The sequence below is a fragment of the Coregonus lavaretus genome (genome assembly GCF_964263955.1).
Source record: "Coregonus lavaretus genome assembly, chromosome: 32".
Classification (NCBI taxonomy): Eukaryota; Metazoa; Chordata; class Actinopteri; order Salmoniformes; family Salmonidae; genus Coregonus; species Coregonus lavaretus.
In genome coordinates this window covers 14670507-14782265 of record NC_140019.1, presented here as the reverse complement: position 1 = coordinate 14782265, position 111759 = coordinate 14670507, and the positions used below count along the sequence as shown (strand labels likewise).

At 43.3% G+C, this 111759-nt stretch overlaps 7 protein-coding genes across 15 annotated transcripts; 3 read left to right on the top strand and 4 right to left on the bottom strand.

The window, feature by feature from the left end:
* Nucleotides 1-7456: 7456 nt before the first annotated feature.
* Nucleotides 7457-22555, top strand: LOC311107960 (cationic amino acid transporter 3-like). 2 transcript variants are annotated; one of them, XR_014610461.1, is made up of 14 exons: nucleotides 7457-7583; nucleotides 15939-16363; nucleotides 16809-16970; nucleotides 17189-17360; nucleotides 17640-17758; nucleotides 17848-18070; nucleotides 18415-18554; nucleotides 18675-18777; nucleotides 18858-19093; nucleotides 19342-19508; nucleotides 19767-19875; nucleotides 20046-20247; nucleotides 21266-21378; nucleotides 21612-22555. XR_014610461.1 is itself a non-coding variant. In XM_084150587.1 (12 exons), exons 2-12 carry the CDS (start codon nucleotides 15997-15999, stop codon nucleotides 20156-20158), a joined length of 1911 nt encoding a protein of 636 aa, XP_084006713.1. In that variant the 5' UTR covers nucleotides 7492-7583; nucleotides 15939-15996; the 3' UTR covers nucleotides 20159-20255. The 2 variants fall into 2 exon arrangements, 1 of the variants encoding a protein (XP_084006713.1); XM_084150587.1 differs by lacking the exons at nucleotides 21266-21378; nucleotides 21612-22555 and having other exon boundaries at nucleotides 7492-7583; nucleotides 20046-20255.
* A 202-nt stretch (nucleotides 22556-22757) lies between these two features.
* Nucleotides 22758-31439, top strand: LOC311107864 (ubiquitin-like protein 3). Its single transcript, XM_084150434.1, has 5 exons — nucleotides 22758-23692; nucleotides 26702-26810; nucleotides 28785-28871; nucleotides 29298-29375; nucleotides 29592-31439. The coding sequence occupies exons 1-5, from the start codon at nucleotides 23666-23668 to the stop codon at nucleotides 29642-29644; spliced, it is 354 nt and encodes a 117-aa protein (XP_084006560.1). The 5' UTR covers nucleotides 22758-23665; the 3' UTR covers nucleotides 29645-31439.
* Nucleotides 31440-64330: 32891 nt separating this feature from the next.
* LOC311107892 (serine protease 23-like) lies at nucleotides 64331-69648 on the top strand. Of its 4 annotated transcripts, none has more exons than XM_084150482.1 (3): nucleotides 64331-64677; nucleotides 64870-64960; nucleotides 67679-69648. In XM_084150482.1, the coding sequence occupies exon 3, from the start codon at nucleotides 67690-67692 to the stop codon at nucleotides 68833-68835; it is 1146 nt and encodes a 381-aa protein (XP_084006608.1). In that variant the 5' UTR covers nucleotides 64331-64677; nucleotides 64870-64960; nucleotides 67679-67689; the 3' UTR covers nucleotides 68836-69648. The 4 variants fall into 4 exon arrangements, with proteins under 4 accessions (XP_084006608.1, XP_084006607.1, XP_084006606.1 ...); XM_084150481.1 differs by having other exon boundaries at nucleotides 64870-65168; XM_084150480.1 differs by lacking the exon at nucleotides 64870-64960 and having other exon boundaries at nucleotides 64332-64677.
* Nucleotides 69649-70293: 645 nt separating this feature from the next.
* On the bottom strand, nucleotides 70294-75926 carry LOC311107893 (cofilin-2-like). Its single transcript, XM_084150484.1, has 4 exons — nucleotides 75819-75926; nucleotides 71663-71973; nucleotides 71436-71512; nucleotides 70294-71244 (listed from the first exon to the last, which is right to left on the bottom strand). Exons 1-4 carry the CDS (start codon nucleotides 75819-75821, stop codon nucleotides 71132-71134), a joined length of 504 nt encoding a protein of 167 aa, XP_084006610.1. The 5' UTR covers nucleotides 75822-75926; the 3' UTR covers nucleotides 70294-71131.
* A 1023-nt stretch (nucleotides 75927-76949) lies between these two features.
* LOC311107803 (atlastin-3-like) lies at nucleotides 76950-88022 on the bottom strand. The gene is made up of 14 exons (XM_084150355.1): nucleotides 87932-88022; nucleotides 86462-86671; nucleotides 86148-86285; nucleotides 85897-86001; nucleotides 85739-85789; nucleotides 85046-85102; nucleotides 84769-84861; nucleotides 84504-84642; nucleotides 84279-84406; nucleotides 84134-84190; nucleotides 79638-79709; nucleotides 79330-79521; nucleotides 78912-79151; nucleotides 76950-78682 (listed from the first exon to the last, which is right to left on the bottom strand). Exons 2-14 carry the CDS (start codon nucleotides 86663-86665, stop codon nucleotides 78623-78625), a joined length of 1536 nt encoding a protein of 511 aa, XP_084006481.1. The 5' UTR covers nucleotides 86666-86671; nucleotides 87932-88022; the 3' UTR covers nucleotides 76950-78622.
* Nucleotides 88023-89167: 1145 nt separating this feature from the next.
* On the bottom strand, nucleotides 89168-104349 carry LOC311107718 (forkhead box protein N2-like; the record flags this gene model as incomplete). The annotated part of the gene is made up of 5 exons (XM_084150234.1): nucleotides 89168-89460; nucleotides 102929-102984; nucleotides 103214-103335; nucleotides 103444-103907; nucleotides 104328-104349. 5 exons carry the CDS (start codon nucleotides 104347-104349, stop codon nucleotides 89168-89170), a joined length of 957 nt encoding a protein of 318 aa, XP_084006360.1.
* A 910-nt stretch (nucleotides 104350-105259) lies between these two features.
* LOC311107634 (protein YIF1A-like) lies at nucleotides 105260-111136 on the bottom strand. 5 transcript variants are annotated; one of them, XM_084150164.1, is made up of 9 exons: nucleotides 111087-111136; nucleotides 110715-110754; nucleotides 109574-109818; nucleotides 107451-107555; nucleotides 106927-107005; nucleotides 106751-106808; nucleotides 106406-106561; nucleotides 106183-106276; nucleotides 105260-106026 (listed from the first exon to the last, which is right to left on the bottom strand). In XM_084150164.1, exons 2-9 carry the CDS (start codon nucleotides 110743-110745, stop codon nucleotides 105868-105870), a joined length of 927 nt encoding a protein of 308 aa, XP_084006290.1. In that variant the 5' UTR covers nucleotides 110746-110754; nucleotides 111087-111136; the 3' UTR covers nucleotides 105260-105867. The 5 variants fall into 5 exon arrangements, with proteins under 5 accessions (XP_084006290.1, XP_084006289.1, XP_084006288.1 ...); XM_084150163.1 differs by having other exon boundaries at nucleotides 111093-111134; XM_084150162.1 differs by having other exon boundaries at nucleotides 109574-109843; nucleotides 111087-111131.
* Nucleotides 111137-111759: the final 623 nt, after the last annotated feature.

The following is a 111759-nucleotide window of genomic DNA, read 5'->3' as shown; positions in this document are numbered from 1 at the left end:
TGAGCCACCGTAGGAACAACATAGCCAGAAACACTTCCTTAAAATAGCCTGAATTAATCTAAAGTTAGTCAAGAAATCTTTCTTTCATTTCAGGTCTTAGTCACGCAATTTTACATCTAGCTAAGATGTCTGGTGCACTATTTCTTAAGTGAAATGTGCATGAAAACTAGTTGTCTCTCATTAAGGACGACAAACACTTTATGTTCCCAGTCTTACTAGAAGTAGAACTTATGACCAATCACCAATGAAGGGGTGTAGTCTTCCGCTACCGAACTCGACTTGCCTCAAGAAAAAATGTGCACCAACAAAGACCAAAACGAACAAAATTGTCAGAATATATGCCCGAACTGTTTAGACTGGGAAGCATATGGTAAGCTTAATGCTGCATTCACGTGCTAGTCTAAACTAGGACATTTATACACACTTGCCACGTTCAACGAATCAGCAAGTCGGAAATTTCCGAGTTCCCACTAGCATGTGAATGTGACATGGTCCAATAACTACCTGCTAACAGCATGTGTACCGTGTCCCAAGCTACATCCATAATCGTTCAGATTGGAGAATCACCGTTTGCGTCGCAGAGCAGTGACCAGAGCATCACAATTGTGATGTATTATGGGTAAATTGGGACTGACTGATCTATAAATAATATTGAGTAGTTATTTATGATGCAGGGTGATTTGTAGATCAGTCAGTTTCGACTCGTTTTTAAAGTCTGCTACAATGTTGAAGCGCCCATTAAATCCAGTGTTTTTAGAGGCTACCTCCCCGAATCAAAACAAAACATGGGTTCCATGTTGTATTCTCACTTTTTGCACGCGCACCGGTCTGTGTTTCACACCTGTTTGTCTAGCTAATCAGCCTTGCAATGAGGGCACCATGCTGCCCCAGAGGGGAAGTAGAGGAAACGTGCGTGCAAATGCTAGAACAAAACATTGCCATCCATATTAGATTTTGATTTGGGGAGGGGGTAGCATCTAAAAACTGGATTTAATAGTTGCTTGTTCTCTGCTCAGCGACACAAACGGCGATTATCCAATCGGAACCTTGTACTGATTATGGTTGTAGCTTCGGATGTGGTGGGACACATGCTGCTAGCAGGTACAGGCATTGGACCATGACTTATCTTGCTCGCTGTCGCTATGGAATGCCCTTTGACTAAGTCTTATTAATGAAATAATTAATCAGAGGTCTAATATAGGCCGTCATTGTAAATAAGAATTTGTTCTTAACTGACTTGCCTAGTTAAATGTTAAATAAAATATTAATAAAATTGGGCTAGAAAAGAGACATACCTGGTGTAATAGCATTCAAGTAATATTCCTAAATATTTTTCTCAAGGAATTTTATGAATCTATCTACTACAATGTAGTAGATAAAAAAAGACAGACAATTGTGGTGGAAATTCAACACCAGGGACACCTGAAGTCAATCTTAAATTAATTACTCTTTGTCAGCTAGCTGGAGAGGTTCCAACAAACTTAATGCACCTTAGTGAATGTCTGTCAGGAGCTCCGCTGGGGCAGTCTCAGCAGTTTGTTATATATACGGCTATACACAGACAAGTTATATTTGCATGATTTAGCATATATTAATTCATCATTAACGGTGGCTCGCACGTGACTGACCAATACCTCACGAGGCTCTCTCTCTCTCCAAGTTGAGACCTTGAAACTGAGATACCTTGGTTGTTCCCATAGCAATATTCTGGGCGTACTGCCAAGTTGAGGATCAGTGATAGTGAGGATTCCTCTGTACACGATCAGTCAGTCACCTGAATTTGATCTAGGGCACATGTAACTCCATACCCCGGAAAAAACACACCAAAGAACCTGGAGGCAGGTGCCTGAGTGTAAGTGATGTCAGCCAGAGACCTCTTATCTCTTCTCATTCCAGGAGGTTTGTAGTTTCTAAACAGAGCCTTCAGACTCTTATCATAGTTTGGAACAGTTCTCATAGCTGTCACCACAAACCCAACAGTACAACTACCTCCCCAGTTCAGCGGAAGGCTATAGTAAGCCATTTTTTCCACACAACCAATAGGTGCCATTTGGGGCTCCTCAAAGGGATAAGAACATTATAGACTGAATTACCAGAAGTAACATTACCAGGTTCCCCAGTGTCGGCATTGTTAACAATTAACTTACAGGTATTGGACTCGTTGTAATACATTGTACGATTACATTCTAGTTCACCCAAATGATTACTTCATTCTCCTCTAATACACCAAGGGGCTGTCACTCCTGCTACTGAGATGGGTGGGAGTAAAGTATTATCTGGCCTAGCAAATGACGGTGGGCCTATGTGGTTGTATAATGCAGAAAACGTCATGAGGTCAGGGTTACGTGGCATCTCTACTAGAAATGGTAAGTCCATTTGTAAAGTCAGATTTACCCCTATGGGAACTCCCACAAGTGGTAAACCTGCTACTACCTTAACTGGCCCCAACCCACACACCCAACACTCTTATTGTCCAGATGTAAGATTAGCAACCATTTCTGCTCTCCTCCTCCAATGATAATCTACTTCTGGGCCACTACTCTGGGCCTGCGTTGGCCCCTTTGGCTCGGGACTTATCTCACCCTCTGTCAGGTTTCCAACAAGAGGACAACCTACTGTTCTTATTAGCACTCCTGTGCTAATGCAGAGGAGGGCCACACTGCACCACCGGAACTGGCGAGGCCCCATCTTCTCCTGGATCAGGAACTTGTCTGAATTGCGACACGTGGATCCAGGTATCTCTTTCAGCAACCTTCACCGCAGTGGGGGTGGTCAGAAGAACTTGGTACGGCCCTCTCCAACGGGGGTCCTTCCAGCTCTTTCTCCTGAAATCTTTGACCACCACGAAATCACCTGGGTTCAAACAGTGCTCAGCTCCACCTGCCAAGTTCGGCAAAGATGCCTTCACTCGAGGAAAGAGAGTCTTGAGAACACTGTTAAGGGTGACACAATACTCAACCATGTCTTCCTCCATTCCTTGCAGGGACAACCTATTCTGGGCGAAAGATGTGTTCGTCATTCGCATAGGATGGCCAGTGACTGTATGGGATCTTCCTCTCATACTCATCAGTGCCAATGGAAACCCATGTCAGGCTTGTTTCACCAATCAATTTGACTAATTGGTTCGCCCTCTCTATCCCAAGCCAAATCAAACATTTCTTGCAGAAATGTTCTGCAAACACAGTAAAACCTACACATTGGCAAGGACAATGGGGCATGGCTGGTCTGCTCCACTCATCCAGCCATACACCTGAGGCATCTTTACGACAGCACCCAGCCCACTTGTGTCTCTCTGACTCATCAGCCGTTGCCTGCAAAGCAACAACGTCATCAACAGAGAAAGGGCTGGTGGGAGCTGGAACTGCTGCCATCTGCAGGAGAGGGGAAACAGAAGAGGAAGCAGCCAATTTAGCTGCATGGTCAGCTTTAGCGTTCCCCAGAGAAATGTTGTCATTAGAGGAAGAATGTGCTTGACACTTGATTATAGAAACAAAGGAGGGTAGCTGGACAGCCTGTAAGAGAGACAAAACAAGGTTACTGTGTGCAATCTGTTTTCCAGACAAGGTCAAAAACCCTCTATTCTTCCACAATGTTCCAAAATCATGCACAACACCGAACGCATATCTGCTATCAGTGTAAATGTTAACAGAGCTGTCCTTTTCCAAAATACAAGCTCTAGTCAAGTCAAAAAGTTATGCCGCCTGGGCTGATAAGTGGGAAGGGAGTCGAGCACTCTCCACAGTTTCCAAAACAGTCACAACAGCATAACCAACTAATTGATCCCCTTTTTCATTTCTCTGGGCAGACCCATCTACAAAAAAACTCAGTCTGGATTGTCTAACGGGGTGTCTCAATTCCAATCTAGGGCTACAGTCAATTTCAATAGTCACGTCACAGTCATGATCTTCACCGGCATCTGTTGTAGGGAGAAGAGTTGAGGGGTTAACATCGTGTCAGATTAACATGAGACATCGTCAACAGAATGTTCTGATAATCTAGCAGTCTCGCAGCCGTTCTTGCCTGTGTAATAATTGCGTGCACAGCATGGGGCACATGGATGGTTAGGGGAGACATAGCCACAATATCAGAACATGCCAAAACAGCTTCAGTAGCAGCCGCTACCGATCTCAAACAGGAAACCATTCCCCTGATCACACTATCGATTTGTTTAGAATAATAACCAACAGGTCTATATCCCACCCCATGATACTGTGTCAAAACTGCTGACATAAACCCACTCGCCTCCGAAACAAAGAGATGGAAGGGTTTATTATGGTCTGGCAAACCCAAGCAAGGGGTAGACATTAATGTTTGTTTCAATTTTACCAATGCCATCTCTGCGTCCAGACCACAACTTCACTCGCATCCATCTTTCTACCATAGTTCAACCGCTGCAGGATTGTATTTATCTCTGCATAGTCTTTCAACCATGGTCAGTAACCAGCCACACCCAACAAAGACATAATGTGCTGCTTGGTAAAAGGTTTAGGAAAAGCCTTAATTGCCTCTAATCTGTTTTTGGAGAGGGCGCGACCCTCAGAAGTAATGTCATGACCCAAATATTTAACGGAGCTCCGGCATAATTGCATTTTACTCTGGGAAACTTTATGACCATTTTCTGCCAAAAAAATCAACAATGGCCTAGTGTCCTGGTGACATATCTCCTCTGATTGTGAGCAAACCAACAAATTGTCAACATACTGAACCAAAGAACTCCCACAGTTGTAGCAACTCCAGTCTCGCCCTCCGTCAGCTCCAGCAGGGGCCCCTCGGCCTCTACCTCTTTGGTTTCCACGGTTGCCACCATTTTCTCTATGTCCTCTTCCTCCTCCATAGTACATCAGCTGTGCCTTCTTCAGTGTCTTTCCGTCCTTAGTTTCATTTTCCTTCAACTGTCTTTCCGCATGGGTTATATATGGCTTTACATCAGACAGTGGTTTCGTTTCCCATGCAATACAAGTTGTAGTTACAGCTGTCTTCAGATCTTGTCTCAGGCCTGTCACCACAGCATGGCACAATAGGCTGCTGAATGAGTCTGTCAGGCATTAACATTTTAGTCATTTAGCAGACGCTCTTATCCAGAGCGACTTACAGTTAGTGAGTGCATACATTTTTCATACTGCCCCCCCCCGTGGGAATCGAACCCACAACCCTGGCGTTGCAAGCGCCATGCTCTACCTACTGAGCTACAGGAGGCCATCAGGCCTGAGTGTTGGAGGAAGACTGTCCATTATTTCCATGAAGTCACTACATTTTTCATCAGTTCTCTGTTTGGTGGAATGGATTTTCTGCCAGTCTGTGCATTTGGGGAAAGCAGCCTTTATAGCGGTAAAAACTGCATCCAGCTTGTCACCACGATCAGCGACTGGTACATCGCGGTCCCACATGTTTATAGTCCTACCATTTACATTTCAAGCAGCGGCAGTCTTCAATTTCTCTGGTGATGGGGTTGTACATGGAGATGATTGCTTTTCCCTCTTCCTCAAACCTCACAGCATCCTTTGCTGGATCAACGACATCGTCCACTATTGCTTTTATTTCGTCAATATCCCACGGTTTCTCCATTTCCAACATCCCACCTCCATTGGGGTTGGGGTAGCATATTATTGAGAACATTCCCTCAAGCTTCTTTTGGGGGTTTTCTTTTTATCCTTATCTTTTCTGCTTTGTCCTTCGTTGCTGTCCTCGCTGCTGCTCCTTTTATCTTTGTCTTGGCTTCTTCCTTCTTCACTGACGTCATTCTTCCTGCTTGCACTCCTTAATTTGCCTCTTGTTTCTCTACTTTCTTCTTTTCTCTTACATTTCTCCAGTTATTTTCTGAGCTCTTCTAGCTCCTCTTCTTCACTCTCCCTCTCCTCTGTTCCTCTCTGCTCGTTCGCTCTGGTCCTTGTTTTTGTTGTTAGCTTTCAGCTCCTAATCCCACGGCACCTCCACCTGGCACAGGCCCAACCCCAACTGGGTTAGGAGGGGAAACCATCTCAGTCTGCTGGTGGAGGATTCGGCAGTGGCGGATACAACTAGTGGTACCCTTACATACTAGTGGTACCCTTCTTCTACATCTTTATGTTCAATTTTATTGGTTTTATAATTGTTCTTTTATTTTTATTCAAATTCATTGAAGTTGACTTACTGAAATTCAGTAGATATGTCCCTCCAGCTCACAGTAAAAGTCTGGTCTGGGCGGATCCACGTCGTCTTTGTTCAGATGGGAATTTCCCTTGCACGCCTTCACATGGAATGCGCCACCGGTGTTCCCTCGCAGACCTTCACTGGGATGCTCCACAGGTAGAATCACTGATCCTGTTTGTGATGCCAGATTGTGGTGGAAATTCAACACCAGGGACACCTGAAGTCAATCTTAAATGAATTACTCTATTTGTCAGCTAGCTGGAGAGGTTCCAACAAACTTAATGCACCTTAGTGAATGTCTGTATACTGCTATACACAGACAAGTTATATTTGCATGATTTAGCGTAATGAATTCATCATTGCCGGTGGCTCGCACGTGTGACTGACCAATACCTCATGATGCTCTCTCTCTCTCCAAGTTGAGACCTTGTAACTGAGATACCTTGGTTGTTCCCATAGCAATATTCAAGGCGTACTGCCAAGTTGAGGATCAGTGATCGTGAAGATTCCTCCGTACATGATCAGGCAGTCACCTGCATGAACCCATCTACAAGAAGTAGCATTGATTTTGATACACAAACATAACATTTCCCTTACACATCCCTTTTGTTAAAGGTACATTCAAGTAATGTTCACCATGTTTTTTTAACAGAATCTACTGCAAATTATTTTCATTTATACAACGGGTGGGTCTAATCCTGAATGCTGATTGGTTAAAACTGCATTCCAGCCGGTGTCTATTCCACAAGTTACTACCAGCTACTACCAGCTAAATCTATGATGTTAAAATGCCTATTTACTCTGTTCCATCTGCGAATCCACTGTCTCATCAGCCCAGCCAGGCAATTTATAAACCTTATCTCCACTATAAAAAGCATCTAGACATTATCTCACATTTCTTCTAGACAAACATTTAGTTTTCAACAGCGAAGATTTGTATAAACCTTGCTGTCTGTCTCTCCGACATTTGCAACATTGTTTCAATATTCAATTCGATCTCCAGCTGTCCAATAGTAATGAAGGTGTCAGGATGAGACAGACAGGTAGGCAGCTTTTCTCAGCCAGTTGGAATCATGAATCTGCATAATTTTATGGATATATACAAATAACTATCAATAGAAAACAGGTCAAACGAAACGAAGTGCAGCTAGTTTGCAGTCTTTCCAGCTTCAGTTTGAAGTGATTGTGTTAGCTGTGTTGTTGTCTAGCTCCTCTGAACAACACAAGTTTCCTGACGAGAGAGCACATTTTCAATGACAGGCTCATTACACTAGCCAATCAAAACGCATGGGTTGTACCGTTTACATTAGCGTGTGTTGTATACTGTGGTTGTATGAAGTTTGTAGACAGACAGTCGCACTTTTTTCGGACTGTAAAGACAGAAGTTCAATTGGAAGACCGATAGTTTTAATCTGGCTGATCGCAATTTATTTTTGGGCCCATCAATTCCTCAGGTATGTAGCTAGCTAATGTTTGTTATACCAAATACATCGAATGTAGATTGTATTTGCTAGTGATGTGTTCCAAGAGTCTGAACCAAAGCGACTGCTCATCGATAGGAATGAATGAATTAACTCTGAAAGTCATTCAAGGTATGGAGATTTAGTGTGAATAACAACACCTGAATCGAATGTGGCAGTACTAGTTGGGCATTTTCGCGATGCCCAGCATGAATTAACGAGATTCTTTGTAGCTATCTAGCTTAGTCTGCAGACATGCTGGAGTGTTTGGATCTAGCTAGCTTTTCAGACAATTCAGCTGTCGGTTCTTTGGTTTTAGAAAATCTCCCTCAACCATAGGGTTTGACTGCTAACGTTATCTAGTTAGGTATTTTGGCTGGCACGTGAATGGACCGTCTAATTTATCTTGCTGTAAATCAGGTAACTACCTTACCAACCTCGCCAAACCAAACGTAAACGAGCCTAGTAATGTAAACCTTGAGTGTGTTTTATGTAGCTAACGTTAGATTAATAACTAAATTCGTGTCGAACATTCCTTCTCTATTTGATCCATAGTTATCAAGGTACTCTTGTAATCAGGTTGGTGTTTATTTTTGTTACTTGTCGAACACGGACTGTTGTGTGCAATGTGAGGTGCAAGCCTGCAGTTCACTTTCAAATGTATTAATAATCTTAGCTGGCTAGCTAATAATACAACCAGGTCTCAGAGCATATCGTATTATTCTGTATGTAAATGCGAGACACTCATTTAATATGGTATGGTATGTATTCATTTGCTAACTAACGTTAGCTAGGCTAGCGGTTAAAGTTACGGTTAGGTTAAATGGTTAGCTAAAAGGGTTAGGTAAGTACACTGAACAAAAATATAAGCGCAACATGTAAAGTGTTGGTTTCATGAGCTGAAATAAAAAAATCCCTGAAATTGTGCACAAATTTTTTACATGCCTGTTAGTGAACATTTCTCCTTTGCCAAGATAATCCATCTACCTGAAAGGTGTGGCATATCAAGAAGCTCATTAAACAGCATGGTCATTACACAAATGCACCTTGTGCGGGGGACAATAAAAGGCCACTCTAAAATGTGCAGTTTTGTCTCACAACACAATGTCACAGATGTCTCAAGTTTTGAGAGAGCGTGCAATTGGCATGCTTACTGCAGGAATGTCCACCAGAGCTGTTGCCAGTGAATTGAATGTTCATTTCTCTACCATAAGCTGCCCCCAACATCGTTTTAGAGAATTTGGCAGTACGTCCAACCGGCCTCACAACCGCAGACCACGTGTAACTACGCCAGCCCAGGACCTCCACATCCACCTTCTTCACCTGGGGGGTATTACTGTCTGTAATAAAGCCCTTTTGTGGGAAAAAAATCATTCTGATTGGCTGTGCCTGGCTCCCCAGTGGGTGGGCCTATGCCCTCCAAGGCCCACCCGTGGCTGCACCCCTGCCCAGTCATGTGAAATCCGTAGATTAGGGCCTAAATAATTAATTTCAATTGACTTATTTCCTTATATGAACTGTAACTCAGTAAAAACGTAGAAATTGTTTATATTGTTGTTCAGTATAGTTGCAAAGTAGCTAAACATTTGTAAGTAGTTGCAAAGTTTCAAAAATGCTAAAGTTGTCCGTGATGAGATTTGAACACGCAACCTTTGGGTTGCTAGACGTTCGCGTTATATATAGCCCCCCCATCCACCCCGACCAACCACCCTTCATCCCGGATTTACATTTACTATGTTAAGTCTAGTCTGAAACCAGTCAGAATAATGTCACTACCTACAATATATTCAATAAAATATAGTGTATATCCCATTGCTGCTTAATCTGCTAAGTGAGTACTGACACTTTCTATTGTGGAAGGCTTGGGTGTTGTTAGTGGTGTTGCATAACTATGTTCAAGTACCTGCTGAGGCTTGTCTTTTCCAGGTGTCAGAAATTTCTGTAGTTTTTTTTTTCAGCCAAGAAACCTAACCACCAATCAAACTACCACACCTACCTTTTTTCAGGGTTCCAAGGACAGTTTGAGTGTTCAGTAATTTACAGTAACTGGAAAGACTAGTGTGAAAGAACCCTCCCTCCCTCCCTCCCTCCCTCCCTCCCTCCCGTATAGCATGGGCACTCCAGCACTTCTTTCAGCATTTTGTGCGAATTGCATTGTTGTGTGGACACAGGGGTGTGGTAATAGGTAGAGGGCTTTATGTAGCAAGAGGTGGTTGATGTGCTGATTCTCTGTTGTCATCTATGCCCATAATTAGATTGCCCTTTGAAGACAGGGATCTGATGAATAGCAAATGCTGTGTGTGCATCATCTGGCATCATTTCAGAGAAGCCAAAGCGAAGTAACCATGGAAACACCACAAATTGAGCATTATGCCCTGTCTGTCTCATTCCTTAGCAAAAGTTGGCAGTGATTCATTCCATTGTCAAATGATATGATGGTTCTTCTGAATGTGGCCTGTTCACTTGAATTGTTGAAATTTAATCATGAACCTTTTATTTTAGCTGTGCACTCACTTGTTTGATGGAGGCCACATTGTTTCCCCTTCCAAAAAATAACAAAGAGTGGAAGTAGAACCGTTGTTTTTCTTGATATTTAAAACTTCTGAGCATGGAACAGCTTGTTCTAGTTGTAGTCATGTTTGGCAAGACAACAGTATTGCGTTGTTGAATTCGGAAATGTCCTGGCGCCCAGGTCAGATTTCCTGTGTTATATGTTCTGCTTTACAATGGTTCTTCTATGTTTACAGTCAGGGTCTAAAATTGGCAGGTGAGGTCTACTATTTCACCTGCAACGTTGGCGGGTGGTTAGGGCTCCACAGTGCGAGCATTTCACTAGCAGTTGTGAATACAAATAGTAAAGTATGATCACATTAATAGTTAAATGCTGTAGTAGCTGTTTTCAAAGTATTTCTGCCGTTTTGTTTCATAGCTGGTAAATTAATCGCACAAAGTCAAAGAACTACGAATCCTATAGTATAGTCTATCCCACCTTGCGCTGCTGTGCGCAGGTGAAGAGCTGAGTGAAATATTCATTTTAGAAGTGCTGAGCACAGGCATAAAAGTCTAATTTATTTGAAACGAAAGTCTACTGAAGTGAGACTTTGTCCCTATGTTTCTTGGCTATTTACATTGTTTTGTTCACAAGCTATGTTGTTTTTCAATGTTTGAGTTCCAACTGCTAGGGAAAAGAAGACAACACGTCTACTAGTCGGATTTATTCTCACAAACATGACTTGAGTCGCTTTACCACTGTAACAAAGATTTGTATAACTAAACCAGGATAGACCGAAGCCTGTCCTTTTTAAATGGGAACAAATGAGTCAATGTGGGTAGAACAAGCAATGAGGTGGGCAGAGCCAAGCACGAGCTAGCGAGATCCTATTAGCGCGTTCTAGCATATATTTGCATATTTTGGTTAGGGAACGCCTACTCTGAAGAGTGCGTGTGCAATAACTAAATTTGACTTTGCACTCCTAAACAACAAACATTTTTGAAACTTTGGCAAAGGGTAAAGTCTACAAAACGTTGTCCACTCTGTTCGTAACATATTTTAGTTTTGGGAACAGAAAACTGTATTGAGATCAAATGTTTCATCGATGACAAAATTAGCAGAATGTGGGCCAAAATCCATCTCGTTCCATCTTCTCCCACTGCCGGCCACAGGGCTTTCCACTCACTACCATCTTTGGTAGCCAATCGGATGCTTCACATTTGTACATCCAGTGAAATATCTGTCTCATTGTTCTATCTGTGACTGTAACCTCCTGCCGTTAAAGGGGCAGGTGAAAATTTGTCTCATCTGTGATTCTCACAAAAAATTATATTAAATTAAACAATATACCACATTTATTTCTAACTAGTAATACATTTATTGTTTTAGAAACATTACAAAGCATGCTCATTTGTTTTATTACACAGTGGCAGGTGGACCAAAAAGTTAACTTTTTAGGCCCTCTTTACAGTTCTATTCTTAATGCTTCTTATAAATGACCAGAACATGCCATTACTTCATTTCCCACATCATATTGCAAATACTTTGTGGTGCAGTTTAGGCCACACATTTCACCATGGTCATGCTAGGCTACACAAACATAATCATGACTAATTATTTGTTCACCTCTAAGAAGGTTAGCAGGCTTATGTAACACTGTTGATTATCCTCTTAATGGAGGAGAAAGGCCAACTGTGCTTGATATAGTTGTTATTCCAGAGGCTGGATTTTCTCAACTTTGCCTGGCTAGAATGTCAGCCTACTGAGCCTAGTAGAGGAAAACATGCAGCCAGGTAGACTGTATCTTTATCATCCTAAAGTCAACAATATGTTACTGGTCAAATGGTTAGGAAATGGTAAGTGCCGTGGGTGTAGTAACTGGTGACTGAGATGCCTATTTGTTGAACTCAAAGCCTATATGAGGGCTATTCAACATATTCTTACGGGGGACAGATGTAAAAAAATAAAAATAAAATAAAAACATGTGAGTCGAGGTGCAACCAAAACAATTTATCAACATTGAAAGGAAAAGGTGAAACGCTCACTCACCATTATTTTTGTTTTATTTAAACAATTATTAATAGCTTCTGTAGCTCAGCTGGTAGAGCACGGTGCTTGTAACGCCAGGGTAGTGGGTTCGATCCCCGGGACCACCCATACACAAAAATTTATGCACGCATGACTGTAAGTCGCTTTGGATAAAAGCGTCTGCTAAATGGCATATTATTATTGTTATTATATTATTAATTAGGTCATTTTAAAATCTTAACTAAGCATCTCAATAAATAAGACAGATATGTCAAATCAGGTATTGCCAAATTCCAGGCTGAAGGAAGTATGCTTTGAATTCATTTTTCTCAGTCATTAGGTGTTTTTTGTCATCCCCTTTTAACGAGTCCTTGTGAGCATCAGAGAGGGAAATGGAAGGCATGTACGTGTTCCTGAGAGTTGTAGCTTTAAGGAATGGGGTCATAGCTTAAACCGTTCAAACGCTAGAGACAAATTCGTATGAAGAAAAAAGAATTAACATGCCACATAGGCACTAGAAACCACACTATAGACAACCACCTTAGTGCTTGTCATTTTGGCACTGAATGTCAGATTTGGGCAGGGATTTTTTCCCCGGATCTTTTATTAATGTTCAGAATTGATCAAAGGTCCAGTATAAATGAATAAACGGGCCGGATCTGGCCTGCGGGCTGCCAGTTGAATATCCCTGGCCTATAGTGTGTACACTACAGATTGAGAACAAGGACCACAGGGGTATGAGATCTGGGTGTAGGCAATGTAGTCGCCTGTGTCCCTTGTAGACGTTGTCTCCTGTCAGCCAAACAGAGTTGACATGGACGCTCTCTCCCTCCTGATGAGGTGTGTTGCCCAGACATGGCCTGATTAAACTTGCATGGCATCTCCGGTGTGTGTGCCAGGATCAACCCTTCGACCTGGACCCATTGCCAGACAGGAGAGCTTTATTAGGTCCATCCATGGCGCCCACACAGTGGGCTTGGACAGCAATTATTTCCTGTTGCTTTTTTGGACACAGTTGGAAAGGGCGATTTCTAGTTTTCTTACCCAGCTTTGTATTGGGATCATCTGTCTGTTGCTTAAAAATGTAATCGGTCTGGTGTGTCAAGTTAGAGGCCGTTCATCAGGTTTTTCCATTCTCCTCTCTGTCCCATGCTTTCTTTGCCAACTACGCTGCCATTCCTTCTATTCCCCCCTTTCTCCCTGTTCTCTTTTCATTTATTTTCTTCAGTCTCCTATTTTAGTTTTTCTGGCTGCAAATGAATGGGGTTCTTGACTCCCTCCCTTAGCCAGTCTTTCAGATTCACTACGGTCTCTGCCAAGGTCAGGGTACTGGTCAGCGCTATGCACTACTGCAGGGCTTTCTTTCCTCGGGAGGCTACCAGCCAATGGTCGGGGCCTAAATGGCTGCCTGCCATTATTCACTATTCAGCCAGACTGCCTTTTAGTAGCAGGTAATTTCCATGTAAAAGGACCCACGAGCACCAACATGTGAAGTTCATAGGAGCATGTCAAATGAAAGCTAAGAGTCTATATTTTTGAGAAATTAAGGCATGTATACATTTTTCAACCATTTTCCATCCTAAAAATATGGAATATGCAAACGCTTTGATTTCTTGTCAAACAGATGGAAAAGGGGTCTTAGAAAACATCTACCAGAAAAAGTCTTAAAAGGTATTAGAAATACACCAAAACACAATGTTGAAGTAAAGACCCCTGCCAACTAATATCAACACTTTTATATTTAGTTTAGGAAAACAAAAAACCAGCCTTCTGTAAGTTCAAGAAATCTTGTCTTGTGCCTTGAAATTCCGTTACCAAAAACCCACATCATTAGACATGCTCCGGAACTTTGGCGACTACTAAGTCTTTTTTAAACCTTCCGCTTTAGGCTGGATTTGTCGGTGTATTTCATACATGCATAATCTATGAGCAGAATTACCTAAATTAGCCACAAAATCCCTAGTTTGAAATCAACTTGTTTTCTGGAAGTTCAGCCCCTCGCCATTTCAGCAAAGACTAGCAAGATGCACACACAATGACGTGGTGCACGTATCTTCACATATGTGACGTAGTAAGAATTTTCAGGGACCACTTTTGGCTCGTGAGCGCAACTTTCAGAACTACTATACAAAACAGGAGAATCTTTTTAAAATATATTTTCTAATTTCTCTCCCTCATGAGGAGGAAGGATAATGAATGTTCACAGAAGTAACAAGTAATGGTAGACATATCAATTAGTTTGTGTTTTACTGATATCAGGTTGTGAAACATAGACAAATATGATTTGCTTCAGATTTGGTCCGGACCAACCAAATGTGGTCTTGTTTGGTAGTGGAGCTCGTTAAAATAATAGCCAGTGTGTAGAATAATACCCAAATATGCAAAGGAGGATATTGCATATTTCTACCTTTGTGTACCACTTTAGGATACATCACCATGAAGATAATGACATTCATATCCATAATTATGTATTTCTATGTAGTACAGATCTGTGACCCATGATGAAATTCCGTTACCGCAATTCTGTTACCGGGTGTAAGTCCACTTCACTTACTGTAGTTCCAAAATAAGCCAAATAGATTTTTTCAGAGCCAAGGTGCCATGTCATACCTGACACCCCATTCTTTTGGCAGACATCTTTGAATCTTAATTCAGAGCAGATATTTAATAACGTTCTTGGAAAACGTGTTCACAAAAAACTGAGGGAGATTTTACCGACATGTTGTTACCAAACCTTGCATCTGCACAGTTCTTCCAGTAAATGTGTTTCTGTAAACTGTTCGGTGTAAATTGTTAAAAGTAGTCATTGTGTATAGAGTTGTATGGTTTGTTTAACTTTGAAATCAATGGTTTTTGTTTGACATACATTTTAAGTGAAAAATGTGAGTCTCAGCGCAATTCTGTTAACGTGGAATTGCCCAGCACTGTTAACCTAGTGTCAGTGTGAGATCGGCAGAGAGATTTGGGATTGACGAAGGATGCATATCGCTGTGATGTTGCACTTGTCCTTGGGCCAACCTGCACTCTGTGTCCCCTTGTGTGATTAGTTCTATGTGAATGAATGAGTGTGTGTGTGTGTACCAGAGACCTTGACTTGCGTTGCCACATCTTGCCCTGATGTTGAGATTGCAGAGAAGAACTGCATAGTTGGTGGTGATGTTGTGCTTACTTCAACCGATGGCGGGCACAACACAAACCTCAGATTATGTAAAATATGGTCTAACCTACAACATTTGAAAAAAAATCTGCCTTTACGTGTTTTTAGATCATTGACATTAAAGGTAAAACATTTTAATAATTTATATTTAATAAAACAAGTTTCTTCAAGAAATTACAAAAGTTTGACAACCCAGTTAAGCTTTTTAATGATATCAAACTCAACTGTTTATCTTATCCAGTGATGAAGACATGGATGTCTTATGGTAGGGCGGGGTATGCGAAATTGGTCAACTTTGAGCACATCTATCTCCTAAATGTTTTGTCATTCATGTCCACAAAGTCACTTTTTGACCACTTCTACCATGGGCAAATATGTATACAAAGTTTTGTTCAAATCGAAAGGGGTGCGGTCAAAAATGACTGAAATCAAACAGAACGACCCTTCAGAGAATAATGATAGTGTGGCATCTACTCTACATGGAATGACACATTATTTCGTGTGAAGAGGCAAATTGCTTTGTTTTTCTAACTGACATTTCACTCCCCATTTGATTATATCATATCTCGCTTCTGAGAAAGTAGTTGATTACAAAATAATGATTGTTGTGTCTGGGCTTGTCCCTCCAAACCACTCCCGCTCTCATTTGACAGTAGATTCTCCTCTTCCTCAGTTGGCTGTAAGAAGATCCATAATCTCCTCCTCTTGACTTGGTGACCTACTGTCCTATAATGGCTGAGAAGCTAGCGTCCTTCGGTAAGATGCTGCTCCGGCGACGGGCGCTGGACTGTAACCAGGAAGAGAGCCACTTTGCCCGCTGCCTGACCACGCTGGACCTTATTGCCCTGGGGGTGGGCGCCACTCTGGGGGCTGGCGTCTATGTGCTGGCTGGAGAGGTGGCCAGGGAGAAGGCCGGCCCAGCCATCGTGCTCTGCTTCCTCATCGCAGCGCTCTCCTCCGTCCTTGCTGGTCTGTGTTATGCTGAGTTTGGTGCCCGTGTGCCCAAGACTGGTTCAGCCTACATATACAGCTATGTGACTGTGGGGGAAATCTGGGCCTTCGTCACTGGCTGGAACCTCATCCTCTCCTATGTCATAGGTGAGTCAGAAGTGGGTTAGTAAAAATGAAGGATTTGAAATTAAGAAGCAAAGTGATTCAAAAATGGGCAGGAAATGTTTAATCTATTTTTGTGTAAAATTGCAAGAAACACGTTTAAAGGTAAAAGCAGGATATGAGGTGCAAGGATAACATAAATGTATGTGACTGCACACAACTCCAAGCTGCTTAAACAGCAGTGATATTTTCTGCTATACCTAGCCAGTCACTTGAGATAATCAGCAATTCTGAGTAGCTTAATAATTAGACTGAATGAATAAGATTCTGACGAGGACGTGAGCTGAAGAGGTTTTACAGGCAGATCAAGTGCCTGGTCCTTCAGAAGGATTGCCTTGTGACAGAAGGGCCCTTGAAAGTATGACTCCAACCTCTCTCATTGTAAGTCTCTTCCTCTCTCTCTCTTTCTCTTCTTCTCCCTCTCTTTCAGGCACAGCCAGTGTTGCTCGGGCCTGGAGCTCCACCTTTGACAACCTGGTTGAACAGAAGATCTCAGACTTCTTCAGAGCCTCCATGTCCATCAAGGTCCCTGGGAAGATTCTTGCTGAATACCCAGACCTCTTTGCCTTCATCCTGATCTTGCTGCTCAGTGGTAAGGCTCTCATCTCATTAACATAACTCTGAACACATTTGAAAACATTATACACACCCTCAGCGAAACTACAGCTACTAAAGAGGGTTCTCTATGGCTGCCTCTTCATTGCTGCCCTAGAGCATGGGCAGAGTGCCCATTCAGTGCAGCATTGTGATTGGCGGTGCTTGGTCGCTGCCCACGTCTGTGGCTCTGACACTTTGCTAACACCCACACAGGCCTGCTGGCGTTTGGCGTGAGCGAGTCGGCCCTGGTGAACAAGATCTTCACGGGGGTCAACCTGGTGGTGCTGGGCTTCGTCATCATCTCAGGCCTGGTGAAGGGAGACTGTGCCAACTGGAGCCTTACTGTGGAGGACTTCGTCAACACAACCAACATCACTGATCCAGAGTGAGTCACCAACAGACAGATGGGCTGGGGAGCTCAGAAGGAATACTTTATAAGGCAGCAATGGTGTTTTATGTTTTAAAATAAGCCCTATGCAGTAATTGAGAGGGTACGAAAGTCTGTTTGCAACAATAGATCAAAGCTTTTACAGACATCAGCCATCAGAGGTACCAGTTCTCTTCTTGAAGACTAAATATGAAACGATTACTCTTTCTCTTGGGCATTTTTCGGTATTTTGCAGGCTACTGCAAAACCAGTCCCCTGCTCTCTTTCTTTCTCCAGGATCATTAAAGAGAAGTTTGGCACCGGGGGTTTTGCTCCATTCGGCTTCAGTGGAGTCCTGTCTGGGGCAGCAACCTGCTTCTACGCCTTTGTGGGGTTCGACTGCATCGCAACAACAAGTAGGCCATTTTCTCTTCTCTTGACACCAGTGTATGTTTTCTGTGGTTGACGACTGTCAAATTTAAACCATCTCTATCTATCTTCACAGGCGAAGAGGCCAAGAACCCTATGCGTTCCATCCCCATCGGTATCGTGGCCTCTCTGCTCATCTGTTTCTTCGCATACTTCGGGGTGTCTGCGGCCCTCACCCTCATGATGCCCTATTACCTGCTAAACAGAGAGAGCCCGCTGCCAGAGGCCTTCAGCTATGTGCACTGGGACCCTGCCCGCTACATCGTGGCTGTGGGCTCCCTCTGTGCCCTGTCCACCAGGTGACTGGCACAGACAGTTTCCCATAGAGACTTCTCATGGCCTTGTGTGCACGTCTAGCAAACGTAGAAAGGCACCCAGATGGCAGGATATTTTTTTGTTTGATATTTATTTTTGGGTCTGAACAGATGTTTCATTTCATGTACGATTCTTTCAGTTCCTTTTTTGTTGTTTGTTGTTATTTGCCTGCAACCAATTATGATGTGGAATATATGAACCAAACTTTTTTGTTTCTTGTGTTAAATGTTGATGGCCAGTCAGTGTTTGTGGACTGTCCAGAGACATGGCTGACCTCTGTGTGACGGTGATGCCTGTGTCTGAGTCCCTCTCTCTTTTCTCTGTCTAGTTTACTGGGCTCAATGTTCCCCATGCCCCGTGTAATCTATGCAATGGCTGAGGACGGCCTGCTCTTCCGCTTCCTGTCAAAGATGAACATCAAAACCAAGACCCCCCTGTTAGCCACCATCGTGTCGGGTATTGTAGCAGGTAAGCATAGCCCTTGCTTAACTCAGTATCTCCTTCGTGCACCAACGCTTAGTTTTCTGTCAACTGTTTAGCAGCTACTCTATGCTGCTTAGAATTGAAATGGATTCTTTCTCTCTGCAGCCCTGATGGCGTTCCTGTTTGATCTGGCAGCCCTGGTGGACCTGATGTCGATAGGAACTCTCCTGGCATATACACTAGTGGCTGCGTGTGTGCTTATCCTCAGGTTAGGGCAGAGGATATTGGCTAAAAAGAGTCATGTTTTCAGTCAACGTAGGGTTGACTGTTTATGTGTATTTTTCTCAGGTACCAGCCGGGCACCCTGGGCGTCAGCGGTGCTAGTGAGAAGCTGGTGGAGCTGGTGGGTCTGCAGAGGGCAACCATGGCAGACGGGGACAGTGGGGATGAGTTTGGCCAGGAGGGTGAGGGGGAGACCAGGCCCCTCAGGGAGAGGTTCACCCTCAAGATGCTGCTGGTGCCCAGCTGTGACGTCCCCACCAAGACCTCCGGATTCATAGTGTACATCACTTCCGCTGTCATTTGTGAGTCTCCCTCTTTTGTCAGGGTGAAGTGTTGATGGTGTTTAAAGCTGCTTTGGGTTTACCAGAATAGCTACACATATTTAAGTGAGCCTTTCTTGATACGTTTGGCATACTGGTTACAAATGGAAGCAGCTGTCTGATAATACAAATGAGAGAATGCATTGAAATGATTTATTACCAAGAACTGTAAAGTACACTTAAGATTCCACTATACATGCTAAAGTTCACAATCTCTCTTTTCTCTGTAGCTGTGGTGTTCACGTTGCTGTGCGTAGTGCTGGCTGTGTGGGGGGCAGAGGTGGTGAGTGGCCACCCCGTGTGGGCCACCATATGTGCGATACTGGCCTTCCTCTCTTTCCTGTGTGTGGCCATCATCTGGAGACAGCCCCCGAGCAGACAGGCACTCACCTTTAAGGTATGATGGGAGTTGTCAATCACATGACTCATTTCATGTTTGTTGTTTCATTCATCCTGAGAAACCATTTCCTATTTACTGTAGGTTTCCGTATTCTCCTAGAAACCACTGTCTGTCTGTATTTGTTTCATTGAATCATCAGCTCTTAGCTTAAAAAAATGAAATAAACATTGTTGTACTTGTTAGACTTGATTATGTCCAGTGTGTGCTAATTGTGGTTCATGTAGAAAATAAACAAACTTTTTTGAATCCCCTCAGGTACCCCTACTCCCAGTGCTGCCATTGGTCAGTATCTTTGTCAACATTTACCTCATGATGCAGCTGGATGGGCCAACGTGGTGTCGCTTTGCAGTGTGGATGGCTATTGGTTAGTGAGATCCCCACCCCCTATTATTGCTTTGCCTCTTGGTCTTGTGTCGATCTGTATTTTTACTCAACTTTGTGTTACGCAAGTACAGTGTGTCAGTGAGGTTCACCTTTGACCTGCTGTAGTTTATCACTGTTTAAATCAGTTTTTCTTCCTTCTCTTTCTCCTAGGTTTTCTCATCTACTTTGGTTATGGGATTAAGAACAGTTCAGAGGCCACACCCAACCGCGGTAAATTTGAGCCAGTCCTCCGATCAGAGTCCCATCTATCTGGCAGAGGATGACAGTGAGGTGGAAGGGATGACACCTTAGAGGAGAATAGTGGTGGAATAGATGGTGTACGCCCCAACGGCATACCATGCAAGACGAACAGGTGCACATTCTCATCGCGTTCATTTTCAACTGTCTGGGCATTGTGCTACATCCGACTGTCTTAACTTCTCCTCTCTGTTATTCGGTCATTCCTATAATGTAGAGAGGACCTCGCATGCTAAATAGATTTTGGATGTATGTGCACTGAGATATACACTGATTGTACAAAACACTAAGAACACCTGCGCTTTCCATGACATAGACTGACCAGGTGAAAGCTATGGTCTCTTATTGATGTCACTTGTTAAATCCACTTCAATCAGTGTAGATGAAGGGGAGGAGACGGGTTAAAGAAGGATTTTTAAGACTTGAGACAATTGAGACATGGATTGTGTATGTGTGCCATTCAGAGGGTGAATGGGCAAGACAGAAGATTTAAGTGCCTTTGAACAGGTTATGGTAGTAGGTGCCAGGCACACAGGATTGTGTCAAGAACTGCGACACTGCTTCACGCTCAACAGGTTCCTGTGTGTATCAAGAATGATCCACCACCCATAGGACATCCAGCCAACTTGACACAACTGTGGGTAGCATTGGAGTCAACATGGGCCAGCATCCCTGTGGAATGTTTTCGACACCTTGTAGAGTCCATGCCCCGACTAATTGAGGCTGTTCTGAGGGCAAAAGGGAGGGAGGGAGGGAGGGAGGGGTGCATGCGACTCAATATTAGGAAGGTGTTCTTAACGTTTTGTACACTCAATGTATACTCTATCAAAATGAACTTGACAAATTTCTGCAATCTAAATGTTTTAAGGTTTATTTTTAATTTTTTTATATGTCATTTAGGTGGTACAAATGGCAAGGAAACAGAGTTCCTCCATTTTAATGTGTTATTCTAGTGCCTGGTTGTTTCTACCTGAATTCAGCCATTTTCCAAAAATGGTGTTTGATCTCTACTGTCTTTGCCCTGTGAGTTACTGCTGGGTACAGTAAGCACATCGACAGGGTATGTAGTGTCGTGTGTCCTCCTGTCCATGTAGGTCAATTACTATGGTATTATTTGTGTTCTTTGGGGACAGGCAATACCAAGGAGAGGGTCAAACCACAGCAGAACTCACTGTCTGCACTATAGAGAGACGCTTGACAATGAAATTTAATTTAGTAAAACTTGACGGTCCTTACCCAAAAGCAGGTAATATTTCTAATTTTTGAAGCATTTAGCAATTTGAATAGATAATTTACAATAATTAATTGAATGTTGTTTTCATATTTATACAGATACATAGATATGAATGTTATATTTGTTAATTATTGTAAGAGCTGCCCAAATAATTATTCAATTTAAAGTTATGCTATTAAAGGTAGAGATTATGTGACGAGAGAAATAACTTATTTTTGTACCATGATGATTGACAAACTCTATAGGAAGGTACACTGAAGAAAAATGCTGATATTCCTTGGAGGCCAAAACTGATACTACTGAAAGACAGAGAAAGGATTACAATACATTAGCCTAGTATGAAAAGTCTTATAGGTTTCGTACCTGTTTTAAGGTCTTAATCTCGTGGTACATGTTACTTACATGATTGATTCCATGTATAATTTTGTACATAACTGTTTGTATATAATTGTCCTAATTGTGTCATTGAAAGATGGGCCTGGGTTTTAATCTCTTAAGTCTACTGAGTGTCTAACTGAATGTAGTAATAACATGAACTGAAAAGCCCACCAGCCTCAGTCCAATTATGTTTCTAGAAACTTTGCTGTGGTGGTGTTCAAATCAACTTGTTACTGTTTTTGCTGTTTAACTATGTGCCTCAAAATTAATTTGCTCACTTCAAGGGTATGTAACTGTTATTTGTATTATATGCCTGTTTACGAGATGTAGAAATGGTCATATCACAGATAGATTATCAATTACAGTTGAGGTCCCTTCATATTAAGATCAAGACTGGCCAGTCTTGTGGAAAAATGGTCTAGAAAGCACACTACAAATAGCTGTGAGTAAAAGTCTACAATGTGGGGAAATTTTTTGTTTGCAGTTCTTTAACCATTTTAATGGTTCCAGAGGGCTCAAAGCTTGTTACAGCATCATGTTGCAAAGCAAAGCCTTGCACAGTATGTAAGTGTCTCCATACAAGGTTTTGTGAAGTGAGTTACAATACTAGGATGTTTACAAACAACCTTGAGGTCATCAGAACAGTATTTGAGAAAATAACAATTATGTTGTACTAACTGTTTCATGTCCATTTGTACTCTTACTGATGAGAACATGTACTGTTATACTATGTTTTATATCTGTAAATGTGTCAAGTGAAATTACTGTATATAGATCAATGTTTTTTTTTAAAGTAAATTTGAATAATCCTAAATGAAAACTGATTTCTGTCTTGTGTGACTTGTATTGAATGTTATTTTTTCCAGGCTTTCATTACAAGGTGGCTTGAAACAAATGTCAAATTATCCCAATTTATGTTGATTGCCTCGGTGTCCAACTTTCATCACTTGTTCAATCAAAATGGAATCTTATGGCAAGACTGCAACTCCCAGAAGTACTTTGTTTCCTATGTTGACAAACAGCTGATTTCCGGTGTCTTTAAATGTCCTGCCATTATTCTTCGACAAGCAGCAGCTAGGTTCGATGTTATTTGACGCAAAGAAACACTCAAACATGGGATACGTTTAACCATTGGGATGCTTGAATATTTAAGTATTTGTTTTATACCGGTAAGGTCTTTAGAGATTTGAGTTTTTTGTTGTTGTAAGATTAACGGTAGAGATATCGCGGGTTGTCTTTTCTGTGTTCCCACAGTTCCTATTTTCTGCCGCAGTCAGATATTTTCACCTTAGTTAGCCAGATAGTTAGATTTTAGCCAGGTAGCTACATAAGTTACCTTCCTTGTAAATTACCACAACACCCGAAGTAACGTTAGCTAGTTATCTCCTTGCTGGCTAACCATGCTACTAGTTACAAGCTAGCGTTAGTTATATTGTCAGGCAGTACGGATTTCAGTTGATCTGTCGTTGAGGTTAAAGCAACGAGTTTATAGCCATCTGTTGTGTTTGTGTAGTTGTTGATAGCTAAGTAACGTTATTAGTGTTGGCAAGCTACTGAAGCTAGCTAGCTAACTAGCTAATGTGTAGCCAAATGCTATCTAGCTAAATAGCTTCCAACTGTCTGACAGTGTATGATTGCTAGGCAGTGGTTGATTGGTCAAATAAGCTTGACACCTTGCTACCTAGCCACCGTCGTTCGCAGATATCACATCAACAGGCGAATCTTGTAACCAATTTATGTTTCACGTTGGTCAGAGCGCTTGAGTTGGTGCCAGGCTGTGGAAATCAGAGAAGGGAGGGGGTGGGTGAGAGAGTAGTGAAACGCACACAGTGTTCTTTGTGCCAGGGGTTTGGCCCAGTCTCCTCCAGCAAAGCGCAACACTAACTGCCCAGTCGGCTCTGTTCAGAGCTGCTTCAGAGCCATGACAACTCAAAGGGATGTCGATATGGTGAGTATTCATTGCAACCCAACACAATCCTTAGTTACTGCATAAGATCCAATGCTGTGCGTGTCTAATATTGACATGGTTACAGTGCATGTGATGTTTTCCATGTCAGAATGTATTTGGAGGCTAGTTTAGGATCAGGGATTAATCAAACAAAATAGCTGCTGTTTCTGTAATCACCATCTGTCAAACTACATTTTGAGATTGCCCCACATTTTTTGTAGAGGTGAGCCTTAAAGGCCCAGTGCAGTCAAACGTGATTTTCCTCTGTTTTATAAACATTTCCACACTGAGGTTGGAATAATACTGTGAAAATTATAATGCACTTTTAGTGTAATAGCTGTTTTTCAGACTGCCTGAAATGTCAGCATGTTTCGGTGGGAGGGAGTTTTGGCCTTCCATGGTGACGTCACCATGCAGTAAATTAGTTAATAGACCAATCGAGTTCCAAACCTCTCTGCCGATAACAGCTAATTTTCAGTTTTCCCCCCTCCACTCAAAACATTCCCAGACAGTTCTAGCGAATTTCTTGCTTGAGAAATTGTCCTTTGCTAAGAAGCTATTTTAGTTTATTTGACAATTTTTTTACATTCAAAACAATCACAGCAAGCTCCTTAATTGTTACCCAGAAATGATTTGATATTGAGATATAAATGGCTGCATTGGACCTTTTAACTGATTTGTTTCCGATCCCCAAATCACAGCTCTACCCCCTTGGATATTGTTAATCTCCAAACAAACCCATATGACCGGTGTTAAGACCATTTACATTTACGTCATTTAGCAGACGCTCTTATCCAGAGCGACTTACAAATTGGTGCATTCACCTTATAGCCAGTGGGATAACCACTTTACAATTTTTTTATTTTTTTGTCCATGGCACTGTTGTGTTAAGGCAGGAATGGAGAGGAGATTGTATCTAGGAACTGAGGAGAATCAGTCAAATTGAAATCACAATCTCAAATCAATGCAAAAGCTAGTAGGCTACTCTGGACTACCTGTGCTATTGTACTGATGCCAGCTTGTGGTGTTTTGGAGTCTGTCTACTTTTGTGTATTTGGTAGAATCCCTCATTGTCACATTTCTGTTCTCAATGCACACATGTTGCTGACCTTTTATCTTACTTCAAATCTGAGTTTTTGAAGTGCATGTTTGTTTGTCTCTTGATTGGCTAGTCTTAACAGGATATCCTTGATGGATAACAAAACAAAAACAAAAAATTCTCACTAAGGGCGACTGGGCAGATTCTAGTTTTGTTTGGTTGCGGATAAAAGGGATGGGGGGGGGGGGGTAAAGCTTGTTAATGATGATATGGGTATGTAACCACACACGGAGAGGTTATGCAGTTCTTAGGGGGGAGGGAATGGGACTTCCTCTGCTTAGGGGGGTTGGCGTGTTTGTAAACGGATCAGTGTAGGACAATCCAGACATCACACCTGGTGGCACACACTTGGTTCTGGCTTCCCTGATTACCAACGAAGAAAGTTTAGGGTTAAATGAACACATTTTAATATCTGTTAATGGAACTTTGATATTGGTCTCCAAACTATAATAGTGTTGGTAGGCCTAATGGTTGGAACGCCATGATTTCCCAGCCATTTGTTGGATTCTGGTGGAATACCAATATCTACTTTGGTGAATTATTTATTTACGTGAGGCAGTGGTTGTGTGTGTGCAGCGTGTTACAATCTGTCAGCTGATGGCGAGGTGGAGACCGTGTGGCTTCCGGCCATAATGATGCTTCCGAGCTTTTTTCCCTACCAGAGGTTCTGACCTGGGGCTGCTGCCACCACAGGAGGGAAGGCTTTGAGCCTGGGTCTCCTCCTGTGCAGGAGCTGCTGTGTATGCTTAAGACTACTTACTGGTAGCGGATGTTTTATGAGTGTAGAATTGATGAGTTGGTAATAGATGCCATTTACATAGCCTACATGGAGCATCTGACAGGAAACCTCAGGGTTGCACTACCTCATTCTACTTAATGTGCAATTGTTATTTTTCATATTGCCCTATAGGATTTCAATTTTCATGTGACTTATATGTACAATGATTTCTCAGAAATAATCAGTTGGTGGTTTTATTCATCATTTGATTCATTATTCTCGGTGGCATTTGGGATTTGACTCAATTCAGTGGACCAACTGCCTTACCTTGTTCATTTGTCCTCCCCTTTCTCAGTTTGGTTTTCAATGAGAGCGTTTATTCCCAGCCAAACTTTGCACACAGCATGTGGATGATGTAATCGTTAAACCAAGGAGCGATTTGAAATCCAAGAATTAAAAAAAATGCAATTACCCAAGTCTCCTAAAAAGTAAACCACTACCTTCCTTTTGGATTCTGTAAATGACTAATAAAGATGAAATGGTCTCTGTTTGTTTTAGGAGCCTTTTTAAGGCTTTAGGGAAACATGTCATAAGGTTCTAGTACGATTAGGGTAATATCATGTCAAACACATTTTCACCCAAAAATTTTTTCGATGGGTTCATTTAGTGGACTGGGTGGGTACATACACCACTACCCCCCAGGGTTACGCATTGGCAATATAAATGTGATAATGTGGCCCAGGGCTGTCTGGGACACCTGGGGTTATCACATTAGGCTGACAGCCCGGAGAGAGGAGCTGCTCCCTGCCTCAAGCCACTGAAGGCCCACTGTTCTCCCCCCTCCACACCATCACCCCCCAGCTCCACCCTTATCTATGCCTTGTCCTACTATAGGGGCTCACTACACAACGAGCTCAGTCCTCTCTGAAGGAAGCAGCCCAGTGAAAGGGGCTGAGATCTGCACCAGAGAAATCTAATTAGATAGGAATGCCAATTTCGGTGCAGGCTTCCGAAGGTCATCTCATGTCATTCGAGGTGAGAGAAAACGGAAGGATTCCATGTGATTAGGCTAAGCTACATGCTTCTCATTGCTCGATGGGGCGGAAATGTAGACTTTATTATACTGGAATTTTGTGGGATTTCTGTGGAGCATGTGTAGGATTAATAAGATGTTTTGTTTGGGCCATTCCAGGTGAACCTGCGTCTTATCCTGGTCAGTGGGAAGACACAAGACTTCATCTTCTCCCCCAACGACTCGGCCATGGACATCGCCAAGCACGTCTTTGATAACTGGCCCTTGGGTGAGTTTTTGTGCATGTTGGGAGGTGGACCAGGAAACAACCACGTCACTGTCTTGTTTTACAGTGGGGGAAAAAAGTATTTAGTCAGCCACCAATTGTGCAAGTTCTCCCACTTAAAAAGATGAGAGGCTTGTAATTTTCATCATAGGTACACGTCAACTATGACAGACAAAATGAGAGAAAAAAATCCAGAAAATCACATTGTAGGATTTTTAATGAATTTATTTGCAAATGATGGTGGAAAATAAGTATTTGGTCAATAACAAAAGTTTCTCAATACTTTGTTATATACCCTTTGTTGGCAATGACACAGGTCAAACGTTTTATGTAAGTCTTCACAAGGTTTTCACACACTTGCTGGTATTTTGGCCCATTCCTCCATGCAGATCTCCTCTAGAGCAGTGATGTTTTGGGGCTGTCACTGGGCAACACGGACTTTCAACTCCCTCCAAAGATTTTCTATGGGGTTGAGATCTGGAGACTGGCTAGGCCACTCCAGGACCTTGAAATGCTTCTTACGAAGCCACTCCTTTGTTGCCCGGGTGGTGTGTTTGGGATCATTGTCATGCTGAAAGACCCAGCCACGTTTAATCTTCAATGCCCTTGCTGATGGAAGGAGGTTTTCACTCAAAATCTCACGATACATGGCCCCATTCATTCTTTCCTTTACACGGATCAGTCATCCTGGTCCCTTTGCAGAAAAACAGCCCCAAAGCATGATGTTTCCACCCCCATGCTTCACAGTAGGTATGGTGTTCTTTGGATGCAACTCAGCATTCTTTGTCCTCCAAACACGACGAGTTGAGTGTTTACCAAAAAGTTCTATTTTGGTTTCATCTGACCATATGACATTCTCCCAATCCTCTTCTGGATCATCCAAATGCGCTCTAGCAAACTTCAGACGGGCCTGGACATGTACTGGCTTAAGCAGGGGGACACGTCTGGCACTGCAGGATTTGAGTCCCTGGCGGCGTAGTGTGTTACTGATGGTAGGCTTTGTTACTTTGGTCCCAGCTCTCTGCAGGTCATTCACTAGGTCCCCCCGTGTGGTTCTGGGATTTTTGCTCACCGTTCTTGTGATCATTTTGACCCCACGGGGTGAGATCTTGCGTGGAGCCCCAGATCGAGGGAGATTATCAGTGGTCTTGTATGTCTTCCATTTCCTAATAATTGCTCCCACAGTTGATTTCTTCAAACCAAGCTGCTTACCTATTGCAGATTCAGTCTTCCCAGCCTGGTGCAGGTCTACAATTTTGTTTCTGGTGTCCTTTGACAGCTCTTTGGTCTTGTCCATAGTGGAGTTTGGAGTGTGACTGTTTGAGGTTGTGGACAGGTGTATTTTTATACTGATAACAAGTTCAAACAGGTGCCATTAATACAGGTAACGAGTGGAGGACAGAGGAGCCTCTTAAAGAAGAAGTTACAGGTCTGTGAGAGCCAGAAATCTTGCTTGTTTGTAGGTGACCAAATACTTATTTTCCACCATAATTTGCAAATAAATTCATTAAAAATCCTACAATGTGATTTTCTGGAGAGAAAAAAATCTCAATTTGTCTGTCATAGTTGATGTGTACCTATGATGAAAATTAAGTGGGAGAACTTAAACAATTGGTGGCTGACTAAATACTTTTTTCCCCCACTGTATATTGAGTTGTATTGCAGAATTAATCAGGTCACTTCAACTTTCTGAATTATTCTTTCTGTGTCTGATTTAGAAACTATAATGGGCATACTTCTGTTTCTTGTCATGAAGACCACTTTGAAGTCCTTTACTGTTATTCTAGGAACAGCTGTGTTGGACAATGCCTTGTGTCATAACACTTTATTCCATCTTCAAACCCCTGATGATGGCAGTAATGTTTGTGTGGGTTCAACCACTGCAGGAAGTGTCTGTCTGAATGTCTGGCGCTAGTGATAGACCTTTCCCCCTGTGCTTCTGAGTGTTGCTGTAATGTTGTCTCATTGCTCCATCAGGATGGGAGGAGGAGCAGGTGAGCAGCGCCAGCATCCTACGCCTCATCTTCCAGGGACGGTTCCTGCATGGCAACGTCACCCTGGGAGGTACTGGATGGACCCTCTTATACAATCACACACCACCATTCTACATGTCTGAAATTCACTAGTGAATACTGTGATTGAATGACCTGTATCCTTTGAAATTCAGTTTGTTTTTTGAAAAAGCTAGAGTCGATGTCTGTGCCCCCGCGGACATCAAATTAGCATAATAAAAACATCCAACTGTTTTAAGTAAGATATATTTGGTATTTTGCATGGGCTGTGTCTCAATCCATCAATGGTGGCCTTAGACTCTAGAGGGTTACCCGTGCCACAGTTAAGGACATTCACTCTAATTAATGAATCTTCAAATATGGAGAATGGGCATTCTGAACATGTTTAGTAATACCGTAATTAAAGGAGGATTATCTTGTGATTATATATTCTGCATATTAATTGTTCATTGTGTCTCTGTCCTTTTTGTTTTCTAAGCTTTAAAGCTGCCCCCTGGCCGAACAACTGTCATGCACTTGGTTGCCAGAGAGACCCTGCCAGAGCCTAACTCCCATGGTGAGAACCTCTCTCTGCCTGTTTCTGTCTCCTCTCATCTCAAGGAGGTCAACCCATCCCATCACCTAGCTGTCAGGGACAATGTTGAGCTGTAATTGCTACAGCTTTAGGCCTTATTGTCCCTTTAAACCGGAAAGTCTTATGATATTTGCTCTCAAGTTGTCGCATTGCAGTTGTCTCACCTCAAGTTTCTTTCTGTTGTCCTGGTCTTTGTAGGTCAGCGTAACAGGGAGAAGACCACGGAGAGCAACTGCTGTCTGCTCTTGTAAAGACAACAACAATCATCCCCTTCCTTAACCCCCCCCCCCCCCCCCCACACACACACACTCACCCCTGCTCGGCTTCTGTCTGCCCGTCAACCATGGATTTGGGGATATCACAGGAGGATGGGTCAGAGCTGTCAGCTGGCTATCTGTCACACGTGTTTGTGGCACTCTGGCCCAATCGGTGGCTTTGGAATTTTTCTTTTTCTTATGTTTCGTGCCAATTTATTCAAATCACATTTTTCACCCTTTTGCCAGATTCTGCCTTTTTCTTCTGTGTTGTAAAACCATGTTAAGAATTTGTACATATAATCTCCGTGGTTACCCCGGATGAGCTAGCTGGGTGACCATACAGGTTTTGAAGACCTCACACAGAAACACTGGCAAACTATGACTTCGGAACATTGACCCATACTGTGGCATTGGTTGCTTGCATTGACTCGGCAGACAGTTTCCTCCAAGTATCTTTCTGCTAATGAAATGGAGGTTCCCACGGGTCTTGTAGAATGGTGTTAAAACCTCTCATTGCACTTAACTGGGTTGTTTATTTGAAAGTGTCTTGGAGGTTTTTTTGTATGGTCTTAATCTTCCCATCTAACAGAGGAAGACAGAATAGTATCCTACTGTTAGAGAAACTGCCATCCTCCTCACCCGATGTAGACTGTGTACAGTAGTTGCCTCCCACTAGCAGGGAGTGTGTAGTCTGCCATAGGACCAGTGGAGTGGTGTGTATCTCTGTGACATGGGCCACACTTGTGTTTGTTCCTGGACTTGGACCAACACATAGGAAGAGTTTAAGTTGTAAAGGGTCAGCTGTGTCACCACCTAAGTGTGTGTGTGTGGCATTGTCATGTGTTTGATCACCTCGACGATGAAGGATGAACTGGTCTAGCTAGAAGATGAATCTAAGCTAACTCCCACATGTCCTCCCCTTGGTTGTGAAGCCTTGCTTTTTACATTTTCTTTTTAAAACTGAGTTAAAAGTATTGAAGGATTGCTTCTGAGTGACCATTGTCATTCTGTATGGCTTACACCTCTGATCAACATGACCTTTTAGACTACACCCCGTCCCATGGGGAAGCCCCCTCGCCACTCCCCGTCCGACCTGAGTGAGGAATAAGGGAATCAACACCAGGAGTCAGTCAACAGAGCAGTGTCTGTAGTCGGAGGGCTTCATGGCCACCTACAGGACATTAGGGCTAGAGGCGTGGGAGGGAGCAAGTCCTTGGAGAGCGTTCCCCTCTGGAAAATATGAGGAAATTATGACTGTGGTATTTTACCTCCTTTTTTTGGATGCTGTCTGTTTTTGTTTGCCTTTTGATTGTGGAATTATTCAGTAATATCATTAATATTGCAATTGGAAAATGTAAATTTTTATCTTATCTTGTATTGGTATTGTTTGTCCAGTTTCTATTGTCTGACTCCTGTTAATTGAATACTTTTTGTCCCAGGGGTTAGTATATGTGTGTGTCTGGGAATGCGTATTAATTTTACATGACTGTTGAATGTGTGAGTGGATGGGTTGGGGAAATGGCTGAGTGTATTGAGACAGTATGTGTATTTGAGTAATGGGGGTGTGTTTGTGAATACCTAAGTACTGTGTGAGAGAGAACTGGAGGTTAGTGATGCAGGTGGTGGAGTAGGAGGACAGATTGGTCTTGGGTGGCTGTGGTTTCCATGGAAACAGTGGATCCTTCCTTTGAGTGAGTGTCCTTTGGTTAGTGTTTTGTCAACAAATGTCACTGCTATGAAATGTAGCTCAATATGAATAAATGTAAAAAAAAAAAAAAAAAATTACTAATGAAATGTGGTCTGCTTAAAGCTTGTATTATACATTAATAAAACATCTTTAAATAAGAAATGTTCTTTTAAGTTTTAAAAAGCATGAAACACCTTGCTTGGACTATGCATTACACGTTTGGGATATGCCTTGAAGCAATCTTTATTGTTCAATGTAGAGGTCGTGACTCGTGATATAGCAGAAGGAAATCTGTTCATTGTCATTAGTAGAGCATATGGATTGCCGCTAGGTGGCAGTGTTGTGTAGATCCTCCATACTGTGTACTCATCCTAGTCCCGGGGCTTGGGCCCAGGGTTATCACTTTTCAACACCTGGTTGAGTTCCATACAGATAAGATGAATTCCATGTTTGGGATCCTCTTAAGGTCAAAATGCAACATTTCATGTTGGCTGTTTTATATAACATTTTCCTCTGACTGTAATAATGGTTGGCTGATGTCTATTATTCAGAGGTTCTTCGCAATGAATTTAGTTAAATGGTAGACTGATCAATATTACTTTCCAATATCACATAAATTACCTTACCAATGGATAAGAACGAGTGTAATATTTATGGATTACCATATGTGGACTTGGATAACTAAAATGTAGTAATCGGTCACTAGATTGGCTATTTTAATACATTCTGATACCGATCATTTATGTAGCTTCTGGTGCTGGAAATAAGTTTGGGCATCTTGGATTCTGTCTGAGACTTAGACCCCATATAAAATGCTATGCATGTTGTAATGATTCAGTCATAACAGTTGGTCGAGCTCCTATTCAATATTATTCTCTCCAAAAACCTAGTTATGACGTATAGCTGGGAGAGCTCCAGGTTTCCAGTTGACATTGGCAATAAAAGTTAGGAAAAGTGCCTTCAAGTTCCCGGATTTATTCTAAAACCTACCCCTGTTCTTAATCTTTTAAATCAAACTATGTGTCCTTCCATGCATCTGCTCATCGTCTGTCAGTTTCTAGCTCTCTGTCTGGCAATGGATGAAGTAACAACACAGGAGAGAGATGGTCATAACAGAGGGGTCTCTGAGGTGATAACCAGCAACTCTGACCTGGACCCAGGGAAGCAGCATCTGTTGAAAGCATCACTGCTCTAAACACAGATACCACTGTTTCAAGATGAATTACTTTGCGGTCTTGCATGAGATGGCACGTGCGGTCAGTCTGTCCAGGGTTGGCGACCAAGGGAAACAGAACCACACATGGTTCAGCTGGGCCGTCTCTGGGTGCAGTGTGCTATGCTGCTGTGGTGATGGCATGGGGTGGAGTCCAACTGCCGTACCCAGCTTCCTCTGGCCTTGGCTGGGGACTCTCCTCTACAGGAATGCCGTGATCTGGGAGAGGGGCTGCATGTGACGTAGCGCAGCGGAGGCCTGTCTTTGTAGTGATTTCTGAAGCTCTGGGAGACCCGTCTCTCTGTTTCCATCTGCCTTGGGCTCTATCTACAGTGGCCTGTGAAAGTATTCACCCCCCTTGGCATTTTTCCTATTTTGTTGCCTTACAACCTGGAATTAAAATGGATTTTTGGGGGTTTGTATCATTTGATTTACACAACATGCATACCACTTTGAAGATGCTAAATATGTTTTTATTTTGAAACGAACAAGAAATAAGACAAAAAAACTTGAGCGTGTATAACTATTCACCCCCCCCCCCCCCTCCCCAAAGTCAATACTTTGTAGAGCCACCTTTTGCAGCAATTACAGCTGCAAGTCAATTGGGGTATGTCTCTATAAGCTTGGCACATCTAGCCACTGGGATTTTTGACCATTCTTCAAGGCAAAACTGCTCCAGCTCCTTCAAGTTGGATGGGTTCCACTGGTGTACAGCAATCTTTAAGTCATACCACAGATTCTCAATTGGATTGAGGTCTGGGGTTTGACTAGGCCATTCCAAGACATTTAAATGTTTCCCCTTAAACCACTCGAGTGTTGCTTTAGCAGTATGCTTAGGGTCATTGTCCTGCTGGAAGGTGCCATCCATCATTCCTTCAATTCTGACCAGTTTCCCAGTGAAAAACATCCCCACAGCATGATGCTGCCACTGCCATGCTGGGGATGGTGTTCTCGAGGTGTTGGGTTTGCACCAGACATACCGTTTTCCTTGATGGCCAAGAAGCTAAATTTTAGTCTCATCTGACTGAGTACCTTCTTCCATATGTTTGGCGAACACCAAATGTGTTCGCTTATTTTTTCTTTAAGCTATGGCTTAAAGCCCAGCTCTGTGGAGTGTACGGCTTAAAGTGGTCCTATGGACAGATACTCCAATCTCCGCTGTGGAGCTTTGCAGCTCCTTACATTTACATTTTACATTTTAGTCATTTAGCAGACGCTCTTATCCAGAGCGACTTACAGGAGCAATAAGGGTTAAGTGCCTTGCTCAAGGGCACATTAACGTCATTTAGCAGACGCTCTTAACCAGAGCGACTCGCAAATTGGTGCGTTCACCCTATAGCCAGTGGGATAACCACTTTACAATTTGGGGGGGGGGTTAGAGGGAACACTTTATCCTATCCCAGGTATTCCTTAAAGAGGTGGGGTTTCAAATGTCTCCGGAAGGTGGTGAGTGACTCCGCTGTCCTGGCGTCGTGAGGGAGCTTGTTCCACCATTGGGGTGCCAGAGCAGCGAACAGTTTTGACTGGGCTGAGCGGGAGCTATGCTTCCGCAGAGGAAGGGGAGCCAGCAGGCCAGAGGTGGATGAACGCAGTGCCCTCGTTTGGGTGTAGGGACTGATCAGAGCCTGAAGGTACAGAGGTGCCGTTCCCCTCACTGCTCCATAGGCAAGCACCATGGTCTTGTAGCGGATGCGAGCTTCAACTGGAAGCCAGTGGAGTGTGCGGAGGAGGGGGGTGACGTGAGAGAACTTGGGAAGGTTGAACACCAGACGGGCTGCGGCATTCTGGATGAGTTGTAGGGGTTTAATGGCACAGGCAGGGAGGCCAGCCAACAGCGAGTTGCAGTAGTCCAGACGGGAGATGACAAGTGCCTGGATTAGGACCTGTGCCGCTTCCTGTGTAAGGCAGGGTCGTACTCTCCGAATGTTGTAGAGCATGAACCTGCAGGAGCGGGTCACCGCCTTGATGTTGGCGGAGAACGACAGGGTGTTGTCCAGGGTCACGCCTAGGCTCTTCGCACTCTGGGAGGAGGACACAGCGGAGTTGTCAACCGTGATGGCGAGATCATGGAACGGGCAGTCCTTCCCCGGGAGGAAGAGCAGCTCCGTCTTGCCAGGGTTCAGCTTGAGGTGGTGATCCGTCATCCATACTGATATGTCTGCCAGACATGCAGAGATGCGATTCGCCACCTGGTTATCAGAAGGGGGAAAGGAGAAGATTAGTTGTGTATCGTCAGCGTAGCAATGATAGGAAAGGCCATGTGAGGATATGACAGAGCCAAGTGACTTGGTGTATAGGGAGAAAAGGAGAGGGCCTAGAACTGAGCCCTGGGGGACACCAGTGGTGAGAGCACGTGGTGCGGAGACAGCTTCTCGCCACGCCACTTGGTAGGAGCGACCGGTCAGGTAGGACGCAATCCAGGAGTGAGCCGCGCCGGAGATGCCCAGCTCGGAGAGGGTGGAGAGGAGGATCTGATGGTTCACAGTATCAAAGGCAGCAGACAGGTCTAGAAGGACAAGAGCAGAGGAGAGAGAGTTAGCTTTAGCAGTGCGGAGAGTCTCCGTGACACAGAGAAGAGCAGTCTCAGTTGAATGACCAGTCCTGAAACCTGATTGGTTTGGATCAAGAAGGTCATTCTGAGAGAGATAGCAAGAGAGTTGGCTAAAGACGGCACGCTCAATAGTTTTGGAAAGAAAAGAAAGAAGGGATACTGGTCTGTAGTTGTTGACATCAGTGGGGTCGAGTGTTGGTTTTTTGAGAAGGGGAGCAACTCTCGCTCTCTTGAAGACGGAAGGGACATGGCCAGCGGTCAAGGATGAGTTGATCAGCGAGGTGAGGTAGGGGAGAAGGTCACCGGAGATGGTCTGGAGAAGGGAGGAGGGGATGGGGTCAAGCGGGCAGGTTGTTGGGCGGCCTGCAGTCACAAGTCGCAGGATTTTATCTGGAGAGAGAGGGGAGAAAGAAGTCAAAGCATAGGGTAGGGCAGTGTGAGCAGGACCAGCAGTGTCATTAGACTTAACAAACGAGGATCGGATGTCGTCAACCTTCTTTTCAAAGTGGAGAAGTACAGATCAGGGTTGTCTTTGGTCTCTTTGTTGCCTCTCTGATTAATGCCCTCCTTGCCTGGTCCGTGAGTTTTGGTGGGCGGCCCTCTCTTGGCAGGTTTGTTGTGGTGCCATATTCTTTACATTTTTTAATAATGGATTTAATTGTGCTCCGTGGGATGTTAAACGTTTCAAATATTTTTTTATAACCCAACCCTGATCTGTACTTCTCCACAACTTTGTCCCTGACCTGTTTGGAGAGCTCCTTGGTCTTCATGGTGCCGCTTGCTTGGTGGTGCCCCTTGCTTAGTGGTGTTGCAGACTCTGGGGCCTTTCAGAACAGGCGTATATATACACTGAGATCATGTGACAGATCATGTGACACTTATATTGCACACAGGTGCAGTGTTGCCAATTTAGCGACGTTGTCGCTATATTTAACGAGTTTTCAGACCCCTCTAGCGACACATTTTCAAAAAAGCGACTAGCGACAAATCTAGCGACTTTTTCTGGTGTTATTGGAGACTTTTGGAGACTCTGACGTGAAAGCACGTATCGTTCTTACTCTTCTCGACGAGCAGCGGTTGCTGCCGCGGGCCCCACCCCCGTCCCAAAGCACTCACAGGCGGCCCAGTCCTCGCGCAGCAGTCCCTCCCAGCTGCAGTCAGAGCAGGAGATGTTTTTACTCACTTTTTGTCTCTCCCACAACGTTATTCCTCTCTCCTACAGCGTCCATCACAATTACATGCGCATGGCCAATTATGCAAATTAGGTGATGACGTCATCTAGCGACTTTTAGGACAGCCAATAGCTACTTTCCTTACTGAGGAGTTGGCAACACTGCACAGGTGGACTTTATTTAACTAATTATGTGACTTCTGAAGGTAATTGGTTGCACCAGATCTTATTTAGGGGCTTCATAGCAAAGGGGGTGAATACATATGCACGCACCACTTTTCCGTTATTAATTTTTTATAATTTTTTGAAACAAGTGATTTTTTTCATTTCACTTAACCAATTTGGACTATTTTGTGTATATCCATTACATGAAATCCAAATAAAAATCTATTTAAATTATAGGTTGTAAAAAAAACAAAATAGGAAAAACGCCAAGGGGGATGAATACTTTTGCAAGGCACTTTATTTGCTCACACTCCCTCCTCCTGCATCCCCCCTTTCTCGCTCTCTCAGAGGCCCTCTGCAGGCCCTCTGGGTAATAGGTGTGTGAACATCATAAAAGTATTAGATGTCTGAGGCTCTGCATCTGCAGTGGGTTGTGACTAGGGTTGCACCGCTACCGGTAATTTACCAAAGTTACCGGAATCTTCGGTATTAATATATAGTATTAGTTTGTTATATCTGTGTCCATATTGTCCACGAGTTTCTAGTAGATAGACCATATGGTTCAAAAGAATATAGCCTAATTAAGAAAAAAGCATTTAATCAACAATGGCCTTATTTTCAATTAACTCTGCGACTCTTCCAACAATTGACTTTTTTCACAACTGACAACAGTTTGGCACCAAAACATCGACAACAAATACGTACTAACATAGTCAAATAAATACGTGTAAAAAAATATATAAAAAGGATATGTCATGCTGAAACCCCTCATATTAAACACCAATGGTATTCACTAAGCTGATGGTTTATATATAGGATAATGTTTTACAGCTTTGTCATTCAATTATTTATTTTTTCAAATCATCTTATTGAATTATTTCATATTTTACCTGTGATAAGGCTACACAGAGGGCCAGAGATAATTACAGACACCATTAATAATCTGAAGTACCCAAAATGACCACTAGATGTCTTGTGATAGATTACATAAAATCCTTGAAAGATACCAAAATTCTCGTACTTTACTGGTAAACTTTGAACATTTCCAGTAATATATCCTTCCCTTTGCAACCCTAGTTGTGACTTAGAGTATATATATTTTTTAATTCCTCTGTTTTTTAAGCATACCAGAATCCCTTTCCCCCTTCCTGCTTCTGGCTAGTGCAGATACATCTTGCCTTGTCAGTCCCACTTATATTAAAACCAGCTGTGAGTGCACACAAACACACACACACACAGTTGAGCACATAGAGGCTACTGATACCACAGACTCTGAGCTTGTCATTCTAAATCAGTCAGCCTTTCTGTATAGCCTGGTTAGACCATAGTGTGGGGGAAAACCAGACGGGATGCGTGAGAATGTTGTTTCGGTGTGTGTCGCTGTCTGTCTGTGTGAAAGTGTGTACGTACACTTGTGCCTATTTTTTATGGTGTGTGCATTCCTTCATCTCAGTTTTTTTCTATGCACCAGAACCCCTACTCATGGTGGAGTCATAAGAGTTCAGTAGGCCAGTATGAAAATACACACACACATGCTCGCATGGCTTAAACTAACACAGCAGGGTGGGAATGAGTGTTCACACACTGGCTGAAGCAGTCTTTTCACTCTCTCCTCTCCCGTCTCCAGTCATCCCCTCTCCTCCTAATTGGAAAAATGACACTGGTTCATGTGACTCCATTCGTTCCACATGAACGGACCCACACTAAGAAGTCAAGGACGGGACGTGGACTTTGCCTTGGCGTGTGGAGAGGGAAGGGGGTTTCAATCGACATTGTCCTACTGTTTTCACAGCCAAGAAGTAGCGGCACCAATGTAGAACTGTGGAGGGAGCCACCCAGTCAACCACCGGGAAGCATTTCGCTACATCCATTTTTTATTTGGCCGTGTATTTGACCAGATGGTCCCTTGTCCCTTCATAACATGCCACTGTAAAAGTGGGCAGGCCAAGGCAGGGGGGCTTCGCAACAATATAAGCTCTGTACTTCACAGAGCAGGGGCGACCGGGTGGAAATGACAGAAGTGGAGAAAAAAGGCGTAAGAAAGAGGGAGTAGTCAAAGGAGAACAGATACTGAGGATGGGAGCCCTGCCTGAGGCATCCTGAGATTTAAGCTGTTGTCCCACAGGTTGGTAGGCCGATTAATCAACCATAATTATAAACTGGGTGGTTCGAGCCCTGAATGCTGATAGGCTGACAGCCGTGGTATGTCAGACCGTATACCACGAGTATGACAAAACATTAATTTTTACTGCTCTAACTACGTTGGTGACCAGTTTATAGTAGCAAAAAGTCACCTTGGGGGTTTGTGGTATATGGCCAATATACCACGGCTAAGGGCTGTATCCAGGCACTACGCGTTGCGTCGTGCTTAAGAACAGCCATTAGCAAATGTATATTGGCCATATACCACACCCCCTCGGGCCTTATTGCTTAAATATAAACCATTATGCACGGTTGCCTCCTTGCGGTCTCTTCTGTCTCAATCTCATGGTCGCTCATGCTCAGTCTATCCCCTCATTGGCCTCCCTCTTACTCTGTCCTCCTGCCTCAGACACACTCTCAGACCCAACAACATACATTTAGATCATCTCAGATCACATCTATGCCTATGTACTGTACTGGTAAACATGCTTTTAAATGAAATTCCTTTACTCTGCCTTTAGGGATTTTCTTCTTAGTTTGGAACCCCAACCATCTTAATAAGACTAGATTGACATCCATCCCATTGAGAGGAAGCCCCACCACACACATACACTCACACAAAATACACACTGCATAGGAAAGTATAAATGAAGAGAAGGAACGTAAAATAGAGGAGAGGTTAAAAGGACAGCAATATGTCATGGCCAGGATAAGAGCCAATTCAAGCCTCTTTGGATGAATAGATCTGCTGAGGATAATAAGTTAGCGCTGGTGTTAGAGGAAGTTTGACTTTTAGCAGTGGTATTAGTGATCATATTAGATTTAATAGTAATCTCTGCCAAGGCAGAGTCCTCTATGGGCTCTCCATCTCACTAGGGGCTGCAGATCATAATACAAATAGCTCACAGAGATGCGTGAACATAGGGCCAGTTGATGTTTTTCTACAGTAGCATTTTCCCATAGATTTGTTTGGATTATTTGGCTTGGCTCTGTGTGTGCTCATTGTTAGAGCAGGGCGAGTGGTCACTTTATGGGACTGGTTTCTATCCAAACTCTTACTCTGGCTTTCCTTGAAATGAAATTAGAAAAAATAAGCTAGGAAGAAAAACATACTAAAGATATTATACAAAGAAAAGCTGGGCCAAAACTTGATAACTGCATGCCCTTCAGAATGGTTCAGAATCAGCTTCTTCTCAGCCATCAAACAGGTCATGTAAAGTGATGAAATTATGTTGTCTTTGTGTTTGATTACACTTTAGCCATGCACGTTGAGTTATTTTGGTTAATCAAAACAGTTTATCCATTTTAATAAACCACCTATAGTAATTCTATCTGATTGTCTGTTCTGTGCCACCAAACAGACATGATCTTTAAATATAGTGACAAGTATACAGATTCAATATAGATATCCTGACAGCGGTTGTCATTGGTTTACATATGATGAATCATATTTCTCTCAGGCTTTGATCAGATGACACGCGTTACATCTCTGGTCTGCAGTCATGAATATGTATCTTTAATGGCTTCCATTTGGTTCATGTTTGCATTTTCTCATCTCTCTGTTTTACTTCCATGATGGTGATGATGATTTATGAATGGGTGGCTCTGGTTTCTGCATCTCCTTAGTGGCTCAGACAGTCGACACCCGAGGCACCAGAAAGATGATTATTAGTAAGGAGTTGTTTCTTTGAAGTTTAGTGTCTGTGTCGTGTCTAATTGTGTTTTGGATCACTGGACCAGAAGGGGAAGTGGAGGAGAGGTGACCTAATCTGGACATGTGCCCATTCCTTTAACACAACTTCTCATCCACTGACCTACACAGTGGTGCCGTGAGACCCGACTGGACCATAGACTTATATGAAACTGGAATCAAACCGCCTGGCCAACGTGCTCTGTGACATCATTCCAACCAACTAATCCCAGTTGCGTGAATATTTGAGAGCGTTTCCAATTGAAAATGTGAGCCTGTGCTGTGTGTGTGAGAAAGTACGTAATTAAATGCATGTCTTTATATGTTTATACGTGTTTCCACAGTATCTGCAAACATTGTTGCTGTATTCCATTGATTGCCTTTATTGGGCTTCTTGTTGATGTATACTCACATGAAAAATACTACAGTTTACTATATAATACTAGAGTACTTGCTATAGAATTATATAGTAAAATGTAGTATACTATACTACACACTGTAGTATCCCTTGATCATGTGTAGTACTTACTATAGAATGTTGTAGAATACTATAGTAAATACTATAGTAAATAGAACAGTATTCACTGTAGTGTTTGTGCTGAATAAAGTCTGCAAAAACACTACAGTGAATACTATAGCATTTATACCATAGTATACTATAGTATTTTTTCATGTGGGTGTTGCTCATTAAGCATAACAGCACATTGCAGTGCATTACAGTTTCCCCCCCCTACAAGCTGCAGTAGGTGGTGAGAGATCATAAGAGGTTGACTGTCAGCTGGGGGTATGATCCGGAGGACTGCCCATTGCCCAACCCTGCCATTCTACACTACATTATCCCCCCTAATGGGCTCTCTTGGTAGGATTCCCAATGGTGATGGGGATTTAAATACCTGGCCCCTCGCCTACCACAGCTCCGCAAAGATACAGCTGTGCTGCATGGTCTGCTGTAGGCAACTACGATGAGAGTACCGGTGAGCCAAACTCCACCTGTTCGTTTTATATGGGATTCCCATCCAACATACAGTGTATGGGGATCGACTAGAGTCCAGTGATGAACCCTTATGGATCCACATTGGATTGGTCTGGACCGGATCAGTCCGGTTCCATAAGACCAGCAATGCCAGCAGGTTGGGTGTGGTCTGACTTTGAAGTGACTGAACGTATTGATTGCATAGGGTTAACACAGAGTGAAGACATGGGCCGGCCTTACCTTGGCCTAGCTGAATCTGACACCTCAGCACCTCCATCAGAGGATATTAGATGAGGGAGTGTAGGGAGCCAGAGGGTTAAAGGACAAAGTTAGATGTTACTTAAAGCCACCCGCATTCACTAAAGTCCTGTGATGCATTGTTGGATGTCCTCTGCAGTTTCCCGGTGTTACAAGAAAAGGGAAAAAAACACCACTTGGGGGGAAAAGAAAGAAAGTGAAAGGGTAGAGGATGGAAAGCATCCCAAAAGAGAACAGAGTGAGAAAAAGAGAGAGTATGCTGCATCTCATTGCTGAGTAAAGGGAGAAGACAGTGTGTAGGGTCCCTGAGGGTTTAGTCTTTATTCTTCATCTGTGTGCTATGCAGATTCCCTGTGCCTGGGTCTGGGTCAAAGAAGAATGATTTAGGGACTTGGGTCTCCATGGCTCAGCATGAGGCCCATCTGTCTGTCACATGAAGTCTGAGCGACTCATGAATAGAAACATCAACAACAAAGAGCCATCTGAAGTGAATTCAGCCGTCCCTCTTTCCAGCACCACCACATAACCCTCCCTCTTGCTTGTTGCTTGTCCCGTGTACTGTTTACTCCAGAGCATTTGTTATTCCATTTGATGCTGTCTCTCTCCAACCAGTCTCTCCGTTTACATCTGTCTACTCTGTTTTATTTACGATATCAACAGATGGATTTGATTAAGTATTTATGTTAGAGTACTTCAATTTGAACTATATTATATTCTGTGAAGCCGTAGCTATTCATCTCCATGTGAACTAGCAGTGATTGTTCATACCTCTGGTCTCTGTCGGTCTGTCTGCGGGTTCTGTCCTGCTGGGCCTCAGAGACTGGGAAGCCAGCAGTGGCAGCGGGTGCAGGGAAGCAGGATCCAGTCGTGCTGAGGGCAGCAACAAATATAGGTCACGTTGACTCTATTGTTCTGCAGAGCTGTAGAGCCTATTATTTATTGTCAGCAGTTTTATATAGTGTTTCATTTTTTCCCAGGTCTCAGTTTATGGAGCCTGAGAGAGAGGGGGATGACTCGGATCCATGACCGTTTTTTGTGTGCTCTAAGAGTGTTTGTTGTGGGTGAGAGGGCATCTGTGAATCCTTCGGGAGTAAAACTCGGAGTAAAACATTGTCTGAGACATGGTGGAGCTGGTGAACCAACGCTCTTTACAGCAGACAGTCACTCAACATGCTGCCAAGACTCGGGCACATACACTACATGACAAAAAGTGTGTGGATACCTGCTCGTCGAACATCTCATTCCGAAATCATGGGCATTAATATAGAGTTGGTCCCCCCTTTGCTGCTATAACAGCCTCCACTCTTCTGGGAAGGCTTTCCACCAGATGTTGGGACATTGCTGCGGGGACTTGCTTCCATTCAGCCACAAGAGCATTAGTGAGGTTGGGCACTGATGTTGGGCGATTAGGCCTGGCTCATAGTCGGCGTTCCAATTCATCCCAAAGGTGTTCGATGGGGTTGAGGTCAAGGCTTTATGCAGGCCAGTCAAGTTCTTTCACACCGATCTCGACAAACCATTTTTGTATGGACCTCGCTTTGTGCACAGGGGCATTGTAGCCTTCCCCAAACTGTTGGCACAAAGTTGGAAGCACAGAATCGTCTAGAATGTCATTGTATGCTGTAGCGTTAAGATTTCCCTTCACTGGAACTAAGGGGCCTAGCCCGAGCCATGGAAAACAGCCCCAGACCAGTATTCCTCCTCCACCAAACTTTACAGTTGGCACTACGCATTGGGACAGGAAGTGTGCTCCTGTTATCCACCAAATCCAGATGAGTTCGTTGGACTGCCAGATGGTGAAGCATGATTCATCACTCCAGAGAACGTGTTTCCACTGCTCCAGAGTCCAATGGCGGCGAGTTTTACACCACTCCAGCCGACACTTGGCATTGCGCATGGTTATCTTAGGCTTGTGTTCGGCTGCTTGGCCATGGAAACCCATTTCATGAAGCTCCTGACGAACAGTTCTTGTGCTTACGTGGATTCCAGAGGACTGACGATTTTAACGTGCTACGCGCTTCAGCACTCGTCGGTCCCGTTCAGTGAGCTTGTGTGGCCTACCACTTCGCGGTTCAGCTGTTGTTGCTCCTAGACGTTTCCACTTCACAATAACAGCACTTACAGTTGCCCGGGGCAGCTCTAGCAGGGCAGAATTTTGACGAACTGACTTGTTGGAAAGGTGGCATCCTATGACGGTGCCACGTTGAGCTCCTCAGTAGGTCATTCTACTGCCAATGTTTGTCTATGGAGATTGCATGGCGGTGTGCTCAATTTTATACACGGGTGTGGCTGACATAGCCGAATCCACTAATTTGAATGTGTGTCCATATACTTTTCTATATACAGTGCATTCGGAAAGTATTCAGACCTCTTGACTTATTCCACATTTTGTTATGTTACAGCCTTATTCTAAAATGGATTAAATTATTCTACACACAATACCCCATAAATATACACACAATACCCCATAATGACAAAGCGAAAACAGGTTTTTAGAAATTGTTGCGAATGTATATATATATACAGTGGGGGAAAAAAGTATTTAGTCAGCCACCAATTGTGCAAGTTCTCCCACTTAAAAAGATGAGAGAGGCCTGTAATTTTCATCATGGGTACACGTCAACTATAACAGACAAATTGAGAAAAAAATATCCAGAAATCACATTGTAGGATTTTTAATGAATTTATTTGCAAATTATGGTGGAAAATAAGTATTTGGTCAATAACAAAAGTTTCTCAATACTTTGTTATATACCCTTTGTTGGCAATGACACAGGTCAAACGTTTTCTTTAAGTCTTCACAAGGTTTTCATACACTGTTGCTGGTATTTTGGCCCATTCCTCCATGCAGATCTCCTGTAGAGCAGTGATGTTTTGGGGCTGTTGCTGGGCAACACAGACTTTCAACTCCCTCCAAAGATTTTCTATGGGGTTGAGATCTGGAGACTGGCTAGGCCACTCCAGGACCTTGAAATGCGTCTTACGAAGCCACTCCTTTGTTGCCCGGGCGGTGTGTTTGGGATCATTGTCATGCTGAAAGACCCAGCCACGTTTCATCTTCAATGCCCTTGCTGATGGAAGGAGGTTTTCACTCAAAATCTCACGATACATGGCCCCATTCATTCTTTCCTTTACACGGATCAGTCGTCCTGGTCCCTTTGCAGAAAAACAGCCCCAAAGCATGATGTTTCCACCCCCATGCTTCACAGTAGGTATGGTGTTCTTTGGATGCAACTCAGCATTCTTTGTCCTCCAAACACGACGAGTTGAGTTTTTACCAAAAAGTTATATTTTGGTTTCATCTGACCATATGACATTCTCCCAATCCTCTTCTGGATCATCCAAATGCACTCTAGCAAACTTCAGACGGGCCTGGACATGTACTGGCTTAAGCAGGGGGACACGTCTGGCACTGCAGGATTTGAGTCCCTGGTGGCGTAGTGTGTTACTGATGGTAGGCTTTGTTACTTTGGTCCCAGCTCTCTGCAGGTCATTCACTAGGTCCCCCCATGTGGTTCTGGGATTTTTGCTCACCGTTCTTGTGATCATTTTGACCCCACAGGGTGAGATCTTGCGTGGAGCCCCAGATCGAGGGAGATTATCAGTGGTCTTGTATGTCTTCCAATTCCTAATAATTGCTCCCACAGTTGATTTCTTCAAACCAAGCCGCTTACCTATTGCAGATTCAGTCTTCCCAGCCTGGTGCAGGTCTACAATTTTGTTTCTGGTGTCCTTTGACAGCTCTTTGGTCTTGGCCATAGTGGAGTTTGGAGTGTGACTGTTTGAGGTTGTGGACAGGTGTCTTTTATACTGATAACAAGTTCAAACAGGTGCCATTAATACAGGTAACGAGTGGAGGACAGAGGAGCCTCTTAAAGAAGAAGTTACAGGTCTGTGAGAGCCAGAAATCTTGCTTGTTTGTAGGTGACCAAATACTTATTTTCCACCATAATTTGCTAATAAATTCATTAAAAATCCTACAATGGGATTTTCTGGATTTTTTTTTCTTCAATTTGTCTGTCATAGTTGACGTGTACCTATGATGAAAATTACAGGCCTCTCTCATCTTTTTAAGTGGGAGAACTTGCACAATTGGTGGCTGACTAAATACTTTTTTTCCCCACTGTATATATATATTTATACCGTATTCAGACCTTTTGCTATGAGACTCTCAATTGAGCTCAGGTGCATCCTGTTTCCATTGATCATCCTTGAGATGTTTCTACAACTTGATTGGAGTTCACCTGTGGTAAATTCAATTGATTGGACATGATTTGGAAAGGCACACACCTGTCTGTATAAGGTCCCACAGTTGACAGTGCATGTCAGACCAAAACCCAAGCCATGAGGTCGAAGGAATTGTCTGTAGAGCTCCGAGACAGGAATGTGTCGAGGCACAGATCTGTGGAAGGGTACCAAAACATTTCTGCAACATTGAAGGTCCCCAAGAACACAGTTGCCTCCATCATTCTTAAATGTAATAGGTTTGGAACCACCAAGACTCTTCCTAGAGCTGGCCGCCCGGCCAAACTGAGCAATCGGGGGAGAAGGGCCTTGGTCAGAGAGGTGACCAAGAAACCGATGGTCACTCTGTCAGAGGTCTATAGTTCCTCTGTGGAGATGGGAGAACCTTCCAGAAGGACAACCATCTCTGCAGCACTCCACCAATCAGGCCTTTATGGTAGCGTGGCCAGACGGAAGCCACTCCTCAGTAAAACTCCCCAAATACAGGTGTGCCAACCTTGTAGCGTCATACCAAAGAAGACTTGAGGCTGTAATCGCTGCCAAAGGTGCTTCAACAAAGTACTGAGTAAAGGGTCTGAATACTTATGAAATGTGATATTTCATGTTTTTTTTAAATACATTTGCTAAAATTTCTAAAAACCTGTTTTTGCTTTGTCAATATGGGGTATTGTGTGTAGATTGATGAGGGGGAAAAACAATTTAATCAATTTTAGAATAAGGCTGTAACGTAACAAAATGTGGAAAAAGTCAAGGGGTCTGAATACTTTCCGAAGGCACTGTATAGTGTAACTCACTAACACCTCATGCCTACATGTGCTCAGCATAGGAAATTAGAAATGATGCACATTCGCATGGGAGCTGGGTGAAAAGAAAAGCTAGCGAAAATATACTCACAAAAGAAAGCAGACATTCACTTTATTTTCTAGAAGGGCTAAGCACCCTTTTAGCAATGATGGTCAACGGTTCTCAAGGAAAGTTAAAGAAGTGATTTAGGTCAGCCTGAAACTGAATTGATTATTGTGGGTTGCTTACAGGAACTGTTGCATATTGTATGGCAGCTGGTTCTGATTTGGCCTCTGGCTGCAGGTTAAGCAGACTGGGTCCTGGAGGAGGTCTGTGTCTGCAGACCTCTGTCATGCTGCCTGAGACCCTGCAGGCCAATGTGATTCAACACCCCCTTATACACATGATTTATCCTCTCCATCTGTCCCTAAGGTGCCGGACGGACCCACTCTGTTTCACAAATGCGATTAAAACTCACAAATGCCTCGCTATTAACATTGCGTGAGTGAGAGAGGGTGAGAGCGAGCGATAAAGAGAGAGAATGTATGCTTAAATTGGCACGTCTGTTAGTGTGGATAATCCAAGTGAGTTCCCATCCAAGTGTCAGTGAGCCCAGATCTCTGTTGAATAAGAGCATATTTGATGTGGAAGAGCCAAGTGAATGGAGGGGTGAATGGAGGTTGAACTTCAACACAGAGACACAGCTGCAGCCCAGCCCGTCTGTCTTGGTCCTTGGCCTGGCCTTGGGCATGCAGCTCTGTCAGCCAGTCCTTCTCATACAGTGGGGGGAAAAAGTATTTAGTCAGCCACCAATTGTGCAAGTTCTCCCACTTAAAAAGATGAGAGAGGCCTGTAATTTTCATCATAGGTACACGTCAACTATGACAGACAAAATGAGAAAAAGAAATCCAGAAAATCACATTGTAGGATTTTTTATGAATTTATTTGCAAATTATGGTGGAAAATAAGTATTTGGTCAATAACAAAAGTTTCTCAATACTTTGTTATATACCCTTTGTTGGCAATGCCACAGGTCAAACATTTTCTGTAAGTCTTCACAAGGTTTTCACACACTGTTGCTGGTATTTTGGCCCATTCCTCCATGCAGATCTCCTCTAGAGCAGTGATGTTTTGGGGCTGTCGTTGGGCAACACGGACTTTCAACTCCCTCCAAAGATTTTCTATGGGGTTGAGATCTGGAGACTGGCTAGGCCACTCCAGGACCTTGAAATGCTTCTTACGAAGCCACTCCTTTGTTGCCCGGGCGGTGTGTTTGGGATCATTGTCATGCTGAAAGACCCAGCCACGTTTCATCTTCAATGCCCTTGCTGATGGAAGGAGGTTTTCACTCAAAATCTCACGATACATGGCCCCATTCATTCTTTCCTTTACACGGATCAGTCGTCCTGGTCCCTTTGCAGAAAAACAGCCCCAAAGCATGATGTTTCCACCCCCATGCTTCACAGTAGGTATGGTGTTCTTTGGATGCAACTCAGCATTCTTTGTCCTCCAAACACGACGAGTTGAGTTTTTACCAAAACGTTATATTTTGGTTTCATCTGACCATATGACATTCTCCCAATCCTCTTCTGGATCATCCAAATGCACTCTAGCAAACTTCAGACGGGCCTGGACGTGTACTGGCTTAAGCAGGGGGACACGTCTGGCACTGCAGGATTTGAGTCCCTGGCGGCGTAGTGTGTTACTGATGGTAGGCTTTGTTACTTTGGTCCCTGCTCTCTGCAGGTCATTCACTAGGTCCCCCCGTGTGGTTCTGGGATTTTTGCTCACCGTTCTTGTGATCATTTTGACCCCACAGGGTGAGATCTTGCGTGGAGCCCCAGATCGAGGGAGATTATCAGTGTTCTTGTATGTCTTCCGTTTCCTAACAGTTGCTCCCACAGTTGATTTCTTCAAACCAAGCTGCTTACCTATTGCAGATTCAGTCTTCCCAGCCTGGTGCAGGTCTACAATTTTGTTTCTGGTGTCCTTTGACAGCTCTTTGGTCTTGGCCATAGTGGAGTTTGGAGTGTGACTGTTTGAGGTTGTGGACAGGTGTCTTTTATACTGATAACAAGTTCAAACAGGTGCCATTAATACAGGTAACGAGTGGAGGACAGAGGAGCCTCTTAAAGAAGAAGTTACAAGTCTGTGAGAGCCAGAAATCTTGCTTGTTTGTAGGTGACCAAATACTTATTTTCCACCATAATTTGCAAATAAATTCATTAAAAATCTTACAATGTGATTTTCTGGATTTTGTTTTCTCAATTTGTCTGTCATAGTTGACGTGTACCTATGATGAAAATTACAGGCCTCTCTCATCTTTTTAAGTGGGAGAACTTGCACAATTGGTGGCTGACTAAATACTTTTTTTCCCCACTGATGTAATAATCACAGACGAGTGTCACCGCTCGGAACGTCTGCTCGCCGTCTGCAGCCCTGCCAGCAGTCTGTGCAGCTTCACATAGCCTACACTAAAGCAGGAAGAAAGATTAGATGGGACACATTTATTGTAAACACTGTGCTTGTGTTACTGTTTTGGAGACAACATTACCCATATCTATGTTTAGAAAGATGGAAGTTTTACTCCACAGAACCCCTGTTTTCAAAATGTAATGGTTTGTTGGTCATTAATGGTTGATTGATTTCTTATAATAATAATATGCCATTTAGCAGACGCTTTTATCCAAAGCGACTTACAGTCATGCGTGCATACATTTTTACATATGGGTGGTCCCGGGGATCAAACCCACTACCCTGGCGTTACAAGCGCCATGCTCTACCAATTGAGCTACAGAGGACCACATTTCTTGCCAGGTAAAGCACTCTGACTCAATGTTGAGAAAGTGACAGAAAGGTAGAGGTGGACGTGGCTGTCTGTAAAGTTGACGATGTCAGATACAGTGCCTTCAGAAAGAATTCATACCTCTTGACTTAATCCATATTTTGTTGTGTTACAGCCTGAATTCAAAATGGATGTAATATTTATTTTTCTCTCCCATCTACACACAATACCCCATAATGACAAAGTGAAAACATGTTTTTAGAAAGGTTTGTAAATGTTTTGAAAATGAAATACAGAAATATCTAATTTACATAAGTATTCACACCCCTGAGTCAATACATGTTTGAATTACCTTAGGCAGCGATTACAGCTGTGAATTGTTCTGGGTAAGTCTCTAAGAGCTTTGCACACATGGATTGTACAATATTTGCACATTATTCTTTTTAAAATTCTTCAAGCTCTTTCAAGTTGTTTGTTGATCATTGATAGACAGCCATTTCAAGTCTTGCCATAGATTTTCAAGCCGATTTAAGTCAAAACTGTGACTAGGCCACTCAGGAACATTCGATGTCATCTTGGTAAGCAACTCCAGTGTAGATTTGGCCTTGGGTTTTAGGTTATTGTCCTGCTGAAAGATGAATTTGTCACCCAGTATCTGTTGGAAAGCAGACTGAACCAGGTTTTCCTCTAGGAAAACCTGGTTCAGCTGGTTTAGCTCTATTCTGTTTCTTTTTATCCCCCCCAAAGAAATATTCAACTCCCTAGTCCTTGCCGATGACAGGCATACCCATAACACGATGCAGCCACCACCATGCTTGAAAATATGAAGAGTGGTACTCAGTGATATTTTGTGTCAGATGTGCCCCAAACATAACGCTCTGTATTCAGGACATAAAGTTCCTTTCTTATCCCAATTTTTTTGCAGTTTTACTTTAGTGCCTTATTGCAAACAGGATGCATGTTTTGGAATATTTTTATTCAGTACAGGCTTCCTTCTTTTCACTCTGTCATTTAGGTTAGTATTGTGGTGTAACTACAATGTTGTTGATCCAGCCTCAGGTTTCTCCTATCACAGCCATTAAACTCTGTAACTGTTTAAAAGTCACCATTGGCCTCATGGTGAAATCCCTGAGGGGTTTCTTTCCTCTCCGGCAATTGAGTTAGGAAGGATGCTTGTATCTTTGTAGTGACTTGGTGTATTGATAAACCATCCAAAGTGTAATTAATAACTTCACCATGCTCAAAGGGATGTTCAGTGTCTGCTTTTTTATTTTTTGCGAGGCATTGGAAAACCTCCCTGGTCTTTGTGGTTGAATCTGTGTTCGAAATTCACTGCTCGACTGAGATATAGATAATTGTATGTGTGGGGTACAGAGATGAGGTAGTCATTCAAAAATCATGTTAAACACTATTATTGCACACAGAGTGAGTCCATGCAACTTAATATGTGACTTGTTAAGCAAATTTGTGCTCCTGAACTTATTTAGGCTTGCCATAACAAAGGGGTTGAATACTTATTGACTCAAGACATTTCAGCTTTACATTTTTTTATTAATTTGTACACATTTCTAAAAACATAATTCCACTTTGACATTATAGGGTATTGTGTGTAGGCCAGTGACACACAATCTCAATTTAATCAATTTTCAATTCAGGATGTAACACAACAAAATGTGGAAAAAGTCAAGGGTGTGAATAATTTCTGAAGGCTCTGAATGGTCACATCCAGTACACTGTCTAACTCCTCTCCCTTTCTCTTTTCTCTCTCTCATCTGCTCCCTCTCTACTTTCTTCTTCTCTCCTTGTTGGGACTATTTGAAAGGCAGCAGCCTCCGGATGTGAAGGTAAATGGGACAGCTGAAGTTGGAGAATAAGCTGTCACTTTTAAGTGTATAGAGACCCGAAAACACACACTGCACTTGTTTCATAGTTGCACAGATTGATGTATGGCATGTGTTGCTGGTACAAATTCGCTATCACTAACCCCAATAGCCTTTTGAAAATGATTGCCTTTTGATTTTTTTAAGCTTCTCCCAAATAGATTCCTGCTGTCAGAGACGAGGCTGATGTATTTCTCAGTTTTCATAGGCACTGTATGTGGTGTTTTTCATCTTATTATAAACAGACAGGCTTTAGCAAAGCTTTCGTGACGGCGCTGATCCCCTTGGGAGGTTTGTCAGTTGGCTATTGATACCACCGGGTAAGTTTGCAATTAAACAGTTGTTGTTGCAGTGTTTTGTCACAGGGATGATTACGTTTTAGTCATTTAGCAGACGTTCTTATCCAGAGCGACTTACAGGAGCAATTAGGGTTATGTGCCTTGCTCAAGGGCACATCGACAGATTTTTCACCTAGGCGGCTCGGGGATTAGAACCAGCGCCCTTTCAGTTACTGGCACAACGCTCTTAACCACTAAGCTACCTGCTGCTACCTGATGTGTGGCTGATTGAGATATTTGGAACCGTAAATATCCGAGCCACCTCCGGTCAGCTGTATTTATAGGCCACAATCAGCTATGGATTAAATCTGGTCAAAACAATAGCTTCAATAAAGTAATGGATCAGAGATGAGGCCTGCTGGAATCCCATTAGGCCTGCTGTTGCCTCATCTCCCTCCAGGGAACAAAAACACAGGTCAGGCCCACGGCGGAACAGCTCCGCTGAAATTAGTTCCATGGCTTTCTCTGCCACACGGTGTGGCTTAGATCAGAGGCCTGTTTCTGACACTGGGAGTGAGGAAGTGCTTTGTTTCCGTCCAATACGTGGTGTTTAAAGGATTAAGCGGCGGCTTTGGAGAAGCTCGCCTTTCTTTGAGGTCTCTGATTGCTTTAAAGCCCCATCCGTCTACAGATCCATTGTTTTAGGGCCCGGGGACCAGAACAGGCCACCTTGTCCTTCCCAAGTCAAGAGGAAAGAAACTTAATAAAAAAGTCTGCTTGCCAAAACCTCAGTGAATTCCTGATGAGGGAAAGAATGCAGCAGGAAAAGAAGCCACATTCCCGTTCTTTCTATTTTTTCCCTTACTCCTTCCCATTTTTGATAAACACGAATACTTCCCTGTGCCCTACCTCCCTCCTCTTCTTCACTCAGCTCCTCATTCACTTGCACAGTTCTGGCAGAGACGAGGAGAACCATGAAATCCCTCATGTCCAGATCTCTGGCAGAGAGAGATGTTGAAAAAGAAGTAATTACACTTGCATTTGAGATCTCAGTAATATTTCATCCACTGATAGTTTGTTTATACATTGTTGGAACGTTTAATCTGTTTTACTGACCTGTGTCTTTCTGAGTGTAACAGGGTAAGTAGGATAGGGTGTGTGAGGGCTTGTGCAGAGTGATTGACTGAAACTGGGCCTGTATATTTATTTTTATTCCCCAGCCTATTGGTTTAGAGTGTTGCAGAGGAAATGTCTTGTTACGGAGCTTCAGAGATGTTAAGCAGACTGCTGTTTGTTTTTCCTCGTGATTAATGTCAATTGATTAACTCTGGTTGGGGGCTGTGGAGCAGAGATGGTTAGATCTACAGCTGCAGATAGGACTGAATGATCTGGCAGCAATCGTCTTATCTCTGTTTGTCAGATCTGGGTTTGGAGTGTCTCCATTGAGCAGAGAGAGAGAGAGAGAGAGATGCACTTCCTAACCTCCTGCCAAATGTATGACCATATTAGAGACACATATTTCCCTCAGATTACAGCGATCCACAAAGAATTCGAAAACAAACCCAATTTTGATAAACTCCCTTATCTACTGGGTGAAAAACCACAGTGTGCCATCACAGCTGCAAGATTTGTGACCTGTTGCCACAAGAAAAGGGCAACCAGTGAAGAACAAACACCATTGTAAATACAACCCATATTTATGTTTATTTATTTTCCCATTTGTACTTTAACTATTTGCACATTGTTACAACACTGTATATATACATAATATGACATTTGAAATGTCTTTATTCTTTTGAAACTTCTGAGTGTAATGTTTACTGTTAATATTTATTGTTTATTTCACTTTTGTTTACTATCTACTTCCCTTGCTTTGGCAATGTTAACACACGTTTCCCATGCCAATAAAGCCCTTAAATTGAAATTGAAATTGAATTGAGAGAGAGAGAGAGAGAGAGAGAGAGAGAGAGAGAGAGAGAGTAATATTTACTGTTCACTTTTGATTATTTATTTCACTTTTGATTATCCATTTCACTTGCTTTGGAAATGTAAACATATGTTTCCCATGCCAATAAAGCCCCTCGAATTGAATTGCGAGAGAGAGAGCTAGAGAGAGAAAGAGGGGGTTTCTGCGCTGTCCTTCTATCTAGTCTTATGTTGATTAAATCACTTAATAGTTTGGCAGCTCCACTGCATGTATTTCTTCCTAGTCTTCCCTCACTGTATTGTGGAACTAATTGGGAGTGAGAGGTAAGTTGAAGTACACACACACATTTCGCCTCTCACCCCACATGAGTTCCAGTGTGTGGTCAATAGATTATCTGCCTGTCATCGAGACTGCTCAGTTACCTGGCAACCTCCATTGTTCCAGTGGGAGTGCCTCCAGACAGAGGAGAGCGGAGGGGGGCTGATAACATTCCAGGACATTCCATTAAGGACTCAGGTGCCACCCTCTGCCAGGCTCATAGCTCTGTAGTGTGTGTGTGCTGAAAAACAAGTGTGCTGGTGCGCTGTGCTCTCTGAGCCTTGAAGGTAAAAACCACACAACCACATCCATTGAGGCCTGTCTGCCTGAACTTCTTAGTCATAGGGACATGTGCAGGTTTGAGGATGAAGACAAGGGAGCTAAGCTTCTAAAAAACACTCTCTGCAATATACAGTGCCTTCCACATTTTGTTGTTTTACAGCCTGAATTCAAATGGATTCAATTGAGATTTTGTGTCACTGGCCTACACACAATACCCCATAATGTCAAAGTGGATTTATGTTTTTAGAAATGTGTACAAATTAATAAAAAATGAAACGCTGAAATGTCTTGAGTCAATAAGTATTCAACCACTTTGTTATTGTCACGATCGTTATTAGACACGGACCAAGGCGCAGCTTGATATGCGTACATACTTTATTTTAAGTACACAACACGAACGAAAACAACAAAACAAACGATACGTGAAGTCCTGGGTTGAACACAAACCTTCCGGAACAAGATCCCTAAGTATGGTTCCCAATCAGAGACAATGAGCCACAGCTGCCTCTGATTGGGAACCACCCCGGCCAACATAGAAATACACTAACTAGAACATGAACATAGAAAACACAACACAGACACTACACACCCTGGCTCAACTTTTAAGAGTCCCCAGAGCCAGGGCGTGACAGTACCCCCCCCCCCCCCAAAGGCGCGGACTGCGACCGCGCCAACCAAACTCAAGAGGGTAGGGGCTGGCTGGGCGTGACCACCACTCTCTCGCTACCCCCCCCCCCCCCCCCCCCGTAGCGCCCCTGGTCTGGTCTGGCCCTGCTGACCGGAGCTGGACTGGACACCGGTGGAGCGGATTGCTCAGGCTCCGGTGTGGAGCAGCTGACCGGTGCCTGGAACAGGCACGGGCTGTGCCGGACTGACGACGCGCACCACTGGCTTGGTGCGGGGAGCAGGAACGGGCCGGACCGGGCTGACGACGCGCACCCCTGGCTTGGTGCGGGGAGCAGGAACAGGCCGGACCGGGCTGACGCGCACCACTGGCTTGGTGCGGGGAGCAGGAACAGGCCGGACCGGGCTGACGACGCGCACCACTGGCTTGGTGCGGGGAGCAGGAACAGGCCGGACTGGGCTGGCGACGCGCACCACTGGCTTGGTGCGGGGAGCAGGAACAGGCCGGACCGGGCTGGCGACGCGCACCACTGGCTTGGTGCGGGGAGCAGGAACAGGCCGGACCGGGCTGGCGACGCGCACCACTGGCTTGGTGCGGGGAGCAGGAACAGGCCGGACCGGGCTGGCGACGCGCACCACTGGCTTGGTGCGGGGAGCAGGAACAGGCCGGACCGGGCTGGCGACGCGCCCCACAGGCTTGGTGCGGGGAGCAGGAACAGGCCGGACCGGGCTGGCGACGCGCACCACTGGCTTGGTGCGGGGAGCAGGAACGGGCCGGGCCGGACTGGGAACACGCACCACTAACTTAGTGCGGGGAGCAGGAACGGGTTGGGCCGTACTGGGAACACGCACCACTAACTTAGTGCGGGGAGCAGGAACGGGCCGGGCCGGACTGGGAACACGCACCACTAACTTAGTGCGGGGAGCAGGAACGGGCCGGGCCGGACTGGGAACACGCACCACTGGCTTAGTGCGAGGAGCAGGAACGGGTCGGGCCATACTGGGAACACGCACCACTAACTCAGTGCGGGGAGCAGGAACGGGTTGGGCCGTACTGGGAACACGCACCACTAACTTAGTGCGGGGAGCAGGAACGGGCCGGACCGGACTGGTGACACACACCACTTGCTTGGTGCGAGGAGCGGGACTGGGTTTCCTCATAAACCTCCGCTCCCTCTTCTGCCTACTCAGTTCCTCTCGCCGTGCCTCTACACTCTCCTTCTCCCTTATCGCCTCCAGTAGCTCCTCCCTCTGACCAATTAACTCCTTCTCCCTCATGACCAATAGCCCCCGTAACCTGGTGGCCTCCTCTCCTATTTTGCAGATACGCCCTGTCGCTGCCTCCTGCTGCCTAGCCTGAGTACGAGGAGTTGGCTCTGCTCTACCTCTAGGCTCCGCAAACCTCCCTTCCAGCCCCCCAAACCTGGTGGCCTCCTCTCCTAATCCGCCGATACGTCCTGTAGCTGCCTCCAGCATCCCCGTCGTCCATGCCGTGTGCCCCCCCAAAAAAATGTTTTGGGGTTGCCTCTCGCCTGTCCGACGACGGCACTGTTGGCGCCGTACCTCCTCTCTCGCCAGGGCCTTAACTTTTGCCCATGGCCCTCTGCCCGCGAACATGTCCTCCCAAGACCACCATTCGCCCACCTGGGACATCGCCAACTTCTCCAGTTCCTTACCCAGCGTTTGCTCCTGAACACGCTGCTTGGTCCTGTTTTGGTGGGATCTTCTGTCACGATCGTTATTAGACACGGACCAAGGCGCAGCGTGATATGCATACATACTTTATTTTAAGTACACAACACGAACGAAAACAACAAAACAAACGATACGTGAAGTCCTGGGTTGAACACAAACCTTCCGGAACAAGATCCCACAATGAACTGTGCAAAACAGGCTGCCTAAGTATGGTTCCCAATCAGAGACAACGAGCCACAGCTGCCTCTGATTGGGAACCACCCCGGCCAACATAGAAATACATGAACTAGAACATGAACATAGAAAACACAACACAGACACTACACACCCTGGCTCAACTTTTAAGAGTCCCCAGAGCCAGGCCGTGACAGTTATGGCAAGCCTAAATAAGTTCAAGAGTAAACATTTGCTTAACAAGTCACATAATAAGTTGCATGGACTCACTCTGTGTGCAATAATAGTGTTTTTGAATGACTACCTCATTTCTGTACCCCACACATAAAATTACCACAAAGACCAGGGAGGTTTTCCAATGCCTCGCCAAGAAGGGCACCTATTGGTAAAAATAAAAAAGCAGACATTGAATATCCCTTTGAGCATGGTGATGTTATTAATTACACTTTGGATGGTGTATCAATACATTTACATTTACATTTACGTCATTTAGCAGACGCTCTTATCCAGAGCGACTTACAAATTGGTGCATTCACCTTATACACACATGCCTCCTTTTTGCAATAAGGCACTAAAGTAAAACTGCAAAACATGTGGCAAAGAAATTAACTTTAAGTCCAAAATCCTAGAGGAAAACCTGGTTCAGTCTGCTTTCCAACAGACACTGGGAGACAAATTCATCTTTCAGCAGGACAATAACCTAAAACCCAAGGCCAAATCTACACTGGAGTTGCTTACCAAGACAACATCGAATGTTCCTGAGTGGCCAGGTAACAGTTTTGAATTAAATCGGCTTGAAAATCTATGGCAAGACTTGAAAATGGCTGTCTAGCAATGATCAACAACCAACTTGAAAGAGCTTGAAGAATTTTTAAAAGAATAATGTGCAAATATTGTACAATCCAGGTATGCAAAGCTCTTAGAGACGTACCCAGAAAGACTCACAGCTGTAATCGCTGCCAATGGTGATTCTAACATGTATTGACTCAGGGGAGTGAATGCTTATGTAACTCCTGAGTGGCGCAGTGGTCTAAGGCACTGCATCGCAGTGTTTACTGTGCCACTAGAGATCCTGGTTCGAATCCAGGCTCTGTCGCAGCCGGCCGCGACCGGGACACTCATGGGCGGCGCACAATTGGCCCAGCGTCGTCTAGGGTAGGGGAGGGAATGGCCGGCAGGGATGTAGCTCAGTTGATAGAGCATGGCGTTTGCAACGCCAGGGTTGTGGGTTTGATTCCCACGGGGGGCCAGTATAAAAAAAACATGTAATCACTAACTGTAAGTCGCTCTGGATAAGAGCGTCTGCTAAATGACTAAAATGTAAATTAGGTATTTTTGTATTTCATTTTCACTAAATTTGCTAAAATGTCTAAAAACACATTTTCACTTTAAATTCTTGTTATTTCTAAATAGTTGTATGATGGCAATATCCATAAATAATTACTTTTATTAAATAGAGGAAAGGGAAATCTTTATTTCAAGACTACGTGTGAGTTCCTAGGTCAAGCCATGTGGGAACTAACATCTTAATTAGCATGGGGAGGGGGGGGGGGGTCACATTGATGTTGGGGTTGCTTGTCATTGTAACAATGTACCCAGTAAGCTAAATGACATCGAAAAGACTCCTAGCACTGTGTTGTGCTCTACTGTACTGTACTGTACTGAACTATACTATATTATATTTTACTGTATCCTACTGTGCTCTACTGTACTGTAATGTACTCTACTGTATCGTTCTGTAATCTACTGTACCATTCTGTACTCTACTGTATCGTTCTGTAATCTACTGTACTGTACCGTTCTGTACTCTACTGTACCATTCTGTACTCTACTGTACCGTTTTGTGCTCTACTGTACTCTGCTGTGCTCTACTGTGCTGTACTGTGTTGTCCAAACGTGTAAAACATAGACGTCTATGATTGGTTCAGATGTGGTCTGGTCCGGACCTGAATCACGCGACGCCGACTGAGAGTCAACAACATTCACACAAACACACACATGCACACACACACACCTGTTCCTGTTTGAAAAAGCATTTCTTATTTTCAACAAAAAATGTAGTTCACCTAAATGTTTACAGCTTTACTTTTTTCACCGTATCAAAATATTACATTTTCATCCAAATATCAGATGGTTACTGTTGTTGGTTTTTATGAACCATTGATATGATGATTTGAATGGAGTAAGAACTACAATGTCAAAGCAAATATTCAACTATGTTTAATTTATTATTTTATTTGTGTATTTATACTAGATATAAATGCTTTTTATTATGTTAGATAGCAATACTGTTCAATAAATAAAGGCTTTACTTTTTTTCAAATAAAGGATTTACTTTTTCTAAAACATTGTAAATTGTTTAAATTGTTTTTGAAAAACAAATGACAAACATCATGACAACCAGCCCCCCATACTGTGTGACAAAAAACCCTGGGATGTGTTTAATAACTGTGTTTAATAGCTGTGTTTAATAGCTGTGTTTAATGGCTTATAACTCCATGTTGGAATAAGATATGAGGGCAAAAATTATCCCTATTTCAACCCAATATTTCTCCTAATATTGAAAATATTATTGTACAATATTTAATATATTAGTAAAAAGTGTGACAACCAACACGGTCTACTCTACATGTTGTGATTCAATAACGACTTGTTTTATGATTTTCCAATATGCAGCATGACACATTGGGCAGAGCAGATAGGATAGAAAGGTTAGCACAGGAAATAGAGCTGTCTACTTAGTCATGATACAGAGGTTTCAAGTGCCTGCAGACGACCAACATATCTGAAACTACATCTGCATGTCTCCTTGTGCTATTGAGCTACAGTAGCAGTTCATGTATAAAAGGCACTTCTGGATTATCTTTGGTATCACTCAGCAACTCGTTAAACTCACGTTGAAATAGCACTCCACCATGAACAATCTGGTATTTGTTCATTATCCTTGCTTCCCTGTTGTCCTCCATGGTGGGATTCTAGACATGCCAACTGTGCTTGAACCTCTGTTTGCTGAATGCTTTGGCAGGATTCCTTGAAGACATACCCCAGAATGATGTCTGTCATTATGAATTCAGATCATTCAAACAAAGGAGGAATTGTACTATTCAAAATTGGATGGCATGGCTTCCTAGGGAGTGACAGTCGCTATACAGAAAGATTCAAAGACAAGTTGATGTTTTTATACATTTTCCATCTATAACTGCAGCTCATGCCTAAAGCCAGTTTTTAGGAAGAAAAACTATTATGTCACTGAGCAATGCGAGACTGTTGTAGTTTGTTCTTTATCACGGCACTACTGTGACAGGAAAAATACATGTTTATATGGGGAAAGTGCTGTGTTATGCACACAGCTGCTAGCGCTGTGGAATGCAGCACCTTTTATTGCCAAGCCATGAAAGATGTCATAGTTTGGCTTAGCTTCATTTAGTTTTATTGGCGTCAAAGCTGCAGATTTTAACATAATGGAATAGAAGTTGTATAAAAAATCACCTCACTCAAAGTAATTAAGCACCATAGCCCTCCCCTCATCTTTTGAAATGTTGAATGGGAGACCCATAAACAAAAGATCTTTGTACTTTCCTCCTAATACAAATTCAAGATCTCATCTAGTGACCCTTTGAGACAAATTGATAACAATCTTCCATCTGGTGTTATATGAAAAACAGTGGAAAACTAGATAGATTCTATCCATTTAGACGTCCTGCTGGTTATGGTTTGACCTGACCGGGTTGACCCATATACTTTTTTTATTTATATTTATTTATAGGGGACAATGCACATTAATCAACATAAATATTACAATAATGCAACATCCATGTAAATGTGCCTGGTTAGCCAAAAGCTAATTTGCACCCATAGTCCCAGGGCAGGTAAGTGCAATTACACAGCCACAATACAAATACTCACTAAAACAATACAAAATACAAATACATTACATCCAATAATATATAATTCTAACAACAACAACAACACTATTATCAACTGTCGTCTTACATATGAGGAACCACAGATAACTCATATGTACAGGTTTGGATAGATTTAAGCCAGTTTTTCAATTTCAATTTAAAAGTACAATGATCAGTGCAGTTTACTTAGGTTGACCTCACTGGATTAGACCACCAGATCACCCTCTAGTTTCCATGGTTGCAGCCCAAACACAAAGATTAGGCTTGTTAGGGCTAGAGATTGGTGTGGAGTGACAGGATACAGTTTTAGGACAGTTTCTAAGTCTAATAAACTCTCGCCTCCCACACCCTTCACCATGCCTGAGCTGGTTAAGGACTCATCTCCTATCCTTAAAATTGATTCTAGCTTGCATTCTCTATTGCTGTTTTGCTAACTGTGTTTTCCCATTACTTCCTGCTCGCTCTGCTTGTGCTGCCAAACGGAGGATGACCTCATGTAGAGGGGGAAGTGGGGCTGGAGACGTACCCTCTAGGTCCTGCAGGAGGACTGGGAACCAGCGGGAGGAGAGGTACAGGACCAGTGGAGGCTGATGAGGGGAGGACGGCTCATCATAATGGGTGGAACAGAGCAAATGGAATGGCATCAAACACATAGAAACCATGTGTTTGATACCACTCCATTTATTCCACTCCAGCCATTACCGCGAGCCCATCCTCCCCAATGAAGGTGCCACCAACCTCCTGTGAGGGAGAGACAAGGAGAAAGGCACAGAAAGAGAGTGGGGAGAAAGGGAGAGAGGGATCAAGTGATTTATTCGAGGCTGTACATTAAAGCGTCACATGAGAGGTTAATTGTATGATGTGGAAAAGACATAGGCCTACATCAAAACGAATGAGAATCCACATAAAAGTTTAGAAAACTAATTTCATTGTGGACTTTATGATAATGGATGAAACGAAGACCGAGGGAGTGAGGTAGAATTTTACAAGGGCAGAGAAACTGAGAAACGAAGAGAGAGTACAACTATATAGACAGATGGGGAGGACTTTGACAAGAAAAGGACGGGGGGGGAGTAATACATATAACTGAATGATAAAAGACAACCATAAAATACTGGAGTGCTGGAGAGTGAGCGCAGAAAGGGGACATTGCTTGTGATCACAGCTTACCACTCTAAAATAATTACACACTGGAGCCTCTGAATTCCAAGGAATACATTGAGAATTGTGAATGACAGCGGGCTCAGGCAGCCATTGTTATGAAAGGTTCATTCTACTGTTGTGAGGCCCAGATCACTGGCTTGAATCTGAAGCCAATTATCGGATTAAAGAGTACAGAGAAACCCCTGTGATCTTCTTAATAATCCCTGTTTGCTTGGAGAACTGTCGTGGGGCCGGGCTGAGCGATTACACAAGCTCTGATCCCCTGGGCCTACCACGGTGGCACTACATGGGCAAAGAGAGAGAGTGTGTGTGTGTGTGTGTTTGTTTGTCCTGCTGCGCACTGACCATGCCAGAGGTAGCTAATAACCTACCTATGACAGACATGATGTATAGATTTACAATGCTCTTTGTATGAGAGCTCTAGCGTTACCATAAAAGGCTCTTGTGATACTGTAATCTCTGTCAAATCTTATAGAACTCACCTCTGTTTGCCCATAAGGAAAAGCGTATAGGGTATGAGCAGGGTGTGTGTACAATATGGATGTGCAGGCTTTGTCTTGTGCCTACCACGGCAGACCATTTCCATGGAAATGTGAGGTATGCCTACTCACACATACCCAGCGTGAACTCACTCATCTGGAATCTTTACTGTTTCCTCCCGGCTGAATCCGCTTTGCCTCAAACTCTGACTGCCATAAGTAATAAAACATATTAGCAAACCCTAAACAAACACTAAACAGTCAAGTTAGGCAAACACCAACGTAATCGCTTGTTAGCGATGACTTATAACATAATAGTAAATGCTTTCTAAAATATAATTCACATTTCTCCTCTATCCCAGTTTAGGGGAAGAGAGAGGAGCCACAAGGCCACTGACCCCCAGGACCTGTGTGTGGAGACAGGGTTCTTTAAAGGGAGATGTTTTCAACATTTTACAGGACCAAAACGTTTTTACAAAGCGCCCTCCTCTGCGTGAGTGTCTCTCTCCTGGGTGAGGCGTGAATCCCAGGTCGGGGCAGGAACAACCGCTCCACTGTACTCCTGGTGGGAGTCAGTCCGGAGACCGGATTCCTGCAGAATTCCTGACCAGGAGCCTGTTTTTACAGCATCTCATTAGGGCCTCCTAATTACACACGCTGAAAGAGAGGTGGAACCTGAGGAAAGTGGGAAAATAGACAATGCTCAGAAAAATCCCAAATCTCATTGGAATATGATTAATGGTTCAAATTGGCCTGTTGATGCTCAATGTTGTATAAAATGTATGACTGTAGAGACAATCCCAGAGAGGCAGGCATGTGTGAGAGGGAAAACTGGCCTGAAGAACAAAAAAAAGGAGACGAGGGAAACAGAGGAATCTTATTAGTTTTGATGCCAAACACACACAGAGGAAATCTCTCTCTCCCTTGCTCTCTCCTGCTGTGACACAGTTCATGTTTGCCCAAAGTCAGAGTGATACCATCAGTGGAGACAGCTTGGCTGCAGCCTGACACATTTACACCTACAGGACTGTTTCTACCAACAAGATATAAGACCCCTTCATCATCATTCCCAGTTTAATGTGGCTTCTATTACCAAGCAAACTCCTGTAATTGACCATAACTTTGGCCTCAATGCCCTGTTATCTCAACATATCCCTGGAGCTCTAGGACAGAAGATGGATGCATCAGAAAAACCATATATATCACCAACACAGACTGCTGGTCGCTTGTTAATGTGAAAAACTCATGAATCTATCATCTCATATTCCATCTCCTTGAGGCGTAAGCCAAGCTGTGATGAGCCATGCCAAAATAGTTCAAGGATGGGTGATAAGAGGCCAAAGTGTAAACCTTTGCTAGGTATGTGTGACATTCACAGTGAGGACGCATACAGACCCACTTGGGGACAACAGCAGACACATTGTTTTGAGAGAGCTCGAGTTGTGTCCTTGCTGGTAGATTCCACAGCTTTCCAGAAAGTGTCTGTGAGTGTCTCTGTTTCAGTGCCAGTGGAGGGGCACTGGGAGAATGATCTGGGACGTGGGTTTAAACAATCCACACGTCCACATAGGGCCTAAGGATACCCCCCCAAAAGATAAAGTCAGGAGGTAAATCTGACTGGGATGTGGGCAGGGAATGGATGAACACCGCCATCACTACCACAACATGTCCCAACATCTCTGGAATTCCTCTGCCTGCCTGTGGGCTATAACCACTCCACTAATAAGGATAAATATGTCTCCGTTCAGGTGAGTTTCATCTAATCATATGATGGAAAACGGTGCAGATGGAGAAGTTGGATGGCAGCCATTGCAACCCATACCTTAATTACTGTGTTTTGTTGAGTTAGGGATAATCCATGTGGACTACTGGAAACTGCTTGCATTAGATATACAATAGCCTACATTGTAGCCTGCTTAGTAAGTCCATGGCTGTTGCTTTTTTTAGAACCGTATCAGGAACTAAGAATTTTAAGAGCCTTTTGCAATTTGTATTTTTCAACATCTCTTTGGCTCTAAATGGCAGGTGGCATTTGATATAGCCTCAGGCTATTCACGTTTGATTCACTCCCAATCCCAGTGCCAAGGTCTACTCCTGACAGGAGAAAAAAGTTAACAGTTTCACTTGGACACAAGGATCTTGACCTGAGAGCATCAGAATGTTTCGTATGTGCTCTGCCAGTACCCATCTTCACTCTCACCATCCTAAACGCAGATTTGTCCAGCTGAGACATGTTACGATTTTTGTGTACAGCAGGGGCGCTAGGACCGTGAGGGAGAGCGTCTCTAAACGTATTTATTTCAGTAACATTTTCAGAAAGTTATTTGTAAGCGCCTTTGAGCGGAACAGCGGTTGAAGCTACTCACACGGACGGACAGTGACATTGAGTAGGAATGAATACAACCCTATAGTTGACTCTCATCAATAAACTTTGCTTGGACCGAATTGATTTCGACACGTTATCAAAGTGGCGCCTTGCTCTCTGCGGGACTGTGAAGAGAGAGAGAGATAACGTTACCTGTTACCTGTCACACTGAAGCGATGGGAGAAATCTGGAGAATTGAGATGCCCGGTAGTTTTGAAGGGGGCGAAAACGTGAATTGGATTTAAACACAGATTCTAACTGTTTAACAAAAAGGTACAGTATGACATTTATTGTCAATCTAAGTAGCCTAATACTTTTTTTATCATTATTTTGAATATAGTTATAACTGGTTTGTTACCAGGAGGCTACATTGTAACATCACTTTTTTGTCCTGGGAAATCTGTAATGTTGTTTTCCACTACTGTAATTGTTAAACATTAACTTTTGCCCCCTCCCCTCCCTCAGCCCAGCCCCACTGCATTTTTCAGTATGTTCAGTATACTGCCTCCCAGCACTATTCTGCAGTATTGGTGAATCGCAATAGTGACAGGGCAAGGTAAACATCATCTGTTGTCTTTGGGGTCTAACAACAACCCAAGGAGTGGACACGGGACAATACTACATTCACTCATGAATGACAAAAGACCCAGTGAGGGGGTTTTCAGGACAAAGCTCTGGCCCTGGGAAGCAGGTTGTTCTCAGAATTCCAGAGCCTTCACTCAAGGGTCAAAGATGAGATGAAGAATGCCGATGACAGCATTCAGGTGTACAGAGATCCATTATTCAAATGTTTATGTGCCTTAGTAGCTTATATAGGTGCATTGGTGCTTGTTAGCCTCTTAGGATCGCTCAGAGGGCTATTTGTATTTGTATTTATAATGGATCCCCATTAGCTGCTGCCACTCTTCCTGGGGTTCAGCAGGCAGTTATACAATTTTAAAAGCATTACAATACATTCACAACAGATTTCACAACACATTAAGTGTGTGCCCTCAGGCCACTACTCTACTACCACATATCTATAACACAAAATCCATGTGTACGTGTGTGTATAGTGCGTATGTTATCATGTGTGTGTATGCATGTGTCTGTGCCTGTGTTTGTACCTCTTCACAGTCCCCGCTGTTCCATAAGGTAAATCTAATTTTACTGCTTGCATGAGTTACTTGATGTGGAATAGAGTTCAGTGTAGTCATGGCTCTATGTAGTTCTAGTATAGTACCCTCTCAGAGGGCTATAATCATCAGCTTTGCTTGTCAGAAATGGGATCTATGTAGAAATGGGGAAGATTGTTTCATTCAAATTGCCATGCCAAAGGAAATTCACTGGAATTGAAGTGCATTTGAAATGACTCTGATGCAAGGTGTTGACAGAGTTAGTGGAGGTCCAGTGCCTTAGAGAGGATTCAAAAAGGCTTTAAGGCTGTTTGGCTCTATAATGTGTTAGAGCTGGAGGATCTTTTTAATGTGGGGATCAGTTTACTGTTGTGTACTTTGGGACTTACAGTGGAGGGTCAACCAAACCAAACTCACCCCTCCGCAGACTATTGGAAAATGGAATAAAGATTCACCATGATATTTCTTGACATATATTATTCATTATTTTGGGTCCCTCATCAAATGCTTGCTGATTATAGGTTAGTGTGGTTAGATGTGTGATTATTTTTGATACTCTATCTGTTTTCCCCAATTAAAGCTAATCTGTCTCAGACCTTGGAAACTATCAATGTTACAGTCTATACAGACTTTAATAGCCTTAGAATTGGACAATCGTGTTAAGTCCTCTCTGACATTGTGTTTGTAATAATGTCCTTGCAAATTGAAAGGAACCCAATAAAAGATGGCTAAATGTAGATGTTTAATGTGGAGGGGATCAGAGACCAGGGTGTGGTGACTGTTGTTTTTAACAGCATAGCAGTGTAGGTCAGAGTAACCCCTAAAATGGAGTCCCTAGGCTACATCTATTCAAGACATGAGCACCTTTGAGTAACTGTATCTTCTTTGTCTATGATGATAGACTAGGATGATACAGTTGTGTGGCGGGAATCGCCTGTTTTCGCCCTCGCCCTTCCCCTGCCTCGCTTTGTGTAGAAATGCCTGTCCGTACACCAATGCCTCTTGTTCCACTTTAAACTCCATGTATACCTGGCGCTAACATGGGTCATGTGTCCTGATCTTGTCTTGATCTTGTCCGTTTACACTTATAAGATATGATCAAAATCAGTTCATAATGCGTTTTTTAATCGTTTACGCCTATCTGAAAATGTGTGCACAATAAGAATGTGGACATTATCTGGACACAGGATGCATGTTAGCACCAGGTATAAACAGGTCTTTAGACACCTGCTCTCTTCTACGCCACTAGAGCCTGAGTCCATAGTTTTCAGACCTATCGAGTTCCCCCTGGACCCTGAGCCTGCCTAGCACACTCATACATAGGAAGGTAGTTAATGTTTGACAGCAGACACCACCTTGCCCCAGAGCCTTATCATAAATATAATTTGAGAAGCCCTTTTCTTTCTGCAGAGCAAACTGGAATACACGTCCCGTCCCCTTCAGTCTGACCTATCCTCCCACACATACACAACACAGTAGCCAAGATTCAAAACTTTATGATACAAGTTCATTTGCAGAAAAATAGGCTGTGTAACCATACGCAGTGTCATATTTTCCACAACGACTGATATCCAATGTGTGCCCCAACACCTACTTTCCTTCTGTACTCTTGTCTTGTGTACATAACCAGATGGCTTTCTCCTGGGGCTTGTATAGCAAACCTCTCTTTGAGCACTAAGACCACCAGCAGAACTGACATTTTAATGCTTGTCAGACCCTTGTAGCGTGGTTTAAAATGACAGGAACAAGAGCTGCATTGTAACCTCTTCAAAGAAATGAAAATTCAGACCTGCATTGCAACATGAGCCTGCGTTAGCTGATCCCGCGTGTATGGGCTCTGAGCTAGGGGATTTGGAATCCACGTGTCAGACTGAGAGTGGACTGATTTTATGGGGGATTATGGGTTGTGAGTGTTTGTGAATGATTTACTTCAATCGGGTAGACAAGCCAGAAAAGCCAGTGTTCTCCACAACGTTGTGTTTCATCAGTGATTATCTGTTTTTAAGCGTCATTAATCAAACAAGGTTTCTGCAAAGTCCATGAAGTTCCTAGTTCATCTATACCCTTCCATTCCTCAAGGATAAGTAGATTCCTTTTTTTTGTCTTTTGTGTATTGTTGTGGAATGTACTTTAAATGTTTTATGTGTTTTTCATTTCAGTGTTTTGCTCAATGACCATGTCTCCACATCCAAACTCTGGCCTGGCTCATCTCTCCATCTTAGCCCTGCTCCTCCCCTTCACTCTATCATCCCGAGCTCCCCCTCACCACCTCCCCTCACTGGTGCCCCATGCACCCCTGCCCCTCTCCCGCTCTCGCTTCAGTTCCCAGACTCAACTGGACTTCACCACTCACTGCAATGCCAGCTGCTACAAGGGAGAGCAAGAGAGCAGGCGAGAGCACTTGACTGAGCAGCTGGCCTTCGAGACGCTCTACGCAGACGGTTCTCGTACCCTCACCACTGTGGATGTGGAGGATGATTATGAGGGCACCATCAGTCCTGCCATTCAACCTCCACCAACGAGAGGACGTAGAGTTACAAGTAGGCACAGGCGTCAGAAACGACAGATCTACGGGGCTGATGGGCGCTTCAACATCCGCGGTGACCACTTTCTGTTGGACTACCCATTCTCCACAGCTGTGAGGATCTCCACCGGCTGCACCGGGGTCCTAGTATCTCTACGCCATGTCCTGACCGCCGCCCACTGTGTGCATGATGGGAAGGATTACGTCAAGGGAGCCCGTAAGCTGAGGGTAGGTTTCCTGACTCCTCCGTACATCAACGGCACCAAGCCCAGCCAGACCCCCACCAAGAAGCCCCTGGTGCGCTGGGTCCGGGTCAAACGCACCCGTGTCCCCAAGGGCTGGATCCAGGGCCCCCAGGAGGTCAGCATGGACTTTGACTACGCCCTCCTGGAGCTGCGCTGGCCTCACCGCCGGCCCTTCATGCGTCTGTCTGTGGCTCCCTCCTCTGACGACCTGGCAGGGAAACGCATCCACTTCTCTGGGTTTGACAGTGACAGGCCTGGGGAGCTGGTCTACCGCTTCTGTCCTGTAGAGGACGAGTCTAACGACCTGATCTACCAGCACTGTGATGCCCGGCCGGGGGCCAGCGGCTCGGGGGTGTACGGCCGCGTGTGGGACACGACTCTGGAACGCTGGGAGAGGAAAGTCATCGGCATCTTCTCTGGACACCAGTGGCTGGAGATTGATGGGGAGAACCGCGACTACAATGTGGCTGTGAGATTCACCCCGCTGAAGTTTGCCCAGATCTGTTACTGGGTGCATGGGAACCGAGTGGACTGTAGTCAGGACTGAGAGAAAGGGAGGGGAGGGGGGGGGGGGCTAAAAGGAGGCTATGAAGCCCATGACTGATAACTAATTAAAGTAAGCACAAAATCCCTTAAAGGAGATGTGGAGAGAAAATGACTCCCCAACTCATTCTATAAAGGGTAAGCGTGAAACTGGATTTAATCTTAATAAAGATAAAAAAATCTACAATACCATCGAAGAAAACAGGACTGCTAAACCTTCACGCGCTGTAACAGGTTTTCCTCAGAGGTGTCAACCACTGTGACTAGGAGCCTTGCTGTTTTATAACTATGGTAGGAGCCATTAACTTTCTACTATGGAAGAGTATTGAACAGCTTTAGCCAATGGAGCAAGTACTGGACTTATTTTCTTTAGATATACTCACCCATTGTTCTCTATAATACTGTGGCTGCATGCTTTTCAACATTTAGGATCAAATGTGTGGGTGTGGAGTTGATTTTACAAAGAGATGTGGGGAGGAGACGGTTTATTTGTTTAGGTAATGTCACTTAAGGATGTGAATGATTTGAGTACAGGAACTTCTCATTCTGGGTTAGAAAGACATACTCATTCCCAATGATCCACAGAGGCATACCTAGCCACACTGACAAGATACAGAGCCTCAATACACCAAACATGTCAAAAAGGGTCAAAGGTATCGATGGTGAAAAAAATGAAAGTCCAATTCTGAAAACCTAAGGGAGTGTCTTACTCTGAAAGCTTGCAGCATAAACAACTTGCGTTCAAGCTGGTTAGGGGAGAAAATGTTGGTGATATTTTTTTATGCCTATTTTAATAAATGAAGAGATTTATCATAAATGCTTGTGTCAGTTATGGAAAGCAACAGCTATTCAAATAATGAGTTGCTACTTGCTACTGTAAAATTGAATCCACTTTTCAGAAGAGTTAGAGTTCCCTCTTGTGGTCAGTATATAAATATATTTAGGTTACATGATGCCAGTGGTCATTTTTAAAACCACTAATTAAATTTGGTTGTTTCAATTTGACAATTTCTGACAAAGAACGAAATTCAAACAAGCGGATGTTAAGATATGCATGGCACAGAATACTAAGAAGAAAAGAGTTCACCAATTACAAATATAAGAAGCATCACTAACTGCCCTGTGTAAGCAGGTTCCTGGACCAAACAATCAATCATTTTCAATAGATCAACTTAAGTGACAATTTATTCAGATATTACCCAGACACTTGTGACATTCAATGGCTGCATTTACACAGGCAGCCCATTCCGATCTTTTGACCAATTATTGGCAAAATATCTGATCTCATTGGTCAAAAGATCAGAATTGGGCTGCCTGTGTAAACGCAGCCAATAGGACGTCAACATTTTAGCCTAAAACACTCAGACATCCACATCCTCCATTTGGACAGGCTAAATTATCAACCTTATTGGCTTCTCATTCCTCAATAACACAAGCTAGACGAAAAAGGCGCAGTACAAAGTTCGTTTAGTGCCTTTTTATTAGAGATAAGGAGACGATACAAACGTCCACCATTCAATACCAGTCTAAATTCTGAACACAGGCTGTTCAAATACATCGGCCCCGTCTTACCTTCACACTTCTAAACCCACCGGATCCTGTTGTATAAGGAATGTGTTAAATTATTACATCAATGCAATGTTTATTTTAAACTCAGAACTGGAAAAAATACATAACTGGAATCACTTAAGTTTTGTAATTTGCATGTTCAACCCTCCCAAAAAAATGCTACCGTGCTCCCCCGGAGAAGGTTGATGCATCTCGTGCAATCGATAAAGAGTAAATTGCCTTGTACTACACCTAGTCTCAACTACACACACTTAGAAAACTTAACTAGAAGTTTGGCCAAAAGGTAGTTGTATAATTAAGAACAGTATCTTGCAGGAGTCAACAGTTGGAATTGTAACAGTTGTTGCCCTGTCCTTTTCTCTGCGATCATCATTCTAGTGGAATCCAGAAAGAACAAAACCCTGTCGTCAAACATTTACATTTTATGTATTTAGTCTTCATAATCATCGTCCTTCATCATCATTTTTTTATTTTTTTTTTTAGCTTTTTCTTAGTGTGCGTTTTGTTCATGTTCATTATGTCGTGTGAACTGGAATGACAGGCTGCATTTGTGGAATTTGAAAACTGTCACTGTCTCACCCCCACCCCCTCCTCCTCCCCTCACACAATACCCCTCCCCCCAACAGTCCCACAAATGATCCTGGTCCTGCTTTGCCCCTCCTCCCAACCATATTGGAATGAACAGCCAACCCCCTCAGATGTCTGGCTTCAGTTGAAGCCTGGGGCTAAATTTATAGAGGGCTTCCTTCCAGGGTGACTACTGATGAGCCTCCGAGCTTGTCGGCAAGGGTGCGCCGGTCCTTGATGTCTTCCAAACCGTTCACTTGCCACTCGTGCTTGATACCTGAAATAACAGAGGGAAAATTTAGCTTCACATAGGACACAAAGCATATTAACCCCAAAAAAAAAAAAAAAAATGTATAATGCATTTCAATTACACAGAGCTATACCATTGAGCAAGGAGATGCCATTTAATTTGAAGAGAACCCACAGAGCCCAAAAGGTCTCTTCCATCTGCAACTGTCAGTGCCTCACCTGTGAATTTCTTCTTGATGGCATCCTTTGAGCTGGCGTAGATCATCTTGCTCTTCAAGGGAGCACCATCTGGGGCCCTATGAGGGAGGGGTAATGGTTTAACCATTGTCCCGAGTATAGAAGCCAAGTGATTGAACAGTCAAGTGACACCATACCAGAAAATGTAGGATGATGCCCCCCTCAGCCTACCCCCCCAGTCTAGCCGAGCCCCCCCCCTCTTTCCTCACCAGAAGATGAAGACCAGGTCCTCTTTCTTGGTCTCCTTGGTCTCGTAGGTGGCATCGTAGAGGGCGTAGCGGCAGTCGTCTGGGGGCAGCATCTTGACGAAGTGCAGGTAGGGGTCCTGGACCGTGACGCCCACATCTCCTGTCAGGATCTCTTGGCCCTCCTCCAGGATGATGTGCTTCTTGTCCTCGCTCAGGCAGAACAGCACCGCCTTCTTCCTCTTCTTCTTCTCATCCTCGTTCGCCTGCGCCTTACGCACCTTCATCTCGTTGAAGACTGTGATAACGTCATCTGTCACGGTCACCCCGGAAGCCTGCGCAGAGAGGGACAGAGAGAGGTCAGTGAGATTACAGTCATATGCATCTGAGGGATGAGGGAGAAAAAAAGATTAACCATGGTCTCCAGCAACCCAGGCTTCATGAACCATTCAACCAAATTCAAATCAATACCGACTGATCACAAAACTAAAACTCTAGCGCCATTTCTCACAGGGGGTGGTTTGTTTATGCAGCAAGAGAGGCTATCCAGTCCTAATGGCCAGCAGAGGAGAGTGACAGGACAGAAAACACTGACATGGAAGAAATTGGAGGGCCTGAGACGACCTGGGACTTATCACACTGCAGGAACGCACCCTTCAAGGACAGCTGATAAAGGCAATCGATAGGGATGTAGCTGCACAATGACTAGCAGTTATGAACAAACGCCCATTAGTCCTATGGGTGGGGGCACCATAAGCCAGACCGCAATCCTATGGTTTCTATGACCTCTACCCACATGATCAGTGAAGCTGATGGACTATACGAGTCCCCATCCATGGCATTGACCAGAAAAATAATGATGTACAGCATGGCATGCATGACTCAGCAGGAGTGGCATTTAGAAAAAGGCAGAGGGTTTAACCCTTTTTCCAAACTTGGACACAATCTGGAGTGAGAACCCACACTAACATCCCTGATGAGTAAGGGGTAGCTGTGAGGGGGACGGATGAATTATTGACCTTCGTAAATAACATAACATGCCAAAGATGCATTGATTGATTGCTACTGCCTGATAAGGGCCAGTAACAGGTGTCTCTGAAGTGTCTGAAAAGGGCAGATAAAACCAAGTTACACAAGTAGGAGGGTTTTTCCTCCTACTATAACTGTAAACGTGTACAGTATGTGAGATCGCCAGCCATGCCATGTAAGTAACTGCTTTAAAATAGCCATGGGAGTGAAGGTGGGGACAGGAATTAAGCCTTAGAATGTGTGGGTCGGTCACAGACAATGGATCCTCTGTGGGAAATAAAAACAGGCCACATCCTTGAGTCACAACAGCCCTATAAACCTCAACCAGGTCTTCTGATTTCCATTAGGACATTTTACCCAACAGGCATCATATCAACCCATGCAGGAGCCGGCCAGAGGATGTTACCAAGTGTCAAAACACCCCTCCGTCTGGCAGGGTTTGGCCAATCCTTTCATCAACCTTCTGCTAAATCAGGTAGACTAGACACTCTTTTCACCAAGTAAAGCCACATCCATACAACAGAGGAGGCCTTCATTAAAAATGCACTCCTGGCCTGAGAGTGGCTTCATACCTTCCAGAGCCCTGCCACTGTAGTGACCCACTGAGGTAATTTGTGTGTGAAGGGTGTGGGCGTGTTTGCTCTGGGCGTGAGGATGGCCAGGGCCTGTGAGAGACCACACTGGGCTCAGGACCTAATCATCTAGTGGTGAGCCTGGAGAGTTTAGATACAAACATCTGGATTAGTGACGTCCAGAACATGAGGGAGGGAAAATACTTTACCAAAGTATTAAAAGTGCTGCCGGGGAAGGGTTCCATTTCCAGGGCAATCATTTATTCTAGGAAGAGCAAGGCCCTCCTACCGAGGGTGAAGAGCCCAGAGTGATTGCAAACAGCAGCCAACTGCCATGCAGCTCCACTTAATCCTGCAGATCTTCCAAAACAATGAGCACTCCTGTTACTATTCTGAGAGCTCTTCAGACAATGCATGTTTCTTCACACTGCAGCAAGCCACACCACAGACTAAAGCGCTGACTGGGGATACCTGTGTGAAAAGAAAAATACCCAGAAGCCTGTGAAGATTATACCCTTTTAGTCCCTCCATGCAGAAAGCATATTCTTCTCGGAGCAACAGAGATCCCTTTCTTCCTGCCATAAAATACCACAGAATGTTGCCAAAAGTCAAGGTTCAAATAACAGCACATGATAAGACAGCCATGTCAGGTTCATGACTGTAAACCTAAAAAGGTTGTTCTCCAGACTAACCATCAGTTAGTGAGTTGGTGAAAAAGGACATCAATACTTTTTATTCAAATTCACCTGAAATTTAGTGTAATAAATAAAAATTCCTTCACCAAGTAGCTGTAATCAACAATAAATGATTTCACCCAATCATTTTGGTTAGCTATTCCAGCATCTGTCCAACTGCACCCATAATAGGGCACTAAAGACTACTGTGGGCCCCTCCGGATACATAGCTGGTCCTTTTCACAACAGAACCAGCACTTCCTTCAGCCAAGCCCTTGCACCCAGCCAGCTCACTACTCGGCAGGAACAGAGACCAATCGTGTCCAACACAGTGACTATTCATTCATCATATACAATAGAACCAAAGCATTGATGTCATGTAGTAATACATTATTCATATTATCAAGAATGGTACATAAAAGGCCTCACAAATGAACAGCAAGTGGGAAAATAGGATCTCTAATCTTCGAGTAAATTGAATGTAATCGAGATTCCCCCCCTCCCCGATCGGTCATAGATACACCAAATTAAGAACATAATGTGGAAAGCATGACAATAGAAACCAGAATTTGCTCTTTTGGACAAAAATGTTGATAATTCGGCAGGTTTATTCATGGTTAAGCCTAGGTACATTGAGTGAGACCTAGGTGTGAGCCACACATGAACAACATTTATGACGAATTGTTTCTTGAGTATGCTACAGTAGATTTGGTCGTTCGCAAGCATCTCGTGAACTTCGTTCCGAGGCACCACTTGCCAAAAGTTGATACTTAGAAACCAGGAAGAACGTCGCGGGAAACGCTTGTTAACGACAAAAGGACCACTTGCAAAAAGCTAGTGATAGCACGCGGAATAACGGTTCCACCCCCGACAATTTTTCGACCTTCGCCTGACTTTGTTATACTCATCACTAAATAAAACTACTGCGGACAGACATTTAATACCTAGTTGGCTACTGTTTACAGTAGAGAAAACGTTCAAAAATGCTCTTTGCACCAAAAACCAGGGTGGGGCCATGAACGCAGTGGTCTCACATGTGCACTATATAAGGCAAAACGATGTCGACAAAATACCAGACCGTTAACGCGATTATTTTCACATGTTGCAAACATAAGTGCTATCTATAATTAAAGCTAACTTTAGTCAATTGCCATGGCACCTGCGCACGTTAGTTTGCTAGTTAATAAAAACCAAGGGGCTCGTGCGACTGGCGGAGACAAAGGAGGTGGAAATCAAATTAGCTAGTTAGCTTGCTAAATGGCTAGTTAGCTATGTGCAGGCACAGTAAGTGTATTCCCATAGCCATGTGAAATTAGCCGTTAGTACCGGCAAATACAAAGCCAGATAGTGATAGATAGCTGGCAAATTCAAGGGGGATGAGTAGTACTGGGCAGTAGCTAGCTAATTTCACTTGATAGCGTATTAATTCGGCGATAAGAGTGACTGCTACTTGCGACTCGGTGCTTACAGTGCTAGACTGGGCATTAGGCCTTAGTGACGGGGAGATTGTGTGATGGAGGAAATGGCGCCAGTTGTTTTTGGGTCGTTTTCCTTCCATCCAAACACGTCCTATGCTAGGCGATTATAACGTCATGAGGAGACGAGCAAACATCTGTATAATACAAGCTTTTGTGAGTTAGGGACAGTCACCTGAATGAGTCAAAACATTTTGTTACCATCCAAGATTTAATATTCAACTAGGAAACGTTCCAGAACACAGCATAGCAGTCACAGCTGACCCGAGACAATCTGATGCTGTCGGTTTCATCTCAAAATGAACTCGCTGTTCACTAGCTAAAATACATTGCATCAACAAAGACAAAACACACTCTAATGACACGTGTATACATATATTCCCCCCCCCCAATGATATGCCACATAGCTAGTTGTTAAATGTAAACGTACCATGGCTGTCTGAATTGGTCGGCGTCTGGTTAGAAATTGAATGAGCTGTGATGCAGTGTCGATCTCGCACACATTTGATACACCACGTGGACGCGCTTAGCTGCGCGTGCTTGATGGTGGGGTGAGAAGCGCGAGCATCTCCAGGAAAGAGTGGTCATGAGCTTTAACATAGTGGTATTAGAAGTTCTAAACTTTTGACAAAAGTTTATTGTTTATTCAAATAAAACATAACATGTGAACAAATAAACAACATTGATATAAGATAGAAGGCTACTTTCATTTTTTAATAAAATTAGAATTTCACGGATGCGAGGATGAGTATCCATCCCTTCATTCTCAAAAGATGCTGCAGTGCTGTTGCTTGTATGCCTTAGGCCGGCCACTGACATTCACTTAAAAAAACTGTTGGGGAAAACACGCGCCCTACATCAAAGTGATTCTGTGTGTACAATATAGGACTACGGACACTTACACTATTCAGATACGAGAATAATTATTTATCATAGTGTAGGATCCATAATATCTCAGTATTCGGTCTCACTTGCGCTTTCTCGCCTCACCACACCCCCTCTACAAGGTTTGTTGAACTCACTTCCAAATATGGAAGCGAATGGTGGCGGCGGCAGTGCACGCGCCTCGGTTCAACAAGGCAGCCCGCGACGCCGATCACCATATAAGGAAACAAGGACATGATTTTCACTATAGCAAATTTCACTACGCAGTACGCACTGGTAGAAGCAGCATTGTGGAGCATAGAAAGGAGTGACAGCAAGAGGGGGAAAGTAGGCGGGACAAAGAAGACAAACTAAAAAGAGGGAACGGCTCTGCCACTGGAGTATGAATGGATAATAACCCCTTTTCATTCATTTACAACTAAGCAGTGTACAACACAAAAACCTGTCCATTGGCACGCCCACGGCGCGCACCCAATGAATTAATTCAATAACCCTGTTTGATGCCAACTAACAGTAATGGGTGATTGATTCATCATCATTAACATTAGAAGAGTGCAATAAGATTGCCATCTTCATAATATCAATAATGTCATCAATCTTCTGTTGGCCTATATCCATTCAATACTGACCCTCTCAGTAAAAGGAACACCAGAATCAATGAATGAAAAACGTTTTTGGCATGACATAGGTATATATATATATATCCAATTTATAGTCAAGAACTGAACCAAGCTTACAGGTCTTTTGCATTTTATTTGGCTTAAGCAATACTTATTCTTAAAAATGTAAATAAAAACATAGTTACCAAGGCCACAAAACAATATTGCAAAAGATTTTCGAAAGCAATGAGCACATGAATTTCATGCATCTACTGTAATGTATATTTGTATTTGTTGAATGAGTTTAAATGTAACAGTACAGAGGAGGGAGAGTGCAATAGTACATTCGGAAAACACCTCCAATAGTTTGCCTCAAGAATGGAATGGAACATATACATGGAATGTGCAAAAAGAATGTCAGAGACAATGGAACTTTTAGAACTATGTATATTTATCTGGATTCTGAGGACAAGGTCTCTTGCCTTTCATTGTAACCCTATGCTTATGGGTAATTCTTTGGCTGACAGGTGACCAAGCGCCTCACATTACCCATCACTTGTTTACACACAAACCAGTAAACCTAATCCAGATAAGAAAACAGTTCTCAAATTCAAATGATCACAATCTAATTTCAAGTGATCCTCTGTATTGCGAAATCTTACATATAACATCTTTGGAGCATACATTCATCAAGCAAGTGCCACTAAACTAACGTTTCTCAACCAACCATTCAATTTCAGAAGTAACTTAGACATTTTTGGTCAAGTTACAAGCAGTCAACAAATTACATGGGAGAACAGTGGTGTCTCTAACGTGGGCTTGTAAAAACATAAAATAAGAGACATTATAGTAAGATTCCAAGCCTGGAATCAAAAATGAAGCGAAAACAGAACAACAACAAGGAATCCCTGACATGGATAAGGTGAAGCAAATAAGGAGCATGCTGCAAAACTGGGAATGGGATGGAATGTGCACAAGGCCACAGAGCGGTATAAAGAGACCGGCATAAAGTCAAGAAGATCTGGCTACATGTATACCCCATTACAGCACAGCATAGTTAAATTGCATCAGGAGGATACACTAAGTCTTACATGACTTAAAAGCCTCCTCGCAAGCCTCCTAGTAATAAGCATTGGTCACAAAGGATACATAGATTATGATGCATTGAAATCCATGGCATGTCCAATAATAATGCATTACTTGGGTCTAAGGTTTCTAAGTAAACATCACTGGGTTGTCTTTACGGACAAGGAGGAGTGTGCAAATGGCAGTGTCAGTCAGTGTTAAAAACAGGTCCTGAGGATTAAACATCCCCATGGGTATGAGATAATGCACCTTGCCCCAGATACTCTGTAAGACTATGATCTCATCTTTATGTAGATAGAGTGATGTAGTGTAAAATTGTGCGATTGAAAAGGCCCCGTGTAGCTCAGTTGGTAGAGCACGGTGCTTGCAACGCCAGGGTTGTGGGTTCGTTTCCCACGGGGGGGGGGGGGGGGGGGCAGTATGAAAATGTATGCACTCACTAACTGTAAGTCGCTCTGGATAAGAACGTCTGCTAAATGACTAAAATGTAACAAAAAATAATAATAATAAAGATGCTGGTGAATGTGCATCGTGTTGACCTCCCACTGCCGTTGTAATCATGTGTTGGTGTTGGAGTGCTATATGTTGGTTCCATGTGATAGCATTGTAAGGCTTTAGTGCTGGGATGTGTGCATGTTGTATTGCAATGAGATAAAGAGGCCATCTAGCTGGATTTCTTCATCTTAGCCACTGCTGGCCTTGACTTATTCAACACCACAGTGGCCTGAAAGAAAAGAAGGACATGATTAAATTGCATTGAATGAAAACTTTAAATAAGGGTACTTGAATTACTTCTAATGAGGGACATTTTGATTCTTACCAAAAGTTTACAAACAATAACTATGCTTAGCTATTTTTTTTTTTAACAGTCCAACTGCATACTCTGTGCGCCAAATGTAAATGGGCCTTGTCTTATGTCCCACCCACACCTACAATTCAAAAGCTGTTCTCACCTGCTGCAGTATGACGCCTGCCGTCTGGTCGATGGCTCCCCCCAGCCCCCGGTATTTTCCCGAATAGCGTATGAAGGCCCAGGTGAGCATGGCGACCATGGCCAGGCCCAAGACACAGTCACATGCAAAAGCAATGGTAGCCAGGCCGATGAAGAGCAACAGCCCTGACAGTACGTACAGGAAGCACACAAGGACAAACAGCACTGCAGGCGTCCGGAATGCAGTGAAGACATTCTTTGACTTTCAAAGAGAAATAAAAATAATATTAATCATAATGTTTATCTGTAAACTTAAACTTCAATAATTCTACCTTATATGTATCCACAGTAAATTTAAAATGGAAAATAAAATGTTTTTACTGACAAAAATTGATCTGGTGCCAAGTGATACCACTAGGTTGTGAGTCAGTCTCTCTCACCTCATTGTGCTTTCTGAAAGACTGCCACAGCTCTACCAACTCAGCCTCCAGCTGGTCTTGGTAGCGGTCACAGAACTCCTGCCCTCCCATCTTTTTGGTGGAGGAGAAGACATGGAGGGACTCCCGGAGGAAGAAGTGGTGCTTCTCCTCCAGAGAGGCAGGAGCCACATAGGGAAGGTCTCCCCCGCAGACCTTCAGGACAATAGAGAGATTAATACAGAATGCAAGGCCTTAAGGGTTAAGAGACATTTTTATTTCAGATATTTAAAAAATGCACGTAGCTCTCTTTGCCAAGAACACAACCCCACCTTCTCCATGTTCTTGTAATACTGGTCTTTGGCTGCTGCCACGGCTGCCAGGTTGTTGGCCTCTGCTGTGGCCTTGTGAGAGAAATGCAATGTACATTTAGTGGCAGTGGACTAATAACATTCAACAAAAACTCCAGACTTATGAACATGCTCAAATCTCCAAAAAGAACATTTGCCTGTTGAAGAGCAATACAGTAGAGCAGGGGTGTCAAACTCATTTTAGCTCAGGGGCCACATGGAGGAAAATCTATTCCCAAGTGGGCCGGACTGGAAAAATCATGGTATATATAACTTAAAAACAACAACTTCAGATTGTTTTCTTTGTTTTAATACGATCAACATACAACATAAAGCTGGAGCCTGAGGACAGTGTGTCCAAAATAGTACAAGCACAACATCACTATTAATCATAAAACACGTCAAGTTTATTTGAAAATTCTAAACAAAAATAACACAAACACACAATGCCTCAGTGATTAACAGAACTGTTTCACAGATCACAGAACTATATCAGGGTGTCATTTCTCAGGCAGAAATGTAGATAAAAATAATGAAATCCTGTTCCCCAAACAAGTGCAAGAACCACAGAGTCAAGAATAGGTTAAATATACAAATAAAATAAAATCAATTAAAAACAATAGCACATCAACATAAAAACATATAAACATAAAGCTGGAGCCTGAGGACAGTGTCCAAAAGCACAACATCACTATTAATCATAAAACACCTCAAGTTATTTGAAAGTTCTGAGGACAAAGAACACACAAACACACAATGCCTCAGTGATTCACAGAAGTATATCACAGATCACAGAACTATATCAGGGTGTCATTTCTCAGGCAGAAATGTAGATAAAAATAATGAAATCCTGTTCCCCAAACAAGTGCAAGAACCACAGAGTCAAGAATAGGTTAAATATACAAATAAAATTAAATCAATTAAAAACAATAGCACATCAACATAAAAACATATAAACATAAATCTGAAAGCGTTGCTCAAACTCCCGTAACAGTCCCGTTATTTTATCTTTGAACCGCTTCATGTCTGCCACATGTTGGGTCGCGCACACATTTTTCAGACAGGGGAAGTGAGCTGCATCACCACCGGCAAGTTGCGTCTCCCACAATGACAGCTTCAACTTGAAAGAACGTATGCTGTCATAATACTGCGTGACAACTTTGTTGCGCCCTTGCAGCTGTTTGTTCAAGTTATTCAGGTGTAACATCCACCATAAATGCAAGGTCCTGCATCCATTCTGCGGAATGAAATTCTAACACTGGTTTGCCCTTTTCTTCCATGAACTGTTCAATTTCTTCTCGTAAATCAAAGAAACGCCTCAGCACAGCACCTCGGCTTAACCATCTTACCTCAGTGTGGTATGGCAGGCCATAGATGTGGTCTTTCTCTCTGAGAAGGCTGTCAAACTGACGGTGATTCAGGCTTCTGGATCGGATGAAATTAACAGTTTGGATGACCACCTTCATGACGTTATCCATCTTTAATGACTTGCAACACAAAGCCTCCTGGTGCAAAATACAGTGAAAAGTCAAAAAATCACATCCTCCATTTGCAGATTGCACTTTCTCTCTGAACTTTGTCACAACGCCTGCTTTTTTCCCGATCATTGAGGGCGCATCTGTAGCCAGGCTGACAGCGCGGGACCAGTCCACTCCAACCCTGTCCAGCGCGCCGACGAGTGCGGTAAAAATATCAGCTGCTGTCGTTGTATGTCATCGGCACCAACTCCACGAACTCCTCGGTGACGGTCAATGTGTCATCAACTCCGCGGATGAAAATGGCCAGTTGTGCAACATCTGTAATGTCCGTGCTTTCATCAATTGCAACCGAAAACGCAATAAATGACTTTACTTTTTGCTTCAACTGGCTGTCCAAATCCACTGAAAGATCGGAAATCCTGTCTGCAACTGTGTTTCTTGTCAGGCTGATATTTGCAAAAGCCTGCCGCTTTTCAGGGCACACAATCTCCGCTGCCTTCATCATGCATGTTTTTACAAATTCACCCTCACTAAATGGTTTTGAAGCCACTGCGATTTCATTAGCAATGAGGTAGCTAGCTTTCACTGCAGCGTCACTGATGTCTCGGCTGTGAGTAAACACAGACTGCTGTTTCTTCAGACCCGCCAACAGTTCATTCACCTTCTCTCTTCTCCGCTGTCCTTGAAAGTTGTCATATTTGTCGGCATGAAGACTCACATAGTGGCGACGAAGGTTATATTCTTTCAGCACTGCAACATGCTCTGAACACACCAAACATACAGCTTTCCCATTCAATTCCGTGAATAAATAGGATGACCATTTTTCTTGGAACACTCTGCACTCTGCGTCCACTTTTCTCTTTTTTGACAGAGACATATTGGGGCAATGAGGGTGCCAAAGCACATAATGTTAAAAGTAGAAGCCGTAATAAATATCGCGGGCAAAACAAAGTAGCTCATTGGCTGCACGTGCTTGACCTACTTGCTCTGCCCCGGTATAAACAGTTTGCTTGCTTAACACAATTGCTATTGCGCCATCCAGTGGACGCAATTGGAACAGCAGTTAATTTAATAGAAAAATTGCAGCGCATTTTTATACTTTACAACGTTTTTTTATTTTTTATTTTATTTTAAATCATCTCGCGGGCCGGATTAAACCCGTTTGCGGGCCTGATCCGGCCCGCGGGCCGGACGTTTGATACCCCTGCAGTAGAGCATTACACTACCGGTCAAACATTTTAGAACACCTACTCAAGGGGTTCTCTTTATTTTTACTATTTTCTACATTGTAGAATAATAGTGAAGACATCAAAACTATGAAATAACATATGGAATCATGTAGTAACATAAAAAAGTATTAAACAAATCAAAATATATTTTATATTTGAGATTCTTCAAATAGCCACCCTTTGCCTTGATGACAGCTTTGCACACGCTTGGCATTCTCTCAACCAGCTTCATGAGGTAGTCACTTGGAATGCATTTCAATTAACAGGTGTGCCTTCTTAAAAGTTAATTTGTGGAATTTATTTCCTTCTTAATGCGTTTGAGCCAATCAGTTGTGTTGTGACAAGGTATACAGAAGATAGCCCTATTTGGTAAAAGACCAAGTCCATATTATGGCAAGAACAGCTCAAATAAGCAAAGAGAAACGACAGTCCATCATTACTTTAAGACATGAAGGTCAGTCAATATGGAACATTTCAAGAACTTAGAACGTTTCTTCAAGTGCAGTCGCAAAAACCATCAAGTGCTATTATGAAACTGGCTCTCATGAGGACCGCCACAGGAATGGAAGACCCAGAGTTACCTCTGCTGCAGAGGATAAGTTCATTAGAGTTACCAGCCTCAGAAATTGCAGCCCAAATAAATGCTTCACAGAGTTCAAGTAACAGACACATATCAACAGCAACTGTTCAGAAGAGACTGTGTGAATCAGGCCTTCATTGTCGAATTGCTGCCAAGAAACCACTACTAAAGGACACCAATAAGAAGAAGACACTTGCTTGGGCCAAGAAACACGCGCAATGGACATTAGACCGGTGGAAATGTGTCCTTTGGTATGGAGTCCAAATTGTGGATATTTTTGGTTCCAACCACTGTGTCTTTGTGAGACGCGGTGTGGGTGAATCTCCGCATGTGTATTTTCCACCGTAAAGCATTGAGGAGGAGGTGTTATGGTGTGGGGGTGCTTTGCTGGTGACACTGTCTGTGATTTATTTAGAATTCAAGGCACACTTAATTCTGCAGCAATACGCCATCCCATCTGGTTTGGGCTTTGTGGGACTATCATTTGTTTTTCAACAGGACAGTGACCCAACACACCTCTAGGCTGTGTAAGGGCTATTTTACTAAGAAGGAGAGTGATGGAGTGCTGCATCAGAAGACCTGGCCTCCACAATCTCCCGACCTCAACCAAATTGAGATGGTTTGGGATGAGTCGGACCGCAGAGTGAAGGCCCCGTGTAGCTCAGTTGGTAGAGCATGGCGCTTGCCAAACGCCAGGGTTGTGGGTTCGATTCCCACAGGGGGCCAGTATGATTTTTTTTTTTATGCACTCACTAACTGTAAGTCGCTCTGGATAAGAGCATCTGCTAAATGACTAAAAATGTAAAAAATGTGTGCATGAAAAGCAGCCAACAAGTGCTCAGCATATGTGGGAACTCCTTCAAGACTGTTGGAATAGCATTCCAGGTGAAGCTGGTTGAGAGAATGCCAAGAGTGTGCAAAGCTGTCATCAAGGCAAAGGGTGGCTATTTGAAGAATCTCAAATATATAATATATTTTGATTTGTTTAACACTATTTTGGGTTACTACATGATTCCATGTGTGTTATTTGATAGTTTTGATGTCTTCACTATTATTCTACAATGTAGAAAATAGTAAAAATAAAGAAAAACCCTTGAATGAGTAGGTGTTCTAAAACTTTTGACTGGTAGTGTACATTACAGCTCTCAAAGAGGTGTAAAGCTGAAATCTAAGTGATAAATGGGTGCGTACCAGCAGCATGGACTTTGGGTGTGGCAGGTCTTCACCCTGGTAGATCTTGATGTACGCCTGAAATCAAACATTACACTGTCAAACACAACATAATGATACAAACCCGGCAGTCAGGAACTTCAGAGGGCTAAACACACAGTCTCACCTTGAAGAACTCCAGCAGGCCCCTGCAGGTGACTTTGTTGCCATTGATCTCTTTCTCAGCCAGGCTGTCCGGATGCAGTAGTGTGGGGATGAGATTGCGTAGCTCCTCTTTAAACTCTGGAGCCACATCTGACACACAGGTTTGAAACAGATTAAGTTCATTCCTCAGACACTCAGTTGGTTATCATTAGATGGATTAACAAGATGGACAAGGGGGCAGCCATACCACTAAGCTGGCCCTTGAAAGCGGGGCTGGTGGCCACCTTCAACCCAGGATGTGGTAGCAGGAAACAGTTGATGGAGGTGAAGCAGGAATGAATGTGTTCTCTCACTGTCTGTAGTTCCTCATGCTGGGTCTCCTTCACCTGCACAACATCACAATTACTGGTTACTATCACCAATGACCACTTTAACCTGGCAAAATGTACTCTCTCATCTTACACAGTGCAGCACCAACAACATCAAATTGTACCCTAAAAAGGGTCTAGTACCTGTAGACGTTTATCAAGGAACTCACTGCCTCCCTTCAGACCATATTTATATTCATAGGGAAAGCTCCAGTCCCTGATTAGGAACATCAGAGACTGAGAAAATGGGAGAATGGAGAGACCAAGATATATTAAAAGCAAGGCACATATAATAAAGCACTTTTAGTTAGCAAATATTATACCCTAAGCAGCGAGCAAGGTCAAAAGGCACTTAAAGATGATTGGTCTAGATTCTAAATGACCAATTGCTTTGTATTTATAAGACTTTTGGTTCTCATACCTGAAATGGCTTCAGGAAGATTTCATCCATGGCGAGGCGTCCATACTCTGTGAACAGCTGGAAGAAGACATTACATTAAGGATGTCATTCATTATGCAGAGGAAATCACATAAAAAAATGACAAAATGTACTTAAGGTACTGCAATTACTATTTCAAATACTGTAAATAATTTGCACTTCGGGTATGTTTTGAAATTCCCTGACTTTAAATGAGCACATTGATATCCAAAATCCCTGGCTGGTTTTTAAATTCCCTGATATTTCCATGCCCTTCGGGAGCCATGCTCTCAGGTTGTGGAACAGGTAGAACATGTTGCTAGTCTGTCTGACACCAGACCACGTGGCACAATGCGAGCTGTGTACACACTGTTGGTCTGAATACCCTGTTTTTAAACTCTCATTGAGTCCAATGTTTACAGTAGTTTTAGAGCTCAGTTTTGAGCAATCAAGCTGATTGAGTCCTCTTGCTGTTTGGATTTGAAAAACGAATAGTTGCAATGCAAGGGGGTGGTGCTGGAGGGCTGTGTGTGGTGTTTCAGTGAGAGAGACACAGAGAACCAACCACTGTAAAAGCACAGCCCCTTTCATTATCGGAACATGGTGCCGACAACATTACAGAGCCTCCCGAGACTCGACTCAACAAGAGTCTGTCGTTTCAGCCAGGCAAACATGTTACTGCTGAGGAAAACGGACCTGCAGCTGCTGCAGATCATCTTCCTGAATGTTCTGTGAAAGGTTGTAGATCTGCAAGAGAGACACAAACAATCACAACCATATTACACAAACATTTTAAAAAAAGTCAGATTAATGACATCAATTATAACAAATGACATGAGTGCATAGCAGACCACCTGTATTGAGCTGGTCATGGTACTGAGGGCAAAGATTGTGGCACAATCCTTTACGGTGGACTGGTTGTCAAATGCGCCCTGGGTGTCCATCAATAATACTGCCACCTACAGAGGGCAGAAATCAATCAAATGCATAATACCAACACAAACATTACAATTTGCACACTTTTGCGTTCCAGTGCCCATATAACTTTTTTGCACAATGGCACAATTATTCCAAGGAGCATAGTTTTGAATGTTGGAGTCAGTACCTCCGTCCCATTGCTCTTCTCCACCAGGAAGACCTCACTCCACAGCTGGATGCCGGTAGTCTCTGGCTCTGAGCCCCCCCTCCATTTGAACCCAGTCAGGGGCTCATCCTCCTGACCCAGCCACTCCTCACCATGCTTCTGGAGGAATACAGACGCCGCTACACATTACTGACTGGTCAGCAGCCCTGGGAATAAGTCTGATATCAGGAAACATTTCACGTCACAGGGAGAGATGGTATGTGATATAAAACGAATGACATACTGAACTTTGAACCAAGTGTGGGTGTATATGTTCCAATTTCAGAAACACTAACCTTCCTGTACATGTAGCGGAGCATGAAGTCCAGAATGAAGCTCTTGCCTTTCCGGAAGGCCCCGGCCACTGAGAGCACCACCACATGTTTGTCCCGGACCTCCGGTGCAAGCAGAACCCGTCCTAAAGCCTCTGTGTCCAAGGCAAAGGAGTGATCCTCCTTGCACACTGTCACAATCTGGACTGGACCTGGCTCACTCCCCATCGCTCCCTGTGGGTGACGGGACACACATGAGATTTAGACTTATATGGGCCAATTGTGCGCCGCCCTATTGAGGCGTTATTTCATGTTAGTGTCGGTTAGATTTTTACATTTTTAGTCATTTAGCAGACGCTCTTATCCAGAGCGACTTACAGTTAGTGAGTGCATACATTTTCATACTGGCCCCCCGTGGGAATCGAACCCACAACCCTGGCATTGCAAATGCCATGCTCTACCAACTGAGCTACACAGGTTAGATGTAGGCCTGTCTCACATCAAGCTGATATCAACGCTGATGATACTGTATAACTAATGAGGTTACAACTCTGGTAACTTGTTATGCCATTATATCTGGACATGTCATCGCACTCCTTGTATAAACAATTCAAGCTCAAACTGAGGCCATGAAAGACAAGAGTAAAATATAATTTGTATTCATTTTTCTTTCATGAGGAAAACCCAGTGAGAAACAACTCATACACAGATAAGCTTTAATCATTAGACAATGTTGGTCTCTGCGCAGGACTGTGTCTAAGTAATGTGTGATACATCAACCCAGCTGCGGGCTAATGCATGCTCCACATCCACGCTGAGATTCCTCTAGTCCTCTCAATGAGGCTCTTTGTTGCAGTGCTAGTAGCCACCCTTGCTGAAAGGGTGGAAAAGGCAAACACGGCTATATAAATCAACACAATATTACAATTCCTTACCTGGCTGGAAGCTACATCAATATCCAACCTTACTAGACATTCTTAGATCAGAATAAAATGAATGTGCTCACACACACTATTACATTACTCCTGTCACAGACAAGATAGCCAATTAGCAATTATGACCGGTAATCTGAAGGTGTGGTGCCGAAAGATCAAGAAGTGACATGCCATGAATTTCTCTCCCATGACTGTCTGACACAGGTTTCTCTCATCTGTGTAACTAGCTACCTAGAATAGAATGGCCCAAACAATCACACTCCTTTTATACTACTACTAAAGTCTAGAGAACAGTTTATGCCTACTCTAAACCAATAGCAATTTGATACATTGAGGGCATTAGTTGGCAAGTTAAATTATTTAGCAATCTAGGTAGTTGACACGGCACAGTACAATATTTTAGCAATGTAGCTAACGTTACTGATGGCACGCTCAAATTATCGAGGCTTGTTTTCAGCTAGCTAAAAGGAACTAACAGAAAGATTACTTTCTCACAATTGTTAACGACGGTTTACTGTTCATGAACAGTCGTGATTTATTAACTGAAACACAGTTTTACCTTTGGTATCCCGAATAAGCAGATTTCACAGGAACAAGCTAGATAGCTATGAGTCAGAAAAATAACAACACTGCTAGCACGAAAACTTTTCAACCACGAATTGTCACTTCCGTGTCCGATCGCCTTGTAGTTTTAGTGTCGATCAATGGCGTTATCCCGGGAAGTAGTTAAACTACATTTACAAAGATCCTCCAGGCGATAATTGTTACCCTAACAATGATGGCAAATGTAGTTTTATCGGAGTGCTACGAACGCGGAATATGAAGTGTGGTTATGCCATCAACACCACACCCAAAAGCGACTTTCCTAAATAGCTATGATTTTTTCAACATGTTAATCTTGCGTTTTGGCTCTTGACATAATCCCTAGACGGGCACAAATACAAATGTGCATTTATTTTGGTTACTTGTTATTTCCAGTCAAATTTCTCCCCACAAATTAGGGTGTGTCAGTCTGCACATTGAATCCAAGGAATGTAAAGATCTTTAGAAATATAAAATAAAATATAAATATTTGATTCCTTGATTGATTCCCATAAAGTATTTGAAAAAAGTGTACATAAATAAAATGGTTTGGACACTGCATTCGTGGAAAAAAATATAAACAGTTCCTATAAGAGTTTGGTGCTTTATTGTTAATACAGTTAAGATGTGAAAAAGAGATGAATGACAAATGTCTAAAGTTTCTTTCTAAACAAATGACATAGGCTATCAAATTAATTCTGCACAATAATAAAGTGTTCAATAAAAGATGCACCTGGTAAAGAGATTATTATAAAATCAGATTCAGGATTCAGAATTGAACATAACTTTCTTTGTCCCCTGAATCTGAGAGTGGATTCATTGGCAGTAGATTTCTCATGTTATCATTCATCTGTAGTATTCCATCAAAATATAGATGTATTGATTCTTATCAGTACAGCGTCAATCTATTTTCTCCTTAATTTATACCAAAAGCATATGCCAATGTTTGGTACATGTCAATTCATGTGGCGAGTTGCTTAAATGTGTTCACATGCATCAGGTAAAGTGGCTTGGATGTGCAATCATAGTAGCTACAGTATATCACTTCATGACAGCAAATCTAATCTCAGGCAGTGTCAAAATGTCAGCACACAGCAACGTATTGCCAATTTCTATCACTCAGGTTGCACATAATCTCCTTGCATCACAGTGTAGTTCAGTCTATTGATCAATTTGTTTAGACCCCACTGCATGTTATTATCTGTAGATCAGTCTAATGTCCACCCCCTGCCAGGTCCAGAAGTGACCCAGCAGCCTCTTGGGCCTCAGCATCCAGCTGCAGGATCTCTACGGTCTCCAGATCCAGTTCAGTGTCCCCGGGCAGGACCAGATACTGGTACTGATGATACTGGTAGTAGTGTAACTCTATGTAGCCGCTGTCTGACAGGGGGTCTTTCTCCATCTCCTCACCAACCTCTTCCTTATATTCCACTGCCTCCATGTTGACCATCTCCTCATGGTCAGGGGTCAGAGGGGAAGGTGGATTTGAGGAGAGAGGTGGGTTGTCTAAGGTCAAGGCTTGGGGAGCGGAGGAGGAGAGGAGGAGAGTTTGAGAAAGGGAATCTGTGTGACAGAGACCCAAATTAGTTTTGTACTGTACATTGAAAAATGTGGCACATTAACATCCATTATTGGTATCCGCATACATTGTTGATGTGCAATGTGCAAATGTTTTATAATAGTGTCGTATACAGTAGAGCAATTGAACACTTAGATAGAAAAGCCATGCATTACAGTAGGTCTGGGAATTGCTAGGGACCTCACGATACAATATTATCATGATACTTAGGTAATGATACGATATGTATTGCGATTATCACGATTCTAAATATATATACAGTGGGGGAAAAAAGTATTTAGTCAGCCACCAATTGTGCAAGTTCTCCCACTTAAAAAGATGAGAGAGGCCTGTAATTTTCATCATAGGTACACGTCAACTATGACAGACAAATTGAGAAGAAAAAAAATCCAGAAAATCACATTGTAGGATTTTTAATGAATTTATTTGCAAATTATGGTGGAAAATAAGTATTTGGTCACCTACAAACAAGCAAGATTTCTGGCTCTCACAGACCTGTAACTTCTTCTTTAAGAGGCTCCTCTGTCCTCCACTCGTTACCTGTATTAATGGCACCTGTTTGAACTTGTTATCAGTATAAAAGACACCTGTCCACAACCTCAAACAGTCACACTCCAAACTCCACTATGGCCAAGACCAAAGAGCTGTCAAAGGACACCAGAAACAAAATTGTAGACCTGCACCAGGCTGGGAAGACTGAATCTGCAATAGGTAAGCAGCTTGGTTTGAAGAAATCAACTGTGGGAGCAATTATTAGGAAATGGAAGACATACAAGACCACTGATAATCTCCCTCGATCTGGGGCTCCACGCAAGATCTCACCCCGTGGGGTCAAAATGATCACAAGAACGGTGAGCAAAAATCCCAGAACCACACGGGGGGACCTAGTGAATGACCTGCAGAGAGCTGGGACCAAAGTAACAAAGCCTACCATCAGTAACACACTACGCCGCCAGGGACTCAAATCCTGCAGTTCCAGTCGTGTCCCCCTGCTTAAGCCAGTACATGTCCAGGCCCGTCTGAAGTTTGCTAGAGTGCATTTGGATGATCCAGAAGAGGATTGGGAGAATGTCATATGGTCAGATGAAACCAAAATATAACTTTTTGGTAAACACTCAACTCGTCGTGTTTGGAGGACAAAGAATGCTGAGTTGCATCCAAAGAACACCATACCTACTGTGAAGCATGGAGGGTGGAAACATCATGCTTTGGGGCTGTTTTTCTGCAAAGGGACCAGGACGACTGATCTGTGTAAAGGAAAGAATGAATGGGGCCATGTATCGTGAGATTTTGAGTGAAAACCTCCTTCCATCAGCATGGGCATTGAAGATGAAACGTGGCTGGGTCTTTCAGCATGACAATGATCCCAAACACACCGCCCGGGCAACGAAGGAGTGGCTTCGTAAGAAGCATTTCAAGGTCCTGGAGTGGCCTAGCCAGTCTCCAGATCTCAACCCCATAGAAAATCTTTGGAGGGAGTTGAAAGTCTGTGTTGCCCAGCGACAGCCCCAAAACATCACTGCTCTAGAGGAGATCTGCATGGAGGAATGGGCCAAAATGCCAGCAACAGTGTGTGAAAACCTTGTGAAGACTTACAGAAAACGTTTGACCTGTGTCATTGCCAACAAAGGGTATATAACAAAGTATTGAGAAACTTTTGTTATTGACAAAATACTTATTTTCCACCATAATTTGCAAATAAATTCATAAAAAATCCTACAATGTGATTTTCTGGATTTTTTTTCCTCATTTTTTCTGTCATAGTTGACGTGTACCTATGATGAAAATTACAGGCCTCTCTCATCTTTTTAAGTGGGAGAACTTGCACAAATGGTGGCTGACTAAATACTTTTTTCCCCACTGTATATTGTGATTCAATTCTGCATTTTATTACAATTTGATGTTCCAAACATATTCCTCACTATACAGTGCATTCGGATAGTATTCAGACCACTTAGCTTTTTCCACATTTTGTTACGTTACAGCCTTATTCTAAAATGGATTAAATAGTTTTCCCCCCTCATCAATCTACACACAATACCCCATAATGCCAAAGCAATTTATAAAAAATCTAAAACATGAATATCACATTTACACAAGTATTCAGACCCTTTACTCAGTACTTTGTTGAAGCACCTTTGGCAGCGATTACAGCCTCGAGTCCTCTTGGGTATGACGCTACGAGCTTGGCACACCTGTATTTGGGGAGTTTCTCCCATTCTTCTCTGCAGATCCTCTCAAGCTCTGTCAGGTTGGATGGGGAGCGTCGCTACACAGCTATTTTCCAGGTCTCTCCAGAGATGTTCGATCGGGTTCAAGTCCGGGCTCTGGCTGGCCCACTCAAGGACATTCAGAGACTTGTCCCGAAGCCACTCCTCCGTTGTTTTAGCTTTGTGCTTAGGGTCGTTGTCCTATTGGATGGTGAACCTTCGCCCAAATCTGAGTTCGTGAGCGCTCTGGAGCAGGTTCATCTTTCCTCGATCCTGACTAGTCTCAAAGTCCCTGCCGCTGAAAAACATCCCCGCAGCATGATGCTGCCACCACCATGCTTCACCGTAGGGATGGTGCCAGGTTTCCTTCAGACGTGACGCTTGACATTCAGGCCAAATAGTTCAATCTTGGTTTCATCAGACTAGAGAATCTTGTTTCTCACATCTCCACAGAGGAACTATGGACCTCTGTCAGAGTGACCCTTGGGTTCTTGGTCACCTCCATGACCAAGGCCCTTCTCCCCCGATCAGTTTGGCCGGGCGACCAGCTCTAGGAAGAGTCTTGGTGGTTCCAAACTTGAGGCCACTGTGTTCTTGGGGACCTTCAACCCTACAGACATTTTTGGGTACCCTTCCTCAGATCTGGGCCTCGACACAATCCTGTCTCAGAGCTCTACGGACAATTCCTTCCACCTCATGGCTTGGTTTTTGCTCTTACATGCACTGTCAACTGTGGGACCTTATATAGAGAGCTGTGTGCCTTTCCAAATCATGTCCAATCAATTTAATTTACCACAGGTGGGACTCCAATCAAGTTGTAGAAACAGGATACACCTGAGATCAATTTCGAGTCTCATAGCAAAGGGTCTGAATACTTATGTAAATAAGGTATGTTTTTTTGCAAAACTTTCTAAAAACCTGTTTTCGCTTTGTCATTATGGGGTATTGTGTGTAGATTGATGAGGATTTTTATTTATTTAATCCATTTTAGAATAAGGCTGTAACGTAACAAAATGTGGAAAAAGGGAAGGGGTCTGAATACTTTCTGAATGCACTGTACGTCTGCTGCAGAGACTAGAGAGAGCCATATTAAAAACGAGTTTTAAATCAGTCATGGAAATAAATATGTGAGAACATTTTGGCACTCTATTTAAAAAGAAGATTGAGAACAAGCTGTAGGATGAAAAATACCAGAAGCTTGGAGCAGGTACAGCCGACTAGCTCTAGCTAATGCTAACTAGCAAAATATACACTACATGACCAAGTCTGTGGACACCTGCCCCTCAAACATCTCATTCCAAACTCATGGGCACTAATATGGAGTTGGTCCCCCCTTTGCTACTTTAACAGCCTCCACTCTTCTGGGAAGGCTTTCCACTATATGTTGGAACATTGCTGTGGGGCTTGCTTCCATTCAGCCACAAGAGCATTAGTGAGGTCGGCACTGATGTTGGGCAATTAGGCCTGGCTCGCAGTCGGCATTCCAATTTATCCCAAAGGTGTTCGATGAGGTTGAGGCCAGGGCTTTGCGCAGGCCAGTTCTTCCACACCGATCTCGACAAACCATTTCTGTATGGACCTCGCATTGTCATGCTGAAACAAGAAAGGGCCTTCCCAAACTGTTGCCACAAAGTTGGAAGCACAGAATCGTCTACAATGTTATTGTATGCTGTAGCATTAAGATTTCCCTTAACTGGAACTAAGGTGCCTAGCCCGAACCATGAAAAACAGCCCCAGACCATTATTCCTCCTCCACCAAACTTTACAATTAGCACTATGCATTGGGGCAGGTAGCGTTCTCCTGGCATCCGCCAAACCCAGATTTGTCCGTCGGACTGCCAGATGGTGAAGCGTGATTGATCATTCCAGAGAACACGTTTCCACGTTTCCACTGCTCCAAAGTCCAATGGCGGCAAACTTTACACCACTCCAGCCGACGCATGGCATTGCGCATGTTGATCTCAGGCTTGTGTGCGGCTGTTCGGCCATGGAAACCAATTTCATGAAGTTCCAGAAAAACAGTTATTGTGCTGACGTTGCTTCCAGAGGCAGTTTGGAACTCAGTAGTGAGTGTTGCAACTGAGGACAGACGATTTTTACGCGCTACACGCTTCAGCACTCGGCAGTCCTGTTCTGTGAGCTTGTATGGCCTACGACTTCGCAGCTGAGCCGTTGTTGCTCCTAGATGTTTCCACTTCACAATAATAGCACTTACAGTTAACCGGGGCAGCTCTAGCAGGGCAGACATTTAAAAACTGACTTGTTGGAAAGGTGACATCTTATGACGGTGCCACGTTGAAAGTCACTGAGCTCTTCAGTAAGGCCATTCTACTGCCAATGTTTGTCTATGGAGATTGCATGGCGGTGCGCTCGATTTTATACACCTGTCAGCAACGGGTGTGGCTGAAATAGCCGAATCCACTAATTTGAAGGGGCGTCCACATACTTTTATATATATAGTGTATATACACAGCAGTTGAGGCTGCTGAGTGGAGGACGGCTCATACATTTGGCAGGAACAGAGCAAATGGAATGGCATTAAACACATGGAAACCATGCGTTTGATCTATTTGATACCATTTCACTAATCCCGCTCCAGCCATTACCACAAGCCCGTCCTCCCCAATTAAGGTGCCACCAACCTCCTGTATTACAGTGCCTTCAGAAAGTATTCATAGCCCTTGACTTATTCCACATTTTGGTATGTTACAGCCTGAATTAAAAAATGATTACATCGATTTTCTCTCTCAACCATCTACAGGCAATAACCCATAATGACAAAGTGAAAACATGTTTTTAGAAATTTTGGCAAGTTTATTGAAATGTAAATACAGAAATATCTAATTTACATACAGTGCTATGAAAAAGTATTAGCCCCCTCTCTAATTTTCTCTACTTTTGCATATTTGTGATACTGAATGTTATCAGATCTTCAACCAAAACCTAATATTTGATAAAGGGAACATAAGTGAACAAATAACACAACAATTACATATTTATTTCATAAACAAAGTTATGCAACACCCAATTCCCCTGTGTGAAAAAGTAATTGCCCCCTTACACTCAATAACTGGTTGTGCCACCTTTAGCTGCAATGACTCCAACCAAATGCTTCCTGTAGTTGTTGATCAGTCTCTCACGTCGCTGTGGAGGAATGTTTGCCCACTCTTCCATGCAGAACTGCTTTAACTCAGTGACGTGTGGGTTTTCAAGCATGAACTGCTCATTTTAAGTCCTGCCACAACATCTCAATTGGGATAAGGTCTGGACTTTGACTAGGCCATTCCAAAACTTCCAATTTGTTGCTTTTTAGCAATTTTCATGTAGACTTGATTGTGTGTTTTGGATCATTGTCTTGCTGCATGACCCAGCTGCGCTTCAGCTTCAGCTCACAGACAGATGGTCTGACATTCTCCTGTAGAATTCTCTGATACAAAGGAGAATTAATGGTTCCTTCTATTAAGGCAAGTCGTCCAGGTCCTGACGCAGCAAAGCATCCCCAAACCATCACACCACCACCACCATGCTTGACCTTTGGTATGATGTTCTTACTGTGGAATGCAGAGTTTGGTTTTCGCCAGGCATTACTGGAACCATGTCTTCCAAAAAGTTGTACTTTTGAATCATCTGTCCATAGAACGTTCTTCCAAGAGTCTTGATGATCATCCAGGTGCTTTTTGGCAAACTTGAGTCAACATTTTGGACGAGATGGATCCCATTATGCCTGGCGAAAACCAAACACTGCATTCCACAGTAAGAACATCATACCAAAGGTCAAGCATGGTGGTTGCCAAAGGTCATTCTACAAAGTATTGACTCAGAGGTATGAATACTTATGTAAATAAGATATTTCTGTATTTCATTTACATTCAATTTGCCCAAATTTCTAAAAACATATTTTTACTTTGTCATTATGGGGTATTGTGTATAGATGGGTGAGATATATATACAGTGGGGAAAAAAAGTATTTAGTCAGCCACCAATTGTGCAAGTTCTCCCACTTAAAAAGATGAGAGAGGCCTGTAATTTTCATCATAAGTACACGTCAACTATGACAGACAAAATGAGAAGAAAAAAATCCAGAAAATCACATTGTAGGATTTTTAATGAATTTATTTGCAAATTATGGTGGAAAATAAGTATTTTGTCAATAACAAAAGTTTCTCAATACTTTGTTATATACCCTTTGTTGGCAATGACACAGGTCAAACGTTTTCTGTAAGTCTTCACAAGGTTTTCACACACTGTTGCTGGTATTTTGGCCCATTCCTCCATGCAGATCTCCTCTAGAGCAGTGATGTTTTGGGGCTGTCGCTGGGCAACACAGACTTTCAACTCCCTCCAAAGATTTTCTATGGGGCTGAGATCTGGAGACTGGCTAGGCCACTCCAGGACCTTGAAATGCTTCTTACGAAGCCACTCCTTCGTTGCCCGGGCGGTGTGTTTGGGATCATTGTCATGCTGAAAGACCCAGCCACGTTTCATCTTCAATGCCCTTGCTGATGGAAGGAGGTTTTCACTCAAAATCTCACGATACATGGCCCCATTCATTCTTTCCTTTACACGGATCAGTCGTCCTGGTCCCTTTGCAGAAAAACAGCCCCAAAGCATGATGTTTCCACCCCCATGCTTCACAGTAGGTATGGTGTTCTTTGGATGCAACTCAGCATTCTTTGTCCTCCAAACATGACGAGTTGAGTTTTTACCAAAAAGTTATATTTTGGTTTCATCTGACATTTACATTTACATTACATTTTAGTCATTTAGCAGACGCTCTTATCCAGAGCGACTTACAGTTAGTGAATACATTTTTTTTTTTAAATACTTGCCCCCCGTGGGAATCAAACCCACAACCCTGGCATTGCAAACGGCATGCTCTATCAACTGAGCTACATCCCTGCCGGCCATTCCCTCCCCTACCCTGGACGACGCTGGGCCAATTGTGCGCCGCACATGAGTCTCCCGGTCGCGGCCGGCTGCGACAGAGCCTGGATTCGAACCAGGATCTCTAGTGGCACAGTTAGCACTGCGATGCAGTGCCTTAGACCACTGCGCCACTCATGACATTCTGCACCATATGACATTCTCCCAATCCTCTTCTGGATCATCCAAATGCACTCTAGCAAACTTCAGACGGGCCTGGACATGTACTGGCTTAAGCAGGGGGACACGTCTGGCACTGCAGGATTTGAGTCCCTGGCGGCGTAGTGTGTTACTGATGGTAGGCTTTGTTACTTTGGTCCCAGCTCTCTGCAGGTCATTCACTAGGTCCCCCCGTGTGGTTCTGGGATTTTTGCTCACCGTTCTTGTGATCATTTTGACCCCACGGGGTGAGATCTTGCGTGGAGCCCCAGATCGAGGGAGATTATCAGTGGTCTTGTATGTCTTCCATTTCCTAATAATTGCTCCCACAGTTGATTTCTTCAAACTAAGCTGCTTACATATTGCAGATTCAGTCTTCCCAGCCTGGTGCAGGTCTACAATTTTGTTTCTGGTGTCCTTTGACAGCTCTTTGGTCTTGGCCATAGTGGAGTTTGGAGTGTGACTGTTTGAGGTTGTGGACAAGTGTCTTTTATACTGATAACAAGTTCAAACAGGTGCCATTAATACAGGTAACGAGTGGAGGACAGAGGAGCCTCTTAAAGAAGAAGTTACAGGACTGTGGGAGCCAGAAATCTTGCTTGTTTGTAGGTGACCAAATACTTATTTTCCACCATAATTTGCAAATAAATTCATTAAAAATCCTACAATGTGATTTTCTGGATTTTTTTCTCTCAATTTGTCTGTCATAGTTGACGTGTACCTATGATGAAAATTACAGGCCTCTCTCATCTTTTTAAGTGGGAGAACTTGCACAATTGGTGGCTGACTAAATACTTTTTTGTCCCACTGTATATATTTTATCCATTTTGGTTTCAGGCTGTAACACAACAAAATGTGTTAGTCAAAAAACCTACACTCGATCCCTCCGATGTCAACAACTACAGACCAGTATCCCTTCTTTCTTTTCTCTCCAAAACTCTTGAGCGTGCCGTCTATAGCCAACTCTAATGCTATCTCTCTCAGAATGACCTTCTTGATCCAAACCAGTCAGGTTTCAAGACTGGTCATTCGACTGTGACTGCTCTTCTCTGTGCCACGGAGGCTCTACGCACTGCTAAAGATAACTCTCTCTCCTCTGCTTTTATCCTTCTAGACCTTTCTGCTGCCTTTGATACTGTGAACCATCAGATCCTCCTCTCCACCCTCTCCGAGTTGGGCATCTCCGGCGCTGCTCACTCTTGGATTGCGTCCTACCTGACAGGTCGCTCCTACCAGGTGGCGTGGCGAGAATCTGTCTCTGCACCACTTGCTCTCACCACTGGTGTCCCCCAGGGCTCAGTTCTAGGCCCTCTCCTATTCTCTCTATACACCAAGTCACTTGGCTCTGTCATATCATCACATGGTCTCTCCTATCATTGCTACGCAGACGACACACAATTAATTTTCTCCTTTCCCCCTTCTGATAACCAGGTGGCGAATCGCATCTCTGCATGTCTGGCAGACATATCAGTGTGGATGTCGGATCACCACCTCAAGTTGAACCTTGGCAAGACGGAGCTGCTCTTCCTCCCGGGGAAGGACTGCCCACTCCATGATCACGCCATCACGTTTGACAACTCCATTGTGTCCTCCTCCCAGCGTGCAAAGAACCTTGGCGTGACCCTAGACAACACCCTGTCGTTCTCCGCTAACATCAAAGCGGTGACCCGATCCTGCAGGTTCATGCTCTACAACATTCGCAGAGTACGACCCTACCTTACACAGAAAGCGGCACAGGTCCTAATCCATTCACTTGTCATCTCCCGTCTGGATTACTGCAACTCGCTGTTGGCTGGGCTCCCTGCCTGTGCCATTAAACCCCTACAACCTAGCCAGAACGCTGCAGCCCGTCTGGTGTTCAACCTTCCCAAGTTCTCTCATGTCACCCCGCTCCTCCGCACACTCCACTGGCTTCCAGTTGAGGCTTGCATCTACTACAAGACCATGGTGCTTGCCTACGGAGCTGTGAGGGGAACGGCACCTCCTTACCTTCAGGCTCTGATCAGACCCTACACCCAAATGAGGGCACTACGTTCATCCACCTCTGGCCTGCTAGCTCCCCTATCTCTACGGAAGCACAGTTCCAGCTCAGCCCAGTCAAAGCTATTTGCTGCTCTGGCACCCCAATGGTGGAACAAGCTCCCCCACGATGCCTGGACAGCGGAGTCACTGACCACCTTCCGGAGATACTTGAAACCCTACCTCTTTAAGGAATACCTGGAATAGTATAAATTAATCCTTCTACCCCCCCCCCTCCCCCAACAAAAAATAAAAATAAATAAAAAGTGGTTGTCCCACTGGCTATCATAAGTTGAATGCACCAATTTGTAAGTCGCTCTGGATAAGAGCGTCTGCTAAATGACGTAAATGTAAATGTATGAATATATATACACACTACCAGTCAAAAGTTTGGACACACCTACTCATTCAAGGGTTTTTCTTTATTTTTACTATTTTTTTTTACATTGTAGAATAATAGTGAAGACATCAAAACTACGAAATAACACATATGGAATCATGTAGTAACCAGAAAAATTTTAACAAATCAAAATATATTTTATATTTGAGATTTACATTTTAGTCATTTAGCAGATGCTCTTATCCAGAGCGGCTTACAGTGAGTGCATACATTTTTCATACATATATTCTTCAAATAGCCACCGTTTGTCTTGATGACATCTTTGCACACTCTTGGCATTCTCTCAACCAGCTTCATGAGGTAGTCACTTGGAATGCATTTCAATTAACAGGTGCCTTCTTAAAAGTTAATTTGTGGAATTTATTTCCTTCTTAATGCCTTTGAGCCAATCAGTTGTGTTGTGACAAGGTGGGGGGGGGGGGGTTACAGAAGATAGCCCTATTTGGTAAAAGACCAAGTCCATATTATGGCAAGAACAGCTCAAATAAGCAAAGAGAAACGACAGTCCACCATTACTTTAAGACATGAAGGTCAGTCAATCCGGAACATTTCAAGAACTTTGAAAGTTTCTTCAAGTGCAGTCGCAAAAACCATCAAGCGCTAAGATGAAACTGGCTCTCATGAGGACCGCCACAGGAAAGGAAGACCCAGAGTTACCTCTGCTGCAGAGGACAAGTTCCTTAGAGTTACCAGCCTCAGAAATTGCAGCCCAAATAAATGCTTCACAGAGTTCAAGTCACAGACACAGCTCAACATCAACTGTTCAGAGGAGACTGCGTCAACCAGGCCTTAATGGTCGAATTGCTGCAAATAAACCACTACTAAAGGACACCAATAATAAGAAGAGACTTGCTTGGGCCAAGAAACACGAGCAATGGACATTTGACCCGTGGAAATCTGTCCTTTGATCTGATGAGTCCAAATTGGAGATTTTGTGTTTCAACGGCTGTCTTTGCGAGAAACGGTGTGGGTGAACGGATTATCTCTGCATGTGTGGTTCCCACCATGAAGGAGGAGGTGTGATGGTGCTTTGCTGGTGACACTGTCAGTGATTTATTTAGAATTCAAGGCACACTTAACCAGCATGGCTACCACAGCATTCTGCAGCGATACGCCATCCCATCTGGTTTGGGCTTAGTGGGACTATCATTTGTTTTTCAACAGGACAATGACCCAACACACCTCCAAGCTGTGTAAGGGCTATTTTACCAAGAAGGAGAGTGATGGAGTGCTGCATCAGATGAACTGGCCTCCACAATCCCCCGACCTCAACCCAATTGAGATGGTTTGGAATGAGTTGGACCACAGAGTGAAGGAAAAGCAGCCAACAAATGCTCAGCATATGTGGAAACTCCTTCAAGACAGTTGGAAAAGCATTCCAGGTGAAGCTGGTTGAGAGAATGCCAAGAGTGTGCAAAGCTGTCATCAAGGCTATTTGAATAATCTAAAATCTAAAATATATTTAGATTTGTGTAACACTCTTTTGGTTACTACATGATTCCATATGTGTTATTTCATTGTTTTGATGTCTTCACTATTATTCTACAATGTAGAAAATAGTAAAAATAAAGAAAACCCATACACAAAAAAATATGTATTCACGCATGACTGTAAGTCGCTTTGGATAAAAGCGTCTGCTAAATGGCATATTATTATTATTATTATTATTATAAAAACCCTTGAATGAGTAGGTGTATCCAAACTTTTGACTGGTACTGTATATATATATATATATACAGTGGGGGAAAAAAGTATTTAGTCAGCCACCAATTGTGCAAGTTCTCCCACTTAAAAAGATGAGAGAGGCCTGTAATTTTCATCATAGGTACACGTCAACTATGACAGACAAATTGAGAGAAAAAAATCCAGAAAATCACATTGTAGGATTTTTAATGAATTTATTTGCAAATTATGGTGGAAAATAAGTATTTGGTCACCTACAAACAAGCAAGATTTCTGGCTCTCACAGACCTGTAACTTCTTCTTTAAGAGGCTCCTCTGTCCTCCACTCGTTACCTGTATTAATGGCACCTGTTTGAACTTGTTATCAGTATAAAAGACACCTGTCCACAACCTCAAACAGTCACACTCCAAACTCCACTATGGCCAAGACCAAAGAGCTGTCAAAGGACACCAGAAACAAAATTGTAGACCTGCACCAGGCTGGGAAGACTGAATCTGCAATAGGTAAGCAGCTTGGTTTGAAGAAATCAACTGTGGGAGCAATTATTAGGAAACGGAAGACATACAAGACCACTGATAATCTCCCTCGATCTGGGGCTCCACGCAAGATCTCACCCCGTGGGGTCAAAATGATCACAAGAACAGTGAGCAAAAATCCCAGAACCACACGGGGGGACCTAGTGAATGACCTGCAGAGAGCTGGGACCAAAGTAACAAAGCCTACCATCAGTAACACACTACGCCGCCAGGGACTCAAATCCTGCAGTGCAAGACGTGTCCCCCCTGCTTAAGCCAGTACATGTCCAGGCCTGTCTGAAGTTTGCTAGAGTGCATGTGGATGATCCAGAAGAGGATTGGGAGAATGTCATATGGTCAGATGAAACCAAAATATAACTTTTTGGTAAAAACTCAACTCGTCGTGTTTGGAGGACAAAGAATGCTGAGTTGCATCCAAAGAACACCATACCTACTGTGAAGCATGGGGGTGGAAACATCATGCTTTGGGGCTGTTTTTCTGCAAAGGGACCAGGACGACTGATCCGTGTAAAGGAAAGAATGAATGGGGCCATGTATCGTGAGATTTTGAGTGAAAACCTCCTTCTATCAGCAAGGGCATTGAAGATGAAATGTGGCTGGGTCTTTCAGCATGACAATGATCCCAAACACACCGCCCGGGCAACGAAGGAGTGGCTTTTGTTATTGACCAAATACTTATTTTCCACCATAATTTGCAAATAAATTCATTAAAAATCCTACAATGTGATGTTCTGGATTTTTTTCTTCTCATTTTGTCTGTCATAGTTGACGTGTACCTATGATGAAAATTACAGGCCTCTCTCATCTTTTTAAGTGGGAGAACTTGCACAATTGGTGGCTGACTAAATACTTTTTTCCCCCACTGTATATATATATATATATATATATATATATATATATATATATATATATATTGTTTTTTTACAAATCAATACTTGGAGTCAAGGTATCGATATAATATCGTCCAAAATAACATCGCGATATGTAACTATCCATTTTTTCCAACCATCACTACATTACAGTGTATACCCTGTAGACAATCTATCTCTGAGTGGAATGTAGGAAGTTACTGGCCTTGGCCAAAACCAGTTTTACATAAGCACTGCACTAAAAGAGAGTGACATAAAGAGCTGAGCCAGCGTGTTGCTATGGCTATAGGTTGCCAAGGTAATATATGGCTGTTGCCATGACAACAGCAAACTCACCAACCATGCAACATGCGGAGAAAGGGGTAAAAAAAAAATCAGCAGGCGAATTAAGGCATAATAGATAGATCAATTGTTCCTCAATTGAAAATAACTATTTAGATTAAACTATGAATTAAACATTAAGAGGAAATTGACATCTTCAAAAATACATTTGTAATAGGCACTACAATACTGTCAGGGGCTGTAGTTTGCACCAAAGCAACATGGGTATCAAGGTATATGAGGCTGACATTCTTAGTGATGGAGGAGGGCTAACCTGAGATCTCCACAGTGTCACACACCATAGATACTCCGTAATCAGCTCCCTCCAACCTGCTCCACGGACACACAGGACAGAGGGAAGATAAATACAGTTAGTTGGACAACTGGTAAGGGTCTGACTGGGCTGTAATAAATCTACTACTGTAAGACAAATCATTAACTGACATTCATTAACCAACAAGTCTTTGGGCAAAAATATGTTGGTGTTAAGTCACGGTTAGAAGGCTTTTTGATATTTAACACTGTAAACTAAACTACAGATGTGTTTGTTCATACTCACAATGCAGGGTTGTTTAGTAAGTTACTGTTGGTGCCGTGGTAATAATGCGTCTTCCTAAGCACCTCCAGAAGAGCATGTCGATATTCTGGACACACGCACCACAGTGAGCCCTTCCCCACCAACTGAAAATTAAATCATACACAATCTTCAATATTACAAAATACCATTATTTCAAACAAAAAGCTAGACCATGCAAACTGACACATTGAAGACCAGTGAACACATCTCACCTGGCACTTGTCCCTGTGAATCCGACGGAAGCTCTTACTCAGAGACAGGTTGTGTCGAACAGAGTTTCTCCATCCCCCAGGTGTTGCTCTGTAGTAGGGGAAGCTGTTCACTATCCATTCATAGATACCCTTTACTGGGAGCCTCTTGTCTGGCGAGTCTTCTATCGCCATGAAGATTAGACTGCTGAAGGAGTAGGGGGGCTTGGATGGGGAGGGAGGAAGGTGTGGGGTAGGTATGAGATCCTGGGGCTCCAGCTGAGGCAGTGGTGTTGTTTTGGGCAGGGGCTGTAGGGGAAGCAAGTTTCCTCTTTCATGCAACCAGCTGAGGCAGGTCAAGTCATCTTGGTCAGATGTGGTTGGAAAGTTGAGGCAGTGTGAGTTTTGTCCATCAAGGAACAGAGGGGGGGACAGGGGGTGTAAAAGAGGGGAGAGAGGTTCAGTCTTGAGGTGAATGGAAGCTGTAGCTGTGGGAGAAAGTGAAGTAGGGGATGGTGGGATCGACAGAGGAGACAGAGGCAGTGAAACATGAACAGTGGAAGAAGTTTGCAGAAGAGAGGAAGAGAAAGGCAGGCACTGGTAGAGAGTGGCGGGATAAGGAAGAGATGTAGGGAGGAGTGGCAGTGTGTGAGTGTCACTCTCCATCTCTCTCCCTGCAGCAGACTTCTTATGCACTCATTCAATAGTTGGTCTGTTGGGCAAAGCAGAGCAGATAAACATTATTTCAATGGCATGGGAAAAAAGTCAGTTAAAGTTGATGGCAATGCATTTCCACAGTTAGAAAAACGTAGACAAACCCAATTTATAATAGCCTTTGTAGACCAGATCAGATGGTCTTACAACATTTAGCCATTAATTCAGTGAGTAACAGTCTACTGGTTCCCAACCTGGGGTACTCGGGCTATCCATTGCGGGTACTTGGGAAGACTCATAAGACCATAGGCCTACTGGTAAAATGCACATGAGGGAGTACTTTGTGGGTTCTCCGGACTGAGCAAAATGTGATTCGGAGTACAGTAACCAACAAAGGTTGTGAATCACCTTTTGGAGAAAAAAAATCGCTCTTCAAAAGCTTCACTGTGCACCCCCTGCTCCAGGAACATTCAGTTGGTAAGAATAAAAAAAAAAAAATACAAGCTAAAGATTAAGACAAAAGTCTGAACAAAGTCCTCCCCTATGTTTTTTTCTCTCCATTTCACTTCTATAATGGATAAATGATTTAGCTATAGCTACTCGCATTCAGACAGCTAACGTTAGCAAATAGGCATTGGACAGGTGCATGCATAAAATCCTTTTGATTGGAAAACAACTTATTTTCAAAAGGGTAATTAGAGCATTCTGCTCATGAAGCCACACGGTGCTCAACAAAGCTGCTCAATGTGCTCATACTTCGGAAAATGGCGGTAGAATATAAAGTTACATTTAGCACAATCAGTCAAGCAGTCTTTTGTCAAATACCCCTCTGGTGCTGACAGAAATACTTAAGAGTATAAAAAAGAATGCATTTCTTACCTATAAAGCAACGTAAATAGTTGTCAGTGGATATAAGTGAAAGTCTTGAGTTAGGCTAAATATACCATTCGGTTTAAAATATTGTCCGATTTCCATACAAAGAATCGAAGTCTAATTCCCGACTGTCCACGATCTCTTCCAGCGTTCCCTTGGAAACCAAAAGGACGCTTTGCAGAATGCGCGCCACCTGCGCGTTCCCGCCTTAAAGATACAGTTCAGGCTTTTCCCAACAAATTCAGGATGATCCAACTGAGCAACAGACATTTTTCCATTTAAACTTAACATTCAGTTAACAAAATGACAAAGGCATGGTTAAAATTCTATTTTATTTTTAAAAAATGCTAACAATGTTGTTCATGCTCCACAAAGTTTAGATAAATAATAAAAGGAGGGATTAACAGGGAAGGCTAAAATGGAGAGGGCACTGGTAGCACATCCTCCAAGTAGCTCAATCATTTTCCATTTAACCACATTGCAACATTTCTGGTAAACCCAAATGGACAACATAAACAGGACACTTTAGAGGAAGAACTGGAGTGTGGCGTGAAACATTTATCATAACTTCCAATTTCATGAATACAAAGCCCTTCTTTCTCTATAAATAAGGTGGCCAAAAATGACTGTCTGTAAAACACTCATGGTGGGAAAACATAAAAGCCTTCCATTGTGACAAGTGATGTCTTGCATACAAAAGTCTCACACCTACAAAAGTCAAAAATAAATGTTCATTTAAAGCTTTAACCCACAAGCTGAACACAAGATAAAGCTCAATATCTATTATCCCGTTTTCCCTGGCAGATGAGCTGAAAGGCAGGTAACAGTGACACTCACAAGAAGGAAGTTTGTAGAAAGCATCAACATGTGTTTTTTAAAAGCTTGATACCAATGGACCTTAGGGTCAGACCCCATACCAGGTCACCTGACCAGATGTGAGGTGAGCCAGTAGATAATGATTGGCTGAAAAACTGCGGTGGCCACGGTGATGTACAGGCGGAGTCTTGGTTTGGCACTCGCCCCAGCCCCCATGGAGTCATGGGAGAGAGACGACAGAATCTTCATTTTGAGAGAGTGGACCTGATGGGATGATCAAAATTATGTTTACTCTTGGAAATAAAGTTTAAAGTAAGAAAAACTAATTAAACCATGTCAACTTGCTTCCTATCGTGCATTAAGCATGCATTACTAGTTAAGAGAATATCTGAAACATTTCCAGAGTTCTCAAGTACTTACAATGAAAAACATAAGGGCACACGATGACCAGGTGAGAGCCACGAAGTACCCATCACTGCCAAACAGCAGACCACCCAGCACTGTGAAAATCATCCTAAAACATAGAATCATCATGCTAAAAAAACAGGGGTATCATAGTAATGTGTGAACAAATGTAACAACGTGAAGTTAAAACAAATCTTACAGAGTCTAGATAACAACACAGATCTATTGGAGCCCTTACCCCACATATTTGTATCCACTGTAGGCAACGAGGTCAAAGATGGATAGGTCAGAGTGAACAGAGAGAAGGTAGAGACTCAGCAACATGACCAAGACCTCTATGACAACCCACACCAAAGCAGTGCTGGCACACAGACCAAGGACCTCTGGACTGAACCTGCCATTGAAGAAGAGACAATAATAATTATGAGGGAAGAACTTTAGTTTGTTGATTAAGTTACAAGTACTGTGTTAATGAAATGAATAAATTGTATCTGTAACATTACAGAAATCATATATTTGCTTGACCGTGTTTGTACAGTTCTAAAGAAAACGTAGTTATAATTATAATAATAGTTGAAGTAACCTCTTCTGAATGCCAAGGGCCATCCCAGCTAGCAAAATGTAGGTGATGAAAGCCATTGCTGAAAAACAATACAGTAATAAACAAAACAATTCAAAGTGTGTATTCCAATTCAAAAGATTCCATCATGAAAGATGAATGATATTAAACATCTTTCTGATATCATAAAATTAACTTACACGGTATGTAAAGGTCGGGCGCATTCACATCATGCCTGGGTGTGAGAGGAGTGTCTCTGTGGTAACGAACTTCCCAGTCCTATTGAAATAACAACATGTGAAATGTATTTACACATCATAGAGAAGTTATTGCTGAAAATAACATTTATCAGGTCACAGAATGTCTGTTTAACAATGTATCCTAATCTGAGTATGGAAATTGTGTGGAAACTGATCAGGCTTGTTAATATAAAAATTTATGAAACACAAATGCAGCGGTCCTTTTTACATCTGTAACAGAGGCAATGTTAATCTTCTGTGTGACCTCAACATCAAAACACACAAGTGCTAGCAGAGTGATTATCTTGTTTGGAGGCCTGACTATTAGATAGGTGCAAGAGAACATGAGACGAGACGAAGGAGGAATGCCAAGACTATCTCCATGACTTTGACACACCAGTGTGTGCTACAGTGCTGTTGGGTATCATACTCTGTGGAACATCATGTGTAAGGATGTGATATGACGTAATAAATGACTTGATTACCTGGTGTGTGTATGGAAACATGAGGAGCAGTAGTTTCTTCATTACATATTTGGAATCAACGGCAAAGAAATACTTCAGTTTGTTCACAGACACGTACCTGCTGATCTAAAGAGACAGAGATTGCACAAGTGAATTTCTCTGTCATCATAAGCACAGTCAAAGATGGTTGGCGCAGTCTCATCCAGCATCAAGAGTCGGACAGAGTAATGTGTCACAATGCTTCTAAGGAACAAACTATGGAAGAGGTCAACAGTAGGCTCCATCAGGCACAAACTAAGCCAAGTAACAGATGCAGACCAGCTCTAGAGCTCATGTGGCTACCTCATACACAGCTAACCCTAACCATCCAATCTTTATCCATATCTGGCTGAAGCCCTTTGATAAAATCTCATCCCCGAGTTGATCTGAAAGGATCCACACTTGAACGCAATGCCTTCGGAAAGTATTCAGACCCCTTGACTTTTTCCACATTTTGTTAGGTTACAGCCTTATTCTGAAATTGTTAAAATTGTTTTCTCCCCTCAATCTACACACAATACCCCATAATGACAAAGGAAAAACAGGTTTTTAGAAATGTTTGCTAATTTATTCAAAATAAAAAACTGAAATATAACATTTACATAAGTATTCATACCCTTTACTCAGTACTTTGTTGAAGCACCTTTGGCAGCAATTACAGCCTCGAGTCCTCTTGGGTATGATGCTACAAGCTTGGCACACCTGTATTTGGAGAGTTTCTCCCATTCTTCGCTGCAAATCCTCTCAAGCTCTGTCAGGTTGGATGGGGAGCGTTGCTGCACAGCTATTTTCAGGTCTCTCCAGATATGTTAGATCGGGTTTAAGTCCGGACTCTGGCTGGGCCACTCAAGGACATTCAGAGACTTGACCTGAAGCCACTCCTGCACTGTCTTGGCTGTGTGCTTAGGGTCATTGTCCTGTTGGAAGGTGAACCTTCGCCCCAGTCTGAGGTCCTGAGTGCTGTGGAGCAGGTTTTCGTCAAGGATCTCTGTACTTTCCTCCGTTCATCTTTGCCTCGATCCTGACTAGTTTCCCAGTCCCTGCCGCTGAAAAACATCCCCACAGCATGATGCTGCCACCACCATGCTTCACCGTAGGGATGGTGCCAGGTTTCCTCCAGACGTGACGCTTGGCATTCAGGCCAAAGAGTTCAATCTTGGTTTCATCAGACCAGAGAACCTTGTGTCTCAAGGTCTGAGAGTCTTTAGGTGCCTTTTGGCAAACTCCAAGCGGGCTGTCATGTGCCTTTTACTGAGGAGTGGCTTCCGTCTGGCCACACTACCACAAAGGCCTGATTGGTGGAGTGCTGCAGAGATGGTTATCCTTCTGGAAAGTTCTCCCATCTCCACAGAGGAACTCTAGAGCTCTATCAGAGTAACCATCGGGTTCTTGGTCACCTCCCTGACCAAGGCCCTTCTCCCCCGATTGCTCAGTTTGGCCGGGCGGACAGCTCAAGGAAGAGTCTTGGTGGTTCCAAACTTCTTCCATTTAAGAATGATTGAGGCCACTGTGTTCTTGGGGACCTTCAATCCTGCAGAAATGTTTTGGTACCCTTCACCAGATCTTTGCCTCGACACAATCCTGTCTCGGAGCTCTACGGACAATTCCTTCAACCTCATGGCTTGGTTTTTGCTTTGACATGCACTGTCAACTGTGGGACCTTACATAGACAGGTGTGTGCCTTTCCAAATCATGTCCAATCAATTGAATTTACCACAGGTGGACACCAATCAAGTTGTAGAAACAGCTCAAGGATTATCAATGGAAACTGGATGCACCTGAGCTCAATTTCGAGTCTCATAGCAAAGAGTCTGAATACTTATGTAAATAAGGTTTCCGTTTTTTATTTATTTATACATTTGCAAAAAATTCTAAAAATCTGTTTTCAATTTTGTCATTATGGGGTATTGTGTGTAGATTGCTATTTTATTTTATCCATTTTAGAATAAGGCTAATGTACCAAAATGTGGAAAAAGTCAAGGGGTCTGAATACCTTCCGAAGGCACTGTACCTGCTGCAACTCTAGTGCATTCAGCTGTTAGTTTTTTGGAATGTAGCCATCGTCCCAATGAAAATGAGACCAGCCTCTAGTGTGATTCTCTCACCTCCTTGCTGACAATATCCTTTCCCTGGTTGGCCAGGGAAGAGCCATACATCATGGCTGTACTGGCCATTGGGTCAGCAAACAGGTTGTTGACCCCAGCATCCCCTGGTCCTCCAGCTGGAGCCCCTCCCATGTTGTATCCAGTAGTGTAGTAACCCTGATTGTTCATTGGTGGCGCTGCAGAACTGGTATCTTCAAAGAGGAGAGGGTCCCCAGCGTGGGGAGCTGCATGAGCTCTTGGCTTTGCTACAGATGGAGATGAGAACTGGGACTTGTGAGATAGGTGTGTTAGTCAGTAGTAGTATTGTATGACGTCATATCAGACATATTTTGTATTGATAATAAATGTGATGTGAAAAATGACTTCATATATTATTGTAATAATATTTGTGTATTTAAGGCAGGTGTGGAGCTAGCTGGGGAACCTTCAACTCCGTTCTCTTATATCGAGGCTGAGTTGAGTTTTGATGACTGGTCTCGGTATCCGTTAGCAACAACATTGTCACCAAAAGTCGATTATTGTAAAAATAAACATTCTGAAAACGTTTACCCGTAACTATGTTTGTCCTGTACAACTGCGGTCCTTCCACGGGGTGCTGAAAATACTTCTAATAAACTTTATGCGAATACAACCACCGACTTTTTCCTCGTTGCTTATACTGCGTAAACTGAGATTCAATTGGTTCCGAGCACTCCGGCATCATTGGGACTTCAACGAGAAGAAAAAAAAAAAGTTGGTGGTTGTATTCGCTAAAAGTTTTTATTTAAAGTATGAATTTCAGCACCCCACAGAAGGACCGCACTTCTACCAGACAAACATAGGTACAGTCATGCGTTTTTCAGAATCGACTGATGGTGACTCAATGTTGTTGCTAGCAAATTCCGCGACCCAGTCATCAAATCTCAACTCAGCAGCCATATAAGAAAACGGAGTTGAGCCGGGGTTCCTCAGCTAGACTGTGGACCATGGCAATATTGAGTTACAAGGCAATTATGAGATTCAAAGAGTGACAATAATGAGTATTCAACCTGTAACTACCTTGACAACAACAATTCATGCATGATGCAATGACAGCCTTGCCTAAGCGAGCTAGTTAAATTTGCTAGCGTAGAGAACCTTTTAGCTAGCTAACGTTACTTACCACTTGCTCGGTAGCCATGTGGAAGGTCCATTGTAAACAGCTGTTCAAAAATAGAAATGTTCGGGTTTGATAATGGTTTGCAACGCTCCTTCATATGTTGCTAGATCTTCACATCCAGTAGTTAGCTAGCCATTTTCAATCCTGGCTAGTACACTACTAGCTAGCAAGCTATAGCTGTTTTCTGTCGCTATACTCTTGCTAGTTCGCTAATGTGCTAGCTAACTGAAGCGCTGGTTCGTTTTTGCCACCATTTCTGTGAGAACAATTCACAGTTAATTAAAGTAGAATAACATATTTCAACGTACACAATTATTTAAAACCATAACACTATGACCTAGTTAAATATTAACTATTTAAAAAGCCAAAACTTACACCTACCTACGTGTCTGCTGGTGCTTCCTAGAACCCGCCCCTTTTACTTTACCTTAACCTATTATTGGTCTTCTTCTCTGTGCCTGCGTGGCAGCGTGGATAAGCAAAGGTCATTGCTATTGGGGATCCTTGGGACGTCCCAACTCTGAAGTTACCCCCATTGAAGTTGAAATTTAAAATGGTTAAGTTAAGGATCCATGGTAGGGACGTCCCAATGATTCCAGATAGCACTAACTATAAGCAAAATACTTATATCAAAGAGTTGTATTGTTCTATTTGCACGTATATTGGCCCAAATAAAGATTGGTTCTGACTAGAGGGAGTACAGCTACGACCGGAATTAACTTTTTCTTAACAGGTTTGGAGAATTTAAAGGGCGTTATATGGTCATCTGCATTGGCCGTGCAGCATATGGTGAAACAGCCTCTGCAGAAGTCAGAGCATTTTCAGTCTCCAGTATCTATGCTGCAATAGTCTATGTGCCGGGGGGCTAGTCTGTTATATCTGGTGTAATTCTCCTGTCTTATCTGGTGTCCTGTGTGAATTTAAGTATGCTCCCTCTAATTCTCCCTCTCTCCCTCCCCTCCCGGAGGACCTGAGCCCTAGGATCATGCCTCAGGACTACCTGGCCTGATGACTCCTGGCTAGCCTGATGACTCCTGTCTGTCCCCAG

Bases quoted from the DNA above. Each gene is read 5' to 3' on its own strand.
- LOC311107960 (XM_084150587.1), top strand. From the start codon at position 15,997: ATGGCTGAGAAGCTAGCGTCCTTCGGTAAGATGCTGCTCCGGCGACGG. The intron at 18,071-18,414 runs GTGACTGGCACA...TTCTCTGTCTAG, and splicing joins CTCTGTGCCCTGTCCACCAG to TTTACTGGGCTCAATGTTCC. The intron at 18,778-18,857 runs GTTAGGGCAGAG...TATTTTTCTCAG, and splicing joins GCGTGTGTGCTTATCCTCAG to GTACCAGCCGGGCACCCTGG.
- LOC311107864 (XM_084150434.1), top strand. From the start codon at position 23,666: ATGACAACTCAAAGGGATGTCGATATG. The intron at 23,693-26,701 runs GTGAGTATTCAT...GGGCCATTCCAG, and splicing joins CTCAAAGGGATGTCGATATG to GTGAACCTGCGTCTTATCCT. The intron at 28,872-29,297 runs GTACTGGATGGA...TTGTTTTCTAAG, and splicing joins TGGCAACGTCACCCTGGGAG to CTTTAAAGCTGCCCCCTGGC.
- LOC311107892 (XM_084150482.1), top strand. From the start codon at position 67,690: ATGACCATGTCTCCACATCCAAACTCTGGCCTGGCTCATCTCTCCATC.
- LOC311107893 (XM_084150484.1), bottom strand. The intron at 71,513-71,662 runs GTGAGGAAAGAG...CCTCCCTCATAG, and splicing joins GACCTGGTCTTCATCTTCTG to GGCCCCAGATGGTGCTCCCT. The intron at 71,245-71,435 runs GTGAGGCACTGA...CTGTTATTTCAG, and splicing joins CATCAAGAAGAAATTCACAG to GTATCAAGCACGAGTGGCAA.
- LOC311107803 (XM_084150355.1), bottom strand. From the start codon at position 86,665: ATGGGGAGTGAGCCAGGTCCAGTCCAGATTGTGACAGTGTGCAAGGAG. The intron at 84,862-85,045 runs GTATGAGAACCA...CCATTTTCTCAG, and splicing joins TCTTCCTGAAGCCATTTCAG to TCTCTGATGTTCCTAATCAG. The intron at 84,191-84,278 runs GTGAGACTGTGT...GTTTGATTTCAG, and splicing joins GCCTGCTGGAGTTCTTCAAG to GCGTACATCAAGATCTACCA.
- LOC311107634 (XM_084150160.1), bottom strand. From the start codon at position 110,808: ATGAAGGAGCGTTGCAAACCATTATCAAACCCGAACATTTCTATTTTT. The intron at 107,556-109,573 runs GTGAGAGAATCA...CTGTCTCTTTAG, and splicing joins AGGATATTGTCAGCAAGGAG to ATCAGCAGGTACGTGTCTGT. The intron at 106,562-106,750 runs GTTACTTCAACT...CTTCAATGGCAG, and splicing joins GCCCTTGGCATTCAGAAGAG to GTTCAGTCCAGAGGTCCTTG.